Source organism: Haemaphysalis longicornis, unplaced genomic scaffold (assembly GCF_048455015.1).
Source record: "Haemaphysalis longicornis isolate Haplotype H1 unplaced genomic scaffold, Haemaphysalis longicornis Haplotype H1 scaffold_9, whole genome shotgun sequence".
NCBI lineage: Eukaryota > Metazoa > Arthropoda > Arachnida > Ixodida > Ixodidae > Haemaphysalis > Haemaphysalis longicornis.
Genome location: NW_027526460.1, coordinates 122862728 through 123006906, shown reverse-complemented (window position 1 = coordinate 123006906; position 144179 = coordinate 122862728). Strand labels below are relative to the sequence as shown.

The window sequence follows — 144179 nt, the reverse complement described above, 5'->3', positions numbered from 1 at the left end:
GGTAGCGGCTCCCGGTATGCTGCGATCAAAGCTCGAAAACCATCTAAATCGACCTCTTGCGTAGAATGCGTGAGCTTTCTGCAATTGTGTGTGTTTACCTGACGCTACATTGGGTAGTGGTTACAGCTCCTCGGGTCCATAACTCAGGATCACTCCTGTACATGATCCGGGTCTTTTCATGTTAAGCGCACCAGAGTATTCCGCTGCAGCGTCAGTGTCATACTACCGAATACTACTATCCAGATGCTTCTTGCAGCATCCCGACGAATACTGAAGAGGTCATACCGTGTCTCCTGTAACAGTGGTGCGACAGGCATGCCGACTACAGAGGAGAGCTCGTTCAGCTCTCCCGCAGACTGTCGGAGCAAGCGAGACTTTCGCTGTAGGAAATCCGCGGGCTCCAAATCTGTCGACGCATTATTGGTCAGCTGTGATAGCTGCGGCTTGTTGCTGGAATTATGCAGATTGCTGTTTAACCGGGCCATGCCGACAAAACACAACTTGGGTGCATTTGAAAGATTGCGTCGTTGGAATCATGCTGACACCACTTTCAACGTAAATTTCGGTCAAATAAGCTACATAATTACGGAAAAAGGGAATGGCCACGCGGTCCACTAGCTCATTTCCCCCAACAAAACCTATGATGTCGTACGCCCAGCTCTGCCATTGGCTGAGGCCGGCAAGAATAAACGCCAAAAAGATTAGACAGGCCTAAACTTGCTCTACCCGCTATTAGCGGTCAAATGTAGGGCCCATTCTTTGTATAGCAGTACGAATGGTGGGGTAAACAGTGGCAGTTACGAAAGTACACGTAACAAAGAAGTACACTGTAAAAAAACTAGCCAATTTTACGGAGAAAGCTGCTGGTAATATATTGCCGGACACATTTCCGTAATTTAGACAACGGAAAGAATTTTAAGAACGGACATTCCGTAGTACGGAAAGGCCGTAACAAAACAAACACTCCGTTTCAGAAAGCACGTCTTTCCGTAATTGATAGAACCTCCAGAAAAGAAAAAAAATACGTCCAGGAGGAATCGAACCCGCTACGTTGATCGAATGGGCACGACGCTCCAGACCACCGCACCACCGCGCGAACGCTGCACTTGTGCCGAACAACCTGTATACTAAATGGATACGCACCCTGCGTGTGCCATACATCGGTGTTTACTAGCTGGCTTACAGATTTACTGGCTGATAAAGTGCGATTTTTTAAATAGCGCTTGCGCAGTAAGGTTCCGCGAAGCCCCCACAATAGTTGATCGCCATCAACTCCGCTGTTTCGACAAAGCGCTTGCAAAAATGTATGTGACTGGCTGCGACTGCGATTTCGCACTGCATGAATAGTGCTTGCTGTGCTTTGGTTTTAAGCTTTAGACTAAATACTTCGTGCCGATATTGATTCCTTAAGAACTAAATTACCTCCCGCAACTCTGCTTCTGCACGCAAATGACCTTCGGTCACACACGCATGTGCAGTGTGCAGGTCCGGGGCAGCGACGTCGACGGAGCGTCGTAAAGACAAGATACAGCGCTTGTGTTGAGCGGTATGGGCCTCATGGTACTCACTAAGTTTACTACACTTTAAACACTAACGAAACAGAGCCGCATTCATTGCGCCACGAATGTTGTCGGGGCTCAGTTTTCCCTTCTCGATCGATTCCCGACGATGGACACGCCAATATATTTCTTGCAGTTATTAATAAACTGATCTGTTTCTGTTGTGCATCATACAGAGGGAACCCCCTTTTTTTGCAAATCAGAAAAGATTCCGTTTGACGTGTAACGGAGAGATCATCCGTATACTGAGGGACGGAGCGCACTTCCGTTAAATTACGGGTGTTTTCATTGTTCTGCATCAAACGGAAGAAGGCTCTGTTTTATTACGGCCATCTGGTCCGTAATTTGTCCGTAAATTTACGGATTGTTTTTAAAGTGTACCGATGCGTACTGGTGTTGGTACTGCGCGCACTATGGTTATTTTAGCTGCACAACAGTACGGCGCTTTAGGGTTGTCTCAGACAACACTGTCCGATTTGCGAAGGCGACAATGTCTTACCTTACCGTCTCTATCTAGCGGACACCATGTTTCATGAGACGATTATTTTCTACCTTAACAAAATCAAGCCAGGTGCAAATATTGTCAAAAAATGCTGTGCCCGAGGACGCGGGTTCGATTCCCGCCAGCGGTAGCCGTTTTCCTGATGGAAGAAACATCCCCCTCGCGAGTGGCACGATCAAATGCAGAGCATTTCCGGGGGCGCACGACGTTAAGTAGTTTGCGTTACGTTAATGTTGTTGCACTTGTGGCAACAGCTGACGAGAGACCGCGGCGATGAGTGCGTTCCAGCCTCGCCGACAGCCGCCTTTATCACGCCACGATCGCGCCACGCGCGCGCGATGCTGACGTCACGATCACGCCACAGATGTTGTTGATCCCGCGACGCGCGCGCCCCCACCTGTTGGGCGCGAACCGACCGCGGAGAAAGCGCGCGATGCCAGCGGAGAGTAGGCGAGGAGTAGCGGGGCTGACGAGATAGCGTGGCGATGAGCGCGTTCCAGCCTCGCCGACAACCGCCTTTATCACGCCACGATCGCGCCTACAGGGCGCACCTGCGAGCGATGCGGACAACTGCGGACGCCAAGAACGGGTGACATCGTGAGTTAAAGAATTGCTCTGCATTTAAAACAAAGCAAAGGCAAAAAGGGCCCGCTGCAGTATGGTGGCAAATATAGTGTCACTAGATGAGGGTAGAGAGTATCGGCACTCTTTCCTCGGATCCTTCGGTGCCGCTGCCGTGATCATTGGTCAGTTCGCATCACGTCACATTTCTTCACACTGCGACGGTTTATGGCCGCCGCCTTTTTGTTGTTTTTGCGTTTTAGTCGGTCAACTCTTAGTTGTAGTTCGAATGCGAATAAAGATAACGCTTGTAGCAACACTTCAGCAGCAGAAATGTGCCCGAAGACGCCGCTTTGCTGCATCTTCGGGAGTGTTGTTAACAAACGATGCTGTCAAAATCAGAGGCAAGGCTGTAAAAGCGGCAATCTCGCAACACTGATAAACAACAAAATGGCCGTCGGTGCAGGCTTGCGCGCGTCCGCGGCGGTACTTTATTACCTTTTCTAGTGACAATAGTGGCGCCATCTAGTAGAACAGGCAGTACGCGAGGCTTCACATTCAGCTGCCGAGCCAAATTGCACGCTATGTTTGCTAGAAGGGCGGTTCTTGTGACACCATTTCAGAGGTTACCAACACACGCGATTAAGCGGGAGAATCAAACATTTACTTAAGTTGATTCATTTCCCAGTAAATAAAGCATCATTTGCTTCCGGACAAGTTGTGGGTGGACTATTAAAAACGAGAACTGTCGAATAAAAGAAGCTTGTATTTCGTCAGCATGACCCCTTAAATTGTTGGCGTTGCAGCCATCATTTTTTGTGAAGCCTAAGAAGGTATAATTTGTGCCAATATCTCCAAGATATGCTAGGACAGATGGCTTATTGGGTGGACGAGTATTTGTTGCTCAGCGTGGGGGCGTTTACCCAAGTTGGAGGTTTCTGCGCTTTGCAAGTCGCTGTTGCTCCCGCTAGCTGAAAGTTGATGCTGCTTCGCTTTCACTGTAGGAATCATTTAAATCTTGATATTATTCAGCTGATTTGATACTTCCGATTGGGAGTAACGGCTTGGTGGTTTTGTTTGCTGTTTCAGTGATTGTGAATCGTCCAGTTGTTGCCGTTCCATTCGCAGTCTTATGCGCTCGATATATTCGTTATGCCAGCCATTAGCGCCAACCTCTTTTCGCTCAGCTAGCAGAAGCAGTCAAGTTTAGGTCCTTCCCATCGGCGAAATAACTGCGCAGTTTTTTCATTTAAAGTTGAAGTTGATGGAGCATTGATTCGAAGGCTGCGTGCTTCTGTTGCTACACTAGCACTGATTCATTACATTGCCGTGCTGCGTATTTGAATTCCAGCCATGGCAGGTACACACTTCCATGCTTGGTTCTGTTCCGTTGTTCTCTGTTGTACTATACTCTGAGAGCGTCCCCTGGAGCGAACCTTTCCGACATTAGTCTCACTAAATTCATGTCTGCATCGACCACATGAGCTTCGATAGCTCGTGGCGGCCTGTCGTTCTTTTCAATTGTTCCGGCAATTCGCTTTCGGCGATTGTGCGCGTCGACAGGGAGGTGACCGATCTTCTTGCAACGCACGCAGAACTTCTCCCAGAAGTGTAAGCCGTCCTCCGGTGTTCCTTAACGTTTCTTCCCGTATTTCCAGCGGAAAAGCCTTGTATTTTTTTTTGTCCGGGCTCTGTTGGCAGCAATAACTTGTTTTTCTTGTCCTTTTTTTTCATTTTTTTAAACTCTTAATGTTTGTCTTCTTCCTGCTGTAACCCTGACGTCTGATATGCACCACTCATCAACGTAGTCACCCCCCATCTAGTGTAGCAAGCCTTGTCCTAGCAGGGCTGACCTCATCATTTCACATTAAAGAGCATTCTCTCTCTCTCTCCCCTAGCGCGGCAGGCTGCTGATTTGTGTCCGAGACTATGGCAGCGGAAACAAACCAGAACAGGCTGCTCGTACGTTTGGACAGTGCAACAAAAACCCCAATTTTAAGGGTCTCCCGAGGCAGCTGCGGTGAAGCAAAGTTGATTAGAATGGTCCCAAGTCGCGCCATGAAGTCGGTGCAAGAATGCTGTCTACATCAAAGCGCTGATAGCTTCCATCAGCGTAGGAATGTTTCACCACGTCGACAGGCAGGAACAATGCAACGGGACGTATCATTCCCAGGAACCAATGCAAAGTATAAAGTATTACAAGATTGCACCCTAACTGTACATTTATCTCTTAAATATGATTTGATAATAACCAAAATAACACTACTCGCTGGAGAAGCGATCGCGAAAATTATTTAGGGATCCTTCAGCCTTCATCAACCTTTCGAAAATACCGCCCATTAAGATCGCAGATTTGCGAAACTAACCGCGCTTACCATCAACACTTTACTCACTGTGCTTGAAATAGAGGCACTAAGTTTGGCAAGAAAAGCGGATGAAACGTAAGAACAATTTTTTTTTCAAGTACATTGAAAGCAACTTAGTAAAGGTCCGCATAGATAACAAAGCAAGACACAAAGGTGACTGGTAGTGACCATGCAAAAATGCGAGCTCTTTGGTAGGAGCAGCAATGAGGGGGTGCCTCTCTCGCTTTTCAATTAAATTAGAATTCTTAGTTTGGTAAATCAGGTTTATCTAGCTCCGGTTTTCACCCACAATGTTTGCAGATTTAGGCCGTGTTCCAATCAAATGAGACCCACTTAGACAGATCAGGTTGGCACGTTTGGTGGCTGAAATATGGGCCGTGTGTCCTATTTTAAGCCGAGAAACGGTGAAACACCTCCCGCGTAACATTTCTTCGCCCTCAGTTAAAAACTAGCGCGCGTCTTGGCCGTCCATTTTCATTAACGAGGACATTGCATAGCGGTGAATACTCGAGGGCTACGTATTACATCACAGCATCTGCCTTGACGCTGAAGAACATTGATAACCAGGCAGCACGTACTTTCTGCACGGTATTTCCAACACGGAATGCTTTCTTTTTTCGAGGTTTTTGACAAATGGAATTTTATAGGTTTTAAATAAGGTTAGAAGGGCATTCTGCAGCAGTTAGAGATGTAGAGAAACCGTTAACAAATGAGACAGAGAGATGCTAGTAAGATTGAATGACTAACGCCGCGAACTCGGCGAAGCCGGCAGGATGGCTCACATCATCACACCAGCCCGAAAAATATCATACTTTGGCAGCATCAGCCACAGTGCTCAGACTCCTAATCGATGTTTTTCTGTGTTTAAGGCGCCAGATGACTGCCCAAGCACACTTTCAAAAGTGCCTCTGTAGTAGCCGGGCTTCCGCGATGAACCGGTATTCTTATTCTCGAGAAAAACAGCGTACTTGTATACGACCCAGCCAGCGCAGATGAACCTTTGCCTGCCACTCCGACTGACGTGTTTCACGTAAATTGCGGAGTGCGTCACAATACATCAGAGGAGCATTTTTTTTTTCGCCCCCATCATCAGTTTGGTGCAGCAGGTACCAAGCTCATGCGATAACCCTACGTTCCTCAGACATTTTAGGTTGGCATCATGCCTTTTCGGGCCGGCCAAAACATTTACTGTACTCGTTGTGGCTGCTGCTGCCCAATCTGTGTTTTACAGTCGCGTTTTTTCGTTCAAAGTGTGTTTGGTTGGTTTTAACAGTACGGTACGGTACACCGAGTCAAGCAAAACAAAGCTGAAAAAAGTGGACTGAGTTGGACGCTCTAAAATTGTGAGTTGCTATGGATAGGTCAACGCAAACACACTCTCATCACTACAACACTTACAACACACACATACATAACACTATGGTGAAGGAGCATTCGGACCAGCGAAAAATCTCGCAGCCACGGTCATCACTACACATCATCGAAGTTAATTTGGCAAAGTGTGCCAAAGGCAACGAGGCGTTAAGTTTCTACCATAACGAAAATCATAATCACATCTCAGCAATACAGGAACCTTATCATGTTAAAGAAAGGTTATAGGTTTTCCCATCCGACATCAAGTCATATCACACAAAAATAACCCGAAAGTCGCTCTAGTAAATCATTCTCCAGATGTAAAAATATTCCCTCTCATAATCGACCAAAAAATATTTGCGGCGAAGGTAAACTGGGAAGAAAAGGAATTCATTATAATTAATTGCTACGCCCCACCCAGAGACGATTTCGAAAACACGTTAAACCGATTAGAACTTTTCTTTCAACATTTTTCTGCAGACCATGTATTACTAATGGGTGAATTCAATGCTAAACACAGAGAATAAGGAGGAGATATAACCCATACAAGGGGTGACGATTCACTTGAACTTTCCCTTAGGCACGACCTTTCTGTTATAAATAGCCCTAACTCACCTCCGACATTCGAAAACAGTATAGGTAAGAGTTGGATCGACGTAACCATTTTCGGGCAAGCGTTATTACCAGAAGTTATTCACTGGGAAGTACTCGAAGATTACAACAGCAGCGACCACAAATTTATTAGTTTACTTTTATACGATATCTTTAACAAACCCAAGTATCGTCTCACCCTGAAAGGTGAGAAACATGTCCTAGAAGATTTAAAAAATTACACTTGGTTCGAAACCGCTAGAAACGGGATTAAAACAACAGAAGAAATCGAAAATGCTGTGAACACATTGTATGATAAAATAGAAAAAATTAGTAAGTAAACATAGCAAAAAAGTTAAACCCTTCTACACACAACCAAAACCGTGGTGGACAGTTGAACTTGAAATCGAGAGAAAGCGAGTAAGAGCACTAAGAAGGAGGTATCAAAAATCGCGAGGAGAAATCAGGGAACAATTTAAGCGCGAGTACTATAATGAACACAAAGCTTACAATGATAAATTAGCCTCAGCAAAAAGAAAAAGTTGGGAACAACTTTGTTCACAAGTTCATAAAAATTCATTCACATTACTGTATAAATTAGCCAGAGGAACAGTATACCAACCAATCATCATTTCAAGTTTAGAAAAAGAAAGTGGAGGAAAAACAAAATAAGCCGAAGAACAAGTTGAGCATATATTAAGAGTTATACGATGTCAACAAGGTTTGTGACGAAGAAGAAATTCTTCTTCTTGAAAGCGATAGCGATGAAGCTGTTATTACTGAAAATGAAATTAACGCAGTCATTTCTCAATTACGCAGAAATTTAGCTCCTGGACCAGATGGCCTACGAGCCACATTTGTACAATGTCTATATAATTACCAAAAATTATTGTTTCTTGAACTTTACAATGCATGTATCAAAACAGGATACACTCCATCACGGTGGAAGGAATCAAATGTAATCCTAATACCAAAATTAGGAGATAACCAAGGAGCCAACAAATATAGACCCATAGCGGTCAACTCTATACTAGGAAAAATACTTGAAAAAATAATTAAAGACAGAATATATTACTTCTTAACCAAGAAAAAGTCCACAGTACAAAACAGTTCGGATTTACCCATAACACGTCTGCAACCATCGCCTTAAACGAGTTAAAAAAGAAAATTGATCAAGCAAGATTAGATAAAGCGGTATGTGTTGTCATTTCTTTAGACATAAAGAACGCATTTAGCTGTATCTAATCATCTGTCATTGTAAACTCTCTAAATAAATCAGGGCGCCCGAAAAATCTGGTCATTTCGACTCATAACTTTTTTAAAACTGGAAAAATTATCTATAACATGGAGAAATCAAGAATTCAACTCTATCTTAAGTCAGGCTCTCTCCAGAGGTCACCTTTAAGTCCATTACTCTGGAACATAACAATTTTAGATCTAAACAGCAAATTTCCTAGCGATGTATATATTCAGGCTTTTGCCGACGACATTACCTTAGTAATAAGAGGCAATTCAAGAAATAATATAGAACAAAAGGCAGCCGAAGCACTTAAAATAGTAGAAAACTGGGGAATAAACAAAGAACTTACATTTAACACAACAAAATCAAAATTCACTGTAATAGGGGACAAGTACATTAAAAGACCTTCCATTATCAAACTAGGAAACAAAAATCTTAAATTCTGTAAAGAAATTAAAATATTAGGCGTCTATATAGACAACAAGCTCAGTTTTATCCCTTATATAAACTATGTAAAGGGAAAAGTAAACCAAATAATAAACAGCCTAGGAAAATTTACAGCATACAACTTGGGGCTTACCAGCAAACACCTACAACAAATTTATATGAGAGCTATACAAAAGAATCATAGTTTATGCCGCTCCAATTTGGTATAAAAAACAGGTACTAATAAGAAAAAAACTAAGAAGTATTCAAAGAACAAGCCTACTTAAAATTACCAAAGCATTTAAAACAGTATCCAGTCCGGCCTTAAACATCATAGCTAATGTCCCACCAATTCATCTGACGATCGAAAAAGAAATCGAAACATTTAACATACTTTTCGCCGGAAAAATGTTCATCTGGAAAAACCGCGCTTTTACGGTAGACCAAATAAGTAACAAAGTAGATACATGGCAGCTGCATCCAGCAGATAAGATATCTTTTACCTATCTTACTCAACCAATTTTGCAAACAGATTTTGTAGTAGTTACAGACGGCTCTCAAAATAAAACCGACATAGGAGCAGCTTTTATACTTCTAGACAAATCCGGCAAAATAGTAGAAACCAAACAATACAAACTTCCGGAGTACAGCAATAACTTTGAGGCAGAAGGAATCGCAATTTTAAAGGCACTTGAATACCTCCAAACTAGCTTCAAAGGTAACGTACAGTTGTATACTGATAGCCTATCAACCCTAAAAGCAATTAGCAATCCAAATAATCGGAGCCCAAACATATTTAGAATTAAAGAAATGCTAAGCAAAATAGCAAAACAGGTGAAAATAACGTTAACTTAGATTAAAGGTCACAATGGCAATGTCGGTAACGAAACAGCGGACGAAATGGCTAAAAAAGCCGCAAAATATGGCGAAACAATTGACTGGCCTATTTCACTACAATTTATCAAAAACAGCTCAATCTTAACCTCAGAAAACATTGGAACGTTGAGTGGCAACAAGAAGGAAATGAAAGCTACACATTGCAAAGGATAAAGAATATTTACAAAATTCCGGACCACTTTCCCACCAATTATTACACGTCACAGTTTGTCACTGGACACGGTAGATTTCCGTTTTATTTTCATAGGTTCGCCATTGCAAATAATAACATATGTAAATGTAACCTACCAGCAGACAGTTTTGATCACTATTTACCGGACTGCCCAATAACAAACAAACACAGAGAACAACTTCTTGATATTTATAGAAATTATCTCGTAAGAAGGAAACCGGAGCTAATAAAACATACAAAAACATTAAAAATTTTAGAAGAAATGACAATACTAGTTAACGCTAATATTCAACAATACTAACCCCGCAAATATATTGTCATAATGTCACTCACACGGAGAAACAAAGTCAGCGGCAAATAACGCGATAATAGCCTTTAGATCGTTTGTATTTACCATTGTTCTTCAGTAAGTCATTTTCTGTGTAATCATCTTGTTTAATTACCTTTTTACGTGTTTTTTAATTTTAAATCCATACATCCATTTTCAATTTTAATTTACCCGTTATACCTCGGTGGAACGGGAAGGGTTTCAGTTCTTGAGCCCGTTTTAATAAAGTCCGTTGGAGGCATTTTAAAATGCCCTGAAGGAATGCAGCGATCTAGCATAAAGAAGCTTGTTCAAGTTACCTTAGTCGTGCTTCCGAAACCTGGTAGGTTTGCCGAGGTCACGAACAGAATGATCGGAGAGGTGACGGATTTTTATATAAACATATGAAAACAGCTTGTCGAGGCCCGTGAACCGATGAACCTCTATATAATCGCTTTTGACGAAGTCATTAAGGGCATAGAAGGACGTACGTGGAGGGGTCTTTTGCAAAGTGGGACGTGGAGGGTCTGGCTAAGAGCTTCGAGAAGCCAAGATGGAGTTTGTGGAATTCAAGCAGTACGGTAGGACGAAGAATGTGGGATGTGAGGCCGTGCCAGTGGTTAAGAGCAAAGATCTGCAAAAGACTACCGGCACCAATGCTGCCGGCCTCAATGCCTGCGTTACAGAGTCGTTCACTGACGTAGCACACCCTGTACGTCTTAAAGGGGCGGTATAAACTTAGCGCAGTAGTTTATTTAACCACAAGAGCTGCCCTAGATGCTTGCCACACCCCCGAAATAGTTTGATTGTAAATATTTGCCTCGAATAATAAGCCCGTGTATATGACGGAACGTCTTTTATTCAAAACAACAGTGTCCCTGAGCAACGCTCATCAACTGACAACAAAAAAAATCAGAACGTTTTTTTTGTATTCACCACTAGAAAATGCTTGCGCGCAAAGCTAAATAACAGTATAACCTTATTATCACATTTTATTATAGCCTGGTAAAGAGTGCTGATTCAAAGAACTGCACATCTTTCCGTAAAAAAAACCTTGCTTTTTAAACGCACACCTCCCTTCTCTTCTCCTTGCTCTGTAAAACTGATCAGATGACACGAAACAAAAATAAAACGCTCAACGTTAACATTCAATACAACACTATTCCATACAATTGAAGCCTATGTAAGAACTGGAATACCTTCGTGGCGTATATATCTAGAGATAATTCTACCGATGATTTGACAGCAGTAAATAAAACATTCCTGAAGGATAAAGAGAGAATACTATACACTGGAATAAACTGATCTTACTCGCACATGACGTACGCACGAGAGGGTACAAGGAAAACAAAGTTTATTGTACGCAAATCCTAGGTCCACGTCCTGATTTTAGTCTTCACTTCACAGGGTGGACGTCGTGCTGGATAGCGTTCGTTGGGATGGGGAATCCACATTGGTTAGATTTTACGTCTTGGTCGGCAGCTGCCATTACTGACGATGCTGTTAGCACACTCTATCAAGCGAAAAAAGTGAATTTTAGTTCATGTAATTTGCCTTCAAAAGTTCGCCATTACGCCATTTAATTATACGTTTGCAACTCGCCTTACATTTTTACTACGGAGAGATAATGAAGGTATCTTTGTTATTTAGAGATATGGCATTATTACAAAATTAATCCGCCACGAGTACATACACTACTTCTGCAAGCCTTTCACGTACTCAACATAATATCTTACCCAACACGCAATACTTACAACACAAGTACGCTGTTTCGTGATGTGATTTGCAGCACTTCTCAAGGGGTTTTACTGGTGTACGCCATGAAACAATTGCTGAGCTCGTTCTCATATTTGTAGCCGTTTTTCTTATTTCCAACAGATAAATTATACGCAAAATTATGGCCACACGATCCGTCTTTAAAATGTTTTTCTGTGATACGAGCTGCAGTTACGTCAATTTTAAACATGCGGTCTCTTATACAAAACATAAATTTTATCTGGAATTATCGGCACGATACCGCTTATAAATATTTTTCAAACGAATGAGCTCGAGTTACGTCAGATAATCAGATTAGTTGCTTTAATTCAGCTATGTAAATATCCATGGCCGTTCTAGTGGCAGACCAACAGTAAAGATAATGCTGATATTTTCGCTGTTCTTCAATTGCAGCTTCTTAGTCACTCTATCGTATGTCCAGAAAAGCTACAAGTAGCCAGAGCGATGCCTGTTTATGGAATAAAAACGATTATTTGCGACATAAATGTGCGATACACATCTGGGTGAATACGATACACATTGTTCATTTTTTCTTCGATGCCTTAACATAATGTTTCACGGTTCTCTTCCTCTTCTTTCCACAAGGGGTTAGCTGCGAGTGAACCGTGATATCCGTTTGTGGTTACCTGCAACAACGCAGCAATATTGAAACACACTTGGCAATGCATTCACTTCAAAATTTTATTTTATTTACAAATTTTCGTATTTTATTTGTACGACTGTTACTCTGCTTGAAACTGATAGAAGTAGTGAAACAAAAAATATTTCTTTTCGGCAGTAGTTTCAGTGGTCGTTGGGAAAATATCTTGATCTGACAAACATTATTGGACAAATCATTACAGTTTTAATTTTTTTTCATGAGCCCGTACAAAGGCAACGTCGTTTCTATGCATTTTAACTACACTAGGATAAGTTCAACTGCGCTAATATTTGGATTATTGAGCGACAGAAATGTAAATAAACGCAGAACTTACCTCTACTGCGTCATAACTTTCCATTACCCCTACTTTTTGCCACAATCGTACAAACCAGCTGTTCAGGTGCTTGATATTTGCTCTGCGTAGCCTGTGTTCCCCTGTAATAAAAAGCAAGAATATACAAATCAAGAATGAGTGTCGCTCGCTTTCTCGACTAGTGGACGAGTTTCTGCACATATCCGACGCCCTGAACAAACTAACACAAATTCACTTCAATGAAGCTTCAATAACTCCAATACAGCACCGTCCTCTTATAAACGTATCGTGGGCTGCAGCGAATGAACTCATAAGCAAACACAGAGAGCCAATGAAATTTCATTTGTTGCCGTCTTCCACATTACAGGTATCAGGTATCAGGTTTCTGAAAATTTAGTGTTTTTTCCAACTAACCAACTTAGGAGGATCTATATGGGACGCCGCAGAATCAAAGACAGCACCGACCCCACCTAGAGCTTACCGGATGCGAATGATGCTCTTACTTCTGGCAACCACCTGCAAATATGTGACATGCGTCTGACAGCTGCTGTGTTAACACAGGTGCACCAAATTTATTCGAGAAGGGACGCCCAACCAGCAGAATATGCGGGTGTTCTACCTCTATATTTGTACGGACGCACTGAAGTCTGGCCACACGGCGAATGAAGTGCATAAGTCGCAAACGAAATTTCACCAAAAGTCGTCTCACTAAGAACGGATGAGTGTCGCTTGCTAAAGCTGGCGGGCTCCTGTCGCCCCAAGAAATTGGGAGTTCAACGGGCTAAAAAGAACACTGCTCCAAAAAAGCTAGAGAAAAAGCGCATGTTTTAAAGGAAACATCGATACGTTGCTGCAAAGGAAGCCGTCTGCAGAGCTGTCATAACAAAGTGCTTGGGTTTGAGCCGCGGACGCCTCATCGTAACCGGTTAGCTAAGGCCATTCCAGAGTTTTTTTTTTGGATAAAGTTCTGCCTCTGGGCAAGTAGCCTGTTGATAGCCGGACGATGTATGTTTATCTGTGAACTGGGAGGAAAAAATAAATCGTAGTTTTTTGCGCATTCGCCAAAATTATCACACAATTTGGGTTAAGTATAATTGAGTTTTTATTTCTCGCGCACGCGAATAAACACACGAACACACTTCAACGCACAACTTGAAATGTGAAAACCGAATAACGCGACGTTATTATTTTTTGAGAGAGATACCGTTTTTTTTTTTCAGGGACGGTCATGAAACTGAGATCACCGAAATAGCATGGGCCAAACAGGGCGTCAACAATCAGCGGGGAACAAATGCATACATCAATATAGTCTGAACATCGGTGGGTGAATGAGGAGACAATTACAGTCGACGACCGATTAATCGGACACCGATTAACCGTACAGTCTCGGTTATTGGGGCGGCTCCTCGGCACCACCTATGGCCCCATAGAGATCCCATAGAGATAACGTAAAAGGCGGGCCGACATTTGCGAGTTCCACCAGCTTTAAATTCGATAATCGGGACCCTGTTCCTCACAGTCGCGCACGCCGAACCGGCCGCCATTATCTCCTCTGGCACCTCGACGATACAAGGTTGAACTTCAAAAAAAAAAAGATTACTGATCTACGAGGCCTGCTTCTGTGAGGCTTCAGAGATTTCTAACTGCAAGCGCCGACCTTGGAAGCACGGCCTCAACTGCGAGGTCATGCCAACATCGTGATCATGACTTGCTGTTTAGGGCTCCCCGCGAACAGGCCACTGACGCCCTATCGTCATTCGCTGGTTTGCCATCTGTCATTCTTTACATCGTCCTGCGGTTCTGTGTTTGTTCGATCAATTCGGCGGGTAGGCAAAAGCTCGCTGTCTCCGAGAAGTCTACGTCAAATGGCGCCAACGTTGCCTTGACAGTCCACGCCGAAGATCATGTCGAAGAAACGCAGCAAATATAAAAAACTTTCAATAGCGAAGAGGGCAGCTTTTAATAAGGGTCTATTAACAAAACGCTCATCCCCGCTACGCTTCTCTTTTTCCCCGTTATGCTTCCCCGTTTCCCTTTTAGCACTATATACACCTGGTGGGTGGTGTGATATATTTAATTTGAAACAAAGACCCTTATTTTTTTAAGTGCGAATGCACTTCTTAAGCGAGCCTGAATCGTCCGCCGCCGTAGTCCGCATAGCAACAGCTGCGGGTGCGCGCGCTCCTCGTCTTCGCTAGCAACGTGGGGAGATGGGCGCGCGCTGCCTGGCCGCGTCCCCATGGCTCATTCTTGTTGTTGTTCCTGCTGACATGGCACATACCCACGTGGGGGATTGGCCAGGAATCGGGCGTGAGAAGGGCTAATGCACCCGCTTAAAGGAGTACTGACACGAAATTTCAAAGCTGCGATCCGCTCTAGCAATCAAGTACAACGACAACACAAATAGGTGTCTGTGAATAAATGCATATTTCTTTCTTTGTAGTTGTGTGTGTGTGTGTGATCTCTCTTTCGCGAACATTACCGAACCGCGCAAATTCAACTCGTGCATTCGCACTTTCACATTGTTCCCCTCGGGGAAATGCGGGGAATTTTTTTAAATGATGCTTTTACTGAAAATGATCAGTTCTCAGTTTTTAATTGTATGACCATTTTTAACGTATAAGGACATCTTGATACTTTTCGCCAGGGCCAATCACGAGATTTCGGTTTTTGAAACATTTACTTAGTAGACGAATTATGCGTCACTTGCAACGTGGCCTCAATTCTGCTTTGACACGGACAATTTATTAAAATGGCTGGGTCGGCGTCCGTAGCCTTTGGCCGCGCCAAATTGCCAATTTAACCGAACATGTTGAAAAAGCTTCTTCAATGATCTGAGTTGTAAACAAAGAACGGGCGAGAATGAATAAAGAAAGTAAATTATATGTGTGTTTATACTACACTCATTTGAAGTTAAAGTTGAAGTTACTACGCTCAGTTGAAATAATTTTGCGTGGAGCTTGCCTGTGCACGAGGATGAGTTTAGAAAGCTCTTGTTTCTCGTAAACAACTACGCACCGTATTTTTCACGAACAACGTAAAAACATGTTGTTTGAAAAAACTTTTCAAGACGATTATCTTCAACGCTAGAATTTGCGGTGTGCGGAGTATGTGCTGCCCTTTTATTTCCAGGATACTCGCCGCAGATATACAGCCCATCTGTGCCGCCCACCAAAACGGGCATGCCATGCACCACACTTCTCCTAAATGCTGAGTGGCCGTTCAGAGGTCGAAGTTGCCCGAATATTCAGTGTTTATAAACACACCTTACATGATTTCATAATAAACAAGGAAAAGATTTTAGGTGCGAGGGATAAATGTTCGGCAAGTGAACCGAAAGCGGGGCGGCAAAGCGTTTATCTGATGTTAGAGGAAGCGTTCAACGTCCAGCCCACCGCTACCGTCACTCAATGTGCTGCCGTTGCGGACACCTTTTGAAGGAAAAAGCCCATACGCTTGCACTTGGAATGGGCACCATCATCATCAGCCCTTCTACGCCCACTGCAGGGCGAAGGACTCTCCCATGGATCTCCATTTATCCCGGTCCTGCGCTAACTGCGACCAATTCATCCCCGCGAACGTCTTTATCTCGTCTGAACATCTACCTTTCTGCCGCCCCCACCACATTTGCATGGTCTAGTGATCCTATCAGTTACGCTAATTGACAACGGTTACCTTCCCTTCACGTTACATGCCCTGCCCACGCCTTTTCTTCTTCTAAAACTCTTCTCACATGCCTTGGTTCGCTGACCTACTTCTCTCTCTTTATGTCCCTTAATGTTACCCCTATCATCTTCCGCTCCATTGTTCGCTGAGTCGTTCTCAAAACCTTCTTAGTGAGCCTCCAAGTTTATGCCACGTAGGTGAGTGCCGGCAAGATGCAGCTGTCATACACTTTCTTCATCAGTGACATTGGGAGGCTGGCCTTCATTATCTGAGAATGACTGCCGAATGCACTCCACCTCATTCTTAACCTTCTAATTATCTCTGCCTCATAGGTGCGATCCGGGGTCACTACTTGGCGTACGTAGATATATTCGCGTACAATTTCAACTGCCTCGCCAGCCACTAATCTCAAACCGATGTGCTCGCCGGAGGTTATTAAGCATTACTTTAGTTTTCTGCATATTAATTTTCAGGCACACAATGAGACTATGCTTGTCCAGACCGGTAATCATGCTTTGCTATTCGTCCCACGAGAAATCTGAGGTTACTGATTTATTCTCCATTAACCCGAACACCCACGTGATCCAATCCAATGTTCTGAATACTTCTTGTAAACATGCTGTGAATAACATTGGAGAGATTGTGTCTCCTTGTCTGACATCCTTCCTTATAGGTATTTTACTGCTCTCCTTATGGAGGGGGATGGCAGCTGTGGACCCATTTTAGATATCCTCTAGTATTCTTACGTAATGCTTGTCTACACCCTGATTTCCTAATGCCGGAATGACTGCTGAGGTTTCGACCTAGTCAAATGCTTTCTCATAATCTATAAAGGCTATACAAAGGGGTTGACTATACTCCACGCTTTTCTCTATCACCTGATTGATCCTGTGAATATGGTTCATTGTTGAATTTCCTTTAGGAAACCCTCATTGTTCATCAGGTTGACTTAAATTTAAGGTGGCAGAAATCTCTTGGCGATTACCTTAGGCTGTACCTTGTAGACGGCTGACAGTAAGCTGATCGGCCGGTAATTTAACAACTCGTTCATGTCCCCTTTTTTATGGATTAGGATGATGTTCGTGTTCTTCCAAGATTGCGCTATACTTACGGTCATTAGGCACTGTGTATGCAGGTTTGCCAGTTTTTCTAGTACAATTTGGCCACCATTCTTCAAGAGGTCTGCTGTTTTCTGATACTCACCAGGTGCTTTGCGCACATGCATTTCTCTGAAAGCCTTTTTTACTTTTTCTGTCGTTCGTGTTGGCGTAGAGGTAAAGAATCCGCCTCGCGTGCAGAAGGACCGTGGTTCGAATCCCGGTGCCGCACAATTCTCATCGGATTAAAAAAATCCGCGTGTTGATTGAATTTCCGAATAAAGCTTGTGGTGCTGGCTGATCCCGGTGACCACTGCCGCTAACAAACTACCTCACCAGAGGTGACTGGCCACCCTGGTGTAGCACTGGCCTTAACCTACCATGAATACACCATTTAATCTATTTGGCATAAAAAAAATTAAGTTCACTGAAGGTTGGCTGGAGATCTTTAAAAGACGCTGCGATCTCGCCTTCAAAAAAATGTAAGGTGAAAGGGGTGCAACTGATAGCACACTTAGTGAACTACCGCAAAATAAAGCTTGTTAAGCTGCTTCGGCAGTACTCACCAGACGGCACCTTCCACCTCGACGTAACCGGGCTTTTTTATAAGCTGCTACCAGACAAGAAACCTGCCCGGTCTTGGAAGCCTTGCCACAGAGAAAGGCTCAGCAAGGAACGAGTCACCGTCGTTGTAGGCAGCAACTCTTAGAGGACAAAAAAGCTACACCTGCGGGTGATTGGAAAATCGAAAAATTCTCGATGTTTCGAGGGGAACAAATTCTTCCCGTCTTGCATGAAGCCAATAACAAGGCGTTGATCTCGCGACACCTGTTCAAAGCAGAAGGATCGACATTTGGGCGAGTTGGTACTGGTTATGTATCATCTTCACGAAACAGCGTAAAAAACGGGGACACTAGGAGAGAAAGACGACAGGACGACGCTGTACTCACAACTATTTTTTAATAAACTGCAACACGCATATATATACTATGTCCCCAAAACCCACGTGCGCTGACATGACGCATATCGAGATTATCAGTACAAAGTAACACCAAACTCTAAGTCACGGACTTATCTAGAAATAAGAATTTTTTTTCATGTAATGCTATCGACGGCTCACTTATGCAGATATCGCCTCTTTTTCTAATGTGAAATGCTTCGATAACTTCCCTAGTGATCTGATTAGTGTGAACCGAAAGGATGGTGGTGTCATGAAAAAGCGGAAAGCACCTATGCTCGGAACAGTGTCTGGTGATATGTGAATCTTTCTTGTTTTTTAGTGAGTTTTTGTGCTCTAATAATCTTATATTAATGCAACGACCGGTTTGCCCAACATATACGTGGCCACAATTAAACGGAATTTGATAGACCACCCCCGTTTTACACTCGACTAGAGGGGACCTGTGCTTAACAGAGCATTTCTTTTTAACTGCAATATCAGATTCTGCCAATTTTCTTTCTATTCGACCACAAATTTTTCCCATCTTAATGGGTGCTGAAAAAACAACATTTATACCAAATCTACCAGCTACATTTTTCAGCCCATGTGACAATTTATGTGACAATTTATGCTGTTCAAAGTGCACGTTCGAAAACAGGAGCGGACGTTTGCGTCGCACAAGAGCAAGATTCTTCTCATTGTGGGCAACTGCAGTTCTCACGAGCCGATAAGCTGTCTGCGAGCGATTGATCTAGAATTCCTCCCGCCGAACACAACAAGTACCGTTCTCGCCTGCTCCAGCGCGTGTCACGGTGCTTGGAGAGTCAAATTAACTACAACGTTGACCCGATATCCACCGTGAGCATACTTGCCGATGCCTGAAAGGCGGTGTCTGCAGTCACAATCGGTAGCTGTTTCCGACATGCCAGATTTACATTCGGAAGTCAGCCCGACTCTGCAATGAAAGAGCCTAAACTGCCACTCAGCGCAACGGACTCAAATGCGGACACCATTAATCATCTGCGACGCTTTTTTGCACTCATCCCGGAAACATTCATGTTAGCAGACTTCGCAGATGTCGACAGTGCGGTGTCGTCGTGCGCCAATTCGGACGGCGATGACATAATAAAGCAGGTTTTGCAACTACTAAGCAGCTGCTGTGACTCGGATGGCGATGCGCCGTGTGTTCCGGAGCCGTCTTATGCGGACCTAACTCGAGTCTTCGTGGTACTTTCATCAGCGTAAAGCGACCATGCCACACCGGCGGAGATCCAGGCGGACTTGGTTGCCCGTAAGCGAGAGTGTGTGAAGAAACGCATCGACAACTTCTTTCATCCCCAGGGGACCCAAGGCGTAAACAAAGTTATTTTTTCCGACCATCCGTTTTTGCGGAGAAAAAATCGTTGGGAATTATATATACATTCTCTGCGAAGTCAAAATTATCGGTTGTCGACCGTATATGGCGTTTCCCAAATCGAAGTTTTTTTGATTTTCAATGCTATAAATTTGCTACAAAAGAAGGAAAATATGACCTAACTAGCTAAATAACAAGATAGGATGCTTGCAACACAATAAAACAACATCACTGTACATTAATATATATACAAAAAAATTAACAATTTCACGTTATCTTTAGCAAAATCGGTCTGCAAACCAATTCAAGGTACAAAATACTTACTGTGATTTTATTATTCCGACGTTCTTTTGTTGTTGCTGTTTCTATTTAAAACATATTGCGGGATATACTGCCGCATACACTGTAAAATCTATGCCACGACCATTACTGAGGCGCACACACCACATGGTCACCTCTCGCGTCCCCTAAAAGCCGCAAAAATGTCAGGTTCAATTACCGTCTCAGGATCAACATCGCTGCAACTGAAGCGAAACGCTTTGACATAGGAACCTCACTATTCTCATTTCAACACAGGTTAATGACGTTGATAATGCGGATAAAGACCTGAGGAGGCCGAGGCGCTCATTTTCACCGAAGTTGATTTAATAGGCCAACATTAGCGGCGACGTTGGCAGCTTTGACAAACGTTCAATAGTAGAGATATTGTCTCAGGGCTCTTTACTCGTTACGCCCGGAGATTACGGGAACACGTCGCAATTTTGTCTGCTTAGAAGTCGCCAAAACCGATGTCATTAAACGTGATAACGACACCTCACATACCAAACGAAGGTTCTGACTCCCCGTAATATCACGTCTGTGCCAATATGGTAGTATGGGAGTTTGTTAAATCTTATTTCTCTAGCCCGTCGCCATACGCCTGACGGGTGTAGGCTAGTTAAAATAACCGCGTTGTTATGAAGGTGCCAGAACTCTTGGGGCATTCTTCTGAATTAGTTTTTAGGTCGTGCGTGGTGTCATTGTGGGGTAGTACCGCATCGTAACCGCCACTGGCACCCTGCAGAAGGTCGGAAGTATTCAGTAATTTTCTACTGCTTAGGCAGTCGAAGCAGCAGAAATTTCTTTTCAAGGTAGTTAGCCCCAGAAGCTCCATGACAAAGGAGATGGGGGTGCTCTGCCGGAGAAGACGACCTTCCTCACAGTCGCGCAACGGTTCGACGAACTTCAAGCAGGCCAACTACACCAAAACGACACCGCCAGTACCATGGATTATAGGCTCCGGACAGCGAAGTTTGCCGGGTGACCGCAGCGCCAGACGCGGCAGAGCCGCGCAACTCTGGGTGCGTCCCGCCGCGCAGACTGCTTTCAGCACCCGTGAATGGAACTTTGTAAAAACGTGTGTCGTAACGTTATTTGCATGTATATCTACTACATACTGCAACAAAATCACTCGGAAATGTATTATAGTAGGCGGGAGCCTCCAAATAAAACGGGGTGCTGATAAAGGGCTGTCGCCTTGCTGCGGAGCCGTAGGTTGACCGAACTGGGGAGCGTGTTTGAAAGCTTTGCATTCTTCCACGGATTCTTCTTCTCTCTTTTTTTCGCAGATACTAAGCGTGGTTACTGAATCTTGAAAATCCCACACTACGCGAGGGGATTACATGCTGCCGTGGTGTACGAGCAGTTTCTTAGTATATAGGGTGGCTAGCAGACCGTAAATACGCATAAAAGCGCATTATATTTGGTAACAAAGAGGGCCCCCAAACACAGGTATAGCAGCGTAGTTTATCACCCAGCCATTCTACTCTGCTTCATCTCATATTTACCGTGCTTATATCGCCGTTATAAATACATATAAACACATATGGGGCGGACACTTATACGCGTTAGCGTTCCCAAATGTTTGGCGAGCGATTAGATATCATAACATCACCGCCTCTTCTTGCAAAAGAAGCAATGAAATTGTTGTCTAAGCCACTGAAAAGAAAAGAAAAGTAGAGATAAGACGTGCCGCAATCAAAGTTCGAGATATATAAACGCAGGACGAAATTTTTGCACTCAGGGAGTTGGAGGAGGAGGACAAACTCTATTTATCCCATCCGTTGTGATTCCGGTCACTCCAAACCAGTGAGGGGTGTCCTCAGGGAATTAAATTTCTCTCCTCTGACTTTTGGTGCAAATTTGTCGACTTTAATAAAAGCGCTACTATTTCTTTCTAACAAAGGTCTCACGCCTGACCCGTTGGCGTGGAGAGAAAAAAATACCCGAATGTGAATATTCCGTAATTTCTTCCGATACGCCTACTATATGTTCTGCCTCCCGCTCTCCCCATCGACTCTCGCCCAATGAAATTTCTCGTAATAGCCTTCTCTTGAAAAGTTTCTTTTTTGGGACATGTTTTTATACAGCTGGCGTTCTGGGCTACACCTGGAAGCCCAAAAGTTTCTTGGCGGAGCGGGCACTTATTAGCGGCAGCACTTTCGCCATACACAAACAAATGTGAATTGCATACTGTTACATGCATGGATCATCAAATTCGGATCAAATATCCATATCTAACACCAATGTACGTGGTCCAGTTAGTTCTGAAGGCGCAAGTGCACTCACATGCATGGAATAACTCGCGCGGAAACATCTCGCAACGTTTGATATATTTGCAGACAAAGCCTCCTCTTTTGTGGATTAAACAATAGAAATTACGTTTTCTTTTGCAGCAAAACATGCTGATCTTGAGAAATTTTTGCCCGCAGGTAGGCTGTACAAGCATTTCTCTTCTGGGCATCACGCCTATGCGGCCAATTTATATACCTTCCCATACGCGAATTCAACAATATAAATTCTTCTTCATTCACCTGCACTATGAGGCAGGATTACTATACGATCTCTTATTTCGTTTTGAACACAAAAGGGGTGACTAATATGATTCTTCCGCGCTGCAAAAAGAGGAGGGCCCCCAGCCAGGTACGTAACGGCTTGCAGGGACCGACCCAGTGTTGCGCATATCTGCCGAAGGGGGCGCTGGGTGTCGCTGGCTCCGTGTCGCCCTCTGGGCGCTGTCCGGAACCTATAGCGCTAATCTTCGAAGAAATTATGCATTAAAAAAATGGCGCAGCATGAAATAGTGGGTCAACAACGGAAGAAACAGCAGAGCTCGGGGTTTCCGTAGTTTCAACACTGACAGCAGATCCAAGGGGAGAGAGAGCAGCCGTGCCCCAGACATGCAAAGCCGTTTTGGACGGCTCTGTAAAGCGAAGACCATTCGACTATGTACAGTGCCAATCAACGTCAACCTTTTCGTCGTCGCCTTCCGGCGGAACAGCCGCGTAGGGTAAATCATCCGGTAACTCACCCTCGCCTCGTTAGTTTTTCTCTTCGTCATCAGTGGGCCAAGTGGTCGCTCCACGTGTGGATGTTGGTTGGTTCCCTCAAACCATGACACATACCCACGCGGGGGATTGACCAAGAAGCTTTCTACCTAATGAGGATGTGACCTAATTTATTTTATATCTCAAAATTCAGAAAATGAAATGCAGAACAGATTTTTTTAATATGTGTAATATGAAAGTAGAGACAGGAAGAAAAACTAAATACATGTGAACGCTTAGCTGGCTAGCAGGAAAACCGGCCTGTCGCTGCAACATAAAAGTGAAGGGCGGACACAACATCCCTGTGGCAGACTCCTAGGGCGGAAGCGCCTAGTGACAGAACCTCGGAAGTAGATAGCGGAAGGGGGAGGCGCCTAAAGGTTGACTCCAGATGCTAGCGTCGCATTGGGGAAAAGCTGCGGCAATAAACAGGAAATGTTCTATATTTTCCAGTTCGTCCCAGAAAGGCCATTGTGGAAATGGAGCCAGATCAGTGTTATCAAGATAAAAATTTAATGGGGGAATTTCGCACCGATGTTTAGTGATTGCTACCTCGCATAGCCTTGATTAACAAAACATCGGCTTCCATGCATGACGAAAATGACTATAATCTCTAGAAGACAAGAGAGAATGGCGTCTTGACTTTAAGTCTGGAGTAGTTGTAAACGTCTAAATCTCGTCCCCAATAGAAATCTATCATTTGGAAGAACCATACTGGTCATTTGATCAGCCATTTCATTCTAAGAGATTCCTGCATGTCCTAGAACCCACACTAGCTTAACCTCACAAAGCTGATGAGGAACAAATTACCGGAATGTGCGGATAACTGAAGAATCTTTTTCGGATGTTAATGCGGAACACACGGAGAGGGAGTACAAAAAAATAACAAAAGAACACGTGAAAATCTATGCTGAAGTTTGTGGGGACCAGGGTTCTTACGGGGGCCTAGCTCGATCGTCGAGATTCGGCCGCAAGGCTAGCTCCGCTGAACACCGCCACGGACCACCAACTTGGCGTAGCGGCAGCGAACAGCAAGGAACACAGGACACAGAAATCGCCCACTCCGACGTTTATTGCACTGCAATAAGGGGACGTCGGGCCCGTCGCTCTACACCGCCAAGACAACCTTGGCCAGGACGGGAGAAACAGGCGTCAGGGCGGATAAAAGAAGGCCAAAAAGGAGCAAGTCGTACTTACGGCCGCACCCCATGATGACTGGTATCCAAAGAGGCCCTTCCTTCGTCGTCGCCCCAGGACCAGCTCACCCGGAGCATCCGGACAAACCCGTCACGTGAGGTGTTCGGCAGCGCCCCCCATCATCAGCCTCCCGCAACGGGGAAATGCGTGGCCGCAGGGAGAGAGAGGGACCTTCCCCCTCTCGCCTCCGCAGCGAGAAGAGAGAGATAGGGAAGATGGCGGACCTCCGCAATTCCCACAACCCTCCCCCCTTTGACAGAAGCCGCTCGACCTCGAGGGCCTCCGGCCAATGATGACCTCACCGTTTGTTTCGCTGCCTGGCACTCTTCTCGAGCAGGTCCAAAAGCCCAATCCAGAACATGCTCCACTGCGCCAGAGTATACGTTGCACCGCACATCCCCGCCACATAGTTCGCCACAATCACCACATAGTTGGCCACAATCCGGCGGTTGACCTGAATTCGTCGATCTGCACACAAGGCTGGCTGCATGCACTGTCGGCCGGCCCATGGTCCGCAGGCCCCACCGGTGAAGTAGGCTGGGTCGATTGAGAACAGGGCCCAGGCAGCGGGCTATTCCCAGGCGGTCACCTCCCGCAGCGCTTCGCCTCGCGCCGACGGTGCGCTTGCCTGCCGCACCGCCGGCGGCTTCCGCTGCTTACGGGTTCAGTAGTGACGACCTCTGGTGAGTGGACCCGGGCTGGAGGCCGCTTTCGTTGTGCTGCCTGCCAGGTGGCTAGTTAGCCAATCGCCAACAATGGCTTTCGCTCGGCGCACCTTGGACGAGTATCGACAATCCACTTGTTCTCGGATCGGGATTTAAGGAACGGTCCCAGAAGGTTCATTCCAATCTGTTCGAAGGGCCTCGATGGGACGGCGATCGGCTGCAGATGTCCGGTGGGTCTCGTCGGTGGCGTTTTTCGTCGCTGGCAGTCACGGCAGCTCCGGACGTAGTGAGAGACGTCGGATGTAAGGCGGGGCCAGCAGTACTTCGCCTCGATTTTTCCAATTGTGTAGGCTCTGCCGAGATGTCCTGAAGACGGGTCGTCATGGCACGCTTCCTAAATTTTCAGGCTGAATGATGGTAGGTCGCGTTTGAAGGTCCTAAGCACGGCGACGTTGCATCCTTCGAGGTAGTCGATTATGACGCGTAAGTCAGGGTCGGCATGCTGCTGGGCGGCTAGGTTGCTCTCCATCACGACTCCGAAGAACTCGCTGTCTTCATCAGAGTCTTGTGCTGGTGGGTCGACGGCAGTGCGGGACAGCCAGCCGGCGTCGGAGGGTTTCCTGCCGTATTTATAGACGACTGTAACGTTAAACTCTTGCAGGCGCAGGCTCCACCGCCCAAGACGGCCTGAGGGGTCCTTCAAATTAGCGATCCAACACAGCGCATGGTGGTCTGTCCCAACCTTGAATGGTCTATCATACACGTATGGGCGAAGTTTTGCAGTCACCCGTATAATAGCAAGGCACTCTTTTTCAGATGCTGAGTAGTTTTTCTCCTGCTTCGTCAGATTATGGCTGGCAAATGAGATTACTTTATCGCAACAAGGTCGAGAACTGGGCCAGTTGGTATACATTCATTCTGAGGGAGCAGCGCAAACTAGACAGGACAAAGGGTAGGACACAACACAAGCGCTTATCGCAACCTTTATCGCAACCGCTTTGTTCTTGGACGAGGACGACACCCAAGCCTATATCGCTGGCGTCCGTGTGCATTTCCGTCTCGGCGTCTTCGTTGAAATGAGCTAGCACGGGCTGCCTTTGCAGGCGTTTTTCCAGCTCGCAGAATGTTTTTTCTTTGTCGTTTTCCCAGCTAAAAGGGGTGCTATCATTTGTCAAGCGTGAATGGCTCTGTAATGCGTGCGAAGGTTGCGACGAAGCTCCGGTAGTAGGCGCACATTCCGAGAAATATTCGCACGCCCTTGTTGCCTTTCGGCCTTGGGAAGTTCGCAATGGCTGAAATTTTTGCCGGGTCAGGTAGAATTCCTGCAGCGTTGACCACGTGGCCCAAATACTTGTGCTCCTCTTACGCGACACGGCACATTTCAGGCTTTAGCGTTAACCCCGACGTACGAATGGCCTCGACTACAGACTTCAATCTTGCAAGGTGTTCGTCGAAAGTCCGGGCGAATACCACAACGTCGTCGCGGTGTACGAGGCAGGTGTGCCACTTCACGCCAGCTAGCACAGTGTCCATGACTCTTTGAAACGTTGCTGGCGCAGTGCACAGCCCAAACGGCATCACCTTGAAATCGTATAGGCTGTCCGGCGTTATAAATGCGGTCTTCTCTCGGTGTCTCTCGTCCACTTCAATTTGCCAGTGACCAGGCTTCAGATTTAGCGATTAGAAGTACTTCGCATGGTAGTGGTGGTCGAGGGCGTCATCGATACGTGGCAAGGGGTGTCCGTTTTGGTGATTTTGTTCAGTCGCCGGTAGTCAACAAAAAATCTTAATGTGCCGAATTTTTCTTCAACGGTACGAGCGGCGCAGCCCAAGGGCTTTTCGATGGCTGCATAATGTTGTCGACGTGTGTCCGGATGGCTTCCCGCTCGTGTGAAAACACGCGGTACGGTGGTTCGCTAGGGGTGCCTGACGTAATTTTGAGTTTAACGATAAACACTCGCTGTAGCGACGCAGAAAATCGAATAATTTGTCCCGGTTTTCTTGCGGCAACGCTGGGTTCACGTCGAAAGGATTCGACAGCTTGAAAGCGTCTGCGCGTGTGCGTTCAGTGTAGGCGACCGCGGTCATTTGACTTGTTTCTTGAGTTTCTTCGAAGAACGCAATTGCAGCGTAAAATGTTTAGATGCTGCAGTACTCCTCCGTGAAATTAGTAACCAAAACGTGGGATTTGTATTGCTTAAAGCGCCCGCGGAGACGCCACGGTGGAGAAGCAAATTTTGGTCACTATCTACGATAGCATCGATGTCAGGAGCAGCATCCTCACGGTAGACGCTGATCATCAAGCTTGCGGGGGGTGGCAGCGTCACATGATCGTTGGCGATCCTTACAGCAACACGGTTTTCGGGGTTCAGTTCCGGCGTCATGCAGTGATCGGAGGAGAATTTTATAGACTTGGCCCGCAGATCAATTATATCAGCATTCTCCGTCAAAAAGCCATTCCGAAAATTACGTCCCGGGAGCAGTTAGGCAAAATGACGAACGCCGCTGGTTGCGTTGTGCCATCTATCGTGACGCGCGACGTGCAGGTTCCACTTGGCGTCACGAGGTGGCTTTCTGCTGTGCATATGTGCGCACCGTCCCATCTGGTCATGGCGTTCTTCAGCTTACACGCAAATGGTCCGCTCATTACTGAGTAGTCGGCTCCCGTGTCTATGAGGGCGACTACATCAAAGCCGTCGATGGACAGCTGAACGTCGGAGGCCGCCTTCCTCGAGTTCCGCGTAGGTCTTGGCGTCGTATCTGTGCTTGTACGTGCTGACGGTCGGGCACTATGCGTTGTCATCTTCGTCGCATTCGCAGCGGTAAGTTCGGTCATGTCGGGTACGCGTTGCGCCCTATTGCTATCGTCGTGTTCGGAAGTCACGTCAGGGTTAGACGGGTCCTCGGGCTGAGGGCTTGTAGTGAATCATGGTCTACAGCGAGTCGCTGCGACGTTGGAGGAACTTCAATTTTCAGTGTGGGCTGGGGGACCTTCCACGTGAGAAGTCAGCAGTGCTACGGTTGAAGTGCTATGCTACGGTGCAGTGCTACGGTGCACGGTGAAGTGAAGTGCAGTGCTACAGTAGACGGTTGAAGCGGGCTGGTCCTCGGTTGGTGTTGGAGAGGTATTCTTTGATCTCAGTAGGGCGATGGCCGGGTCTGGGGCGTGGGGCGTCGACGGGGAACCGACGGAAGTTTATTGAAGCGAAGTTGTGCTGCCCTAACCACTTAAAGAATATACAGGCAGTGAAGCAGCGGTGAACAAGGTGACGTGCTCAATCGAGCGTCGGTGATTTGAATGCCGCGGCGTCTGCTCTGTAGGCTTTTAAATGCAGAGCATTTCTTTAACTCACGATGTCACCCGGCGTCGGCGTTCCTCGGCTTCCGCAACAGCCGTTCCAGGCGCGCCCTCTCCCCCACTCATCCTCTCCCGCATCACGCTACCCTCCTCGCTCTCAACAACAGGTCCGCACCCCTCCCCCTACACTATATAAAAAAATAATACTTACCGGCGCCTGGTTTTGATCCCGCGACCCTGCGGGCGGAACGCAAGGTACATGGTGCTCTACCCACTGCGCCACAAAGCCGACACAGATTGGAAGGCTACGAACGCGCCTTATATCCTTGACTCATTGAAACTACGTCAAGAAGCTGCTGATACAACGCATTCACTGCCACCAACTCCCCAAACACTAAACGTTCACGCAATACCCCCACCCCCTATGCGACGCATTTACTCGAGTCCCCCTCGCGGGGAGATGAGCCCTTTTTATCTTTAGGCGTGAGTGCTTCTGTCACTGTCGATTTACATCCAGAACATTGTAGATCAAAGATTATTATGGGCTAGTGACGTTAGGGCGAAACAGTCTGCTTATTGAAATGAGATAGCCCGTGCGGCATAGAAATAAAGAATGGAAGACGCGCTTTCCTGAGGACACAGACAACATAGCCGGGCGTGGCCGGGCAGTAAAAACAAACAATAAATAAACAAACGTATACATGGTTTGTGCCAATATTTGTGGCGCAATAATTGCACCAGCGGTACCACCAATGCCGTAACAATATTTCCTAGCGATGCCGTGACCACTCTTTTTGTCACCGACAACACACTGAGTGTGGCTAATGATAGGGCTCTGCAACACGCGTGTTAAAAATGCTACCAGCAACGTTTAAACAACAAAGCTGTCTAGAGGCTCGCAATTTCCGTTGATGCTCGTTACGCCTGGCGAATGTACCTCGCTTAACCGATAGATAGGGCCACCACATCGACGACCGTTCATTCCGCGATATCGGATCTTTGCCCGGGGAACGCGCCACTCTCGAGTACGTACAGACTGCGGCTAGTGGCGTTGTGAGCGGCCCTTCCTCTCCTGGAGGTGGCCGCCAGCGTGTTCAAACCTCAAAATAATACTGACGTAGTGAAACAAAAAATTACACCATCTTCTCGTAGGGGAACCCGGAGCAGTATGTGAAGTAGCCATTGGGTTGACTGAAGTTCCCATTGGTTTTCAGTTCGTCGTTTCCTTTGACGTTCAGCTTCGCGTGCATTCGTTTTATCAGTAGCTTCTTGACGTAGTTTGAATGAGTGAAGGACATGAGGTGCGTTCGTAGCACATGCTCCATTATCGGTTTGTAGCGGAGTGCCTCCCGTTGCGGCCAGTGAGTCGTAGGATCGAAACCGGGCGCCGCCTAACTATTTCTTTTTATAGTGGACTGCGCTGACGTTTGCCCAAACACTGACGGGGCTGAACGGACGCGCATGCGCAGTAGAGTGCGGACGGCAGACAACGACAACGAGGGAGGGAGGGACACAGCCCCAAGCATGAGATGCTTCGCATCTAAAAGAGGCCTACGAGAATCATCATGCACCGTACGCCTCCGGCTGTACCCTCCCACCGCCGGCCTTTCGCATTGAGGTTCTTACCACCGTACCAGAAGTGCTCTCGAGGTGATGCGACGGCCTTTCAGTGCGCGACCCAGCTGGTGCCACACTGTTAAAATATGGTTGAGGCCTTCCTTACCAGTGTTTGTGTCCTTTCTTTACGTCCCCGTTCATTCTTGGCTTTGTTTTTATTTCTCGCGCCGGGGCACGGGGCCCTTTATCACCACTCTGTATATGCACCCATAAACTACTAGGCCTCCGTGGGTCGGTTTCAAGTACGTACATACCACGGCGAGTGGCGTTGTGAGCGGCCCCCGCATCTACTCGAGGTAACCGCCACAATGCCGAAGTCAGCTCCGCTGTATCAGCACATTTCACAGGCGCCCTTTTATTTTTATGACAGACGATATATTTCTTAGGCTACTTAAACGCAGATATTTTGGTCCGTCTGTACGTTTGTCTCTGTCTGTCTGGGACGCAATTCAGCCACCCAGCCAAAGAGAAACGCGAGCTCCGAAATAGTCTTAAAGTCCCACAGCCAAATCCAAACGTTTAATACCAGTGTTAATGTTCATACTTGCCAACATTGTTCAACAAGAACAAAACATTACGCAAATATAAGGCAGAAAATCAATATATAATTGATTTTTGCCGTACTGCTTTGCTAGAAAGTGATGAGTGCTTGTTTTTTTGTGTAGCAAATGTGATACTGAATCAAGTGCAGAAAACCGTCGCCTGCTGTAGCCCGCGCTGCTATAGTTCCTGGCGGCATTTAAGAAATCAAAGGGCAACGGAAACGACAGGTTCCACTAGATAGGTTCCACGTTCAGCTTTGAACGTTCGTGGATTAGGGCAACGTAGTTATATAAACGTTGTAGTAGGCTGACTCGATTTCCGCACGTAACCGCGGTACCGCAGCGCTGGCATCGAGGCACCCGGCATGGAGGAGTGGAACGCGGTAAATTTAAATTGACTTGAGCAGACCTCTAGCGTGTTATATTGGGAACAACGAGACCGGAGAGAAGCAGCATGAGAGGTGAGCGGTAAAGAGGAGGGAGGCATTTACTTCGCAGGGGCGCCAGTCGGCTATCGTCTTTCGTCGACATTTGCGACGAGAGGAGCAGATACGCGGCGATTTTTTTACCTGGATTTTCTCAAGCTCCAAGGGCCCGTGGGTTTACCTGCACTTCATTCGCTGGACCACACTTCTACTACACCCATATTTTATTTTGACAATTCTTTGCGACGATTACTTTTTTGTTGATAAGCCGGAATTAAATGCTCATGAAAGAAGGTAAAGAGAACCGTCACGGCTTTAAATGCCTAACCCACAAATGCCCAAGATTACGCCTTCGGGCTTGACGTACATCAACTGGCCCTGCCAACTTAAGATGCTATTCGAGCTCTGTGTAGCAACTCAGTCCCGAACTGTATTGTTCATTTGCTCGTTTATCCAATTGCAACTTCTAGGATGTAGTGTTAAAATGCTGCCTCGAAATCGACCTTTCCATCTTCATTGGAAGCGAACACGTGTCGCCTTCTTCTTTAAACCTAGACTGCTTGCTCACTCTATACTTTCTCTACGGTCAATATGGTTCACACCTGTGGCTGGCAACCTGAAAAAATGAATCTAAACGCCTGTTTATGATATTTTCTGCAACGCTAAACCCTCCTATGAAGTGGTGACATACGCTTGCATTCTTGCACAACACATCTGCACTAACCGCTTTCGGTAATATATCTGGCTTTCGCTAACGTTTCCTACAATCCGGTGACGTCATGTTACGCGTTTTCCCGCAAAACATGTACTATTTTGTCGCGGTATTGATCCCGGCCAGTCGCACCATCTTCTGTGACCTCAGTTACCGGAAGCACTGCCCAAGTCACTTAAAAAGTGGTTGGCCAGCGCTCTATTGTCGGCTCAAGCTCATAGAACTCGTAGGTTTTTGAGCTCCTTTGTTGGTCATACTTAGAACTCGTAGATCGCCATCTCTATACTCGCACGCGGCTGCTATTGTTGACCGCCCTAGTGAAGCCTTTTTACATTTTAACTGCATGAGGTGCTCCTATCTTCTTTTTTACAGTGCGTTCAAAGTGTAGTCATATTGGCTCGCACAATAACTTGTACAAGAGTTCTCCAGCCCTTCTTATGTACCATTGAATAAACCCTTGTTGCAGTGTTTGAGCAAAGTCTTGGTGTGAATTATACCGGGGCATCGTCAGGCTAAATTCATCTAAAGTACAATAAGTTGCCTCCGAGGGCGCTCAATTGCGGATTTTGTGACGTGCTCGGATATTGGTAGCACGCTCCACGTAAGAAAATTCAAGGCCGGCTCACAAAAATTTCCGACTTTGCCTTTGCAATTGGCTTTCTCAACTTTCAAAAATTATGAAAATGTATGCTTCACGTTATTTCTTCTTCATCTGCGGCGTTGCGTGTCGGAACGCGGGGATTATTTTTATATATATTCAGGGATATGCCAAACCGTTCCATCTTCTCAAAGTCAGCCTACGCACCACAAATCCTCATTGACTGTTTATGGAGTTTGTTTATGCCGTAGTGGTTGTCTCCGGATTAATTTTGACAACCTGGGGATCTTAAACGTGCACCAAAATATCCAAAACACAGGGGTTTCCGCGTTTACCCTCCACAACAAATCTTGACCTATACGAAATTAAGATAGGAGGGAATCAGACTTAAGGAGAAGGCCAATTGCACCTGTTCTGTGACATTGGAAAAAGGGTAGGGGAAGATGGTCCATATGAGTCTTTTCACCGCACTGCGAAACCTGAAAAAGAAAATTTCATACGGAAAACTGCAAACCTGTTAGGTATAATCAAAGGTGATTCCAATGACGCAATTTGGCCTCTCCAGCTAGGCTGCGAAGTTCATAAATTACAGCGGCAGGACATTTGACGGATGACTGACGCCGCTTGACGTGTACTGCCGAATTTAATGATGAAGGTGAGAAGAAACTTTATTACTCAAAGCAGCAATATCTTTGTAACTTCTCAATATTTTTAAGGAACGTGCCGATTGTGTCAGCACCCCTTCACTAGTTCTGTCGGCTAAAAACACGTGAAACTGAACAGGAATATGGCACCCTAAAGTGATGTTTGGAGAAGCGTGCTATTTTAAACTCTGCAAAACAGCTCCCTATATGTTGCCTAGGGCTTCTTATTTTTGTTACTTTCTACGTTGGTATTTCGATTTTCACCGGTAAAAAATTATTTTCCAGCTCTCCGTACTTTTCGCGGTATGTAAGCACTGTGCAGTGAGAATATTCCGAATATCTTATATTGCTGAGTTGCGCTCCCGTAGGGCACAAATGACGCAAAAAAAGAGCTTTTGTCAAAATGAAGCCTTTAATACATCGTAATAAACCATAAAGAACGAACATTTCTAGCCCAGATGCTTGAAACGTGCTATGCCGCTCCAGAAATGTTTAGTAGCTGAATACCGTGGCTTACCAGTACAAAAAATGTATACTTGTGCTGTAGGTTGTGAGCCCCAAGTATATTCCTCTGCGCGTTGGTTCAATAACCCCTTGAAATTTGATTCAGCAGGGTAGCCATGAGCAGATACTGCAATCGCGCAGTGATTGGAATACACAATATTTATTTGTATGCAGTCTTGTTGCGTTTCTTAAACAACGGTTTCACGATTCTCTCCTTCTTGCCACAAAGGCGATGTTGTCAGAGCTAGCTTATCTACATCGGCTGTCACCTGCAACAGAAGAGTCATCATTCAAACAGTTAGAGGCGTACGTGGGTGCGTGTTGGTTGCATGTAATAATTGAATATATTCACAATACGCGGGTAAGGCGCTGGCACGTTTTAAAAATATATGAACAGCAGAATAGGCAAGGCAGCTCCCGTAGTAAATTTTTGTTTCTCGAAGCGCGTGTCATGTCTTCCGATTGCGAGCTCAGGGGCAGAAAGGTAGGTAGGTCTGTTTCGCAAGAGTTGCTGGCACAAGCACCCCAGATACAGTGCATCGCAAAACAGTTATTATAAGGTTTGAAGGCCGCTCTCCTTTTGAGCATTTTGTTTTCGCGCCAAAGAGTGTGACATGCCCCATCTATCTTAAGTAAACTGCAATCGTCTGTTCTGTGCCGTTCGTAATTCGGCCCCCTGGCCATTGTACCGCGGCATAATAAGTACTGCTTTTCTGTGCCGTGCTTTGCATATTCTTGCTTTGTGTTTGTCTGATACTTTGCACTCCTTCAGGAAAGGCGTTTGGCCTTGGCATTAGACTTTTCTATATTAATTTGCCACACCAAAAGGCTGCGGTTATAAGCGGTTTCAGGTGATATACGTTTCCCCCCCAGCAGGGATGCGATATGGGGTACGGATGGCCTGGCACGGTCGATTGTAAGCTAAGAAAATACTACCTAAAGCATTAGAACACTGTCAACTAAACATATCGAATTTGCCCTGAGGTACTATGAATTCAGTGACGGTATCATCATACGGAGTCTTCCTTTTTCAGACGTGGAAACGAAGTACTGTTTTGCGACTACTAAATCAAGGGGGACGCTTGAGCAGACATGGAATGCCCCTGCATTGAACGATTCCAGGGCAAAATCGCTATGAGCCATGAAGTCACCCTATTGTTCCTGAGTTGCTGCACTGTGGTGGTCGTACGTATATCAGAAGGCGAACAGTACATTCGGATTCTGATCAATAAGCTGGAACCTACCACAGTTCAGAGCAAATGCTAGGGCTAGTCGAATAAGCTATTTGTCCGCTCTGCTCTTTTTTTTTCAGTTGATCCGCCAGAGTGGGATGGCTTCGTGAAACACATAACACCCGCGGGTCAAAGGCCACCCGTCAAAGGATCCGCCATCACGGGCAAACTCATTCGAAACTAAAGGCCTGGTAGGGCCGAAGGGCGGAGTTTGCAGAGCCTTTCCCAAGCGTTCCACCCCTGGAAAAGCCCGGGCACCGATTGCCGTGGGGAGGCTTGTACCCCATTAACAGTGGGAGTCCGGCGGTGGGTTTCGAGCCTTGGCCACCTCCCGAAGCCGAGGCGGGTGCCCCATACCACTAGGTCACAGCTACGGTACAGTGGGATGGCTCGCTTTCGTGCGCGGCACGGCATGCCCCTCTTGGCTGGACAACAACAAAATAGCTCGGTTCCATTTTCTGAAACGACATAGCAGGCAGTCCTTGCCTGTACTTAATAAAGGCAAGTGGAGTATTTTTGTTGCGGGAAACGCAAGACGGCAAACTGACACTGATGCCGCAAATGGGCGACAGCCTGTCTGAGGCTTGTGGCTTTACCGCCATTTTGCGTTCAACCTGGTCACTACAAATTCAAATAGCGCAAACATAGGAAAAGGGCAAAAAATTGAAAAGCGCCGCTAAATTTTCTGGATGCCGAAGAAACAGCGGGAGCTGAGATGAAATAAATATTTGGGTGTAGATAAGCAGACGTAGACGTTAAAAGCTCCATAATTACCATCGTGTTTTTTGCCACTCCCTCGAGTGTATTTTGGAGGAAATGACACCGCATAGGGCCATTGGCCTTACGTGTGCGCGAAAGGTAGAGAAGGCGGAATTAAATGACACACAAAAGGCAAATCGTAACCTTTACAAGCACTTTGCTTCGGGGTTGTTGCGCTGGGAATACACAGGGTAAAGGTACATGCTTCTATAGTTGAAGGCTTTGAAAACCTGAAGATCACTACAACAGAAATCGCTGCAAAGCAGGAAACAACCGTAGAGTGATATGTAAGATAATCGCACCAGATAAAGATAAATAAGTTTGGCCCAAATGACAAAGCTGAGCCTTCTATAGAAGGTGCACGCGTAAGGAGGTGGGCGCCACTACACCGAAGTGCCAACGAAGGCAAACATCAACACTGCATAAAGACAACTGTGAGGAAGGCGGATCTTTTGATAGATAACGTTACGTTGCGTGGGAGTGAAACGTGGCCAGGTAATGAAATAGAACGGAGATTGTGTAAGAGAAAAGGTGGCTATTTGTCCACCTGAGACAACTAAATTTGTTGTGGCCAACGGGAGATCGCAAATTTCTACGGGGAACCAACCCTGATGCCTTGCAGAAATTTTGGATAGTACTAACAAAGTTGTTCAGGAAAAGGACGAAGGTTTTGTGTACGAGTTCATTAAAGGTTGAAGATCTGAAGCCCATCACACCATTCTTCTCAGATTTTTTATCCGCTATGACGAACGGGATTAAGCTACATGAGCACAACAGTAAGGCAGTCGTCAGCGGTCGATTGAGCAAGGGCGCTGCTCATCGAGAGTTTGAGGAACACTACTTTCAATCTCACAGAGAGCACATAACGTATTATCTTTTTAAAACAAAAAAATAATGCTAAATATAAATACAAGATAGGGTAGCATTTACACCCCAAAAATGCGTATACGTATGAAGCCAAGAACTAAATCGTTACTGTGTGAAGGAAAGCAATGCACTTCATAGAAACAGTCCTGTTTATACACTTACTAATCCCAAAAAGTACACATCAAAAACACTCTACTGGTTCATTACACAGTAAACTTTTTTTTTTGGTTTGATGTCATGCAAATGATAAACAAGTGACTAGCGCAAAAGATCTTAGTGACTTTACACAGTGCATGAATTGTTCGGCCAAGCTATTTTACAAATACCCGAAACGCTAGTGATGGCGAACGTAGAGCAACTGGTAGGGAATATTTAATTTGTGCGGGTTAAAATCACCGAAAATATTTCGTCACTTTGTTAACTTCGTTTTATTACAACGTTTCGCCATTATTCTGCAAATATTGTGCTGTTGCGTGCCTCAAGCCGTACAACGGGCCGCCCCTATCTTCAGCAGAACAAACACCGGGATGGCGCTTTCCGCCGTGAGGGGGCTATGTTACAGTGTCTTTACAAATCTGAAAAGCAGACGCTTGCGCACTGCCCTTGTTAAAGGAGCCATGAAGAGAAAACACAACTTCGTTTAATTTGAAAGAACGAGGATTCAGTACCCCACCAAGCTCCATTACAGCCACAAAAGATGTTTTTTTAACGACAAAAAGGAAGAAGTATTTAAAAACTTACAAATTTTGCGCCACAGTGACATGTGATGAGCAAGAATGACGTCATACGGGCCAACAATAAAACATAATTTTCAGTGCGCTAACTGCACGCTAGCATTCAAGTGATCCGGTCAAATGGAACTATAGGCCCCATTACAGAGGTCCAGTCATGTGTCGTCGCGACAGGTCAGTTAGGCGGCCGCCAATCGCACAAACAAGGTTCCGTGACGTCGTAGAAAAGTTGCGGGAAATTGGCGAGGGGGTCGCGACTGCCTCACACGTATTCTTTTTTATCTCCGTTATCTTTCGAAAATTGCGACGATATTGGTCTCATTGTTATCCGGACTAAGCAGTCTTTCTAATAAACCCTACTTGTATTTTGTTTTCATGGCTCCTTTCGGTGCACAGCCCTTGTGCACTGCCTCACTTAAATATTACTTCCTGGCAACTAGGTATCACTCGGTGGGTATAGCGTATGTTACTGTATTCTGTTTGTTTTGCCATCGGGCTAGCTGAATTGGGCGCGAGGGGCATGGGGAGAAGCCGCGGAAGCTCCCTTTTTGTTTGCCGCGCTATTGCGTTTCACCGACGAGCGGGCCAGTACAGGACCTATACTAATGCGTCCGTCACCCCAAAATAGTTGAAAACGATGTTTGCTTTCGGAGGAGGATTTCCTTTCGTTCGTTTGGGAAACCGGAGGAGGGAGACTTGACATTTTAACGACCGCGGTTACCACCATGAGAATGCTCGAACCGGACGGGCGATGGAAGTCAGTCAAGGTGTCAAACATAGGAAAAGGGCACCGGACGTTCTGTCTTTAGGCAGTTGCACTTCTCAAAGCTACTGGCCGAAGTTTTCGTTCATCACACCTCTGGCCTTGGGTACTCGGAGGCTGGGATGCGTCAATAGGCAGGTTACTAGGCTTTGTTAGTTGCTGCACGTGTTGGCAAAGGAAAGGAAGGGAAAGGAAAGGAATTTCGGCGGCATGGGGCCTAATTATAGGCGCGCATGGTATGGTCAATACTTTAAGACCAACCGCCAGACAACCGACGGCCGGCGCTAGGTTTGCTTCTAGTTGGGTGATTTTATTGTGTGTCATATTTGTGTTTAGCGGAACATCTCCTGGTTTTCTGTGAGAGGTGGGAAAAGGGGGGTCACGTGACTATTTCGAACACACCTAGTTTGTTTGTCACGGGGGCCAGTCAGTGGCCCCCGTGACTTATCGTAAAAATATCCCATGACTTATCGTAACATTCACTTATCGTAACAATAAAACCCTTTCCCCGGGAGCGATCTTCCAAGTGTGAACCATAGGAAAAGAAAAGTATGCAGACGCGTTGTTTAGGGATTCGTGAACAGAAAATAGAAACGTCTCAAGGGGTTTCTCCTCAGAAAGCACTAGTTTAAAAACATGCATAAAGAAATATTCATCTCCGAATAAATTATCATGTAATTGAAAAAAAAAAATGTTTATACCTTTAAGAAGCACTTTCAAATCCAACCCCGTTTACATTCGTTTTAAGTGCCGTAAAAATACGTCGGGATATATAATCTTCGCGTAAGAAAATTTCAAAAGAGAATCACGTAAACACTTACCTCGACTGCGTTGGAACTTTCCAGTATTCCTAGCTTTCCCCATATTCGCACAAACCAGCTGTTCAGATGCTTTACAGGTGCTTTCCGTAGTTTATGTTCACCTGCACTTGACAAAACAGTACCAGTAAGGGCAATTAATATTCTGCCTACCGAATACCCTCCCCTATAATATGTTATCATTCTTTCACAATATAGAGACAGTTGTATACACCGAACTTTGGCGAAAGTTTATGAGAAACTTCTTGCGAAATCTCAGTCTGGGAACATTGTTTCAATAATAGAATATCTCATTTCAACAAATTTTATGATATAACAATTTTCAAGAAAAAGCACTGCATTGATGTTTTCTCAGCCAGTGAAGAATTTCATTTGAAAAAGAAATGTTTCGGCTCAAACAGAATAGGCAACTCTGCGTGCCTACCTCAGTGCGAATGGCTTTTCCTTTTGGCTGCCTCTCCTCCCTACTCTTCATTTTCCCCCTCGACCCCTCTTCGCACCAAACTTTCCACAATTCCGACCTCGATTTCCTGTTGCCACAATTCCCTTGATCTTCCTCTCTATGCCCCTCTCCGCAATCCCCGTCCTTGAAACGAGCCAGGCCCATATTTTATGATGGCACGTGCCCCTTGCTCTATCCACATGTCCCCCTTGAAGAGAACCGGGCGGCAGTTCTCTGATGAAACCCAAGGTTGCTCTTTTCACCTAGCCCATTTTTACCAGATTTGGAAAGAACCAGGCCGAATACTCGCATGACCCGCGCTCCTTGCTTTTCCCACCAATATACTCCCCTTAATCTGCACTCCCGTTAAAATGGAGCAGGCGTACATTTTCTGATAGCACGCGGCCCTTGCTTTTCCCACCGATACCCCTCTAGGCAGTCCCCTTAAAATGAAGCAGGCGCACGTTTTCTGATGAAACGCGCCCTCGCCTTTCCCGCTATTCCCCTCTCTTCGCCTTTCAAACGAGCCAGGCGCAAATTCTCTAATGGCGCACGCCGTGCGTATTCCCCTTATTACCCACTTCTCTTTGAGGTGGACCAGGCGCAGATTTTCTGATGACACGCGCCCGCACTTTCCCCCCTCTCCCTTGCCCTCCTTTAAACCAAACCAGGAGCAATGGTTTTGACAACACGCACCCTTGCTTTTTTCTCTTCTCTTCCCTACCCCTTTGAAAACAAACTAGGCGGACATTCTCTAATAGCATGCGCCTTTGCCTTTTCCTCTGTCCCCTTCTCTTCCCCTTTGAAGCAAACCAGGCGCTAATTCTCTGATGTCAAGCGACCGTGCTTTCCCCGTCTCTTTTGCCACCCTTTAAAACGAAAGTGACGCAAATGTTCTGATGGCACGCGCCGTTTGTATTTTGGTTGTGTTGCTCTTTCAAACAACCGAGAAAACACGTTTGTTTATAATTTTCCATTCAGCATAATGCCTGCAAATTAGCTCAATGAGTATTGGAATGAATCGAGTTTAATAATGGCGAACAAACATGGGACCGTCCGTGGCCCTCCTGCCTCGCGGCTCTCTCACTACTTGTGAAGCACTACCACCCAATCCGCTTGACTACGGAGGAGTGAAGCCATGTTGTATCGGCTGTGAGGCGTCCACCTATAAGCCTCTCCACCGCCACAAAGGAAACGTCGTCGGTGAGGGCTTTCGGCCACTCGCTGCGAGTTTGAGTTCCAGTACACTGGTAAAGGCGTAAAGAAGTGAAATGAAACCCGACGCCTTTCTTTCAAAACTGCAAGAAAATTTTCCGCCGTGATAGACAAAGCTCTCGGCCCCTTCTTTGAAATAAGGACAACGCATCCTACTGACGTCTTATTTCCGCGTTTTGAGAAAGCTTTAATGACTTCATCAAAGCATGCAGTCAACAAACCGCGGAAGAAGAAATGTCACAACATAGATTTAGGACTAATTTTTATACGGTAGACCACAAGGCTTTCTTTCGGAGCCACTAGAAACACTCCGCATAAGCTCATTCACAGCAAATCCGAAAACCGGACCTAATGATTCGGCAGAGAAATGGAAAGCACAGACCCTAAATGACCTTGTAACCTAGAGGTAACTATTCATTCGGCATCCGCCCTATTCTCAAAACATTCCGCACAGAGCTAGAACGCGGTACAGGCAACAGCTTCAGGGCATCAATTTAACAGAAACCGAAGGTCTGCTGCAGATCAAAGTGCATACAGTCATCCCAAAGTAACCTACCATACCGCAAATAAACCTTTACAGTAAAACTACGCTAAGCGCGTACGAATTCCTTAAATCCGAGCAGAGAGGTGGAGACAGAATAAACTTATCAAAAAAATGCGGCGTGGTGTTCGGATTTGAATGCCTAGCACATGGCCTGCGGACACAAGAACAGCAAAATAAGACGCCAAACTGCTGTCTGCCCTTAAGGAACAGAATGTACCATTCTCATTGTCGCCCAGAAATTCCCTACACGAGGAAACTCTAAAAAACGAAGGGGTCAACCTATTTTACAATAGCCACAAAAAGAACTCGCATTAGCTGTATCGATACGGTGGAATTCACAGTAAGCGAAGTGGCGAACGTATTTATCTCAATTTTCACAAAACCAAGAAGGTTGAGATAGAGAAAAATGAAACACTGGAATGATAAAAGTGTGAAAAAATAAGGCAAAGTCGTTTTTCACTCTACACTTGCATGCAAGATGTTATCAAGACACTACTGAATCAGGCAAGACCGTGCCAAACAAAGAAAAAAGAAGGATTTCATGAACCAACACCTTGGGCATTGGTGGGAAGAGAGTAAGAAAATGCTTTTATAAAAGTAGCGTGTTCAACATGGCCATGTCAAACAGCTTCGTGGAACTAGGTAACCTTATCGGTGCCAAGAGTGATGTGATTATATTCACGTACACGAGGACTTGTTGCTCTTTCATTGCTTCTGGATGAACAGCCACTGTAGCGTGCAGTGTTGTTGAAGTTGCGTGTAACGTGGCATTCTGCACGATGTGTTGTTATTTGCGAAAGTTTGAACTTGCAGGGGCAGCTTGTTAGAGGGATACTGTTTGTTTCATCAGCAGGAATGTTGCTAGTTCATATGTGTAGCGCATCATTTCACACTTGTTTGAGTGTAGCATGCTTGTTTATTCCAGCCATTAATACTCCACCCATTTCTACTCAATATATATCAATGCTGTTCAAAGTTCTCAAAACTGGAACTAAGAACGTTTTTTTGTTTGTAAACAATCAATATTTGTTGGTATTGTATTTTTCTTTAAGTGGCTGTATTTTGTATTCTCCCCCTATCTGATTTTGTATTTCATTGTATTTGTGGATGGTGATCTTAAAAATTGTGACATGACCTATCATATTGTTTTTTTTTCAATGTACCACTGTAAAACTTATCTTTTGGTGCTCTTTTTAAAATTATATGGTTGTAATATATTTGTATAACGCTTTTGTTACACTTCCGATGTGTTGTGACCATGTTTTTTTTTAATGTGGAATCGTGATGCCTTGGTTAAGGTTGTCGGGCCCAGTCAAGCTGTTCATACTCAGCTTTTCGCCCTTGAACCCTTCCGGAATGTATTTTTCTGGAAAAATAAAAATTGAATTGAATTTCCCACCAGCATTAAATGCGGCGGCGGCATATCCTGCCTCGCTTTTCTGAAGACTCGTAAGTGAAGCTTTTGTGGGGCTGGTTCGGTTCGTGTTGGCACTTTGCCTGACGTTGCTGACACCACCTTAGTATGCTTGTCAGGAAATACGTTATTGGTTTAGCTCCCTAAAACGCCTGGGTGACCTGGAATTTGACATAGAGGGTCGGTACCCTTGAGTTGTCGAAACAGATCTACCGTGACTTGGGTGTGTATCTTGACATAATTTTCTGCTATACGTTTACATATATAGGCGGCCTGCTGGCTGCCTAACAGAGAATATTTGTTGTTGTGTTGTGTAGGCTTCTTCTTCTTCTGCCTTGCCGACATGCAAGTTGCTCGAAGAGACGATAGGTTGAATGTCTTCCAGTTTGCAACCGGTTGCGTGCTCGTCGCTCTTGTCGCATCAGTTCAGCGGAGCTTTTGGTCTGGCTCGTTCCGCTTGTTGTTTGTTAGATTAACTGGCTAGAAACGTACGTATAATACTCCATGTATAATACTCCAAAAAGACATCTAATTAACTAAAATTGCGACAAAACGAAAGCTGTATAAAATTAAATATCCAGCTCTTCTCAGACAGGATGGCTAACTGGAGGAATGGGTGTGCTGGCAGGATTTGAACGCTTGGCGACCAGAAAATAAATGTGTACCTAAAAAAAGCGTGTATTGAAGAAACGAATAATTGTAAAGTCAATGGTTGTTTCGTTTTTTATCCGCCTTGTCTTGTCGGGGCTATTGGGCTCACCTCCCCAGCCATGCATCTATTGGTACAGTATCACAAGGGGATGTTAGAAGACACCGCACAAGAAATTTTTGGAAACCCAATTTTCGGAAGACATCGCACATCATAACAGTCCTCACCGATGCAAACGCTAAGAATACCATAACCACAAATAAATTTGCAACTCTGCTCAAGTTACACAAAAAACGTGAACATGCTGAAATGAAAAAAACCTTCTCATACTCTCCTCAACCCTATTGTACAAGAGAAACTATAACATTGCGATCTGTCAAGCTTTGGAAGGGCGACTTTAGGGTGGCAGGACGTAAAAAAGGCAAGCACGAAATGTACAAGAAGACGCGCCAGGTACCTACCAGACATCCGTAGCCGATCTGGGAAGCCCAGAATGTGCTACTATGTAAAAAAGTTTTTTGATTGCAACAAATTCAGAAATGAAATTTCAGAAATTCATACCATGATAACACTCCTTCTCCCCCCAAACATACCAACCAGCATACACGCCAAAGAGCAATAATTTTGCCAACGCCATATACCTTGCAATGGTCATGGTCGTCTGAAAATTAGGTCTAATTTCATAACTCAATGTTTTCCACCACGCCGAAGTTATACCTGTTTTTATCGATGGAAAATCTTGCCACATCCAGCACACTTTTCCACTACCGCAGAATGCAGTAGAACGTCACGCAACATAAGGCTGCAATGATCCACAGTAAACGCAACGTGGTTACAGGGAACAATTTCGAAAGGAAACGCCACACCACACACCTACCCTGTGGACACAACGACATGCATCTTAAGTACACAATAATAACTTTGAACTCGGCATATAGAGCAACGGCAGAGCACAGATAGCTTTAAATCAAATTATCTGCAAGTGTGAGCCACTCTCACGCATGATCATCAGGTGGAAATAGAAGAAAATGGTTCAAGGAGTCCGATTTACACATCTCATAGGCCTCGTCGTCACGACGCGCACCAGATACCACGTTCCTTAAAAAAACCACAACAAAACTGCGGAAAACGGGCGGACTACCTTATCTCTAAAGCCACGACGCTTGCCTTGCAACTCCCAGTCAGCCCTAGCCTGACGAAGCCACACTATATAGGAAGCCGTTGTAGTACCAAAGAAATCAAAATCCCGCACTGACACAACTAACTACTCTAGCTAAAGAGCACTCAGTCCGGCAAGCCATAGGCGCGGCACTCCCCTAAAGTTGAAGCCAAAACACCACTAGTACAAAATTATGAAGCAATATATCCTCAAGTTGTCCTGTCCTCTCTACACCAATTAACATAAAGCAATCCAGAGAAAGAAGAACTCGTTCTTACCCCGAAAGTGTATTAAAACTTCTACGTTTCGGCTCCAACACAAGAGCTTTATTAAGGTATTTCACAATTAAACCAATTTGTGCGTCGTAATTACCCCACAGCCTTCCTTGAACTGTTGATTTCAAAAGACAGGAATGCCTGTCCGCGACAAATTGCAGCGGAATGTTATTCCAAGTGAGCAGTAAGTGATATCGACCAGATAAACAGTCGCTGGTGCCGCAAACCAAGGACCAGTTTGTGCAGAAACAAACATCCGTCGGAGTAACGGTGATAAGAAATCATGAAGCTTACCACAACAAAAAAAAGCTAGGGTATCATCCTTAGCACATGCAATACACCGAGAAACGCCGGCAAAACTTTTACTAACATGTACATTGACTCGGGAAGACCGGTCATTCACTTGCAGGCACAGGCCGACGCGCGACGCCGCATGCATTACTAGTCACAATAAATAAAAGAGATTTTACGGGGTAACTTCGAACATTGGCTTGGTGAGGATCAAACTAATGCTGTTTCCATCCGTTCAAAACCGTCACTGCATCTAAGCGACAGGACACAGTGCGCAACACCACAACCTTTGCTAGACAAAACGAAACACTACAACGGCAAGCGGAAACCAACACACGACCAACACCGTAGTGGCTACCCTTGTAGCCCGTAGTTCCAAGGGGAAACATTAAAATGCCGCGCTTAACCAAGCACATATACTACATGAAGCATACACAAATCATTCTGAGTGGCTGGCTTCCACATAATACCAAATGTGCCGGGTGACCTTTAAATGCCGTGCCACAAGCGCAGGTCCTATAGGAGGCGGCCAACAATGGTATTCACCCGGGTCACAAGAATAACTAAAATCAAAAAGAAGTAAATTTATTTGTGTGCTGTGAGCACACCTTAACTTTGGAGCCCTCATCTTTTTTTTTTTCTGGTTCCTTATATTCAGTTCCAAGAATCACCCATGTTCTTTCGTCTAAGTTACATCGCAAGAACTTATTAATCCCCTTCGCACCACGATTTACAAAAAGCTGAAAACGAAAAATGCACATAATGAGGCTGTTGTAAGCATGTTCTCGAACAGCAGTGTACATACCTGATGCTAGGCTAATGAGGATTCCAAGAAAAACAGTGGAAAAAGTACTGAAGAAGGAGCTCCAAAACGGTGATATCCCCAACAAAGGGGCACCAATGTGCGACCTGCAATACATACAAACGATTCTCTTGAAGTTTAAGTAGTAATTAAACGTGGTTTGCATGCAAAACGTCGTAACTTTTTGATGCTTTACGTGTCATTACAAGTTTTAAAGAACGTAGTCAGGATCAATAAAGCAGCACGGTAACGCAGCTATCAACAAATCTTTCTTGGTCCATGTACTGCAGCCTCGAACCGGACGGCCGCCGTTCGCGCGGGGCGAAGTGAGGAACATGAGGGAAGCTACTGAGGCAGCATACCGCAGTGGGCCCAGCCTGCGACGAAGCAGAAGCTGGCTGGCGCCGACGATGGCATGGGTTCTCTCACGACCAACCCTTTTTAAGTACATCACATTACCTTCAACCATGGCTTGAATTGAATTGCATTGCTTATTAATTTCAGAAGCACAAAATATTGCCGTTGTGTTATGTCAAAAGGCGACATTTAAATTCGTCTGACTAGACCTTTGGCCACAGGCAGCACAAACACGGCAACAGCCGTTTGTTGCATGAAAGAAACTAGATTGATTGATTGATTGTGGGGGTTTAACGCGCCGACGCAACGCAGGCGACGAGGCGCGCCGTAGTAGAGGGCTCCGGATTAATTCAGACCACCTGGGGATCTTTATCGTGCGCCGAAATCTCGCACACACGGGCGTTTTTGCTTTTCGCCTCCATCAGAAAAGCGGCCGCCGCGGCCGGGAATCGAACCCGCGACTTCGTGCTCAGCTGCGCAACGCCTTAGCCACTGAGCCACCGCGGCGGGTGCATGAAAGAAACTAAATTGGCACACAGCTCATATTAACTCCTTATGCAATTCTGCGCGTAACTACAGAATAGCATGACACTCACTATGCCCACTTTGTATCAATTCTTGTAGTCTACCCAGTGCTCACAATCGAAATATTGCAATTATATAAGTGGGAAATAAATTACTCCTCTGGTTACATGCCCAGAAATGCCGTTCTTTAGAGTGATTGCAGTACACAAAACACGTGACCATATCCTATATAATTCCTTTTTATATCTGAATACTGCCTACATACGGTTTACAATATTTCGCCTTATATTTTGTCGCAACTAGCAGGTTCTGACTAGCTTTCGCAGTGAACTGCCACAGCGGCTGGGTATTCACATCAGTATTTTAGTAAATACCTTTTAGGCGAAACATCTCCTGAATAGTTGGTGCTTTGTTGGATGTAGGTGGTGTTTTCCGGACAGTAGTCAATCGTTGCCGCCATGCGTGGTGCCCTTGCTCCATAGTGAATATCTTGCCACATGACAAACATTTGAAAGGCGAGCATCAAGAGTGTGGAAATTCCAGCTCCCTAGGAGAAGGATGCAACGAACATAGGATAATGTGGTATGCCCTCCAGACTAAGGTTTAGGTGTTTACGCACGTGAAAGAAATGTTCATCGCTTTCTGAAATATCGCTACAGATAACAATTATTGCGTTTAATGGGGCTCTTCATCATAAACAGCTGTCAATATTCCTATCAGGGAATGGATCAAATGACGTGCACAACTTCGTACTCTTTTTTTGCTTTTTAGGGCACAGCACTTTGGCGGCCGCTAATGTGGTTTGGCTGTGGTGAGTGTCATGGCGATGGCGTTGTAACCGAGCGAGCGAAGACAAAAAGAAAAGGGCTGGAGGAAACTGTGGCTAAAGTGTGAGTGGGAGGGCGGCACGTTCAGGAATGGCATCAACTTCGTTATGCATCGCCACCGACCGGTAGCTTCCACCCTTACACTTAAACTGGACGCCCCCTCTTGAGCTGGTGGCTCATCTGAATCACGTGACATTTGCGAGGCAGGTTTAAGCACGATATGTAACGTCATGCTCGGCGGCGTCTAAGCGCGGCGGGAAACGGCATAGTAGCGCACGCGGGGTGCGTTCGCTGATCGCGCAGTCACCTCCTCAGACGCAGCACATATGCGTCGTGGCCGAAGAGGCTGCAGTTGGCCATGCGCGCAAATTTCGCTTCAGGGAGTGTAGTAATCCTCAGTGATTTTTATATACCTATCCAACTGCTATTCTGGGAAGAAGGCGTTCTTATTGCGGAAATTTATATTACTACTAGAGCACTGCACGAGACCAGGCTGGTATGAAATCGCTGTCCCGGTTCGGCGCGTGGCCCGGGCCGTTCAGCCCGAAGCGTTTACCATTGAGACCACGCCTGGCCCTTGCTCAATGCCATGGGCCCGGGCTGAGTGGGGTATCCAACCCTTGTGGCTGGGCGGGGAGCGGGCTTAAGGCCATGGGACTGTACCGTTAATTGAACAGAATGTTCAATTGAACAGAACAGAATGATCTGTTGATCATTGAATGATCATTGAACAGAATGTTCTAAGTTTACTTTGGCGCGTTTGTTTATGTTAGTTTTACGCATCCTGTTCAAGGCGTGTTTTGCTGGGTATAACAGTCAAAGTACTACTATTTTAATCGAATCGTATGCACTTTATCAAGAATTTATATTTTCTGGTTAAACATACCTAAGATACAAGTGCAATGAATCCGTAGCGGGGTACGGATTAATTCAGCCAACCTGGAACTCTACACCTATGTCTGTGCGCTCATGGGTGCTGTATGCCGCAACAATCTGAATGCGGCTGGCTGGTCATTGGGTTAGAGGACGAAATACTTTTATTGAGAATTTTAAAGGGAGCTCGGCTGCTCTGGCTACCAGATGCAGCTGGGCAGTCAGAAGGGGGGTGAACAGCAAGATCCGCCTTTCCCTTGTTGGCTTAGGTGACGGGATGAGAGGAAGGTTCTCAGAGTTAAATTCGCACTATAGTCTATGATAGCTTGCTTCTGGGCTAGTTGGTGCATTATTTCTTGTAAAAACACTGCGCTAAATTGAAAGTACGAAGACGAAGGACGGGGGGACACACGATGCAGACTTACGATGCAGACTTACGTCTTCGTACTTTCAATTTAGCGCAGTGTTTTTACAAGAAATAAATTCGTACACCCCGATTATGTGGTGAAATGTACCTACTCTCGACCAACACTTGCATCCAGCGTTGTAGCGATTCGAAATAAGTAAGCGAAGATGCGTCGGGTGTGAATGCATAAGCCGTAAATTGTTTTCGCTCCCTGGATAGGTCCGTGCGGTTCTGCCTCTGAAGGCGATAATGTTGGGTTATGTCCCTGAATGTGAAAATCGGGTGACTGGCCTCATGAAGCTCCATAGCCTGGGTGGCAAAAGCGCAGGCTTGTTTGGGCGCGTATAGAACCACTGAACAACCACCCCAAATATAACCTTAAAAAGAACGTAATATGGGTACTTATACATGGCATCAAACATTTTCACCTTCCAACTTGTCCTCAGAAAACTCGCGTGAGTTCGCCTACAATGTTGTGAGCAAACGTCATCGTCGCATTTATGTAAGAATACCATCTAATTTTATGGTGACGTGAAGTGAACTGAAGAGCGTGGAAGGTAAACTACGCGCACTAATTAACCCTGAATCTTGGCATTTCAAACCCTGAATGTTGTGAACATCATATGCTCCGTCTTATTCTCCGCTACAAAGGGAGCGGTACGTTCCTGATCCGGTTAATTACGTGACAGCATTAACCATGCTGTGAGGAAAACCTTGGGAATAATGTTTTACCCTTCGGAGGCCTTCCTTTCCTGGAAATTCCTAAACTCCGCTCTTAGCACCTTAAGTCAACTCAACAGGTTTCATCGTCACCACTGGTATGAAATCGGCATACCATGATGGTCAACTATACCCTTTATTTATCATTTAGTAAATTTGTGCCTAAAGTATTTGTGACAATGATAGACTAGAATTTTTCTTCAAATAACTCGTTAGCCCACTTGAGAAACAGAAGTTTAACACCTCATCCTACCACTCTGCATAAAAACAGGGCTCATTCAAATTCCGAGATAGATTTTGTGGCCTCAAACATATCCTCGTTACCATTAGCTTCCCGGTTTGAATACAGGATTTCAAAAAGAAAATTGTGATCACATCAAGAAAATAATTACTTTGTTCACGCAACCTTAGAATTCTTTTTTTAAAGAATATTCGCCACGCTCACACTGTAGAGGTAAGCTGGCTACTTTATAACAATTCATATATTTTACCCATTGATTATTACTTAAGTTCAGCTATTACCATTGGGTATTTAAAGGCTAGCCAACGGTTTATAAGCGCCTTTTTAAGGACAAGAATAGCAAACGAACCATTATAAATAATCGCCAAAAATAAGCCTTGCACGTCATTACAGGCTTTAGTAATGAGTCCACAACTGAGTAAAGTAGGACGATAAAAGTATTAGACGCTTGATTCTTCTTCCATGGTACACAGAACTCACAAATACTTTAGGCACAAATTTACTAAATGATAAATAAAAGGTATAGTTGACCATCATGGTATGCCGATTTCATACCAGTGGTGACGATACGCACTGTAGGCGTTTCTTCTTCAACGGTACACAAGGAAGACAAATGCGGCGTGTGTGTTGTCACTGATATTGGTTGCGATATCATAAATCAAGTACCCATTGTGGTCAGATACATTTCATTGGCCAATTAATGAACATATCTGATTATTGCAGCATGCATACCACTGGTACCATGAGTATTAGGAAATAATATCTAAATATTTTTTTGCCTATAATTAAAACATTATTTTACTCCTTGAGACAATTGCAATTTTCATCAACTTCGTACCGGAAGATTAAAATGCCGCAACGTTAATTCGCGTGATTAAGTTTGCAAATGAAAATTCTCTTAACTGCTCCGTCATTGTTTTACCTTCCAGTTGGCACAAGTTGCCAGAAAATATCTTTGCGTGGCCCACTTCGCGAAGCCTTGAGTAGAATAAATTTCTTCACAATGTTGAACAAGGTTTAAGAAACCTCTTTTGGTACAGAGTTACCTGAATAACGTAGTTATTCAAAGTTTAGCTTGAACGATCACAAACAAAGTCACTAGACATTTTTCGGGCGGTTTCAGGAATTAATAGTGGGAGCCATTGTATCTTGACTTAGAAAATACTTATTTGTCCTGTATACTCATTAAATTTGTAATTTCTGAGCAACCTCTATCATCAACAGTTCACCTTGATAAGTAGTTTTTTTATCCGCAACGCACGTCACCTCCAGATTGTTTCAGGGATGCATGCTTCTCTCAATATTTCGAAACGATATTTAGGCCTTCACAATGACTTATTGGGCAAGACTTGGCTCTTAAAAAGCACTGAATCAATTATTGCGCCCTTAGAACGCCCGAGAGGGCATGAAGTTCCAAGGCCATCATCTCAATATTTTCGCAAACCATGCATTCGGTTTGTTTATTTGTGTTTTGCTTTTGCCTCCCGGCTGCGCCGGCCTGTGTTATCGCTGTTGTCTCTGTGCCAAGGGAGGCGCGTGTTCCGGTTTTTTCTTTCTGTGCCGCATGTGTTATCTCTTCTGATAGGAAGAGGGTTCCGAACGAATGTGAACAGCCTAGAATAATCTTCGTTGATCGAGAGTGTCCTGGATACAATTCAACTATTCTAGAAACCCTCGCGCCAAGTGATCAATTCCCGCTGAGCAGATGCCGCGGCATTCTATTCGCCGACACTAGTCTACACACGTCACTTTGTTGGCTGCTTTTTCGCCACCTGTGTATTCTTTGAGTTGTTAAGGCAGTACAAGTTCGCTCCAATAAACTTGTGTTTTTCTTCGAGACAGCTGCGTTGTCTCTGGGTACGTGACAATGTTCAGTAGGACGTACATGGCATATCTCTTCAGGCACAACAAATCGCAAAACTTTCTCGTTATTTCAGAAACGCCATAACTCTCATTTCCCTTCGCAATTACAACAGCTATACAACAGCTATTCTTGCATATAATATGACATTTATTTCGCACTCATCTTTGTTTGTCGAAAAAATCGCTTCAATCTCTACAAGGCTGTATACAACGTAAAACCTCCGCGGCCGCCATAATGAGCCTACGGCGTCAACTACAAAACGCAATTTACCCTAATAAACCCTCGTTTTTTTCTCCGCTTCAGTTCGTGTGATCAACAAGGTCTCTTCGTCAAAGTTACTAGGTTATTTTCTCGACTCTGCTTGAATCTGATCTGACCTCTTCATGCCTCGCTACTATAACCGGTATTCTACTAGCAGAACCATATTAAATATTTGTATTAAAATGCAGCCATTAGAAACCCCGCGGTTGGTCACTGTTTTTTTGTTATATCATAGACGGATTAATACTTATTATCGCTTCTTCCAAATGCTCCCACCTGAAAATTCCCAGGGTGCCATATAACAACTCAGCTTCAAGCGGATCTAAAAAAACTTGCGTCATTCGCACTTTTCGGTTCTGTACCATAGTACATTGGTATAGCGTTCATGACATCATCGTTCATATCAAACTGTGATAACATATATTCCATAAGTAACAAGTGCAATATACCTAACAGTTTTTTACATTTCGCATCCAACACATTTGAAAATCATGCATTTGCACATAAATTTCTTTTTTTCATAAATTTATATCTGGTTTCACTTGCCACTGATTGTATAAATATCTTTCTTTTACTACGTATCACAGTTTTCCAACACTTTTAGAATACTGTGATATATGCCCTTCATATCTTTTTGTTATATGCTATCCGGATTCGTTTCTGTGCACTCTGAATACATATTGCTCCGCATGAAGGCTCTAGAGCGGTCATAAATCTTTCAACGGATATCACATACCCGTGTTGAAAATCTGCGACAAACTTTAAACTGATCATGCGTGGGCGATTCCTTTAATGCGTTCTATTTGTAAGATGACACAATACATAATCGACAGAAAACTCTAAAAACCTTTCTTCACGTGAAATTGAATTCCTTAAGCATTTGACTTGCGTGAATCAGTGCATTAGGGCCACCATAAGAGTGTGCCTCTACATGTTACCAACAACAGGCTAATGAAATCATCAATGTTGATGAATGCAGCGACGAGTTGCAGATTTCGTGATGTGAGGTGCACAACAAACAACCAAGTCAGCCGTTTTGAGGTAAGCACTTTAAAGGGGTAGCTCACCTCTCCTGTAGAGAGTGAGTTTACAAATGAGACTTAATTAAAGCGTCATGACACTGGTTCTACCGTCTTTCATGTGTTAAGTTATCTTGTATTTATTATGGTATAGTAGTTCAAGACAACAATATTTTAGTTTTGGATGGCAGAATGCATGGTGCGTTTTTAGCTTCGAGCGATGCCAGCCCGATTTATGGTAATGGTGCACATTAAAATTTCTGTTTTTATTACTGCAACACCAAGGAAAGCTTCGCTCGGACTACAACTTCGTTCGCAGACCTTTAAAATTCAACCATTTGTGATCAGCTAGCAGTGTCTGCTACTTAAAAGTTTGTATTCGCGGTTCATTGTTCATCGGTGCAGAGGCAAACTTACGTAATTTCTAACGCGGGAAGGGCTTCTGTAAATTAGGGGGTTATGTCTTTTGTTCTCACTGGCCCGTTCCAAAGTGTCCTGGAAGAATTTCTGTGCCAGAAGCTTGGCACTTAAGACAAATAACATAAGACGGCATTTCAAGTCTAAGCATGAGCAATGTAGGGTGATGGTCTTGCCACTTAGAAAAATACAGCACAATTAAATTCTCCAATACGGATTGTTGTTCATAAAGCAATTGGCACACACCTTTGAGTGTACAAAAGGGAAGCCTACGGCAAGTAACAAGAGACCGGTGAAGGGACCCGTAGCTGCAGACTTCACCATCATTATTACCTGTAACAGAAAAACAGCCTTTTCAGAACGCCTGCGCTTCTTGTTTTACATTCGGATGTAGGTTTGAAAAGTTGAGGGCTGGAGAGAAAGACGTTTGTTTAGATTAACACAGCCTAGTGTCACCTATTTGCATACTTTCCTTCATGTATAGCATATATTTTTAACGGTCTATAACACCGTAAACTCGCACTTCACGTAAAAGATTGAGTGGGGGATAAAAGTGAAATACGCAACTCGGGATAAACTTTGTACTGGAAGTGCCAATTTACGAATGTTTCGTAGTCGGTGTCTACCTCTAAGGCATCTCAGCATCGTCATCATGAACAGCGTTTTTACGTTCACTCCAGAAAAAAAAATCCCACCCATTGACCTTCGTAGGCTCCTGTCTTGCGCTGTCCCAGTCAATTCTTTGCTTCCAAATTTTATTATTCTGCCCCTTCATCGCGTTGAATGCCTTCCCTTCTTCTAGACTAGAAACGGATATCAGGTGTCTTTTATTTGTTCCTATTTATTTCCTTTTCAGTGACAGTAAACTCAGTTTGTCAGCGCCGTGTCTGCGTGCCCTTCCTGTAATCTCGTTTCCCGCTCTGTTTTGTTCGTAACTCAATTATTTACCAACTGGCCCACCTTAAATCCGTGTGGAATACGCTTTTCCGATTCGGAACCCCGGCTGTGTACTTTTGATGAACTCTCTTGAACGAGTTCAAAATAATGCCACCCGTTTGGTTTACCGTAATTGTAGTCGTACATCGAGTGTCACTTCTATCAAAAACTCACTGTTTTTACCAGGATGAGCGACTCACCGCCCGTACTTCCGTCTTTGTTTCGTCCACAAGATGTTTTGCCATACTCCGGTTCTTCGTCGCTTTTTCATTCATTTACCATCCTACGTCTCCGCATGCAATGAACATCACTACAAAGCCGGAATAACGCATTACCACTAAGAGATGTCCGCAGTCGTTCATACCCAAGAAACCGTCGGACTGGAACCACCTTCCCGGGCCAACAGCTGCCATCGCAGAAACCTCAAATTTCCGAAGAAATGTAGTTGACACGGTTTTTCCCGACAGCATCTAGCCGTGTATAGCAGCGACCATGCTGCTTTAGTTGTATCCTTTGTATAACTTTACCCCAATCCCATTTTTAAAGCCTCTGGCCTTGAGCGTAATATACGCGAAAAGAAATTAATAAAAATCTGCTTTTATTTTGATATTCGTTTAGGAAAAGCACGACTTTGGGCAAGAAATTTTTCGAAAACACATTGTTAATCAGACCAAAATGTATATTCAGAAATTGAGCTGCGTGTAATTTAAAACATTTTCAGCGAAGTAAAATTACCCCAACTTATCAGCGCAACCTTATTATCTCTAAGCGGACCAAAAGATGTGCATATATCATAAGCAAGTTGATTTTGGCCTCCGCTACATAAAGAGCAAAAAACTGCCACCAAATGCGTTTTTGGCCGCGCATGATCAAATGGGTTTCACAGTAAGGATGCTTGCCCCCAAAGGACGTTGCTTTAAATCCTCGTCCAGGGACAACAAAACCCGGGGCTTGCTCCCCGCACGCACGCGAGGATACTGATTTTGCGCAACTACAATTTTTGTGCACGATATAGGTGAAAAAGGTTTAGCGGCTAATAATAGAAGGGTCAAGATGGCTAATGTATACTTTAATTTTCATACCAGGAGCAAACATATTGCAACATACCAGAAATAAAAGTTTTCCCTTTTTAACATTTTAAACACAAAAGTGTTTTATTCCGGGGTACACAAACCTCACCGACGTCATATGCATCACAGCAATGACATCACCAGAAAACGTTACATTGGCGCGGCAGCACTAGGTTTCGAGCCCACGATCAGTCTAGCCGCAACGGGAGGTGTGTAACCCTCTCCCGACTGAGCCACGAAGTCATACTCGGATAGCTGTAGGAACGCGCCTTATGTCCTTCCCTCTAAATTTTCCATCCAGATGGTGCTGCCGTCTAGGAGAGGTGCAGCGAAGTATCGCGTCATGACGCTAATGAGCGCCGATAGCTGGCGCCTTGATAGGGCAGTGATAGCAGCGGAAACTGGGGCGGTATTCTCGTAACTGTCTCTTTTGAAAACGTCCGTTTTGCGTCCCTTTCATTGTGACGTACTTCCGGTTAGGCAGTGAACATTGCAAGTAGGTTTGCCGCGCTTGCGTTACGTCACTTCCGGTTGTTTGCTTTTAGCCAATCAGGGCTCGCCAAAAGGGACACTTCTGAAAGGGACGCAAAAGAGACAAAACTCAGGAATAGAACCCCTGGGGCGGTATTCTCGTAACTGTCCCTTTCGAAAACGTCCGTTTTGCGTCCCTTTCATCGTGACGTACTTCCGGCTAAGCAATGGGCGTTGGCAGTAGATTTACCGCGCTTGCGTTACGTCACTTCCGGTTGTTTGCTTTCAGCCAATCAGGGCTCGCCAAAAGGGACACTTTTGAAAGGGACGCAAAAGGGACAAAACTCGAGAATACCGCCCCTGATGTGTGTGTCCGTCCGCCGCCTATGTGGAACGCCGCTCAGCTTATGGAACGCCGCCGCCACGTTCCACAAGCTGAGCTCATCACCACACAAGCGTCTGGCATACACGCCACGGAGCGGGACCAATGTGGTCGCAACTTTGCCGAAACGACCAGAATGGAGGACGTCGCTCGCCAAGCACACCCACAAGACTGCTGAGGACGCGCAAATTATGCTCTTTTAGCTGCAGCGGACCGCGACTTCACCAAACGATTCGCTGACGAACCGTTCGTTTTCGTTCGCATGGTTTGCGAGCGCTTGGGGTTTCAATCATATTCACGCAATGCTCCGGCGCGTGTAATCCAGTGCCTAATGTTGTTGTTTCTAACGTGCCGTGCTGACGAAATTATTCACTTTCGTGTTTTACTTATTCGTATGAAAGAAGAATCAACCATGTCTTTGTTTGAAATCACACCACTGTGCCACAAAACTGCGAAGCCGCGAAACCAAGCACCACTGACATGAAAGAATAGATCACATCGGAAGGAGGGGAAACGTGGAGCCACGTGATCTTACCCTTGTGATGGATCCCAGGTAGATGCACACGCAGCTGTACAGCGTCATCACGGAACCGAGAAAGAAGGCTTCAAGGGAGTGGAATTATTTTCTCCCCAAGTACTACACGTTCACACAAACAAACTAAATTCCCCTAGGTTATGTTTCCCCAATTTAGTAGTCATTTATTACAGTGCCGTTCCATTTTAAGCCTGCTTCCATTAGCAACGAAAGAAGCCAACCCCCAGTCCTTTTTCTGGGGAATTTAAAGGGGACTCAAAATAGGCGGTCAAAGTTTCATTGCTCGCCCCTTTCCATGTGTGTCTTCTAGTTTTAATACATTATCCTACATTAAATTTAAATCGACCAATTGTATTTGCAAGTACAGTTGGAATAAACACCATGAGCATACCGCCCTTACTTTAACAACATGCGTTGCCACTTTACACTGCTCAAAACTTGATTACAATCTCGCTCCGTAAAGCTTTTAGTGCACCAATATAAATCTCTATATTACCGTGGAAGGGTAAAATTATAAACACATTTGGGAACTATCGGTACTTCAGGCAGTGCGCCTCGCACTGTTGGATGTCAGCAATCTGGTGACGCAGGCAGTGCAAAGAAATGAGAAATACTTTTTAAAAAAATTCTGCAAAGTGATTAGAAACACCGAAAAACAAACAACAGCCAACTACATTTCAACTCTTCTTAAAACTGCTTATCCTGATTGGAGATCAGGCCTTTTAAATGGAGTTTCAATGAACTAAGGAAATGTAATATACTCACCAAGGGTGCGTGTAACCGATTGCAAGTGAGAATCGATGTTCTTGAAGTGCCGGGACAACACGTCCACGTAGATTACGGCCGCTTGGGAGTTGATTATTGATGATGTTGTGCTGAGAACGCACGGAAAACAATTTTTTTCAGATAAAATATATCAGTACCAATGTACCTAACAAAAAGTGGCAATATTTCATGAAAGATAGAAGACAATTTTAATTTAAGCGAAAGCTCAACACCCCGTCTCTCGGAACAGAAACTTGGTAATTAGTATTGTACTTCTTACGCATGCACTGCTGACTAATGAAGATCGCGGCTTCTAAACACGCGTCTTAACGGCTTCTTATTAAGCAGCCACAATATCAGCGGCCGATTTGATAGATTTTCAGTAATTATTGATTTGATTTGATCGTAGGGTTTAACGCGAAGACGCAACGCAGGCGATGAGGCGTGCCGTAGTGGAGGGCTGCGGAATAATTATTACCACCTGGGTATCTTTAACGGGCGCCGAAATCTCGTACACACGGTCGTTTTTGCTTCTCGCCTCCATCAGAAAAGCGGCCGCCGCGACCGGGAATCGAACCCGCTACCTTGTGCTCAGCAGCGAAACGCCTCAGCCACTGATCCACCGCGGCGGGTTTTCAGTAATTATGGCGTGTATGAAATATTACCTTTCAGTTTGCTCTGAACCTACCTGGTTGCAGCACAAACAAGCGCTGCCAAGAAAATTCCGCTCAATCCCTTGAACTGCACAAGATAGTGTTTCACGTAGAATGGCAGTATCTGTAAAAAAGGAAATCTAATAATTTTAGATTTGACTGCATCTCATTCACTCGCCTTGTCCCTCCATATGGCGTTGTTGTTGTCCGTCCACACCCCTCCCCCATTCTCCTCGCCGCGCGAGCTGCGCTCTCCGCCGCTCACCCCCTCTCCTCTCCGATAGCGAACACTCTCTCGCGAGGGTCATTGGACTGGATTCGATTGGCTTGGCTTGGCTTGGATTGGATTGGATTGGATTAGGATTAGGATTGGATTGGATTAAATTGGATTGTGTTGCGTCATAGCCACGCCACGTTGCGTCATAGCCGCGGCAGGGGGTTCACGGCACGTTTCACGCGATGGGAGAATCAACCTAACGGAAACGACAACGGAACCCCCTATGCGTCGCATCTACATAGGGGTTCCCGCGAGGGGAGGTGAGAGTAATTTTTAACTTCCCGCCACCAAGCTTGCTTCGGATTAATTCCGCACTCTGTTGGATTGAGAACGGTTATCGAAAAATACCGCTGCAGATGCAGTTAGCACAACCTTAGAGCTTTAGTTGTAATTTGCTTTTTGTCAGCTCGAATACACCACTGGAATTTACCCTCTTTTCAATGCCTGATAGTGATAACCGAAGAAAAAGGTGCATCCTGCATTGACCTTAAAATGACATTTGTGTCGAACGTGCTGTTTTGCAGCCTTTTGTTGTGTACAGCAGCCTGGTATGCCATACTTGTTTTTTCTTCATGCATGTTCTTCACACATTTGGTCTGCCATAGATTGGTTTTTCCTGTCATATACGTTTGATATGCAAATTATATAACATTACTAGCACATGTCCTACCATAATTTACGAGAACACGGTGGTGGGGTGAGTTGCACCTGGAGGCTGGCCGTGACGCTAAGGGAACTACTCAATATCCGGTTAGTTCAGAAGCACATCCCTATTAAAAAATGCCAGCGTCGTCTGTCTGCGCACGAAATAGCTTTCCGCCGGCTTCAGCTGGGTTTCAGCTAGTTTCAAGCGTTAGCGACCCTCTTCACTGCCCTTACTTCTCGTTGCTGCATGAAGCAAGCTTTAGAGTACGAAAACAGACATTTTCTGTGTCCTTTTCCGAAAAGTGTGTACACACCTTAAACCGAGCTTTTATTTAAAGTCAACTTTGAAATCTTATAAAATACCGCAGTTCCGTAACCTGTCATTTACCAGGGAAGTGCTGCTCAACGTGATTAAATGTGTCGAAATATTTTCCCGAACTTGCTCATCCATAGATTCGCAAAACAGGCCTACCAGAAAATACTCGTCCCGTGCTATATTAAAATATTCTCAGCGGCTTTTCCCAAGAGCACTCGCTGCGATACCGCTTACTTTTCTGGTGCAGTTACTAACAAAATCTTTAGATACTCGCCTGATCGTATCTTCTGATTGCACCAGATAGCTGGGGATCACATCTTTTGAACCACACTATGAGAGCCAAGGTCATGGCCACGCTGAATATATAAATGATGAGAAGCATAAATGCTCCTATAAATAAGGTTCTGCAGGCAAGGCAAAAAGACAAAAAAAAAATTACTGTAGACTGCAACAGCATAATCAGCTTACGTTCTCTATAAATGATGGCCACGTGTAAAAAGGCAGCAGTTTTCCGCGACATTTTGGGGCCCTAATCAAATCATCAAATATGAATGCAGAAGGCAGGACTCCACAATAAAAATTTATTCGTGTGTGTTTGTGTGCAATCATAGCATATTACGTACAATCGAAAAACGCATATAGAGTATCCCGTAAAAGGGTGGCAAGACGCTTTTCTCGCAACGAGCTCTCTGTTGGAGGTTTTATGGTAACTTTTGGTTAAATGGACTGAATAAAAAGTTTGCTTGCACATGTGGCAGCAAAATGCGAATGCTCTTTGTTGTTTGGGAAGACAGCTATGATTTAAGCGACACCTGCTGCTATGGTAATGTAGAAACGCAAGTTTTACGCCAAGTGAGCTAGGTAACGCTTGAATAATAGTCACGCATTATGAACGTAACACTAGCCGCGTGTTGCCTTTATCATACATGCCGCACATGTGTACGTCATGGCGGCACTGCTGCCATCGGTTGAAATCTGTTTTGCACTCATTCCGAAAATATTCTGTACGTTTTCAAATAAAGCAAAGGTAGTTCTTCTACAATCAATAAAAATTTGATGTTGTACCTCTTCGCGCTGGATAGCGTTCTACAAGCCATGTACCTCTGGACCACGACCTGGTCTAGGCACAACCGGTACAGACATTGCGCTGAGGTGGCAACCAGAGGGCCCCAGATGTTTTCGTCATGAGTGATATCAAATGCAGTGCTGCAAACAAAAAACGTTAGCGGCAAATTATTGTGCAATTGTGCAAAAAACGCAATTGAAGTTCTTCCTCTTCAATATTCTGTCTTGTGCAAACGAAGCATGACAAGTAAAACACAAAATAAGCATTAATTACCCCATCGTCACAGTATAAAAATGCGTTGTTTCTTTTCTTCCAAATTGGCCCCAAGCCTGTGAATTTGATCCAAAATACCTGGTCACTTCACTGTGTGGGTAAACTGACCGGTTCATAGTTACTTTAGTACGCAGTGTATTACCATGACTGGGTGGCTGGTAAACGGTTTTTTTCAAGCCTTTTTTTAGGCGGGAATAGCTACTTACGCACCTAGCAAAAATTAACGTTTAGCTGCTCTGCCGTTCAAAAAACAATGCTGCCGTTTAGAAATTGTTGCGGCCGTCGCAACTGTTTATTTAATTCTTGCTGATTCATAGATTCGCAAACCAGTCCTACCCGAAAATACTCGAAAATTAGTTATTTATTCTTCTCCTTCCCCAGCGGATAAAACGCGAGGAGCAGGCCGCTAGGCATAAAAATTAAAAACACAGTACAGAGAATAGAGCTGGCATTGGGGTCGTAGTTCATATGGTCAATATCGGCAATATAAACAGCATCTGGAGAATAAAACAATCAGCCACTTAACACGTTATCAAAACGCAAAGCGCATCAATGAAAGAACAATTTTTTAAAAGAAAGTATATATACATCGCCAGAAATAGCCGCCTTGAAATTTTATCAATAAATCAGGGAAACGATGCACGTGGGTGCCACATTAAAATATTGATTTCAATGTACATTTGAATCCTAAAATATAGGGTTTGCTGGGATGTTTTTTTCAAAATTGTTCTTTTATGCTGTCCTAAAAGGTTGTACGACGCAGAGTTGTCAGTCAGCCACCGGCTTCTTTTGATTGGCCCAAGCAGTATTGAAGGAAGCACATTTTGGTACAAACAGGTCGATTTGCACCACAAAATGATTTGTCAGAAACAAAAGATTTAATTTTAAGCTAACACCCGGAGAGGCAGCCGTTCAGGCAGCGCTAATTCCCATGAAACCAGTTAAAGACTGTAATATGTTCCAGCCTAGTAGGTGACAGTTTGCGCGCTGCTCTTCTGACGTTGTTTAGTTGTTTTGTAGTGCAGGGTGCACACAGCGAGATGCTCCTCTTGATAAAATCCAAACGTCGCCCTTTTGGTTGCGCAGTCTTTTTAGATAGCGCAGACAGAAAACCATGGTTTTCGAAGTTGAGAATTCCTGCCGCTGGTCAGTTAAATACGTCCACTTCCACATCAACGACTGAATGCGCGATCTGCCATTTTTTTTCTCTGCTGAAGTCCAGTTTTTCTGCTGAAGCAGGTTTCGGCTTCAGACACAGCCTTTCTGAGCTATACCGTCCGTGTAGGCAAGCACATACTGACTGATGTACCATTTGTTGGAGGGCGCCCATGATTCAAAGAATCACGATCTTACAAGATCTGACATGTGCCTTTAGCTGCGCGAAATTGGATCACGTGATTCACGCCGTTTGTGAGGAGGCAGCGGCCAGGCCCGTGTGCTAATTTGTTAGCTACAGTGGCTGCATATTTGTGTTCACATCGAGCACATGGGGAGTGAAGTACAGCGCTCTTGTTATTCGGAAGGCAGTAACTGCGGCGTACAAAAGATATCTAGCCGGATTCTGAAGACTCGGGAGCCCTCCAGTTGTTTGCTCTACTGGCCTCATCTGACGGCACTTTCTGGCTTAGCGAGATTTCAAGCTCAAGAAGTAGGTGGCCAATGTGTAGACCAGATATAGCAGATTCTGCAAAATCGCCACGTAGTTTCTTCTGGAAGGCTTTTGCAGGTATGTCGTCTCGCAGGGATATTATTCCCGAACCATGTAACTCGAGGGAACTACGTATTAGGAAACCACGTTGCTCCACCCGTGACGAACAAACTTCTCTCGGCATGACTTAACGTGGTAGATGTTGAGGTATTATAGAGGCGGCGGAAGGGCTCCAGAGGGATAATGACGGCCCGGCAAAAATTCATAGCTATCCACGAGGCTTCCTGTTTGGTTTCGCTATTTGGGGATCGTGGGGTTTCTGTACTGGCTAAAAAAATTTGTGGAGCTCGTCGGTTCATTTCTGCGGTAAAAAGAGTATTGCGCCCAACCGACGGCGGTACACGTAGACACAAGCAACCTATAAAGAACTGTATATGTCGTTTGTGTGCGCCTTTCTCTTTGTTTGTTTATCAGCGTGCTTTTTCTACTTCTTTACTGGTTATCGCGTGCAGGCTTTTCGCGGACAAAGTTAATGTGCGACAGAACCACGTACGCTTTGTCGTCGCTATGATACGAGTGAGCGCGCTCACCCACCATGCCGTAGTCGCCAAGAAGGGCCTCTATGCAAGACGGATCATGTTGCACATGTATTCGTGGTTCGCAATGATCTACCTCTTGCCTGTTGCTCGGTGAGTGCTTGCTTGCATGGGCGGAGACACTTCGCCGGCAGCTCTGCTAACAGGAATGTTGGTCTACATCACAGATGGTAGGAAAATGATAGCACCATTTTTCTCGACGATGTAGGCTTCACACAGTTCTCGACCGTTTCGGTTTGAGCCTTTTGGCCAGTGGCAACGAGGGCGCCTAGCGGAGCTACCCAAAATCATTGCGCTGTTGCTTTATATTCACCCAGTTGGCATGAACGGTGGCCGCGAACATCAAATGCGTGATACCTTCGCCTACTTGGACGTTATGCGCAAGTTCCTCAGTTGAACGTTTCGCAATGTAGAATCTGCGTGACCGTTATATTTTTATTAGTCAAGGCATAATCTGCTTGTTCAGGACAAGGTCGACCCAAGCGCAAAAACTGGGCTCGGGTAGAGTTCAGTCCTGACGAGAGGAGTTGATTGGCGCAATGATCCTAGTGGTTTTTTCTGTGAGAAAGCGGTGACGGCCATATAGCTGCTGACAGGTTAATAGCGGCTTGTGCCTATGAACATTCCAGCTTGAGCAAGGTAGCTGGGTTGGTTGGAACGAGTCACTCCGTGGAGTACCAGAGACAGGCAAACGGAATAGGATTAAGCCAAGGGATACCAGGCCAGGCAGGCCTCCAAAAATATACTTGCAAAAGCTGCTTCGCCTCTGGCCTAACCGTTAATTTCCCGGCACAAGCGTGTGGCGGAACTAAAGTATGGTAAGGCCCAGAAACCTTATCGATGCGGTAGTCTCAGCTACAATTCAGGTAGGCAGTGGGCTCAGCTTGGGCTTTTATTCTACTTAATCCGCTAGTGCCTTTTAAGTGCGAATGCACTTTATAAGCGACCCCAAACCATCCACCGCCGGCGGCGGCGGCGGCGTCCGCAGTGCTCCTCTATATTTAGAAAAGAAACAGCATCTGGCGCCAGGTTTCGATCCGAGGACTTTGCGGCCGCAGCGCGACGCTCTACCGACCAAGCCACGGACGCGACGCTGATATCAGTGTTAGTGACGCGCCTTATATCTTTTACGCATTCAAACTACGTCGTCAGCGGCGTGCGTTGGCGACTCAGCGGCGTTATAGCGGCTTGATAACTGCGTGGTGTACACGTGATACTACAAACCCGATGGAAGAGATGGAAGAGAAGGCGGCGAGGCGGTGGGCTGCGGGGACGAGCGCAAGCGCCGCAAGCGGGCCGACAACCGTGCATTCGCACTTTCACATTCTCCCCCTCGGGGAAATGCGGGGGAATTTTTGTTAGTGCCGGGAGTTATGTATAATATCAGCGATTAAATCTTTTCTTTGCATGATCGCGATGCCATAGTTGATTGGGAATGTGTGTTTCTGCATATCAACGTTATCTAACCTAAATAATGGTCAGTTACTGTCAATTATTTCCGACTGGTAGCTCTGATAGCCACCTTTTCCTATGAACTAAGTTGGCCGTGCATAAAGTTTCTAATCAGCATTCCAGGTCAGAATCCGGTGACAGGTGTTCTTGAGGCTGTGTTTTTGCTTCACTTGATTAACCAAAATACTTATGGCAGACAAGTTGTATCGTTCACAAGATGCCAAAGTGGACTCTGCGCATGCTTCGCTCCACACACACATTGTTCCTGCTCGTAAACGTGGTTTACAGGGAACATCAGGGCCAGGGGAATTTTCGCCACCTCCCGTGACAATATTTTATTAATATAATAGAGGCTCCCAACACATACTTACTTGAAAAAGTATTTCCGGCCATCGAGGCTGTAGAAATTCTGGGAAGTCCTACTGGAACTCCTCAAATCAATGACGATCTTCGTAATCACAGCTCCCGGTCCGAGCAAAATCATGAGCAGCTGCAGGCAGTCTGTCCAAACGACGCCCCTAAGTCCTCCCTTGTCGCAGCCAAACAAATCCAGGCAAGAACTATTAGACTATAAACAATGCGGCCACTTTAATGTAATTCTCTAACACACTGCTCAGACTTCTAGCTGCTGTTTCCTACAGATGCTTCACGATTAAAATAATGCGCTGCAACAATGTTAATGGGAGAGATAGTGCAACTTTTCAAAGGTTTCGTTTCATTTGCCTTTGCACTATAATTCCCGTCAATTGTTCAAATACGCCTAGTGGTGTTGCCATTGGATCCCTCGGCGTGGTATTAAAACGTTGTGGGAACACAACATGTCCGTTTATACGCCATGAAGGCGAACACCTCGTGACACTTAAAAAAGGCTTCTTTCGTACATTGTATTTGGTCTTGTTCTTCACTCTCCCTCAGTTTTTTTAAACTCATTACTTGTTTACTCCTTCGCTGTGTTTGCGCGTCTGTTTTACCGCAGTAATGTGTGGGCCAACACAAACCCGTCCAGAAGAGGCAGACATCGCAGAGCGCAGGTCAGCCGGTGCCTCGTGGAATCCAATCGGCATAGTGAAGGTACTTATTTATTTATTTTATATATACACTACTGCAGTGCTTGGGTGATCCAACCTTGCTCGTGGGATTACGCTACAGAAGTTGCTCCCATCTTTGTTGTACTCGTCGTCGACCAGCGCGCCACGGGTTGACCAAGATTACAATTGAATGAAACACTGTACATTCTTTGTTGGTATTTGCTTTACAGTGCCGTCCAAAACGGCTTTGCACTGCCGGGGTCCGACCGCTCTCTCTCTCCTAGGAACGTTTGTCATAGTGGGGAGCAGCTGCCTGTACTCCCAGTTCTGCTGTTTATCCAGCCTTGCGCCGCTAGGGCAAGATGCGCGTTTGTTTTGTGTGTCGTTTGTCCCTCTTCAGCCATGAAACGCTTTAATAAGTACAATAATAACGTTTTGCACAGCTTTCTAAGAAGCAGTTATATGGGCGGATAAGGTTCACGTGTTTTATTTACGTGCGGTCAGCTACACAAGACACGCGGCACGCACTATCCCAAATTTCCTTGCACCGCAGCCAACGCATGTTGCCCGAGCGGCGCTAAAGAACTGGGCTCCTGTTGTGGAGACCCGATCCAAATCTCGCGAATTCACGAGTCTTTGTATTTACTTTACAGAGGAGGCCATTTTCTTTATCAGAAATCATCTGCAACTACGTTGATCTTTCGCTGAATGGGGCACCTAAGTATTTTGCTGTATAGCCGAGGATTGTTTGAAAGTCAGTCACCACCTATTTTCGATTCTTACACCAGAAGACATTCGTACAATTTTCCTGCGAATAATTAGCGCACAGTTAGAGGCGCTAGAGGTTGAGGAGAACGTCTTGCTGGGCTAGTTAGCGAATAGCTGCCATGATCTGAAGCGCAACGAAAAAAAATTGTCTCGTCTGTTTTGTCTCGTCTACTTTGTTTTCACCGTCCGGGTTTTTTTGTTGCGCTGCAAATCATAGTATGTCTGTGGTCTGACGGTGTGTTCTGTTAAGGATGGGCTTTCAGTACGTGAGTCCGTGCGTGCATGTGTGTGTATAAGTGCGGCCCGCGTGCGTGTGTGTGCGCCCGTGCGTGCGCGTATACGGGCAAACGTCTGTGCCTGTGTGCGCGTGTTCGTGTGTATGTGCTTGCGTATATGTGTGTGTGCGTTCCTGCTGGCTCGATGAGAAGAATCTCCCCTTCTGCTCTCGTCCTACTAATCCTTTCGAAGGTAAATAATTCATAGACGTTTTCAGACGGTTTTTGCCAGCTAACGTGCATTTTCTTAGGGAACCGCTACGATCACACTGCGCTCTTCTTTCTTCATCAAGAGTACTTACAAACGCCGTATAGACGGTGCCACCCAGTCCAATGAAGACGTTGCACCAAAGAAGGGGAACTTCGAAGACTGAAACAAAGACATATTTATTAAACTTGTTCTCGCAGGATTGTCAGAACAATTACAACGCGTTTTCTATGAACATGGGGACGGTAGATATTCTCCACATACCACTGCATCATCGCGACCACTTAAGAAAAAAACGGGTAAAAGGATATACAGTGAAAACCAGTTCCTACGTATTTCATAGTACCCGGAAAACAAAATATAACAACCAGGTAAATGCAGCAGCTAAGAAACATTCTAAAATGAACGAAAACAGCGTAGCTTTGACTTTCCACCATGTATTTTACAACTTTGGCTTTCGAACCTTAGGACACTCGATAATGTACGATTGGCACTTTGTGTCATCGCTGGAAAATACCACGCGTGGCAATGCAGGGTACTTAGCGATGTCGACTCTCTTTTGCGCCGCCTGCTTGCCTCCAGCGTTTAGTACATCAAGCTTTTCCTCGAGGGAAAGCGCCTCCTCTTTTCCCGACGTCATCAAGGCACGACAAAGTTCGCTGTTGCAAGTTCAACGGTGTTCTCAAAGCTTGAAGGGCACGATAATGACAAGAGCACACACTATTCTTCCTGTGGTGCCTTATGGATGCGGTGGTGCTGGTGACGTCACATTTATTCAAGTAAAAGAGGTTGCGTTTGAAAGCGGGAAAAAGTCCAGGGCTCCTGCGGCGGCTGCAGTCCTGCCTCTCCCGGTCTACCAACACCCGGTCGTTCTCAGGGTCCGAACTGCACATCGCGGCTGTCACTGCTCGAGAGGTGGGGGTTGTAAATAATGGGGGCTGCTGGTGTGTTTTGGAAAGCCCAAGTGGTGTGGTACAGTGTTGGATGTTTGCTGCAAGTGTGGACATGTTGGTGGACATATTGTGGCCTGTATGATGTGCAGCAAGCTGAGGGGGGTGGGGTATGTATTTGTAGTTGCCGCCAGACTACAACCTCCTCTGGGGTGAGCGTCTGGTGCGGTGGTGGCAGGCACATTTGGCAAGCCGGTGGTGGCGCAGTAGTGCTCGGTACTGCTGCTGGATCACGGAGCGACTGGCTCTGGGTCACGGCCTGGGTCACGGAGCGACTGGTGCGGTTCCCGGAGGGTGCGTGCTCAGAATTTAGGGTATGCTCGATCGTTTCCGTCGAGCCCTGCGTGATCCGGCGTCCATATTAGTACATTTGGCTTAAGTCTGTCCTTGTGCTTTTTTAGTAATTGGAGGGCGCATATTGACATGCGACGGTTGCCGTAGTTTCTGCAAGCATGTTTTAAGTCTGTAATCATGTGAAGGGGTATATTCGAAGTTGGAGACCTCATTGCCAGTGCGACAGCCATTTCTTCGGCTTCAACAATGTTTTAACAACAACGGCGCAGTGCGAACGAAATCGCCTGAGACGTCGATGACGCTTACTGCTGTGGCTGGACGGGATGCGCAGTGGGCCGCGTCCTTGAATCGCACGTGGGTGTGGTGAGAATATTTCCCTCGTAGGAATTGTACCCTTGCTTGTCTGCGCTGTGCCTGATGCTCAGGGTGCATGTTTTGCGGGAGCAAAGAAACCATGATGAGTGTGCGGATGTCCTGGTGCACAGTTCCTAAACGAGAATGGCTGGCGTCCGCTATCCGGTAACCTAGCTGCCTAAGCACCGTGCGACAGGTCGAAGTTTGCCTGAGCCGCTCGAGCTGGCTGACAAGGTTGGCATCAATGATCTCACGCACCTTGTTGTGCACCCCGAGCGCTTCCAGCTTGCTAGTGGCGGTGTGAGGAAGGAGGCCTAGCGTTCGCTTGTTCGCCTTACTCAGGAGTGTGTCAAGATGGTCCACTTTCCTCGGTTTCTGCGGTAGGTGAGGTGTAGAGCACACCACGCGGGTGACAGCGAGTGCTTGCACCAACTTGATTACATCATCCTGTTTTATACCCTGGTGCCAGTTTGTGACTCGACTTACCATACGCTCGATTTGCAAGGTAGTGTGGTTGAGGCACTGGGTGGTTAGCGTTCCACCTCCGTCCTGTTGGATGCAGAGTCCCAGTATGCGGATAGTTGGCACTACGGGGATGTCGCTACTCTGGAGCATTATTTGTATTCTGGTGGGCTCCATGGGCTTGCCACGTAGCTTGCGCCTCAAAATGATAAGCTCAGACTTTTCTGGGGAGCATTGAGGACCGCGCATACTGGCATACTGTTGGACTGCGTCAGCGGCTTGCTGGAGCACATCCTGTATGTCGCCTTCTTACCCAGCAGAAGTTCAATTCGTGATATCGTCTGCGCAGACCGCATGTTTAATCCCCGGGATGGTATTAAGTTGTTCGGGGAAGGGTGGGGGTGGGCTTCATCATAGCTATATTAATTAATATTGGAGAAAGCACCACTCCTTGTGGCGTTCTTTTGTTCGGCATATTTTGAAGGGTCGTTCGTAGTGGTCCATTGCCCATAGTGGCTATGCGATCCACCAGGAATGCCTAGATATACTGGAACATTCGTTTTCCACAGTTAGTGTTACTTAGGGTTTCGAGGATAGCGTTGTGGCTCACATTATTAAACGCTCCTTTCAAATCGAGAGCGAGGACAGCCCTGCTGGAGTGACGAGAAATGGGAGTCAAGACATCTTCCTTTAGTTAAAGGAGGATGTCATGACTTGACAGGTTGACTTCAATCTTCGTCGGAGGCATTTGCGTGCTTCCCAGAGATGGAGGAGGTGGGAGTCCACTGCAGGCGCTTCAGTGGTGAGGACGATCTCTGTCGAGTACTTGTTTAGATCGTGGTGCAGGTCCACGAACAATTTGTGAAGTGAGTTTATGATGGTTGTGTCGATATAGGCTCTGTGCTCGCGAAAGGTGGTGCAGTCAGCCATTTTCTTGGAATTCAGTGTTCGACGTGAAAGAGCGGTGGGGATGATTGTCTGGGCTATAAAGTAATCACTGCCCAGCGACTCTTCCCGATTTTGCCACTCTGCTTGTGGAACATATTTTATCAGTGTTAGTTCAGGACTGGTATCCCTTGTGATGCTGTTCCCGATACAAGTTCGATTTGTTGGGTCAGTGAGGACTGTTAGACGGTGTTGCTGAATGGTAGTGTGGAGCTTGTTGCCTTTTCGCTTGCTACCCCACACCGGTTGCGACGTGTTGAAGTCTCCTACTATTACCAGGCCGTTTATGGTGGCCATGCTCTCTCTTTCATTATTGAGTATTCCAAGGTATTGTGGCGGTGGTTTGGCGGGCTGTAGATGTTTAATACAAATTCACTCTGATGGGCCCTGGTACGAAGTACGCCTTCTATGAGGGCATGCTCAATGGTGCAGCCATGAGTTTGATGTTGTACGACAGTGATGGTTCGTGACGTGAGGGTGCTAACCCTAGGCGGAAGGGTCCCGGAAAGGTGCGTGGCGTAGCCTGCCTGGTGTGGTGTACATCCTGTCTCCTTTAGTGCTATCATATCGGGTTCTGTGGTGGCAGTCCTTATGTACTGCATCAACGCGCCTTGTTTCTTCGAGTAGCTCCGGCAACTACACTGCCAAAGCGTGAGAGGTTTCGTCTGTCGGTTTGGGGACCTAGTCATCTTGCTGAGAAGCAGATGTGGCGGGGTTTAAGATGGGTCGTGCGTATGGCTTTCACGCTTCTCATTGCGCCCTGTGGTAGAGGTCGGGTTCGTAATATGCATGTTCTACATCCGTTACACACTCGTGCGTAACTTAGTGAGGCTTTCTTGTATTGCCAACATGGTGTGCTGTATTAGGGTTTTATTTTGGCGTAGTAAATGTATCTGCACTTGCGTAGCGATACTGGATGACGGGGTTTTGATTGACTGCTTAGGTATGAGCCTGATGTTTTGTTCTTTAGCATGGAGCGCTTTTCACAGTTCCTGGTTGGTTTGAATTTCTGAGTTCCGAGTTTTCAGCTCAAAGGCAAACACGCACTTAAGGCATTCCGAAGTGAACCACCCGTAGTAAGTGCAGTGATGATGGTGATAGAAAAGAGTAACATAGGACCATGTAGCGGTGACGAATCGCAAACGCGCGCGTCATCATGCAGTCAGTTCCGTAGCCAAGCACAGCCAAGGCTCGTCAAACGTCAAAATGGCGGTATGCGCATGTTGCCCGGGCGGCTTTCGGAGGGTCAGATTGCGAGCATGATCCGTCAACGTACTCTGAGCCACGACGTAACGGTGAGGATTTTAAAACTTGGGACTCAATGTGAGCAGCGCTGGGGTTAGACAAAAGCAACGTAGAAGCCAAGAAAACGCAGCACTGGGGAATGGAAAAGCGGAGTTCTACTGCAGAGTTAGCTTTAAACGAACGCTGTATAGTGTACACGACATTTAATAAAACAACATGTAAAAGTGAGCACCACAACTGTGTTTAATATTTTACAAAATGCCAAGTTTTAATACAGCGCTATAAGGGGACAGAAATGCTGAAATAACAAAAAAGGCGTGAAACGGTAAGTCATCAGCGGCGATAATAAATGAAACGAAGAGCTGTTCTGAAAAAATCGTAAAGTGATAAATGACGTCCGACTTTCTCCGTTAACAAGTCTTGAGGAGCTTGTTATTATCATTCCAATGAGATTGTTCCTCATCAAAAAAGGAGGCAGTCAGTTGGTACACCAGTATCTTCTGCTTATGCATACCTTGCAAGAGGAGGCTTCAACAAACTTTTACGCTATAGAAATGTTTCAGCGATGCGAGGAACACCACTGCAAATTGCTGTTACTACAACGCGTTCTTGTTTTGTAAGGAAGAACTTCCAGTGCTCAGGGAAAGTGCAGTAGCAGTTCATCCTCCGGGCCCTGTTCACTGTGAGAGCAACGAGGAACCTAATTACAATGGTCCGACTACGATGAGTAAGGCTGTTATCTGGGAGAACCGTTTTGGCCGCTACTTTGAGGAAAAGTGGTATTGTATTTAGGTCATTCTGTTGGCGCGATGCGTCATAAGCAGTTAAAACTCAATAATCATGCCAGGCGCACCACACAACTCTGAGATGCAGTGCAGTGCCCTGCCGACGGGGCACCCAACGCTTCCGAGGGGATGCTCAAATGCAGGATCGCTTGTAATTACTTTTGTAACGATCATGCTTTTTCAGGAATTGTAAAGTCGTCATCACAGATTTTGTGATACAGAATTTCTGGCCAGGCGACAGTTTTAAAGGAGTGTGAGATGAGTCATACTAATCTGCAGAAACGTGCCTATATCCTTTAAACGTTCGTTGTTTAGATTAACTGCAAAAAAAGGGTTGCAGAAACTGCCAGAAAACAAGTTTTGTCTTCTAAAACATATACTTACCCGTGACGATCGCTAAACTTGCAGCAAGGATGGACAGGGCGCCTATGCTTTGCTGAAATGGGAAAGCAGAAACGTACGCCACAAATTGTTTGTTTCTTGCCGCATCAGTTATCAGCCGCAAATCCTCGCTAACAAAGCGCATATTGTAAACCAATGTAGATTGCCATTGAACAGGCAATCAGCAGTCAACTAAAAAAAGTTTGTTTTATTTTCATAATTTTTTAAACAAGTACTGTGAAGTCGAAGCCGCTCATGATTCAGTCGGGTATGATGTACCAAAGCTATTATTACTAACCCAATTTGTAAAATGTTGGTGTAGTAACGTTTCCAACTTGTATTTTTTGCGAAAAATCGGGTATAACAGGTTCTAAATGACCGTTTATTCGTTATTACCACATAAGCAGTACAATAAGGCAAAAATGTTGAACAAGGTTGTTTCATCTGAACCTCAGTAATGAAACGTACAACATAAGGTTTTATAGTGAAACTTTAAGCGCAACAAATTTAGACAAAAGACGAATGACACAAGGACAAGCGCTACTTTCAACTGGCAATCTTATTTACGAAACAACATATGTGTACGAAAAGGTGAATTTTTTTTTCTCACCTTGTCGTATATATATGTTGTTTCGTAAATAAAATTGCCAGTTGGAAGTAGCGCTTGTCCTTGTGTCATTCGTCTTTTGTCTAAATTTGTTGCGCTTAAAGTTTCACTGTGGAGTATCAACTAGCTCGAACCCTCACGTTGTTAAGTTATAAGGTTTTGATTCATTTACATTCGTAAATGAAATGCATGACGCTGTAATTATAGTTATTAGTCGATTTTCATCGTACTCATTCTTCCTTCTTGGTGTTTTCAACTTCCCTAACATCAAGTGGCAGTTAGTTACCAAACCCACCAAAGTGTCATCTAACACTTCAAACACACTTGATCTCATTTTAACTACAGAAAAGCAAACTTTGATGCGATCAATAGTGAACTGTCCGATTTCTTGACGTCTTTCTGACCGACTTTAACGACCGTTCTGTTCAGTTTACTGGGACATGTTCGCTGACGAAGTTAGTCGCCTCACAATAAAGCACATCCCAACCTACACCGTTGCTAGTAACGCACAATCACCATGGTATAACATCGCTATAAAGCTCATGTATAACGAAAAAAACGCCGTGATCATTCAGCCAAGTTTTCACCATCAAACGCACAATGAGTCGCTTATAAAACCGCATCTAGTGATTCCGTGAGAGCACTCAAACACGCCAAAAATACCTTCATTTCTAGCGTACTGCCTTCCATGTTAAAAACAAATGTAAAAAAGATTTGGCGCGTTATTAATCCCTGGAAAGAAGATTCCATCTTATTGGAAGACTCCTTCGGTAACGCAGTTCCCGTAAATCAATGTGCAACCGTCCTTAACCACACATTTGCCACCAATTTTTCTAAAACATCAGACATTCCGCTACCTACTACCATTTCCTACAATTACCACCCTATGCCTCCAATAGTAGTTGACGTCCCTGGTATCGCTTCTCTTATTAATAAATTAAGCAGTCATTCCTTATCTGGTTATCATCAACACCATTTTTTAGGAAATACCGCAGAAATGGGTTCCATCATATTACCAAAGTTTTTCCAACAACCACTTCAACTCTCCCAACTGAGTACAACATCGGGAAGGTAGTCCGAAATCATAAATCTGGTAGTAAGTCTTCCCTCGCTAACTATCGCCCCATCTCCCTAACCAGTACGTGCTGCAAACTACTAGAAAACGTAATATTCACACACCTTGTAAATTTCCTTCAAAGCAACTCATTCTTCACCACGGCTTTCGCAGGACATACCCTTGTGAAACCCAACTTTATTTGTTTTACTGGTAAATTACACCGCAGTTTCGACAACTCATCAGAAACCGGTTGCATTTTCTTAGATTTCTCTAAAGCACTTGATAAGGGCCGTCATAAAGTATTACTTCATAAATTAGGCCGAATTATTCTTGATCCTAACGTGCCCAAATGAATTAAATGATTTCTCACAAATTGCTCAAAATTTGTTTAATCTAACGGGTTTAATTCGAATTTTACCGATGTACACTCTGGCGTTCTTCAGGGATCAGTAATTGGGCCTCAATTATTTTTAATTGATATAATGACCTTCCTTGTCACATAAATTCTAGTATTCAGCTATTTACTGATGATTGCGGTATTTTGTCTGGAGGTAAACAATATAAATAATTACTGTATTCTTCAGTCAGACCTTAAAAAGTTGGTAACTGGTGCCGTCTACAGTTAATGGAACCTAACATTAATAAGTGTAAATTTATGCGTGTGTCCCGAAGTGCTTGCACTCAATTTACTTACAATTTAAATGACACACCTCTTGCATCTTCTACCTCGTACAAATAATTATGCGTCAACATAACATCAAATCTCATTTGGGCACTGCACATCGAGTAGATGATCAGCGACGCTAACCGCACGCTTGGGTACCTACGCCGTAACTTTTCTAGAGCTCCATCTTCATTAAAATGAGCCCTCTACTAAACATTATTTCGGCCTAAATTAGAGTATGCTTCTTTGGTGTGGGATCGCTGTTACCAAAACGTGATTACAGCGATTGACCTAGTTCAGAATATTTCTACGCGTTTCATATTCTCAAATTACAATCGCACTGCAAGCATATCTGGAATGAAAACTAATCTATCATTGCCTAATTTGTCGCCTCGAAGGAACGCGTCCCGCCTATCAACCTTTCATAAATTGTACCATCATTCTATCGTGCAGAAAGAATTTATTCAACAGCCCCAGTATTTTTCCCATCTCCTCGATCATCGTCACAAAGTTGGCATTATCACCTATCATACTGATGCAGCTGCACAGTCGTTCTTGCCTCGTTCTTCCCTTGAATGGAATCACCTTGCTCCTGAAATTGTGTCTAATATTGATAACCATCATTATCGTGAAACACTAACTAGAACTGTATACTCAGGATCCGCTTAATGTATCTTTGACCTTAGCACGCTGACATTTTGATTGTAATCGTGCTTACACTGTAGTCTGTTTCTTTCTGTTCAACATGTAACATCTCTTCCAATGTAAACCCCTCCCCTCTGTAATGCCATTTCGCCCTAACAGTGGGTATAATAAATAAATAAATAAATAAATAAATAAATAAATAAATAAATAAATAAATAAATAAATAAATAAATAAATAAATAAATAAATAAATAAATAAATAAATAAATAAATAAATAAATAAATAAATAAATAAATAAATAAATAAATAAATAAACAAATAAATAAATAAATAAATGAGTAAATAAATAAAAAATAAATAAATACGTTTCTGATTGTTTTCACAATTTTGGCGCTGGCACTGTGGGCAAGCTATTTTCTTTCTTGCCTCATTTGCACACGGCGTTTTGCGTACCCCGGTTCGTATAGAAGGCGGTACTTTTAAACAGTGAGGTAATGTGCGTCACTTTTTTCTTGGGGTACGAAAAGTTTTCCCTATCTCCCGCTGTTTCATTTGACCAGAAAAAAGGACGCTGGAGGGTGGCCTTTAATGGTCTCCCACCCCTACCCCTCCCACTAAGAAATGGCTTCTGCACCAAAGTGCGTAATGGCGCGAAGATAGCGCGGACCCTTTTGCAGTAGAAACGGCCAGCCCTTTTAGCAAGGACAACAAGGTTGCCATAGCCAAAATGTTGTGACCAACTAGTTGAAGCACCCGCCGCGGTGGCTCAGTGGATAAGGCGTTGCGCTGCTGAGCACGAGGTCGCGGGTTCGATTCCCGGCCGCGGCGGCCGCTTTTCTGATGGAGGCCAAAAGCAAAAACGCCCGTGTGTACGACATTTCGGCGCACGATAAAGATCCCCAGGTGGTCAAAATTAATCCGGAGCCCTCCACTACGGCGCGCCTCATCGCCTGCGTTGCGTCGGCGCGTTACACCCCACAATCAATCAATCAACTAGTTGGAGTCCCCTTGTAATTTTTGCTATCTACTAAGTCCGCAGTGAACGACACTGTTATGCTGCAATTACAAGCGCCTCTTGGACAATAAAGACCCCATCTATGGCGGAACCAATGGAGTATCTCTATACCTGTGAGTACCCGAGCGCACAAGTGTGTCTTGGACGGGAGACACTGCTTTGTGGTCTGTTGTGCTCAATCCTGCTATATCATGCCGTATTATTCAAACTAATTGCGGAGGTCTTAGGCGTCGAAAGTACTCTTAGGCTATGGATGCATGCCGTGGCTAAGGACAACCGGATAACTCGTATGTAAATCAACATTTTTACTCCAGTTTTGATCAAGGGTGCAGCTTAAAAACACAAAGAGTGTTTGGAGGCTACTACAACCATTTTTTGGATCTTAACACCCTTATTCGTAGCTCTACGCCCCTTCTGTGTGAAAAAAAGGTGTTCAGCAACTTCAACACCCTTGGTTTTTGGTGGGGTGCTGAAAGGGTGAAAAAAGGTTTTAAGCTGCTGATTCATTAGGGCCACGCATACATTTATAGTTTCCCTAAGGAATTCAAGCCATCTCCTCATACCCTCCTCTCACGTCGTAACATGTGTTCAAAAGCAAAAAAAATTGTTCATCTGCAATGAGCGCTCGTTTTCATATACGATGCGCCTCATGAGTCTAGTTCAACTTTGGCGCGTGAAACGTAATTTTGAACTTTTAAGTTTAAAAAAAAGTATACATACACATCAACGCTTTATGCCCTTAGGGCCTAAAAAAGCTGTAATATAAATGAAATGAGAGAAAAGTCAGTGCGCCCTTTTTCTTAGGTTTCAATAACCAAATTTGTAGCGTCACACCCTTTTTGTGTTGCGAAAAGGGCGTTGACCAACTGCAAACTCTTGGTTTTTGTACGGTGTTGAAAGGGCGTGAAATAGGTGTTCAGTTGCAGTTCTGAGGCGGTGGGTGTGGACCTAGATTCTTAAGGTGTTGCTAAGTTTTGCTAGGTTATTCTCGGCTTCGCCAAGTTTTGCTAGGTTTCGCGATGTTCTTGCTGGGCTAGACTGAGTGCTGAGGGGAGACGCCAAGATGAGCCGGACTTTACAAGGAAGTTCCAGCGTTTCCCCCGCACTGACAGTGAATCCAAGGTGGAAACAAGCTCGGTAGAGCACCAGCTTCGCTGTTTCTACAGCGTTGCACCACAACTGCAAGCCGGGACAATTTTGGTTTGCTTTTTTGTATCCCCAAAAGAAAAGTAGTGTGGTATAGTAGCAGGTGCGCATGCGGATGTGCTCAGTGTGCTCACACTCGAACAAGCTCGAAAGCCGTCGTCGCTGTTATCATGCGCCATCTGTGTTGATGCACCCTTTACAGGCGGTGAAGTTTTTTTTTTGTATTTCCTTGCTTACACCACGCAATCCAGCTCAAGCTGAAGCTGCTCCTCTGCTAAACGTTATGGCAATATATAGTGGTTTAAAAATCATGAGGTACAGAACATTCCTCCGCTTGTAGAAAATGTAAACAGGTATAAATTACCTCTGGAGTTGGAGGTCTTTACGCCCTTTTTTTTTAGTTGGCGATCTTTCACACCCTTTTTCTTAGTTTCTTACACCCTACTTTGCAGCCATACACCCATGTGGGAAAAAAAGGTGTTGAAATATTGAACACCCTTCTTGGTCGGTGTATAAATGTAGTGGAATAAGTGTTTAATATTTATTACAATTCTATGCCTGAACATAATAGCTACCGCATGATAAAATCTTTTAGCAAATCCGCATGCTGACTTGCATACGCCCACATTAAAACGCATAATTCTAAAATTACCGTTAAACTATCTGATTTTTGCGGGAAGCCCACCTACCGAGGAATTACCCCTGCTGGCTATAAAAGCAGGAAGAGCAAATCTATTTCTCACTAAGCATGCACTAAGCATGTGTACAAGCGTTTTACACCTTTGCCGGCCATAAAGGTGCAATAAAGTCTAGTGAGCAGCCTACACCCGGGCATCGGCGGCGACCTGTCTTATCCGAATATACTGCCTAAATACCGTGTCCCTTATATTTCGACCGATGTTCACTCGTATCGAAATGTACTGGATGGGAGACCTAACACTACTTTAGGATGAACACCCTTCCTTTTTCTCAAGAGTACAGTCCGGTAAGTGTGGAAAGCTTTGACGAGAGGGAAGGACAGTGGTCAGCGGGGGCAGTGGAGTAACAGCCTCAATTTCTGAACCACCCTAAAGTGAGAAAAAGCGACAGTGACAACAGTTATGGTCAAATTTTGAATAGCATTTTTTCAAATGTAATGAGTCAGGCGGTAGTTTCTTGCCGCATACTCTGCGATCTTTCATTGTGGGCACGTCAATACCAGTGGGCTGATATTCCCTGGCTGCTGTCGGCTTTCTTTCTCACGTAGGACAAAGGTATTCTTTTATACAGATTTCAGCGTATTGGTCTCGCGTGTTTTCGCAGTAGAGTGGAGCCTCTGGAGAATGGTACAAATACTGCTTTTTTGGCTAAAACTGGTTTACAGCGTAGGCAGGGTCATTTTATTGAATTCGCTGAGACCCGTTTCTACCGCTGCCGCGGGGACCTGCTTTCGCGCAGTCTGCTGTATTAACATAATATTTTCACGTCCGTGTAGAAGGCTTCGTCGGCGTTCGTGTTTTCTTTTGTCAGAAACGATAAATGTTGGCAAAGGAAGTTTTTCTAAGCAGTTACCGGTGTTGGTTATTCTCGAAATAAATCTCCCGAAAAGATGTATAATGTGGGTATTCTTATGGGGAATTTCCTCGCACTCGATCAAGCGGAGGCATGTGTGTGACGTCTTCCATGTATCTTTTGCTTTTTTTGTGCGTCACACAACTTTGCTTACTTCTTGGCACCGCTGGGTTCAAGTCATACTCGCTGATGATCTCGAACACGAATCGAGGTGTCATGTTTGGCGACAGTGGCCTCTGGGCCACATTCTTGGGCTTCCCTTTCAGTATTCTTTATCTGATAGATGAGGAAAGCGAACTATTCACGCCCATTCGGTGGGGGTCCCAGGGTACGCGGCCGAGTTCTGCATAGATGGTGCTATAGTCTCTCCTCAAAATGCCCGGTGCCGCACTTTGAACGTTTCCGAAAACAGGGTGGGCCACATCAGGTGCTTGTTGCTGACGGCAGATGTCAGGTGTAATCCCCTTATAGTGGTCGTTTTGACATTATACGATGGTGTACAATTTCCAACTGGCTCTTTTCCTAGCACTCAACTGACTTCCCTCATTCACCAAAATTGGCAATAAGGTCACCGACGAGGACATTTTTTTCTGACAAGTACCAATTTCTTCATAATCAGCAGCATGTTTATGTCCACAGGTGGACGAATGCTTCTCCCATAGACATCTAATCTCGCGCTGACCGAAAGCTCGTTACGCCACGGTAATGTCCTCCGTCATCTTCGCATAAAGCACATTCTCTTCCCTGCTTCAGCATCTGTCTCCACATAGCCTCCATGTTCACTCTATGAGTAACCTGTTGTACTTTCTCCGCATTAGATAACCTGTCAAATTCCTATTTTAAATGTGGCCTGGGGTGTCATGCACGTGACATTGTTGGGTTGTTAAAACACGTTTTTTAGTTCTACTAAGTGTTACAACCACAATACATTTTTGGAAAGATGGATAGCATATCCTGTTTATTAAATCTGCACAGTGCATCCTTATGTACAACACAAAAAAAAAAGACTAGGTGGTAGTAGAAAATTCTTAAAAAAACGTAATAAAACGTAGTAAAATCTGCTAAAGTTACCGTGACGAAGAGGTAGCAGACGCAGGCTGTTAATGAGATGGCCCAGTTGAACCGCACTCGAACATACTAGAGAAAAGAAAGCAGTAAAACGGTTGGGTGGCTACAGTGGCAGACGCCAAAATGAAACGCGTTTTCTACCGTAGTTTGACCCTGTGCATTGATAAAAAAGGAGGCGCCTGTAATGCACTCCCCTCTGGCCAATGGTATCCGCACCCTAACGAGCATGCAAACTTGACGTAATAATAAGACAATGTAGGTACCCCAGTTTTTTCTAGGTTAATGTGTTTCACTCACCAGAAGCATGAATAGGCATACTAATCTTTTTTTCCAGACGCGCAAGTACAGGTTACTATGTTGTTCAAGAAATTCCAAACAAGAGCCAGACTTACATATTATAGCACGCTTATCAAAGTACAGGGGCAATACATAGAGGTGTTGTTCTTGTTACTACACCTATGTGCGCAATATTAAATATGCAATATTTTATTTATTTGACGCGCCGCATAAGTTTGATGGAGTGTAACCAAGCTAGAAGGATGCGCTTAACAGGATCACGCTGTGCGACTGTGAATTATACATTGAAGCGAGAACATCTGCAGCCTATTATTCGTGAAATCTTTTATTCACATCACCTTCTTTTAGATGCGACGCATCTCTTGCTCTGAGACATGTCCTTCGTGCGTCGGCGTTGTCCGGCGTCCGCACGCCAGCTGCGCATGTGCGACTGTCCTCCCGTCTTCTCTCCGACAGCTGTGCGCGCAACGCTCTCTCTCCGCCTCATTATCATAAACAACACCTGTGTGCGCGAGCTTCGCTCTCTTCGGTCTGCTCTCGTCGCGCAAGCGTGCGCATGCGCGACTCTTCTCTGTTGTCTCCTCTCCTTGAGGCACTGTGAATATAAAGCGGGTATCGCGCTGCGGCGATTCAGTCAGCGCTGCTCTCGTTCAAATTCGCGTCCCTTTTCTTGACGACTACGTGCTTGACTTGATTCTTCCGATGAAGACGTGATGGAAGCGACGGTCCCTTCATAAAAAGTAAAAGTACGCCCAACTTCCCGCGTATGGGAACCCCCGCATGTGATGGAATGCATCGTACGCGTTCACAACACGTTTCACCCGATTTAGAGAATCAACCCAATAGAAACGCCAATTGAACCCCCCGATGCGTCGCATCACCCCAGGGTTCCCTCGCGAGAAGGTGGGCGTAATTTGTAAACTGTTCTGCAATCTCCTTTCACCGTATAGCCTCTAAAGTAAGCCGCCCTCACAAGTCTGTCCGGCCCAACTCAAATATCTCCTGAAGTATGCCCTGAATTCGGCTAAAATAAAATCACCCGGTGTAAAGGTTTCCAGCCACGTCCACCGTATTCAGCAGCACCAGCAAAAAAGTGTTTTCTCCTCCGTACGGGAGACCTTCAGTCATCTTAAGGATGGTAGTGGTGACACCACGGACACCGCGGACACCTAGCCCCCAAATATAGGTTGTTAGCTACCACGACGATGTGTTTAGAGGTGGAGCGTTAAAAACCACGAACGGTGGCCATCAGAGCCAAGGTCAAGCTCCAGCGGATGGGCTCCCTGTCTGTTTACCAGGCAGGGAGCTCCGGGACGTCTTCGGCTATAAGGGTACGGCTGACAAAGTCCGTACCCCCATCCCCTGCTTCTTTGACGTGCCATGTGGCAAATCACAACACCCCCATGAACACACGCACTCATCATTCTTAAATGTAAATAATGGGAACAAAACAACATTATTCAATGGAATTGCCGAGGACTCCTTAGAATATTGTTGATGTGATTGAGATGCTGCACGGTAATAATCCAAGTGTCGTGTGTCTCGACGAAACACAACTCAATTCCAAGCACATTTCTTAAATAGGTACAAGGCATTCAGAAAGGACACGGTTTGCTGGACACACTCGTCGGGTGGTGTGGCCATTGTCGCGCGGAAAGTATTAGCATGCAACCCTCTATCTTCAAACACTGCCCTTGAGGCTGTAGCTGACCGTACGACAATATTGAATAGGTTGAGAACGGTAAGCACCTATACATGTCCCCTGACTACCAGCTCTTGAGCTCTGATCTCGGAGGTATTGCAGATCAGCTATACCCGAGCCCTCCCTTTTTATAGGCGACCTGAATGTTAATAACTCTTTGGGGCTCCTCCTGCATAGATGCCTCAGGTCGCCTTATCGAAAAATTCCTAAAATCCTCAGGAGCGTGCGCATTCAACACAAAGAAGCCTGCATACCATATTCTAGGACACAACACTTACTCACACCTTGACTTGCCTATTGGCTCTACAGTAGTGTTTCCATCTTTTTAGTGGGGTGTTGGCACTAACCCATATGGCAGTGACCACTTCCCTACCGCACTGACATATTTAGGTAAAGGCCCAAGCCGTCCATCTTCCAATAACAGCTCTAATTAATCAAAGACAAATTGGAGTACATTTACAGATGCATCTAGACTGGAGCACACAGCCATATCACATTTACACGTAGACGACGCCGCCCAACTCTTCATGGCGCACATCCTCGATCCTGCCAGAACGTCCATTCCCCAGGCATCCGGTGCCCCCCCCCCGCTACCCAAGGAGGCCCTGGTGGAACGAGGACTGTAGGTGAGCACGAGAGGCCCAGAACCAGGCGTGGGGCGTCCTTCGCTGGTACCTCAATTCTAACAGCCTTGTATCTTTCAAATAGACAAAAGCGCTTGGGAAAGGCGTGTGCTGTGAGGCAAAAAGGGACAATTGGCACAGCCTCTTCATATCCATTAACTCATACGCCGACACTCACAAAGTCAGGAGCCATATAGAAAATCTCAAACAAAAACAAACACACAGCCTGCCCCTGGTTACTGCAACAGGAAACACACCGGAAGACCAGGCTAATGCCCTCGCACAACACTTCCAACACGTTTCCAGTTCAGCACACTACACACACTTTCATGCTACACAAAACATCTGCAGAAAAAAGCCCTTACAAAAAAGAGACAAATCAAAAACTGCTTATAACTCTGAATTCACACTCTATGAGCTGAGGGATGCCTGGAGCACATCTAAACCTTCAGGTCCACGCACAGATAAAATTACGTACACAAGGATACAACACATACACCCAGACGCTCATGCTGGGTGTAGGTGTGCTGAACATGCTGAACACTCTTTCCAGTTTCCTGCCTGAACGAACACTTCGCGTCAGAGCTGGTTCAGCACTTTCAAACGTGCATGTGCCAGAGAATGGCATGCCTCAAGGGGGCATTTTGAGTGGCACTTGTTTACAGTTAAGTAGAACTATCTCCGAAAGTCATTGCCACCAACCATCTCCTTCCTGATGTGTGTATATCACATTGAAATATCGTTCAAATCATGTAACATGTCTATATATGAACATCAGGTCTAGCTTGGGGTTAACAAGCTTGCTCGATGTGCAGACGAAAACGGGTGTAAATTTAATCCTGCTAAAAGTAGGTGCGTTTTATTTTCAAAGAGGTGCGTAATGCAAGCGGACCCTCACACCATGGGGACTCAATTCCCGCAAAAATTGAACAAACGTTTTTAGGTATAGTCTTAGCTGAAAAAACTCACATTCATTCCACACATTTAACAACTCAAGCATAAATGCCTCAAAACGATGAACATTTCAAAGGTGCTCTCAAACCAATCCTATGGGGTGGATAAGCAACTCCTGCATGTTTTTACCAGCTTAGTGGGATCTTCTTTCGACTATGGGGGTGGTGTAGTGGATGAGTCAGCTACAAAACGAGCACTCAAAATGCTCGACCCAGTGCTGCACTTTGGGAATTCGCCTTTCTTGAGGCGCATTCTGTAGTAAACCTGTCCAGAGACTTTCCTCAGAGTGTGACAAATGGTGCTTGTCGCACCAGCGAACCTGTGTTGACTTGTTAAACGCCTTTCAAATTTCATTCATCAATAACCATTCCTTTAAACCTGTTTTAATTGATACACCTACATTCGAGATCTTTTTAAATCGACCAAACATTTCTTCACCTTTCTCACTCAGAGTCAAAGAGCACGTGTCTGCACTGGCTGTCCCTTTTTTAGAACCCTATGAAACATCTTGTGGACCGTTTTACCTCTATGCAAGTTGACCCTGTGCTATGCGACTTGTCATTATTAAAAATTAAAAAATCGAGTGCCAAGTAGTGCAAGTCTGTAGCACCTCTTGTTTTTACAGGATAAGTGTGACTGTGCAGAATTTCACAGCAATGTGTCCAAACATCCTTCACTGTGTCTTGTGCTAGGCACGGTCCAGATTTTACAGCAAGTTGAACTATCAACATAAACGCCAGTATCATTACGGGGGAAGCATACACCGTTTTTATTGTTGCTATTCATATAAAGGAACATATTATCCCTAAGTCTCTAATTTATACCGACTCATTGACTGTGCTACAAGCATTACCATCCAGAATCCACAAAGTCATCGAAAAACCACGTAATCAATCTCGTCCTACAAACCATCATTTCTGCATATGCCTCAAATCTTGAATTGACTGTTTGTTGGGTCCCTGGCCACTATGGGATAGCCGATAGTGAGACCGCGGTTCAGATGGCCGCTGCTGCTGTATTTGAGAATGCACTGCACATGCCAACAGTACCCTACATTAGCCTCAAGCCAAACATCAGAAAATACGTCCTCAATACAAAGAAAACCGTCTGGAATATAGTGTTAGACAACAAGTTACGCGTTAAAACCACACTCTGGACGATACAGTAGGGACACACGCAAAAGACACATGGAATTCGACTTGGCCAAGTTACAGATAGGCCACACGTATGCGAGGCACTCGTACCTCTTCACTGGGTCGCCAGGACGCGCGTGTAGCAGGTGCGGGGAGAGCCTATCTGTAGTCCACATATGAACCTCGCGCAAGGGACCTGACACAACATAACACATGCCTTTCATAGAACTGTACCGACAACACATTCCACTACACCCATCGCTGTTTTTGAGTGACGATGCCATGGGTTCTGTGAAACGTGTTTTCAAGTATTTGTCATATGTTAAGTCTAAACCTCATTTCCTAACATGCATTATCAAAACTGCCTCTATACCCACGTCGTCAACATCGCCTTTCATGTATTTCACTAGTTATTAACTTACATGTTCTTATACCTTTCATTTTGTCGTAATCACTTTTGTTTGGAGCTCTTTGCCCTACCCGGCCATGCGCCAAAAAACTCCAACAATCATTATCATCAAACGAGCCTTTTCTGTCGTAGTGCGAAGAACTCATCTGCAGAATTCCAAGCACTTGTGTTCTTGATGTTTGATGTTTGATCTGCTGTCCGTCCTCCGCGTCACATGGTAGCAACAAATATTCGTTTACTTTAAATTTCCGCAAAGACGCTTGTTTACATTGTTCATTGACTGCCTAGTGGTAGTTTCAATACTGTTATCCACAATACTCAGAGGTACCGACGAATAGGCTATACCTGAATGCCTTAAGGTTTGTGAATTTCCCATCTGCATAAATTTTGATACCTTGATACACATTTGGGTAATTCAATGTAAAGCCCCACTGTGCTGTTTGATTTATCTGGGAAGGACCACGAGCCGCCGTGTGTAATTTGGGGAGCGATTGAAAGCTTCCTTATTGCTTTTTTTTACTTGCACAAATACATCTTTGTGGTCTGCTGTTCCTGGCTAACCTTTTTTAGTTCCATACACTAACCAATTCACAAATACGGGTTCTGCTGTTCCTGACTAACCTTTTTTAGTTCCATACACTAACCAATGCTTCAACATCCATGCTTGCGGTGCATGCATATCACATTTGTATTAGCGTTTCAAAAGTTATGCCTGTCATGTCGCTTCGTCACGCTGCCGCCTTGCACAGTAAGGGTCGAAGACCTGTCAAGTTTGGTGGGAAGCTCTTCTTTCTATCACCTACCCATTCAAACTGGGCAAAACAAAACCCTGAATTTTGAATCACTGTGTTGAGTCACTCCATTAGGAACGCACACAGAAGGCTGTCATAACGATCCTTGTAATTCTTTGTTTCTCGCTAAAAGTACACGCAGAGAAATAGTACACTTTTAGACAAGCTGGGGGTAAAGAGTCATTCATATTTTGTAATAAATTACTAGAAAATGAGGGGTGTTTTAACTGCTTTTTGAAGTTGCGAGCAGGGATGAAAGAGATAAAATATACTTAGAATTATTATCCTTAATTGGGCTGCATATGATGAGCATTCGGAAACGCGGATGTGTGTACTGCTTTGGTCACAAAAGAGACTGGTATGTTGCCTGGCTTGCACAGGAATACTAATTAAAAATAACAACCAAGGGGAGAGATTACTGAAGCCCCTAAAGAGAGCAAGAATAAAAATATCTTTGCTATCAACCAAAGAAATCCCATATACGGACGATGTGTGAGCGGTGGTGGCAAAGCCGCAATTAGAGTTTTATAGACTTGTTTTAGAGCACTACGTTTCATTCTACTTGCTGCGTTGCTCTTACATGTGCCGTATTTTAACAGCGAAGCGGTTCCGCAAGTCATATTTTTTCGTGTCCCCAGTTCAAAATATCAAGAAATTGCCCAGCACCCGCACGTGAATGCGGGTCTGGCGATGACTGTCCGGCAGTTAACAAAACCAAAATAATGACTAGCGCTTGTGTATGCGTGCCTTATGCCGATCGCGCCGTGTCCTCGGCGCACGATTGTCAAGCCAAGCATAGTCACATAGGTAGATTGGTCAAGGTTAGCCTAAAAACGGCTGCCTTCGCCGTAATCGCGGCAACACTTGGTCGGAAAGAGAAAGACTCAAGCGTTTGCTGCAATTGCGGCCAGCCTTGCTCGGAACGAGAAAGGCTTCTCATGGCGCACGACCCTCCAAGGTGATGTCCAATGATTACCAATTCGAACAAAATAAAGGAAGTTTACATTTATAGTGACAATGGTGGAGCAAAGGTCGTTGCGGCCGCTATAAAGAAGCAAATCGGCTGCGGTCGCGAACTTAACCCTTCCTGATAATCGTGAACGTTCCGTATAGCTTCGCTAGCTTCAAGTGGGAAGCGTTAGGTTGAGATTCCTTCATTTTTTATGCAAAACGTCACAGCAATAAACCAAGCTGAGGATCACTTGTATTTCTCGTCCTGCCATCGTTCCTCTTTGTTGGGCTCTAAATCCAACGACATGAAAGCAAACTCCCTAAAAATCAAAGTTGACATGCTACGATTCATGTGTTACTGTGTAGATGCATTATTAATTAGAAAAGTTTAGAAAAAATTACTCCCTTTTTTTGGATTTACAAATATTTTACTTTCGTCGAATGGTAGTCTTCAGTCGCACTGCCCTAAGAGAATGGTGAAGAAATCTGAAGTGGACGGAGCCTGCCTTTTCCCTCTCGCAATCGAAACGTCTGTAATTTCTCGTTTTTTGCGCAGTTGTGCAGAGTGCAGAAAACGAACATCCAGGGGACAGTTGTTATTTTTCCACAGATTCTCCAAAAAAACACTCCCACCTCCCATCGCGGGAACCCCTGTGTAGATGCGATGCATAGGGGGTGCACGTTGCAGCGTTGGACAGCGGAGGAACGGCGCTGGAACGATGTAGCGGAGCGGCGCAGGCACCCCGTTTTATAGCGCGCATAACGGTGAGGGGACACGCCGGCGCCAGTGCGTCTGCCGCGGCTATGAAGCAACACAATCGAACACATTCCACTTTAATCCAATCCAATCCAAATCCAATCCAATCCAAGCCAACCCATTCGAATCCAATCCAATGCCCCTCGCGAGACATGGCCATCGGAGAGGAGAGGGGGTGAGCGGCGGATAGCGCAGCACGCGCGGCGAGGAGAATGGGGGTGGGTGGACGACAACAACGCCGACGACGCTGCATGGACAGGCCAGTGAATGAGATGCAGTCACGTCTAAAAGAAACCCACTCCTTAATAATATGATCCTCGTTCCTCGCGCTGCTGTAATATTAGGCGTCAACTCAAACAGACCTCTCGCAAGAGTCTTTCTCTGTGAGATATTAGCTGGGTATACAGGCGCCTCGAATGTCCTTTTTGATGCTGGAGACGCTTACGGACACGCGTGGCAAGCGCGAGGTGAAGCAACCGGGATTCGTCATTCATCATCTCACGCGTCAGCGCCTCGGGTTGCTTTCGTCATCGCGCTCAGACAAACGTAGCCCTTCGGCAATGACAAACGAGCTGATGAGCAGTTCTCCCGCACCAGATGCCACGGGTTCCGCCCCTAAGGTGTAGAGAGCCTTTTTTTGTACCAACGATGAACAATACACGTCGGATAAGGTATATCGCTCCCAAATATATCTTGAATCTACCTTCCAGGACCGACTTTTTTGTGGAGGAAGCAAGCTTCGCCAGGGAACTCCCACAATCGGCGACAATCCTACTCGGAGATCGATGGCCGGAATCCTGTGCTTTATAGCCAGTACCGCCCTAGTCACCCTCTGTACACTCGAGGAATCGGCAGCGTCGAAGGTGACTCCCCAAGTACTGGCCGCTGAACAGACTGTATAATCATTCTGTTGACCAATAAACACAGTACAATTGTACGATTGGACAAATATTCTGAGCAGTCCAGGCAGTGAGGGGCGGGGCCCAGTTGCTAGATTAGCCGCCACCCAAAACGAAATCAAGTACGCTCTTTGCTCCTTCGGAAACTGTCTCCAACGTCGTCATCCTGGAGCAACGCCGGCTGGGTGCCGATGTTAGGCTACTGGCGCACCAAAGCAGACTTGGTAGATGCGCTAGAGTTTTCGCGGCGGGACCACGTCGAGGTCGAGACACCCGCCCATTGACAATCTTGCCTCGCAGCAGCTCGATTACAGGGAGTCACCAGGTTCCCCAGCTGAAATGCGGCCCTGAGCAATCATGAGACCTGCAATGACGACCCTCAAGAGTGTGATTTCTCACATAATTGACACCACGGCATGCCCCCACGCTGGATTACAAAGCTTGGTTACAAGCGCCGACCTTTGGATCTTCCGTTACAAATACCCGGCTTCCCTTCTCGCTAGATGACCGGGGTGCGCCACCTACCCCCAGGCATAAGGAAATTCTATTGTAAACTCGGAGATTGTAAGAAGACTCGCATCAATGCCACCTCTCACGCTGGATCAAAGGGGCGTGTAATTTTGATGAGATTCGGCAAAAGAGAGTCATAGGCACTGCCGCCGCTGGGTATGACCCCTTTCACTGCGCTATCTCCCGCCGAAGTAAGGAAACTTCCCACGTTTCCCCTGTACTCGAAGTTTCTGTACCGATTTCACCAGTCATTGCCCAGTACTACCAAAGTACCTGCCACATTTTTCCCCATGGTAGAAATAGACAGGGGGAAACTGTTTCCCGTTCACTCTATCCTCCAGAAAGGGTAGCTGTACCATTTTTATTCAGGGGGATAATCAGCGGCACACGAAACCTCCCCGAAAGGATCGAGGAACCTTCCATGTCTGCCGAAGTGGTGGGGCATTTCCAAGCTCGCCATCCCTCTCCAGGAGAGGGAGCACTTCAGCACTATAGACTGGTTGATCCACAGTGGTGCCAGACCCACCAGAAATGGTTCCAAGGACCACCCACATGGCCACCCACGGCTGCTTGTGATGGAGCCCGAAGCCCAGATTCCTACATCCTAGTCCAGTTGAGGTTGCCACACTATTGATCTTTTTTAAACCAATGGGTATCCTGCAGTTCATAATTCGAACCTGGTACCTCCCGCTCACGAGACGGGAGTTTTAGCCCTCGACCAGAGATGTCAGCCGAGTCCACGTGTCGGTCTACGTGATGTAAGACTTTCCACGTCTTGAACACAACATAGCCCGCTATTTCGCTCCCTGTTACTTACTGAAAATAAGATTCACGACCGATTGGCGATTTAAAAGGGCTTCACACTGTGCTGTTTATGGGGAAGAATTTAGACAGCCATAGTCAGTGTAGATTGACTTAATACAATTTTTTGCCATCGATCAAGGTCGGTAACCTTTGAAGCAACGATATCACTCTCCATAAAAATATTCCTCCCCTTATTTACCCTTCTTCCTCATTCCCAGTTGGCTAACTAGAGGCCCTTCTCTCTCAGTGGAGGTGTTTCTGTAACTACTACAATGAATATTAAAAGTTGCATCGCGGGCAGAAGTGAATATAGGAATTTCCGAATTGGCGCAAAGATCACAGAAAAACCGTCGATATTTCAAACAACAATGAGCCTCCACATAACCCAAACAATACTAAAAATATGTCAATACAAAGGGGCAAAGATTAAGCCTGCTCAAACGGTACTGCATATGCGGTTATCGTTTTTAAGATGGTGGATATTATGAAAATAAAATTGGCGCGGCCACTTTTGTGCTTTCCCACCGCAACGATTGGTTAATCACAACACGCGTAACGCAAGTCTCTGCGACTATAGAAATATACGGCTCCTCACTTTTTTGCATTCAGCAGTCCGAGCGATAACTAGCGCAAGAAAGACAAAAAGAAATCTCACCATTATATCCGACCAACAACCACCCACGTGTTCGCCAGTCGTACCCTCGTTATCAGACTGACCTAGAATGCCCTCCTCGAATGTGGTGTTGTAACGACTGTATGAAGAAGCCGGGGATATTTTGCTTTCTATACGATAAGCTTGCCCTGCCTTTGCTACAATGGTCCATTTTTAATTATTATTCTTCCAGAGGCCCTATTTGTCCATACAACCAGCCAATAAATCCGGCCACGGTCATTTAGAACACTAAAAGCAAAAGAAATCCAAGGTTTATTAGTCTGGCAATGCGTGCATGCCAAACTCGATGAGGGCATTTTGTGGCGCGAGTGATTTATGTAGAATTGACGTTTAAAAATTCGCTCCATTTTAGTTTCTTCATACATAGCACAGCAGGGACAAAGAGGTTAATGTTTATTAAAGCTAAAGTTTACTGTTCTCACTGATGGCGTGTAAAATATGAAAACACCGAAGTAAAAGAAAAACCGCTTCCGGTGGCCGGAAACGCTTCCGGTGGCCCGTGGCCTCGCGTTAGCTCCCTTTTGACGTAGTCGCAGCTGTTTGGAAAACTTTTACAACCAAATAAACCATCACGAGGAAGCCTCGCCTTTAACTGTCGTCGTCATTTGACGGAGGGTTGCATAATTTTCTAAGGGGACCTAAAATTTTTACGATGCTTCGGCATTCAGCTTCGCAGCTTCGGAATAGCTAGCACGTCCTCCGAAGTGTACTGCCTACGCATTTAAACATGCCGCATTTCCCGCTACTTTAGAGAAATTGTTTTTATTTGTTGTTAAGTGAGTTTCACAGGTTTATATACCCTGCTAATCAAACAATTCTTAGTAACGTACGTCCTGCACGCAAGCTGAATTTATAATAGGTGAAAAAATTCATTTTATGTCTATGCGCTTAAGCAGTGTACATTCTGTTGCACCCACCCAAAAAATGACATTGTTAAGACAGGGACAGATTTCGAACGAACGCTTCGGGGAGACAAAAAATGCGTAATAGTTTTACCATGACGGGGAGGGTTTGCAAACCATCTGGACATAACAGAACCAATTTGGAGGCGTTTGCTTGATGAGAAATTCAGCACATACCCTAAATTTACCATGACGTTTTGGTTACAGTACCATTATTTTCAATAACTATTTTAATTTAATTCTTTCAGGGAACGTATATGCTTTCTTACCTCAAACACTGACGTGATGCGTAAGGAATAAAACACCGGAAGAAACAGGTGAGCCGCAATAGGAGCCATGAACAGCGTGGTGAGACCATTCCACATGAGATGGAAGCCGAATGCATAGGAGTGGCCCGCCAAACCCACCATGCCCATCGAAGAGAACAGGCTTGCCACAACAGATGCGGAAAGCGGGATCACACGCAGGGCTCTGTTCCCCAGAAACACATCAGCCGTGGTGTGTGCCGAACGGGCCTTGCGTCGGAGAGAGAAGTAGAGCCCGAGTGTAAGGTTGAGGGCGACCAAAGTTCCAAACACTGCATATTCTGTTTGCAGCGTCATTCCAGGTCTCGATGTTCGCCGCCCTTTCGGGTTTTCTGCAACAGGAAAACTGGGGTTGTAAGATAGCCTGTTTTTTCTTTTTATTGAGTGACTCCGGGACTCTACTACCTTCCTTATTTTTACAGCTCAAGTCCACACCCACTGTTTTCTAGCATTCGGCTGATAACCAACTGGTGGGCAGATAACCCTCTGCAATCTGCGTGTACTTCAAATAAAATCAAATCAAATCATTTTATTTTTCGGAACAACATTTAGATGGAGGCCAACACAAAAAGTCGAAGCTAGTCCAATTGACGGGGTTGACAAATAAAGAGACTACCAACGCTATCAAGTATACAGAGCGAGATAGTCATTTCCCAATAACACGGACATACAAATAAGAAAAAAAAACATGAGAAAAAAAAACTTGAGAGGACAAAGTAAGTTTCTTTTAAACTATATTGTTTGGTATGTACAGAAAATTGCGTACTATTGGCCTGCCAGTGTTTTTGTAAGTAATGTCCATTTGTAAAGTCAGTTTAGGACCACTGTGGAGGAACAGGAGTACATTTGTTCCCGAATGTTGCCATCGAGAATGTGTTTGCCAAAATTCACTGTTACGAGATTGAAATGTCTGCATTCAACTGGACAGCGAGGAACGCCAGCAAACACTGGGCAGTGTTAAGGCTTTTTAATATCTTATCGCCAAAAATAGGAGTAAAGGTTGTAAATGTAAACTAAATTAAAACGACAGATAAGTGGCTTATCGTGAGCGTGGAAATCTGCATTCTGTCGTTACAGAACATTTAGCGTATTATGCCACCAACAACAGTGCAGGTGCTTGATGCTGCGTCATTAAATGTATCGTATGATAAGCCACCATGCCAAAAGGCCCTCAAGGAGAGAAAGAGACCGTTCTACACTGTATTAAGGTAGAAGAGACTGTATTTTACCTTAATACAGTGTAGAACGTTTTTGGTCCTTCCAGCTGCTGCGCACGTGCTTGACCGTCTTTGTGGTTTTTTGTGGAAGGTTTGTCACTGAGGTCGTATGAAAAACAAGCCGTTATAAACTGATTTTTGGAAAAAAAGTGGATGTGCCGGAGTATGTTGAGCGCTTCTGGCCTCATTGTTTGACAACAGCTGGTACAGGAACTTTTGTACAGACTCCCAAATGTATTTAAGCAAAAAGAAAGCTATTGAAAACCTGTTTTGACGGGTATAAAAAACGTTAACCCCAAAACGTTTTCCCTTTTATTCAGTTTCCTGGTTCTGTTTAACCGCCTAAAAGGCAGTACTTTTGCTTTTGTTTTTCTAATAGTTTTCTCTTTTACGAATGGCGGGTGGGTCTCCAGCGACAAGCAAAACAATCACTGCCGCTGCGTGTGGCGATAACTATAGCTTTCACAATGCTTCCAGTCGCGAAGGAAAGAATAAAACCGTTTATCATAAGTGTCCCAGAGTCCCTTTAACACACATCGGTATGCTGTCCCCAGCCAGGCACGATTTAACATCATTGTAAGCCGCAAAAGACTGAAAATAAACCTGCTACCTTTAAAGTACGCGACTTCTTCGTCAGACTTGGGTAATTCTAAGAGAATTTTACTTGACTCAGTCTCAGAGAGATGCGGCCAGGTAGTCGTAATTACAGCAGTGGTTTAATATTGGCCTAATAACATAATAATGTAACCTAATAGGGCAATTACAATGAAAGCCTTGAATGCAGGCTGCTCAAAAGGAGAAAATTTCAATTCAGGCATGCGCTTTTTTGTTTAGAAACAAATTTTTGTTTTAGAAACATTTGAACATTAGGCCATACACTGTAATTATGCCTTGTACGGCCTCACAGCAGCGTGCGCGTATATGGCCATTTTAAATTCTCGGTTTTCGGGTTCTCCTTACCTTGTTCCATCCACACAGCACGAGTGTCGACCGCAGACTATACACATGCACTTTAGGCTACCACCGACCTCTCTTGGCGTAAGCTGGCCCCACAAGCATAACGCGCAGAAACGTCCTATGAATCTTTTGGAGATATTAAATAAAGACGAAATTTCTGATCAGCTGTTCATAATGCTTTGCTGCTTCTCAATGCAGTCACTTTGAATTGAGACACAGAGGCTTGATGCGATTAGACATTTAGTTTGCATCATATATCCAAAAGCTTTTGCTCATGTGTAAGGTCAGCTAGTGTTTTTGCAATTTCGACGTTTAACAAACCACACACTAGAACCGCCACCAAAAGGAAACACGTACCTGACGTTACCTCTTGCTCGCCGCAGAGAACAGAGAATGCTGCGCTGAGTGGTGCAAGCTGCCTGAAAGAATTGGGAACCGTTTGTGTGCCCTCAGCTGCTGCTTATGCACCGCGTGTGCGGATTAAAATTGAAAAAGAAAGGCATAAAAACCACGACATACGTGGCTTCTATCTCAACACACCTGCTTTTTTGTTAAAGGCCGCTGCACCCCGGATTCGAGCATTTAGTCACGTCATGCTGATGTCTGCTGACGGAGCAGCAGCGCTGTTTGACTCGCAATTTTTTATCATGGGCAGAGAGAGAGAAAAAAAATCATTTATTTGTCCAACATAGTTTTTAGGCGAAGGAAGCGAAGCCTCTTCACGCCCCTCCGCCGGCGGCGAGATGTCATCAGGCTCCGACGGCGTTGACAAATAATATGGCGTAGGTCAGCTTACCATCGCAGGAGTAGACACCGCGGTAACAGTGACTGTACATGACGGTAGCCGGGAATGCAATTGCCTGTAAGTGGCTTCATCCAACAGACTGCCGTTTGTTGACAGCAGGGTGAGCGTGGTATACCTGAGCCGTTCAAATCTACAATGGCTAATTATGTTCCTGTACCAGACAATGCGGTCAATCTCTATCCCACCACACTGGAAGCGCTTAGTTGTATCCTCGACGTGGTTGGCTCGGTTAGCCAAACCTCAATCCGCGTCATGGGCGCTTTAGTTACCGGGAAGAGAAGAGTGTTCAGGCATCCGAATAATTTGAACCTTTAGCCTGTCTTGGAAGCCGACCAGACTTTTCAGTGCTTCGGACGAGATAGGTCCCTTTGCAAAAGTCCGACTTGCAGGTTTTGAGTCACTGATAATAAATTAGCTTTCCTGGAAAACATAGCAATTGCAATGGCGGCCTCTCCTGCTTCCGGAGGCGAGGTGAGGATCGTGCCGCTAGTTATGAAACTGCTGTTGGGGTCCCTGGCTACCCCGATCATGGTATGGTGGGCCGCGTATTTCGCAGCGTCAACATAGACCACGTTCAATGAGATATGAATCGCTCTTCTAAGGCATTCCGTATATCTAGTCCTCTTTCTTTGGTGTTTGCGGAATACTTATTACTCGGTATATGCGGGATGTGTATGCATTTACAAACTTCAGGCAAATTTCGGGTTTGGAACGGAATTTATATTCCTACCGGATGCCTGGAGTCAAAAAATTTGACGGGCAGTGGGGCTCTTTGTGGGCGCCTCTGGCTGGACACCTCTTTGCACCTCTATCAGTTCATCGAAGGAATATCAATTCCTAAGGCCTCGAAAAGGTCTTTGGGTGTGGTAATCGGTGTGGTGAGGCGAAGGGAAAGCGTCTGTGGTCAACCCCTAGGCTGGTCAGACGGCTGCATCAGGCTGTCGGAAGACGAGCAAGAGCAGGGCGAAGACGGGACGATTTTAACGAAGCTGCTCGATCAGTGGTTCTCGCTTGGTTTTTGGACCTCCAGGCTGGCGAGCGGGTCTTGCGTACCTCTCATTCCCGCTCCTACAGCCATGGTGCCCGCCTGCCTCGCGGCGTCGGCCCGAGGAGCACCACCTCATCAGCAGTCCCAGCCAGTCACTTACACCAGAGACGTCCGTGCTGGACTGGGGTGTGGTGAGTCTTCTGCGGAGACTTGTGTTTTACATTACTGTCCGCGTGTGTCTGTGAGGTCCCGGGAACTATCCGCAAGTCTTTCGTTTTGCGGTGTTGTTTTCGTGCTGGAAATACAAGTGATGGCAGCGTACGGCGGAACGAGTCGTTAGATCTAGAGCGAGGTGGTAGTTGGACCTCTTATCTTTACAACCGGTATCCCGAGAGCTTGTTCATGCGCTTTCGTGATCACGGTAATAATTCTGGTCTTTTCGTCTGCCATTACGCCATTCGTATCGCAAAAGGTGTTATGTGCACTATGTGACTCAGGACAAACACTTTTACTAGACTGATCAAATTGACCACCTTCATTCGGTAATGTCTGTTTGCTATCATATACACCAATCTGGCGCTTTGATGAACTCTTTTATCTAAAGTTTTATGGTTTCAACACTTTCCGTTGGCCTCAATTCTCTAGCCGAGGATTCTGATACTCGTCAATACTGGTATGAGATCACCATCAGCGAAAAGCTAGATTTTAGGGGCCGCTACGGTTCCATTTTGCCATTGTGGGTTGGTAAAATAAGAACTCTGATTTCTGTGGACAGCTCGCAAGACCTCTCGCCTTCACATATTTTTTTTGCCTTGCCCGCTGTCTGGAGAATGTACTAAATTCGACGATCGCTACCTCCGGTGACCAAGAAGATGATGTCATCAGCGTGCAGACTGATTCAGGGCTGTTATCCGATTTAGTATTCCAGGAAGCCCAAGCATAGTGAAAGTAAAAATCAAGCGCGACAGGACAAATCCTTGCGGTGTTTTCCGGCTACTCAGTTCTATGTGCTCTGATCTTACGGCTCAGGTAAGTTACTTGAGCTTTCCAGTCATACAGAAAGCTTTTTAGGGATTCGTAATCTTCCAGTTTTTGTAAGTTTTCTAGCATAGCCTCGTGAACGACGTTGTCGAAGGCGTTTGTTTACGTGGAATCTCGAAATTGCTTTGGAGTCTAGGGACAACGGTGCCTTTTGAGAACTCTGTGCTGAAGCAAACTGTCTCGACCATTTATTTGGCCATTAATGGCTGGTAATTGAGACCTAAAAACAAGTGTTTAGTTTTCCTCACAAATGTGGCTAAGGGCCGTGTACTGTTTTTTTTATACGAAATCATCATTATCAGTTTGTGTCAACTGCAGGACAAAGGCTTCTCCCAAAGACCTCCAGCCACACCTGTTGAGTGCACAGCTGAGTCTGCCACGGAATGTTCGTAGTTCATTCCTCGATCGAGTATTTGGTTGTCCCGTATTGCATTTACGTTACGCTGATAGTCCACCCGTTGTCCTCGATGTGAATTTCATGTCCAGGTCGTGATCATTTGCTTCGTCTAATTTGAGATAGAATATTTTGCCCACGAGCTTGCTTCCCAATCGATGTACCTGTTACCACGCGAAATTCCCTTCTTCAATAACGTACGCGGCTGTGTGCCACAAATTCACATCGGCTTGGTCACTTTTTAGTTTCTCGTTTGCAGTCCTGGCCAGTTCTCACCAGTCGTTAGTACGCATAGACCTCAGTGGCAAGAAATAGCCAATAGGAAAGAAACACGAGACTGATGTGCAGCAGTTCTCGGAAGTCGCAGTCGACGAATTGAAGTGGCCTTCAATTTTCTTGCCCCTGCTCGCGCACCAGATGCCTTAAGAAGCAGCCTGTATTTCGGAACTCGGTTTTCAGACTACTCTGCTGCATTGAGTTGAGCCATCTGGATTTTGAAGCAGCAAACAAAAGTTATCCATAGTCCCCCGCAGATCGTTCAAATGTCACTAACATCGGCCACTCAAAGGCGCATTCATGGCGTACTCTAACTCCACTCCTTTTGCATTCCCTCTGCACTATTTCACTGCCTAAAATCCAGTTTTGATAGCTCCAGCATTTCTTTGGTGCACTCTCTGCCAAGAAAGTATTCATTTATGCTTTAAGTCTCGGCCTAGGACGGCGAAATGCACTTGTCCTTACGGCACAGCTGCGCCATTGTGGTCGTCAGAGGGTGAGAATAAGAATGGTAAAGTCTGTACTTGCTGTACTACCTGACATCAACCACAGTTTAGAAGAAATCTCATGGTTGCTCTGTCCTCCTCTTCTTCGAGGCAGCTATTTTTGTGCATTGATCCGCGCCAATGTATTCGGTCTTTTGCCACGTGACGTGCCTGGCTCCTCTTCAACTCCAATGTAGGAGAACCATATGTTACCGTTACATACGGCATTTGGTGCGCGTGCAAGCATGGAGGGCTTAAGAGTGGGGAACTAGGATACTTTCTAAGCGGTGAAACGGCCGACAGTAAGTGGAGGTGAAAAACTGCAACTCTGCAAGGAGAGTCGCTCTTGAACGCTCCTCGTGGCTTGACTCTGTGGGTCGGCGAAAGGGTGGCCGGCATTTATGAGCTTCCCCTGTCCACTACGAAGCCAGGGAAAAGGTGACGAAACGGTGAAGTTGAGAAACCCTGTGAAAAATCGCGGAGGGAGTTACTGACGGGCGAAAGGTGCCCAAACCGAAGAGAATGTGGCTATGCAAAAGACCTGTGGGGGAGCGTCCAGCCTGATCCTTTAACCGCAGGTTTCGCATATGTGGATAAAGATTATTTGGCCCGAGATGACAAAACAGAAGCCCATTAATCAATCAGTCATACTTTATTACAGTTTTCTGCTAAAGGTATAACAAAACAAATGAGGGCAGCAAGCCAAAAGCAGCCTTAAAGACCAGTGTCGCTAAGTAAAGGCTTATTCAGGGACGCTAACCGCCTGACGAGCTTCGCCCCCCCTGGAACCCACGTCAGTGGCCCTGTACAACGAGTCGTAACAGAAACTAACAACACCAATTTGTGCACATAAAAGAAACGTCACCCTTCTACATACAACTGAATATGATGTGGCACAATAGAAAACTTATACAGGAACTCATGTAGAAAAGTTCATGTAAAAAACATACACATACAAAATGTATACAAAGGTATATATATGCATACATACATAAGCCTAAATAGTACTTAAAATTTTTTTTCGGAGCGCAGCAAACGACACACCAGGAAGTTTTTCGTATAATGAACTACTAAGGAGTTTCGACAAATTGTATTTCAACATAGCAAAACTGTCGTTCGTTCTGCATTGCGGAGGTTAAATGTAGAGGTTGTTCTGGTCGCATACAGTCTTTTTAAGGGAACAAGCGTAGTAATTTTATTTAGAAAATGATCGTTCCTTTGTATTGTTTTCTTTAAAAATTCGCAAATTTGTAGTCAAACATTTTGTTTACGGGGATACTTTTATGTTGCGTGTATAAAGTAGCAGTCGGAGAATTGTATTGAGCGTTAGAAATAGACCGGATAGTTTTTTTCTGAAAAATTTCAGGCTTTTGAATATTTGTTACAGTGGTGTTTCCGCAAAAAAGAAAACAATAGCGTAGTTAGGAATAAAAGAATGCGTAGTAAAGGGTGAGTTTTGTTTTAACTGGAAGAGTATGCCTGTTACGCCAGAGAATACCGACAAATCTAGAAAGCGTGATGCACGTTTTACTAATTTGGGCATCCCAGGACACCGTTGGCGTAGACTATACCTAGTGATGTAAATGACTCTACAAACTGAGTAACTGCGCCAGGTAACATGGGTGGGTCCAGATATTGTATTGACGTGCCTTTCGTGTGAAATATCATAGCCTTAGTTTTCTCTTTGTTTATGCACAATGAATTTACTCGGGACCACTGATCTAATAGGTCTAAGACTTTCTTTGCGGTGGCAGTTAAGTGTGTGATATCGTAAGAGGAGAAGAATAGGCTGGTATCGTCCGCATAAATAACGTATTTTGCTAGGTTGCTTACTTTACATACGTCATTTATACAGACATTGAAAAATAAATGCCCAATTGACTGTCCTGGGGTACACCATATTTGATTTGAACAGGATCAGAAGAGCAGTAGTTAATCGTCACATATTGAAATCGAGAGCCCAGATATGATTCAATAAGGTTAAGCGCATGTCCGCGAACGCCATAATGCTTGAATTTAGCAAAAAGACGTCGTGATTCAGCGTATCAAAAGCTTTGCTAAAATCGATAAATACACCCAGAGTTAGTAGACGCAGTTCAAAATAATTTAGTATATATTCTTTCTGGTGTAATAAGGCCTGTTCGGTTGATCTATATTTAGTAAACCCATACTGACAGTCTTTTATAACCGAATGTTTTTGAAAAAGTTTTGGCGACGGCGATGAATTATTCGTCCAAGCCATTGGAAAAAAATGGGAGGATAGGTATTGCCCTGTAGTTTTCTAGGTTATTCTTGTCGCCTGTTTTGTAGATTACCGCTAGTCGCGCTACCTGCATATCGACAGGAAACTCTGCTGTAGTGAGCGCGGTATTATATATGTACGTTAGGCAGGGCGTTATTATGGGTAGAAGATACATAACCTGTCTACTCTGGATGTTGTACAAATCAAGCGATGTGGTATTCTTCATTGTTTGACGAACGGCGAAGACATTCCTCGCACCGGTTGGCTGGAGGAACATTGAATCTCTTAACCTGGTTCCCAAGAACTGAAACATTGCCTCATTATAATCACTAAAACAAAACTCAGAAAACAACTTGTTAAATGTTGTGGGCAGGATTGACCCCGTGAGCTCGTTGCCATCAATGCTTGTTAAGTTTTTATGTTGGGCAGTCCTATTCAGAAGATTATTCAAACGCCTCCATTTTTTTAGGAGTGCCTAACAATGCTTGATGAAACAAATGATTGTAATATGCTACCCTGGCTGAAATAATTTCTGTATTCAAGCGATTTTGCAGAGAATTATAGCGTATGAATAACTCTTGCTGCTTAGTTTTAATGAAGCCTGCGGAGAGCTTGTGCTGTTTTTTAACCAGCCTAATGAGCCGAGGCGTCATCCACGGCTTGCGCGCTTTCTTGGATGACCTTATATCAATAAAAAGAAAACTATCAGTGTATATTGGCAAAAACCGCCAAGGAAACACAGCATACGCCCGATCAGCAGTAGCTTCGTATAGAACAGGAAAAGTACACGCAGGTGAATTTTTTGGAAGGCACAAAAAAAGCGGTATTTTATAGCAAAAGCTCTACTATGCTACATGTTTCATGGCCATTCATGATGTCGCAAGTTACTTTCAGTCGCAGCCGCGCAAGCTGAGCCTTTATTATCTCTCCGTTAAGCACCAGATGCGCCATCTATGCGCGCGCGTTAGCGCAGCGAACCGCGTCACCTGGCGAACGTTTAACGGCTGCTGCAACTGCGCTGTGCTTCTCGGTACCGCCATTGGTGGCGCACCAACTGGTCTGTCTGTGTCTGTCGTAAGGCGCACGGGCAAATGCTGAATGCAATCACCTGGTATATATCTCTAAAGGGCTTGTCGCTAAATCTCAGGCAACGCCAAGTTTCCAGGAAACACTATAAGCTTAGTCTTGCTTTCTATCATGATACTAGCTGTGGAAACGTTGCCACTTAGCCATTTGAACAGGCGCGTGGAAGATATGAAGGGCGAAACTTACCTTGGCTGTGTTGTAGCTCTCAAGCATCCCTAGCTTCCGCCATATTTGTACAAACCAGCCGTTTAGGTGCTTAATATGCGCTTTTGGTAGCCGATGTTTACCCTGCGTTGAAAAGCCGAAATTTTAAACACAAAGAACACTCTTCCGATAGATCGGTCACTGACACAAAGATTTGGAATCTGTGTTGTATACGCAAAATGCCCTTTGTGAACGCAACGTTACAATAGTTTCGAAGTAACTTTTGCAATCCCGCACAAGTGGCATATGTGGGAATAAAAATGCCTGAGCAGCACTACGTTCAGAGTATATTAATGAAAGTAACCACCGTCAATGATATTTTCCCGGCTGAGGTATAGCTTCTTATGCTCAGATGAAAAATACCTGTTTAACCCAATGTTCATAACACACGTTTGTTTTAAAAAAAACCACCACTGTTGACATTTTTGTTGCGAGGGTAGATTTCTATACGTTTCAGTAAAAAGGGACATGGAATCAAGAACGTATTCATAATGAATGAAGCGTTGATTTAACAAACGTACGTCAAAGCATGCTCATGTGGTCCTTGGAAGTTTCTTGGGGTATGGGACGCGTGGTCGATCCCATACCCCAAGTCCCATACCCCGCTCCCATACAGTGGCTGCTTCTCAAATAGAGGCGAAAAGCGAAAATAAACGTGCGTTCACACTTCAACGCACGTGAGTGATCCCCAAGTGATCAACATCGTTCCCGAGGCCTCTACTACAGCCCGGCTCATAGCCGAGGTGTATCGTGGGGGCGTTAAACTCCATAATTTTGATTTATTTTAATAAGGCCAAGGACGTTGATATGCGTCCATTACTAAGCCGCGCCCATGCATCGACATGTCAGCATTCGAGATAAAATTGAAGAGGCGCCACGTTCTGAAAATCTCTTTTTGTGAATTTTTTCATTTTTTCTGCCTTTCCTTTAACCTTCAAAACGGTAAAGTTTTCGATCAAAATATTTTTGTGGACACTTGCAGATTGGCTGCGTCGAAATCCCAAGAGCACTTCCACTCAAATTTGCATCATTTTTACCGTTCACGCAAAATAAATGTCGTTCCAGTTCTAGTTCCCCTTTGCTTTCCGAGGTTTTCTTGACTGCCAACTCTTATTTTCTGTCTTGTTTCACCGAGCCCCCCATTTCCCATTTGTGATTCGCTACATGCTAAGTGAGGGCCTCTGTTCTGGCAGTCTTGGTGCCAAAGGTAGCTTAAGAGGATTCAACCCTTGTCATTCACTCTCGACATGTCGTAGACGCTCAACTCACTGCCCGGGGGCTAAAAAGAAGCTCCCCTTCACCCCGAGTAGTCCGAGTGGCGCTGGCTACCGCCCCCAAGTGCAGGAAACAAAAAATACCTTAACCTAAATACCCGAGAAAGTGGTGGGGGAACAGCCCCGCAGGTAGCGTAGTGGTCATCGCACCAGACCGCTATTCTGGAGGTCGTGGGTTCGGATCGCACCCGGCCGGCATTTTTTCACCACTTCCTTTCTGACTCAAAAAATTCTTTCTCTGTTTATATGACCTACCGCATTCCCCCCTTTGCTTTCCGAGGTTTTCTTGACTGCACACCCTTCTTCTGTCTTAATTCACCGGCCCCTCATATCCCATTTCTGATTCGCTACATGCGACGCGAGGGCCTCTGTTCTGGCCGACTTGGTGCCAAAGGTAGCTTAAGAGGGTTCAATGCTGGTCGACCACTTTCGACATGTCGTAGACGCTCGAGTCACGGCCCGGGGGTTAATAAGAAGGTCCCCTTCAACCCGAGTAGTCCGAGTGGCGCTGGCTACCACCCCCAAGTTGAGGAAACAAAAAATACCTTAACATAAATACCCGAGAAAGTGGTGGGGAAACAGCCCCGCCGGTAGCGTAGTGGTCATCGCACAAGACCGGTATTCTGCAGGTCATGGGTTCGAATCCCACCCGGCGGGCATTTTTCACCACTTTTTTGGAATAAAAAATTCTTCATCTGTTTATATGACGTACCGCATTCCCCCGTTTGCTTTCCGAGGTTTTCTTGACTGCACACCCTTATTCTGTCTCATTCACCGAGCCCCTGATTTTTCATTTCTGATTCTTTCTCTCTCTCTCTCTCTCTCTCTCTCTCTCTCTCTATATATATATATATATATATATATATATATATATATATATAGTCTGGAATCAAAAACTCACACAGAGCGCGAAAAAATAAGGTTACTAGAGACAGAGACACACGAGAAGGACATTAATAAAAATAAAAGTTTACTGACGTTTCAGAGTCTGAAGAAAGGGAGTCCTATCCCTGAAACGTCAGTTAACTTTTATTTTTATTTTTAATGTCCTTCTCGTGTGTCTCTGTCTCTACTAACCTTATATATATATATATATATATATATATATATATATATATATATATATATATATATATATAGACAGAAATAAGGGTTGGCAGTCAAGAAAACTTCGGAAAGCAAAGGGGATTATATAGTAGGTCATAGAAAGTGGCGAAAAAATGCCCGCCAGGTGTGATCCGAACCCACGACCTCCAGAATACCACCTGGCGGGCATTTTTGCTCTCCTTTCTCTCTTTCCAAATTTTTTATCCGTTTCTATGACCTACTATATCGTCCCCTTTGCTTTCCGAGGTTTTCTCAACGAGCCCCTCATTTCCTATATATATATATATATATATATATATATATATATATATATATATATATATATATATATATATATATATATATACAGTAAAAGAGAGGACTAAAGGGTAACAAACGAACATCATGTATTAACGTTTCGGCTTGGGGAAGCCTTCGTCAGAATAAAATACAGATGGCAAGTAGACTCCCTTATAAAGCAGACTGCCTTATAAGGCAGTCTACTTCACATCTGTAGTTTATTCTGACGAAGGCTTGCCCCAAGCCGAAACGTTAATACATGTTTGTTCCTTACCCTTTAGTCTTCTCTTTTACTGTACATTTTTACCGGCATCATTGTACTTTATTCATACGCTATATATATATATATATATATATATATATATATATTGATTGATTGTGGGGTTTAAGGCGCCGACGCAACGCAACGCAGGCGATGAGGCGCGCCGTAGTGGAGGGCTCCGGATTAATTTTGACCACCTGAGGATCTTTATCGTGCGCCAAAATCTCGTACACACGGGCGTTTTTGCTTTTCGCCTCCATCCATATATATATATATATATATATATATATATATATATATATATATATATATATATATATATATATATATATATATATATATATATATATATACAAGACACAAATAAGAGTTGGCAGTCAAGAAAACATCCGAAAGCAAAGAGAAGGATGTGGGATGTGGTAGATCATTGAAACAGGTAAAGAATTTGGAAAGAAAGAAAGTGGAGAAAAATGCCCGCCAGGTGGGATCCGAACCCACGACCTCCAGAATACCAGTCTGGTGCGATAACCACTACGCTACCGGCGGGGTGACTTTCCCCTCCACTTTCTGGGCTATTTATTTTTGTTTCCTGTGCTTGGGGGTGGTAGGCAGCGCCACTCGGTCTACACGGGGTGAAGGGGACCTTCGTTTTAACCCCCGGGCCGTGACTCGAGTGTCTACGACTTGTCAAGAGTGGTCGACCAGCGTTGAACCCTCTTAAGCTTCCTATGGCACCAAGACTGCCAGAACAGAGGCCCTCGCATATATATATATATATATATATATATAGAAATAAGGGTTGGCAGTCGAGAAAACCTCGGAAAGCAAAGGGGAGGATGTGGTAGATCATTGAAACAGATTAAGAATTTGGAAAGAAAGAAAGAAAGTGAAGAAAAAATGCCCGCCAGGTGGGATCCGAACCCACGACCTCCAGAATACCGGTCTGGTGCGATAACCACTACGCTACCCGCGGGGCGATTTTCCCATTCACTTTCTGGGGTATTTATGTTAGGTATGTTTGTTTCCTGTGCTTGGGGGTGGTAGCCAGCGCCATTCGGACTAATCGGGGTGAAGGGGACCTTCTTTTTAACCCCCGGGTCGTGACTCGAGTGTCTACGACATGTCCAGAGTGGTCGACCAGCTTTGAACCCTCTTAAGCTCCCTTTGGCAACAAGACTGCCAGAACAGAGGCCCTCGCTATGCATGTAGCGAATCAGAATAGGAAATGAGGGGCTCGTTGAAAATAACACAGAAATAAGGGTTGGCAGTCGAGAAAACCTCGGAAAGCAAAGGGGAGGATGTGGTAGATCATTGAAACAGATTAAGAATTTGGAAAGAAAGAAAGAAAGTGAAGAAAAAATGCCCGCCAGGTGGGATCCGAACCCACGACCTCCAGAATACCGGTCTGGTGCGATAACCACTACGCTACCCGCGGGGCGATTTTCCCATTCACTTTCTGGGGTATTTATGTTAGGTATGTTTGTTTCCTGTGCTTGGGGGTGGTAGCCAGCGCCATTCGGACTAATCGGGGTGAAGGGGACCTTCTTTTTAACCCCCGGGTCGTGACTCGAGTGTCTACGACATGTCCAGAGTGGTCGACCAGCTTTGAACCCTCTTAAGCTCCCTTTGGCAACAAGACTGCCAGAACAGAGGCCCTCGCTATGCATGTAGCGAATCAGAATAGGAAATGAGGGGCTCGTTGAAAATAACACAGAAATAAGGGTTGGCAGTCGAGAAAACCTCGGAAAGCAAAGGGGAGGATGTGGTAGATCATTGAAACAGATTAAGAATTTGGAAAGAAAGAAAGAAAGTGAAGAAAAAATGCCCGCCAGGTGGGATCCGAACCCACGACCTCCAGAATACCGGTCTGGTGCGATAACCACTACGCTACCCGCGGGGCGATTTTCCCATTCACTTTCTGGGGTATTTATGTTAGGTATGTTTGTTTCCTGTGCTTGGGGGTGGTAGCCAGCGCCATTCGGACTAATCGGGGTGAAGGGGACCTTCTTTTTAACCCCCGGGTCGTGACTCGAGTGTCTACGACATGTCCAGAGTGGTCGACCAGCTTTGAACCCTCTTAAGCTCCCTTTGGCAACAAGACTGCCAGAACAGAGGCCCTCGCTATGCATGTAGCGAATCAGAATAGGAAATGAGGGGCTCGTTGAAAATAACACAGAAATAAGGGTTGGCAGTCGAGAAAACCTCGGAAAGCAAAGGGGAGGATGTGGTAGATCATTGAAACAGATTAAGAATTTGGAAAGAAAGAAAGAAAGTGAAGAAAAAATGCCCGCCAGGTGGGATCCGAACCCACGACCTCCAGAATACCGGTCTGGTGCGATAACCACTACGCTACCCGCGGGGCGATTTTCCCATTCACTTTCTGGGGTATTTATGTTAGGTATGTTTGTTTCCTGTGCTTGGGGGTGGTAGCCAGCGCCATTCGGACTAATCGGGGTGAAGGGGACCTTCTTTTTAACCCCCGGGTCGTGACTCGAGTGTCTACGACATGTCCAGAGTGGTCGACCAGCTTTGAACCCTCTTAAGCTCCCTTTGGCAACAAGACTGCCAGAACAGAGGCCCTCGCTATGCATGTAGCGAATCAGAATAGGAAATGAGGGGCTCGTTGAAAATAACACAGAAATAAGGGTTGGCAGTCGAGAAAACCTCGGAAAGCAAAGGGGAGGATGTGGTAGATCATTGAAACAGATTAAGAATTTGGAAAGAAAGAAAGAAAGTGAAGAAAAAATGCCCGCCAGGTGGGATCCGAACCCACGACCTCCAGAATACCGGTCTGGTGCGATAACCACTACGCTACCCGCGGGGCGATTTTCCCATTCACTTTCTGGGGTATTTATGTTAGGTATGTTTGTTTCCTGTGCTTGGGGGTGGTAGCCAGCGCCATTCGGACTAATCGGGGTGAAGGGGACCTTCTTTTTAACCCCCGGGTCGTGACTCGAGTGTCTACGACATGTCCAGAGTGGTCGACCAGCTTTGAACCCTCTTAAGCTCCCTTTGGCAACAAGACTGCCAGAACAGAGGCCCTCGCTATGCATGTAGCGAATCAGAATAGGAAATGAGGGGCTCGTTGAAAATAACACAGAAATAAGGGTTGGCAGTCGAGAAAACCTCGGAAAGCAAAGGGGAGGATGTGGTAGATCATTGAAACAGATTAAGAATTTGGAAAGAAAGAAAGAAAGTGAAGAAAAAATGCCCGCCAGGTGGGATCCGAACCCACGACCTCCAGAATACCGGTCTGGTGCGATAACCACTACGCTACCCGCGGGGCGATTTTCCCATTCACTTTCTGGGGTATTTATGTTAGGTATGTTTGTTTCCTGTGCTTGGGGGTGGTAGCCAGCGCCATTCGGACTAATCGGGGTGAAGGGGACCTTCTTTTTAACCCCCGGGTCGTGACTCGAGTGTCTACGACATGTCCAGAGTGGTCGACCAGCTTTGAACCCTCTTAAGCTCCCTTTGGCAACAAGACTGCCAGAACAGAGGCCCTCGCTATGCATGTAGCGAATCAGAATAGGAAATGAGGGGCTCGTTGAAAATAACACAGAAATAAGGGTTGGCAGTCGAGAAAACCTCGGAAAGCAAAGGGGAGGATGTGGTAGATCATTGAAACAGATTAAGAATTTGGAAAGAAAGAAAGAAAGTGAAGAAAAAATGCCCGCCAGGTGGGATCCGAACCCACGACCTCCAGAATACCGGTCTGGTGCGATAACCACTACGCTACCCGCGGGGCGATTTTCCCATTCACTTTCTGGGGTATTTATGTTAGGTATGTTTGTTTCCTGTGCTTGGGGGTGGTAGCCAGCGCCATTCGGACTAATCGGGGTGAAGGGGACCTTCTTTTTAACCCCCGGGTCGTGACTCGAGTGTCTACGACATGTCCAGAGTGGTCGACCAGCTTTGAACCCTCTTAAGCTCCCTTTGGCAACAAGACTGCCAGAACAGAGGCCCTCGCTATGCATGTAGCGAATCAGAATAGGAAATGAGGGGCTCGTTGAAAACAACACAGAAATAAGGGTTGGCAGTCGAGAAAACCTCGGAAAGCAAAGGGGAGGATGTGGTAGATCATTGAAACAGATTAAGAATTTGGAAAGAAAGAAAGAAAGTGAAGAAAAAATGCCCGCCAGGTGGGATCCGAACCCACGACCTCCAGAATACCGGTCTGGTGCGATAACCACTACGCTACCCGCGGGGCGATTTTCCCATTCACTTTCTGGGGTATTTATGTTAGGTATGTTTGTTTCCTGTGCTTGGGGGTGGTAGCCAGCGCCATTCGGACTAATCGGGGTGAAGGGGACCTTCTTTTTAACCCCCGGGTCGTGACTCGAGTGTCTACGACATGTCCAGAGTGGTCGACCAGCTTTGAACCCTCTTAAGCTCCCTTTGGCAACAAGACTGCCAGAACAGAGGCCCTCGCTATGCATGTAGCGAATCAGAATAGGAAATGAGGGGCTCGTTGAAAATAACACAGAAATAAGGGTTGGCAGTCGAGAAAACCTGGGAAAGCAAAGGGGAGGATGTGGTAGATCATTGAAACAGATTAAGAATTTGGAAAGAAAGAAAGAAAGTGAAGAAAAAATGCCCGCCAGGTGGGATCCGAACCCACGACCTCCAGAATACCGGTCTGGTGCGATAACCACTACGCTACCCGCGGGGCGATTTTCCCATTCACTTTCTGGGGTATTTATGTTAGGTATGTTTGTTTCCTGTGCTTGGGGGTGGTAGCCAGCGCCATTCGGACTAATCGGGGTGAAGGGGACCTTCTTTGTAACCCCCGGGTCGTGACTCGAGTGTCTACGACATGTCCAGAGTGGTCGACCAGCTTTGAACCCTCTTAAGCTCCCTTTGGCAACAAGACTGCCAGAACAGAGGCCCTCGCTATGCATGTAGCGAATCAGAATAGGAAATGAGGGGCTCGTTGAAAATAACACAGAAATAAGGGTTGGCAGTCGAGAAAACCTCGGAAAGCAAAGGGGAGGATGTGGTAGATCATTGAAACAGATTAAGAATTTGGAAAGAAAGAAAGAAAGTGAAGAAAAAATGCCCGCCAGGTGGGATCCGAACCCACGACCTCCAGAATACCGGTCTGGTGCGATAACCACTACGCTACCCGCGGGGCGATTTTCCCATTCACTTTCTGGGGTATTTATGTTAGGTATGTTTGTTTCCTGTGCTTGGGGGTGGTAGCCAGCGCCATTCGGACTAATCGGGGTGAAGGGGACCTTCTTTTTAACCCCCGGGTCGTGACTCGAGTGTCTACGACATGTCCAGAGTGGTCGACCAGCTTTGAACCCTCTTAAGCTCCCTTTGGCAACAAGACTGCCAGAACAGAGGCCCTCGCTATGCATGTAGCGAATCAGAATAGGAAATGAGGGGCTCGTTGAAAATAACACAGAAATAAGGGTTGGCAGTCGAGAAAACCTCGGAAAGCAAAGGGGAGGATGTGGTAGATCATTGAAACAGATTAAGAATTTGGAAAGAAAGAAAGAAAGTGAAGAAAAAATGCCCGCCAGGTGGGATCCGAACCCACGACCTCCAGAATACCGGTCTGGTGCGATAACCACTACGCTACCCGCGGGGCGATTTTCCCATTCACTTTCTGGGGTATTTATGTTAGGTATGTTTGTTTCCTGTGCTTGGGGGTGGTAGCCAGCGCCATTCGGACTAATCGGGGTGAAGGGGACCTTCTTTTTAACCCCCGGGTCGTGACTCGAGTGTCTACGACATGTCCAGAGTGGTCGACCAGCTTTGAACCCTCTTAAGCTCCCTTTGGCAACAAGACTGCCAGAACAGAGGCCCTCGCTATGCATGTAGCGAATCAGAATAGGAAATGAGGGGCTCGTTGAAAATAACACAGAAATAAGGGTTGGCAGTCGAGAAAACCTCGGAAAGCAAAGGGGAGGATGTGGTAGATCATTGAAACAGATTAAGAATTTGGAGAGAAAGAAAGAAAGTGAAGAAAAAATGCCCGCCAGGTGGGATCCGAACCCACGACCTCCAGAATACCGGTCTGGTGCGATAACCACTACGCTACCCGCGGGGCGATTTTCCCATTCACTTTCTGGGGTATTTATGTTAGGTATGTTTGTTTCCTGTGCTTGGGGGTGGTAGCCAGCGCCATTCGGACTAATCGGGGTGAAGGGGACCTTCTTTTTAACCCCCGGGTCGTGACTCGAGTGTCTACGACATGTCCAGAGTGGTCGACCAGCTTTGAACCCTCTTAAGCTCCCTTTGGCAAAAAGACTGCCAGAACAGAGGCCCTCGCTATGCATGTAGCGAATCAGAATAGGAAATGAGGGGCTCGTTGAAAATAACACAGAAATAAGGGTTGGCAGTCGAGAAAACCTGGGAAAGCAAAGGGGAGGATGTGGTAGATCATTGAAACAGATTAAGAATTTGGAAAGAAAGAAAGAAAGTGAAGAAAAAATGCCCGCCAGGTGGGATCCGAACCCACGACCTCCAGAATACCGGTCTGGTGCGATAACCACTACGCTACCCGCGGGGCGATTTTCCCATTCACTTTCTGGGGTATTTATGTTAGGTATGTTTGTTTCCTGTGCTTGGGGGTGGTAGCCAGCGCCATTCGGACTAATCGGGGTGAAGGGGACCTTCTTTGTAACCCCCGGGTCGTGACTCGAGTGTCTACGACATGTCCAGAGTGGTCGACCAGCTTTGAACCCTCTTAAGCTCCCTTTGGCAACAAGACTGCCAGAACAGAGGCCCTCGCTATGCATGTAGCGAATCAGAATAGGAAATGAGGGGCTCGTTGAAAATAACACAGAAATAAGGGTTGGCAGTCGAGAAAACCTCGGAAAGCAAAGGGGAGGATGTGGTAGATCATTGAAACAGATTAAGAATTTGGAAAGAAAGAAAGAAAGTGAAGAAAAAATGCCCGCCAGGTGGGATCCGAACCCACGACCTCCAGAATACCGGTCTGGTGCGATAACCACTACGCTACCCGCGGGGCGATTTTCCCATTCACTTTCTGGGGTATTTATGTTAGGTATGTTTGTTTCCTGTGCTTGGGGGTGGTAGCCAGCGCCATTCGGACTAATCGGGGTGAAGGGGACCTTCTTTTTAACCCCCGGGTCGTGACTCGAGTGTCTACGACATGTCCAGAGTGGTCGACCAGCTTTGAACCCTCTTAAGCTCCCTTTGGCAACAAGACTGCCAGAACAGAGGCCCTCGCTATGCATGTAGCGAATCAGAATAGGAAATGAGGGGCTCGTTGAAAATAACACAGAAATAAGGGTTGGCAGTCGAGAAAACCTCGGAAAGCAAAGGGGAGGATGTGGTAGATCATTGAAACAGATTAAGAATTTGGAAAGAAAGAAAGAAAGTGAAGAAAAAATGCCCGCCAGGTGGGATCCGAACCCACGACCTCCAGAATACCGGTCTGGTGCGATAACCACTACGCTACCCGCGGGGCGATTTTCCCATTCACTTTCTGGGGTATTTATGTTAGGTATGTTTGTTTCCTGTGCTTGGGGGTGGTAGCCAGCGCCATTCGGACTAATCGGGGTGAAGGGGACCTTCTTTTTAACCCCCGGGTCGTGACTCGAGTGTCTACGACATGTCCAGAGTGGTCGACCAGCTTTGAACCCTCTTAAGCTCCCTTTGGCAACAAGACTGCCAGAACAGAGGCCCTCGCTATGAATGTAGCGAATCAGAATAGGAAATGAGGGGCTCGTTGAAAATAACACAGAAATAAGGGTTGGCAGTCGAGAAAACCTCGGAAAGCAAAGGGGAGGATGTGGTAGATCATTGAAACAGATTAAGAATTTGGAGAGAAAGAAAGAAAGTGAAGAAAAAATGCCCGCCAGGTGGGATCCGAACCCACGACCTCCAGAATACCGGTCTGGTGCGATAACCACTACGCTACCCGCGGGGCGATTTTCCCATTCACTTTCTGGGGTATTTATGTTAGGTATGTTTGTTTCCTGTGCTTGGGGGTGGTAGCCAGCGCCATTCGGACTAATCGGGGTGAAGGGGACCTTCTTTTTAACCCCGGGTCGTGACTCGAGTGTCTACGACATGTCCAGAGTGGTCGACCAGCTTTGAACCCTCTTAAGCTCCCTTTGGCAACAAGACTGCCAGAACAGAGGCCCTCGCTATGCATGTAGCGAATCAGAATAGGAAATGAGGGGCTCGTTGAAAATAACACAGAAATAAGGGTTGGCAGTCGAGAAAACCTCGGAAAGCAAAGGGGAGGATGTGGTAGATCATTGAAACAGATTAAGAATTTGGAAAGAAAGAAAGAAAGTGAAGAAAAAATGCCCGCCAGGTGGGATCCGAACCCACGACCTCCAGAATACCGGTCTGGTGCGATAACCACTACGCTACCCGCGGGGCGATTTTCCCATTCACTTTCTGGGGTATTTATGTTAGGTATGTTTGTTTCCTGTGCTTGGGGGTGGTAGCCAGCGCCATTCGGACTAATCGGGGTGAAGGGGACTGGAGTGAAGGGGAATGGGAAAATCGCCCGCGGGTAGCGTAGTGGTTATCGCACCAGACCGGTATTCTGGAGGTCGTGGGTTCGGATCCCACCTGGCGGCATTTTTTCTTCACTTTCTTTCTTTCTTTCCAATTCTTAATCTGTTTCAATGATCTACCACATCCTCCCCTTTGCTTTCCGAGGTTTTCTCGACTGCCAACCCTTATTTCTGTGTTATTTTCAACGAGCCCCTCATTTCCTATTCTGATTCGCTACATGCATAGCGAGGGCCTCTGTTCTGCAGTCTTGTTGCCAAAGGGAGCTTAAGAGGGTTCAAAGCTGGTCGACCACTCTGGACATGTCGTAGACACTCGAGTCACGACCCGGGGTTAAAAGAAGGTCCCCTTCACCCCGATTAGTCCGAATGGCGCTGGCTACCACCCCAAGCACAGGAAACAAACATACCTAACATAAATACCCCAGAAAGTGAATGGGAAATCGCCCCGCGGGTAGCGTAGTGGTTATCGCACCAGACCGGTATTCTGGAGGTCGTGGGTTCGGATCCCACCTGGCGGGCATTTTTTCTTCACTTCTTTCTTTCTTTCCAAATTCTTAATCTGTTTCAATGATCTACCACATCCTCCCCTTTGCTTTCCGAGGTTTTCTCGACTGCCAACCCTTATTTCTGTGTTATTTTCAACGAGCCCCTCATTTCCTATTCTGATTCGCTACATGCATAGCGAGGGCCTCTGTTCTGGCAGTCTTGTTGCCAAAGGGAGCTTAAGAGGGTTCAAAGCTGGTCGACCACTCTGGACATGTCGTAGACACTCGAGTCACGACCCGGGGGTTAAAAAGAAGGTCCCCTTCACCCCGATTAGTCCGAATGGCGCTGGCTACCACCCCCAAGCACAGGAAACAAACATACCTAACATAAATACCCAGAAAGTGAATGGGAAAATCGCCCCGCGGGTAGCGTAGTGGTTATCGCACCAGACCGGTATTCTGGAGGTCGTGGGTTCGGATCCCACCTGGCGGGCATTTTTTCTTCACTTTCTTTCTTCTTTCCAAATTCTTAATCTGTTTCAATGATCTACCACATCCTCCCCTTTGCTTTCCGAGGTTTTCTCGACTGCCAACCCTTATTTCTGTGTTATTTTCAACGAGCCCCTCATTTCCTATTCTGATTCGCTACATGCATAGCGAGGGCCTCTGTTCTGGCAGTCTTGTTGCCAAAGGGAGCTTAAGAGGGTTCAAAGCTGGTCGACCACTCTGGACATGTCGTAGACACTCGAGTCACGACCCGGGGGTTAAAAAGAAGGTCCCCTTCACCCCGATTAGTCCGAATGGCGCTGGCTACCACCCCCAAGCACAGGAAACAAACATACCTAACATAAATACCCCAGAAAGTGAATGGGAAAATCGCCCCGCGGGTAGCGTAGTGGTTATCGCACCAGACCGGTATTCTGGAGGTCGTGGGTTCGGATCCCACCTGGCGGGCATTTTTTCTTCACTTTCTTTCTTTCTTTCCAAATTCTTAATCTGTTTCAATGATCTACCACATCCTCCCCTTTGCTTTCCGAGGTTTTCTCGACTGCCAACCCTTATTTCTGTGTTATTTTCAACGAGCCCCTCATTTCCTATTCTGATTCGCTACATGCATAGCGAGGGCCTCTGTTCTGGCAGTCTTGTTGCCAAAGGGAGCTTAAGAGGGTTCAAAGCTGGTCGACCACTCTGGACATGTCGTAGACACTCGAGTCACGACCCGGGGGTTAAAAGAAGGTCCCCTTCACCCCGATTAGTCCGAATGGCGCTGGCTACCACCCCCAAGCACAGGAAACAAACATACCTAACATAAATACCCCAGAAAGTGAATGGGAAAATCGCCCCGCGGGTAGCGTAGTGGTTATCGCACCAGACCGGTATTCTGGAGGTCGTGGGTTCGGATCCCACCTGGCGGGCATTTTTTCTTCACTTTCTTTCTTTCTTTCAAATTCTTAATCTGTTTCAATGATCTACCACATCCTCCCTTTGCTTTCCGAGGTTTTCTCGACTGCCAACCCTTATTTCTGTGTTATTTTCAACGAGCCCCTCATTTCCTATTCTGATTCGCTACATGCATAGCGAGGGCCTCTGTTCTGGCAGTCTTGTTGCCAAAGGGAGCTTAAGAGGGTTCAAAGCTGGTCGACCACTCTGGACATGTCGTAGACACTCGAGTCACGACCCGGGGTTAAAAAGAAGGTCCCCTTCACCCCGATTAGTCCGAATGGCGCTGGCTACCACCCCAAGCACAGGAAACAAACATACCTAACATAAATACCCCAGAAAGTGAATGGGAAAATCGCCCCGCGGGTAGCGTAGTGGTTATCGCACCAGACCGGTATTCTGGAGGTCGTGGGTTCGGATCCCACCTGGCGGGCATTTTTTCTTCACTTTCTTTCTTTCTTTCCAAATTCTTAATCTGTTTCAATGATCTACCACATCCTCCCCTTTGCTTTCCGAGGTTTTCTCGACTGCCAACCCTTATTTCTGTGTTATTTTCAACGAGCCCCTCATTTCCTATTCTGATTCGCTACATGCATAGCGAGGGCCTCTGTTCTGGCAGTCTTGTTGCCAAAGGGAGCTTAAGAGGGTTCAAAGCTGGTCGACCACTCTGGACATGTCGTAGACACTCGAGTCACGACCCGGGGGTTAAAAAGAAGGTCCCCTTCACCCCGATTAGTCCGAATGGCGCTGGCTACCACCCCCAAGCACAGGAAACAAACATACCTAACATAAATACCCCAGAAAGTGAATGGGAAAATCGCCCCGCGGGTAGCGTAGTGGTTATCGCACCAGACCGGTATTCTGGAGGTCGTGGGTTCGGATCCCACCTGGCGGGCATTTTTTCTTCACTTTCTTTCTTTCTTTCAAATTCTTAATCTGTTTCAATGATCTACCACATCCTCCCCTTTGCTTTCCGAGGTTTTCTCGACTGCAACCCTTATTTCTGTGTTATTTTCAACGAGCCCCTCATTTCCTATTCTGATTCGCTACATGCATAGCGAGGGCCTCTGTTCTGGCAGTCTTGTTGCCAAAGGAGCTTAAGAGGGTTCAAAGCTGGTCGACCACTCTGGACATGTCGTAGACACTCGAGTCACGACCCGGGGGTTAAAAAGAAGGTCCCCTTCACCCCGATTAGTCCGAATGGCGCTGGCTACCACCCCCAAGCACAGGAAACAAACATACCTAACATAAATACCCCAGAAAGTGAATGGGAAAATCGCCCCGCGGGTAGCGTAGTGGTTATCGCACCAGACCGGTATTCTGGAGGTCGTGGGTTCGGATCCCACCTGGCGGGCATTTTTTCTTCACTTTCTTTCTTTCTTTCCAAATTCTTAATCTGTTTCAATGATCTACCACATCCTCCCCTTTGCTTTCCGAGGTTTTCTCGACTGCCAACCCTTATTTCTGTGTTATTTCAACGAGCCCCTCATTTCCTATTCTGATTCGCTACATGCATAGCGAGGGCCTCTGTTCTGGCAGTCTTGTTGCCAAAGGGAGCTTAAGAGGGTTCAAAGCTGGTCGACCACTCTGGACATGTCGTAGACACTCGAGTCACGACCCGGGGTTAAAAAGAAGGTCCCCTTCACCCCGATTAGTCCGAATGGCGCTGGCTACCACCCCCAAGCACAGGAAACAAACATACCTAACATAAATACCCCAGAAAGTGAATGGGAAAATCGCCCCGCGGGTAGCGTAGTGGTTATCGCACCAGACCGGTATTCTGGAGGTCGTGGGTTCGGATCCCACCTGGCGGGCATTTTTTCTTCACTTTCTTTCTTTCTTTCCAAATTCTTAATCTGTTTCAATGATCTACCACATCCTCCCCTTTGCTTTCCGAGGTTTTCTCGACTGCCAACCCTTATTTCTGTGTTATTTTCAACGAGCCCCTCATTTCCTATTCTGATTCGCTACATGCATAGCGAGGGCCTCTGTTCTGGCAGTCTTGTTGCCAAAGGGAGCTTAAGAGGGTTCAAAGCTGGTCGACCACTCTGGACATGTCGTAGACACTCGAGCCACGACCCGGGGGTTAAAAAGAAGGTCCCCTTCACCCCGATTAGTCCGAATGGCGCTGGCTACCACCCCCAAGCACAGGAAACAAACATACCTAACATAAATACCCCAGAAAGTGAATGGGAAAATCGCCCCGCGGGTAGCGTAGTGGTTATCGCACCAGACCGGTATTCTGGAGGTCGTGGGTTCGGATCCCACCTGGCGGGCATTTTTTCTTCACTTTCTTTCTTTCTTTCCAAATTCTTAATCTGTTTCAATGATCTACCACATCCTCCCCTTTGCTTTCCGAGGTTTTCTCGACTGCCAACCCTTATTTCTGTGTTATTTTCAACGAGCCCCTCATTTCCTATTCTGATTCGCTACATGCATAGCGAGGGCCTCTGTTCTGGCAGTCTTGTTGCCAAAGGGAGCTTAAGAGGGTTCAAAGCTGGTCGACCACTCTGGACATGTCGTAGACACTCGAGTCACGACCCGGGGGTTAAAAAGAAGGTCCCCTTCACCCCGATTAGTCCGAATGGCGCTGGCTACCACCCCCAAGCACAGGAAACAAACATACCTAACATAAATACCCCAGAAAGTGAATGGGAAAATCGCCCCGCGGGTAGCGTAGTGGTTATCGCACCAGACCGGTATTCTGGAGGTCGTGGGTTCGGATCCCACCTGGCGGGCATTTTTTCTTCACTTTCTTTCTTTCTTTCCAAATTCTTAATCTGTTTCAATGATCTACCACATCCTCCCCTTTGCTTTCCGAGGTTTTCTCGACTGCCAACCCTTATTTCTGTGTTATTTTCAACGAGCCCCTCATTTCCTATTCTGATTCGCTACATGCATAGCGAGGGCCTCTGTTCTGGCAGTCTTGTTGCCAAAGGGAGCTTAAGAGGGTTCAAAGCTGGTCGACCACTCTGGACATGTCGTAGACACTCGAGTCACGACCCGGGGGTTAAAAAGAAGGTCCCCTTCACCCCGATTAGTCCGAATGGCGCTGGCTACCACCCCCAAGCACAGGAAACAAACATACCTAACATAAATACCCCAGAAAGTGAATGGGAAAATCGCCCCGCGGGTAGCGTAGTGGTTATCGCACCAGACCGGTATTCTGGAGGTCGTGGGTTCGGATCCCACCTGGCGGGCATTTTTTCTTCACTTTCTTTCTTTCTTTCCAAATTCTTAATCTGTTTCAATGATCTACCACATCCTCCCCTTTGCTTTCCGAGGTTTTCTCGACTGCCAACCCTTATTTCTGTGTTATTTTCAACGAGCCCCTCATTTCCTATTCTGATTCGCTACATGCATAGCGAGGGCCTCTGTTCTGGCAGTCTTGTTGCCAAAGGGAGCTTAAGAGGGTTCAAAGCTGGTCGACCACTCTGGACATGTCGTAGACACTCGAGTCACGACCCGGGGGTTAAAAAGAAGGTCCCCTTCACCCCGATTAGTCCGAATGGCGCTGGCTACCACCCCCAAGCACAGGAAACAAACATACCTAACATAAATACCCCAGAAAGTGAATGGGAAAATCGCCCCGCGGGTAGCGTAGTGGTTATCGCACCAGACCGGTATTCTGGAGGTCGTGGGTTCGGATCCCACCTGGCGGGCATTTTTTCTTCACTTTCTTTCTTTCTTTCCAAATTCTTAATCTGTTTCAATGATCTACCACATCCTCCCCTTTGCTTTCCGAGGTTTTCTCGACTGCCAACCCTTATTTCTGTGTTATTTTCAACGAGCCCCTCATTTCCTATTCTGATTCGCTACATGCATAGCGAGGGCCTCTGTTCTGGCAGTCTTGTTGCCAAAGGGAGCTTAAGAGGGTTCAAAGCTGGTCGACCACTCTGGACATGTCGTAGACACTCGAGTCACGACCCGGGGGTTAAAAAGAAGGTCCCCTTCACCCCGATTAGTCCGAATGGCGCTGGCTACCACCCCCAAGCACAGGAAACAAACATACCTAACATAAATACCCCAGAAAGTGAATGGGAAAATCGCCCCGCGGGTAGCGTAGTGGTTATCGCACCAGACCGGTATTCTGGAGGTCGTGGGTTCGGATCCCACCTGGCGGGCATTTTTTCTTCACTTTCTTTCTTTCTTTCCAAATTCTTAATCTGTTTCAATGATCTACCACATCCTCCCCTTTGCTTTCCGAGGTTTTCTCGACTGCCAACCCTTATTTCTGTGTTATTTTCAACGAGCCCCTCATTTCCTATTCTGATTCGCTACATGCATAGCGAGGGCCTCTGTTCTGGCAGTCTTGTTGCCAAAGGGAGCTTAAGAGGGTTCAAAGCTGGTCGACCACTCTGGACATGTCGTAGACACTCGAGTCACGACCCGGGGGTTAAAAAGAAGGTCCCCTTCACCCCGATTAGTCCGAATGGCGCTGGCTACCACCCCCAAGCACAGGAAACAAACATACCTAACATAAATACCCCAGAAAGTGAATGGGAAAATCGCCCCGCGGGTAGCGTAGTGGTTATCGCACCAGACCGGTATTCTGGAGGTCGTGGGTTCGGATCCCACCTGGCGGGCATTTTTTCTTCACTTTCTTTCTTTCTTTCCAAATTCTTAATCTGTTTCAATGATCTACCACATCCTCCCCTTTGCTTTCCGAGGTTTTCTCGACTGCCAACCCTTATTTCTGTGTTATTTTCAACGAGCCCCTCATTTCCTATTCTGATTCGCTACATGCATAGCGAGGGCCTCTGTTCTGGCAGTCTTGTTGCCAAAGGGAGCTTAAGAGGGTTCAAAGCTGGTCGACCACTCTGGACATGTCGTAGACACTCGAGTCACGACCCGGGGGTTAAAAAGAAGGTCCCCTTCACCCCGATTAGTCCGAATGGCGCTGGCTACCACCCCCAAGCACAGGAAACAAACATACCTAACATAAATACCCCAGAAAGTGAATGGGAAAATCGCCCCGCGGGTAGCGTAGTGGTTATCGCACCAGACCGGTATTCTGGAGGTCGTGGGTTCGGATCCCACCTGGCGGGCATTTTTTCTTCACTTTCTTTCTTTCTTTCCAAATTCTTAATCTGTTTCAATGATCTACCACATCCTCCCCTTTGCTTTCCGAGGTTTTCTCGACTGCCAACCCTTATTTCTGTGTTATTTTCAACGAGCCCCTCATTTCCTATTCTGATTCGCTACATGCATAGCGAGGGCCTCTGTTCTGGCAGTCTTGTTGCCAAAGGGAGCTTAAGAGGGTTCAAAGCTGGTCGACCACTCTGGACATGTCGTAGACACTCGAGTCACGACCCGGGGGTTAAAAAGAAGGTCCCCTTCACCCCGATTAGTCCGAATGGCGCTGGCTACCACCCCCAAGCACAGGAAACAAACATACCTAACATAAATACCCCAGAAAGTGAATGGGAAAATCGCCCCGCGGGTAGCGTAGTGGTTATCGCACCAGACCGGTATTCTGGAGGTCGTGGGTTCGGATCCCACCTGGCGGGCATTTTTTCTTCACTTTCTTTCTTTCTTTCCAAATTCTTAATCTGTTTCAATGATCTACCACATCCTCCCCTTTGCTTTCCGAGGTTTTCTCGACTGCCAACCCTTATTTCTGTGTTATTTTCAACGAGCCCCTCATTTCCTATTCTGATTCGCTACATGCATAGCGAGGGCCTCTGTTCTGGCAGTCTTGTTGCCAAAGGGAGCTTAAGAGGGTTCAAAGCTGGTCGACCACTCTGGACATGTCGTAGACACTCGAGTCACGACCCGGGGGTTAAAAAGAAGGTCCCCTTCACCCCGATTAGTCCGAATGGCGCTGGCTACCACCCCCAAGCACAGGAAACAAACATACCTAACATAAATACCCCAGAAAGTGAATGGGAAAATCGCCCCGCGGGTAGCGTAGTGGTTATCGCACCAGACCGGTATTCTGGAGGTCGTGGGTTCGGATCCCACCTGGCGGGCATTTTTTCTTCACTTTCTTTCTTTCTTTCCAAATTCTTAATCTGTTTCAATGATCTACCACATCCTCCCCTTTGCTTTCCGAGGTTTTCTCGACTGCCAACCCTTATTTCTGTGTTATTTTCAACGAGCCCCTCATTTCCTATTCTGATTCGCTACATGCATAGCGAGGGCCTCTGTTCTGGCAGTCTTGTTGCCAAAGGGAGCTTAAGAGGGTTCAAAGCTGGTCGACCACTCTGGACATGTCGTAGACACTCGAGTCACGACCCGGGGGTTAAAAAGAAGGTCCCCTTCACCCCGATTAGTCCGAATGGCGCTGGCTACCACCCCCAAGCACAGGAAACAAACATACCTAACATAAATACCCCAGAAAGTGAATGGGAAAATCGCCCCGCGGGTAGCGTAGTGGTTATCGCACCAGACCGGTATTCTGGAGGTCGTGGGTTCGGATCCCACCTGGCGGGCATTTTTTCTTCACTTTCTTTCTTTCTTTCCAAATTCTTAATCTGTTTCAATGATCTACCACATCCTCCCCTTTGCTTTCCGAGGTTTTCTCGACTGCCAACCCTTATTTCTGTGTTATTTTCAACGAGCCCCTCATTTCCTATTCTGATTCGTTACATGCATAGCGAGGGCCTCTGTTCTGGCAGTCTTGTTGCCAAAGGGAGCTTAAGAGGGTTCAAAGCTGGTCGACCACTCTGGACATGTCGTAGACACTCGAGTCACGACCCGGGGGTTAAAAAGAAGGTCCCCTTCACCCCGATTAGTCCGAATGGCGCTGGCTACCACCCCCAAGCACAGGAAACAAACATACCTAACATAAATACCCCAGAAAGTGAATGGGAAAATCGCCCCGCGGGTAGCGTAGTGGTTATCGCACCAGACCGGTATTCTGGAGGTCGTGGGTTCGGATCCCACCTGGCGGGCATTTTTTCTTCACTTTCTTTCTTTCTTTCCAAATTCTTAATCTGTTTCAATGATCTACCACATCCTCCCCTTTGCTTTCCGAGGTTTTCTCGACTGCCAACCCTTATTTCTGTGTTATTTTCAACGAGCCCCTCATTTCCTATTCTGATTCGCTATATATATATATATATATTGTAACGTAGCGGCAGGACAGACGACATGAACAATGAGACAGTCGAATGATCTATTTACAGATTATTTACATGGCGGCCAAGCCAGAGCCCGCACACGCAGAGCGCACAGACAGATCTTCTTCGTCGTGGTAGGCTGGGATGACCGAGCCGCGTTGCGTTGCCCTCTTCATCGTCTTCTCGGGACATGGCCCCCCGGTTAAAAGCGACCGTCCCGGTCGACGCCGCCGTATTGCGCGATGTGGTGAGGGCGAAAGATGAGATGACACTGTACAATGACGCCCTTGCCGCCACGTAGGATGAGGATGCTGTAGGCGATGCCTGGTCCCGCGACACGACCTCGTCAAGGCACCGACGAAACGTCGAAGGTATCCGGAACCACGTCGGACTACTGGGCTGGGGACACGTCATCGTCGTCTGGTCACGTCATCGGGTCTTTGCGGTTCTGAATTGGCTGGTCACGGGCTGGGGACACGGGGCGGGGGGAACGTCGTCGAGTGCTGGTAGCGGCGGGGCTGGGGCTGCCGACGTGGGTCACGGCCCCTCGAAGAATGACACGATGCCGATGAGGTGTGCAGCTGCGGCCAGCACGGGGAGGGACCCGCACACTCCAACAAAATGTAACGTGGCGGCAGGACAGACGACATGAACGATGAGACAGTCGAACGATCTATTTACAGATCATTTTCATGGCGGCCAAGCCAGAGCCCGCGCAGGCAGAGCGGACAGACAGATCTTCTTCGTCATCGTAGGCTGGGATGACCGAGCCGCGTTGCGTTGCCCTCTTCATCGTCTTCTCGGGACATGACCGAGAGCACCTGTTACGTGCAACCGAGTCTCTTTGACACTTAAAAGTCAGCACGATGGCCAGAACATCACAGTCGAGGCCCTGGAAGTTCCCAGCATCTGCACCATCACAAGCCCGCCCGTCAGCAAAGAAATCGTTCGTGCGATGGCCGATCAGGGTCAAGTTGCTGCGGATGCCCCACTTGCACCCACGTTTCGAGAGAACCAGGTCAGCGTGTTGATCGGTTCAGACGCGTATTGGAAGGTGGCAACAGTAAACGTTTCGAGAATTTCTCCCACTCTGATGGCCGGGGAGACGGTTATGGGCTGGACCGTTCAAGGTACTCAACTCGACAGCTCCAGCCTTTCGACCGCTCACTCGAGTGCACTCTTTCTTTCCCTTGGAGAATCGTCCACGGAAGACGCCGCCGTAGACAATGATCGATCGTCCATGTGCCGCCTGGAAGTCAGCGAAACTCGGGGCAGTACGGAAAACTCCACGTTCAACGACCCCGCCGTCCAACCGTTCAAACTTCAGGATCGCAAAGAAAACCACCGGGATCAGGTGTTGCTCCGCAACGAAGAGCCAAGAAGCGACGTCGCCAACCATCCGTCCTTCCAAAAGGTGAAACTTGATTTTAATACGAAGAGAGGTGACCCCTGCATCATGAAAGTGCTCGGCACGCAGTGGAAGGGCTCAGACAGCCTAGTTCTGAGGGAGGACAATATCACAACGTTTGTGTCGGAAAAGCCTGTGGCAAAGAGCGAAGCCATGGCCGCTGTTCCAAGCGCACTCCTGGCTGAGCAAAGGAACACGTGCCTCCAGCAAAAACTCTGCCTTCTAGAACTCTTGTTGAGTGGCAGCGAGCTGCGCATACTGTGACAGCACCGTCAAGCGCCAAGGGGTATCGTCTGTGGCACCATCCGATATGGGAATACCGTAAAAACCCGCGTATAATACGGACCCGCGTATAATACGAGGTGTAATTCGGGGACAGCGAAATCAGAAAAACAGTTTTCATCCGCATATAATACGAGGTAAAGAGCACAGAAAATATTTATTTGCACTGCAGTTACCGTTCAGTCATTGTCAGTTTTCGCTGGCACTGTCTCCCGACGTCCGTTGAGTCATCGTCAGGTTCGCTGCCGCTGTCTCCTGAAGTCGTCTTATTGGAAATGTCTTCCCACAGAAAGTGGTCCTCAGTACCATCAAGGGCGTTCGAGATGCCGCATTTCTTAAAAGAGCGACTGACGAGCTCCTCTGGGATGCTGGCCCACGCATCCGCGATCCAGCCACAAAGCACCGTTGGAGAAGCCCGCGTCAGCCATTCGGTAGCTGTCACTTACGGGTCTCCTTACCTCATCCCCTCTTGGTAGCACGACCTGATGCAGTTTTTGAAAGGCTTGTTGATGCAAACGTCTAGCTGTTGCAGCTGGGATGTCATTCCTCCTGGAATGACAATGACTTCAATGCGGGGTTCGCGCAACAACTTGTTCACGGAATCGGCCAGGTGGCAGCGAAAGGCGTCCAACACGAGCACTGACGGGAACCCCCAAAAGTGCTCCAGGCCGCCGACACCACACAGACTTTATCCAGTCAAGCACCAGTTTCTTTCTCCACCCGCGAATGCTGCCTTTGGTGACGCCGAACTGCCGTCCTGCGGTGCAATTCCTGATGGTCTCGGCACATAAAATAACTTTTCTTTTAATTGCCGCTGAATACTGCCTTCGTGCACCCGACATCGCGATAGACTTGCGGTGAACGTGCCGATCCTTCGCGTGGTCAAAACAATCAAAATGGCGCCGGCTGAGAGAAGCAGCAGCCAGCTAACGCCACAGCAAGATGGCCAACCCTCCGCTGAAACCGAAACCGAAAGTGCAAATTTTCGGCTAAAAACATTGGGATCCATATATAATACGAGGCACAAATTTTACATAGTAAAATTTGGAAAAAAACCTCGTATTATACGCGGGTTTTTACGGTACCTCCTGCTGCTTCGATTCACCCACGAGGTGACAGAACAGCCGCCAGCCAAGCTCGAAGTAGAGGACGTCGTGTTTCTAGAAGACAAGCCGATGCCTGCCGTCCAACAACTCGACCACCATCGTCACCGCTTTTTCGGTCGCGACGGAGTTGCGCGACCATGCTCCTTCCGCCAATGGATTTCTGTCCGCCTGTCATCGGGACTTAATATACGGCGACAGGGTCCGCAGATGTTGTGGTGCAACAAGTTCCTGCTCAACTTGGGGGCCGCGGCAGTGTGTTAAATAAAGAGAACGAAGTGCGCCACGAGCGCAGCCAGCGGGAGCTCGCTCCACGAGCGCGGCTCTCGCGGCAGTCGGTCATAGCCATCTTGGATAGCCGGAGGTCTGGTCTCCTCATTCCCTCATGTGATGGAACGGGACGCAGACGCGAGGCCATGGCTGGGCCGGACCGAGCTTTATTCGCTTCTTTCTCCTCTCTCCGATAGTAATGATAGTTGGCGGTTAGCCGCCTTTGTCCTCTTCCTCTTCCTTACTAAATCTGCAACATACTCCCACCCCCGACGGTGACACTAGTGGGAAAGTGCAGAACACGTCAGTCTAGTTTTCCTAGATGGGTAGTCCGATGTGAATTCCTTTGTAGACAAGAGGTAGAAGATACATGCTTCTTTATCCTCCATCTATGCTTCGCGGCACGATCCCTTCTTCTTGCTACCTTCTTGGCTACGACGAGGCACGCTGTTTTGCTCGAACCGAAGTGCATGACGCAGGAGGCAAAATTAATCCTCGAGTGAGCATGGGAAAATCGTATTCTGGATGCAGCCTCAATCGTCTGGTCAGCGGTCCCTTTCCCCCTTTCTGTTCGCTTTCGATGTTCCGTTCTGAGTCCTGGCTCAGTTTTTCGCACTTGTGTCCGTATCGTCGTCATTGCCCTGGATTTCCTTGCTTGTGGTCGTCGAACAAACGCTTCCCTTTCACATGCCTGAATCTGCGTGTTCCGAGACTTGCTGCCGAGCCACCTGTTTGGTACCTGCGGTGCACGAGTGAATGCCTTGCTGTAGGTGCACCCGGTACCACTGCTAGGCCGTTCATCGATTGTCGTGATCCGACCATTTCCCATGCGCGATGGCTTCTTGGTCTTGACCTCGAACACGTCCGAGTCTGGCATGGTATTGTCCTGGCTTCGGCGGGATGCCACGGAGCCAGCTGCTTGGCCGAACTCGGTCGTGCTGGTATATCCGGCGGCCTCGTTTACCGACGACGTTGGAAATGCAGGGTCGCTGTGCTGGTCTATCCTATCGTGTCAACTTTGCAACGCTTAGGACCGCGTCCTCGCCAACTGCACATCGGCGGTATCACCCGAGGAGAAGCGAAAGCGACTGCAGGCAAACAGGTGCTGTTTCAGGTGCGGAAAGCACAACCATTTCGCCAGACACTGCAGAACAGCCAACAGTTTTGTCTGCAGCCACTGTTCCTTTCGCCACCTCACGTCGCTGTGCGACATCCAGCTCCCTGCCGACGGGTTTGGGCCCACCAGTCCAGAGTCGGAGCAAAGTCGCAGCAAAGGGGCAGCAATCAATGCCTGCGTGGTGACATCCGCGTCAACCAGCGGTGCAGGACCCATGTCGTTGCTTCTCCAGACAGGCCGTGCATGGGCCCTCGGCAAGAGTCACCAGCTGCTCGTTCGCTTTTTGTTGGACACCGGGAGCCAGCGAACGTTCATTCGACGCGACGTGTCCCGAGCACTTTGTTGTCCGGTCAACGGTGTCGAACGTCTAACGCTTTCTACGTTCGAAGACACTCACCCGAGAGCACCTGTTACGTGCAACAGAGTCTCTTTGACACTTAAAAGTCAGCACGATGGCCAGAACATCACAGTCGAGGCCGCGAAAGTTCCCAGCATCTGCACCATCACAAGCCCGCCCGTCAGCAAAGAAATCGTTCGTGCGATGGCCGATCAGGGTCAAGTTGCTGCGGATGCCCGACTTGCGCCCACGTTTCGAGAGAACCAGGTCAGCATTTTGATCGGTTAAGACGCGTATTGGAAGGTGGCAACAGTAAACGTTTCGAGAATTTCCCCAATCTGATGGCCGGGGAGACGGTTATGGGCTGGACCGTTCAAGGTACTCAACTCGGCAGCTCAAGCCTTTCGACCGCTCACTCGAGCGCACTCTTTCTTTCCCTTGGAGAATCGTCCACGAAAGACGCCGCCGTAGACAATGATCGATCGTCCATGTGCCGCCTGGAAGTCAACCAAACTCGGGGCACTACGGAAAACTCCACGTTCAACGACCCCGCCGTCCAACCGTTCAAACTTCAGGATCGCAAAGAAAACCACCGGGATCAGGTGTTGCTCCACAACGAAGAGCCAAGAAGCGACGTCGCCAACCATCCATCCTTCCAAAAGGTGAAACTTGATTTTAAAACGAAGAGAGGGGACCCCTGCATCATGAAAGTGCTCGGCACGCAGTGGAAGGGCTCAGACAGCCTAGTTCTGAGGGAGGACAATATCACCACGTTTGTGTCGGAAAAGCCTGTGGCAAAGAGCGAAGCCATGCCCGCTGTTCCAAGCGCACTCCTGGCTAAGCAAAGGGAACACGCGCCTCCAGCAGAAACTCTGCCTTCTAGAATTCTTGTTGACTGGCAGCGAGCTGCGCATACTGTGACAGCACCGTCAAGCCGACAAGGGGTATCGTCTGTGGCACCGTCTGATATGGGAATACCTCCTGCTGCTTCGATTCACCCACGAGGTGACAGAACAGCCGCCAGCCAAGCTCGAAGTAGAGGACGTCGTGCTTCTAGAAGACAAGCCGATGCCTGCCGTCTAACAACTCGACCACCATCGTCACCGGTTTTTCGGTCGCGACGGAGTTGTGCGACCTTGCTCCTTCCGCCAGTGGATTTCCGTCCGCCTGTCATCGGGACTTAATATACGGCGACAGGGTCCGCAGATGTTATGGTGCAACAAGTTCCTGCTCAACTTGGGGGCCGCGGGAGTGTATTAAATAAAGAGAAAGAAGCGCGCCACGAGGCAGGCAGCGGGGGCTCGCTCCACGAGCGCGGGTCTCGCGGCAGTCGTTCGTAGGCATCGCTGATAGTCGGACGTCTGGTTTACTGGTTCCCTTTCGCTACACAATTCTCTGGTGATGTCACGACCGGCGGGGTGATGTCTCGGGAAGTGGCGGACAATCCCCGTGGCGCCATGGCGCACCACCAAGGATGGTGATGACAAAGAAGAGCTGTGTGCACTGCGCTGCCAGGCCGGGCTCCGTTTTGGCATTATGTAAATAGTTCTTTAACCATTATGTAAATACATAGCTTCATCGCTACATGGTCCGTGTCATCTGCCGCCACGTAACATTTGGTGAAGGGGCTGGGTACGTCATCCCCATCCTGGTCCCAGCATCGCATCGCATCGGTAAGGACGTTGCCGCCAGGTATATCAAAGCCGCGCCGGGCAGCCCCAGCCCAGCAGAGACCACCACACGACGATGTCCCCCGCCTCGTGTCCCCAGCCCGAAAGACCCAAGTGACGACAAGCCGAGATGAGCCGTGCCCATACAAGCCGAAGATGGATTCCCCCGCCCTTCCATCCGACGTGGCCTTAGGACCTTTGGCGCTTCGTCGCGGCTGAAGCCATTGCTGTTCCTGGGCCAGGCGTCAATCAACACCATCATCGTCATTCGTTGCGGCAAGCGATAAGTCTGCATTTCTCATCGCACACTCATCCGAATTCATTCGCCAACTGGCGTCGGCGTCGACCGGGACGGTCGTCTTCGACCGGCGGGGTGATGTCACGGGACGTGGCGGAAAATCCCCGTGGCGCCATGGCGCACCACCAAGGATGGTGACGACGAAGAAGAGCTGTGTGCACCGCGCTGCCAGGCCGGGCTCTGTTTTGGCATTATGTACATAGTTCTTTAACCATTATGTAAATACATCGCTTCATCGCTACATGGTCCGTGTCATCTGCCGCCACGTAACAATATATATATATATATATATATATATATATATATATATATATATATATATATATATATATATATATATATATATATATATATATATATATATATATATATATCTAACCACTCCCCTATGCCTTCTTTGGCGTTGTAGACTGCCGGCATTTCTTTCTATATATATATATATATATATATATATATATATTGTTACAATGGAAATGGAAGAAACGCAACTTGGAGAGAAGACAACGAAAACGTACTGACCGGCCGCGAATGGTAAAGAGGACGAAGACGTTGGTGCTGCGCGCTACTCGCTCTGTGCTCACCGGTCCCCACCTACGAATTTCCTGCGCACCAGCCGCCTCATCTTTAATAAAGCCCATCTCATCCCCTACGACCATGTCAATTGGTGGAGCCGGATATCGACACTCCCTGGAAACAACCGACGACTTCTGACGGAGCAGGCGGATTGCTGGGCTACCCCCCAGACAGACCGGCATGCCGAACACCCGAGCTACTGACGCCGCTGCACAAGGAAGGGTGAGCATCTGGCCCCACCCGAGGGAACCACGCATGTTTTTTGGGGGCGCCGGACGAGGACGTATAAGATTGGCTGAAACATTATGAAAGGGTCAGCAAGTACAACCTTTGGGACCTGGCGTCACAGCTCGCCAACGTGTCCTTCTCTCTCGACAAAACCGCCCTTGTGTGGTTCGAAAACAACGAGGAAAAGTTGACTACGTGGGATACCTTTGTTACCGAGATTAAGAAGTCTTTCGGGGATTCAGGCGCCAACAAGAAAAAGGCTGAGCAAAGTCTCACGCAACGAGCCCAGGTTCCTGGAGAAACCTGAACAACGTACATCGAGGAAGTGCTCAAGCTGTGCCGCTTGGTTAACCGTAGCATGTGCGATGAGGACCAGGTGGGTCACCTGCTTAAAGGAATTAGGACGCGTACAACTTTTTAATAACGAAGAAATACCTTGCGTCTGCACAGGACGTGGTTCGACACTGCAGGGCGTTTGAGGCACTGAAAATGCGGCGAATTGCTCCAAAGTTCGGTCGTCTAGCAAACGTCACCACCGTAGCGAGTGTGGATTTCAATTCGAATCCTTCCGAATATATCGCGTCAATGGTTCGCAGAATTATCAGAGAAGAGCTTGGCCAGCAAAGCGTCTGCCGCGACCCGCCCTGCCATCATTGTCCCGCTCCAGTCCGCCCCGTCTACCATCAGTGTGCATTGCAAGAGTTACCAGAAGAGCCTCCGATGCCCTGGTGTGAAGACAGTTCGAGGTGTCGGCCAACCAGTTTTCGGTATGAACGCTCTGGAGCCCGGGCTAATCGGTTCTCGTTTCGGAGGTTTGCATCGACCAATAGTGACCCTCCGCGCCGACCACCCAATGAACACAGACGACCCCTCCAATGATATGTTGCGTCCCGACCGCCTCTTGTTCGTTATAACTGCGACCTCCCCGGTCACATATCCCGATTTTGTCCCTGTCGCCTACGGCAGCCTCAAGGACACTTCGCGAGACTACCTACGGCAATGCGCAACAACCCTCCTTACGAAACCACTATACCGACTTCCACTTTCTACCGGTCTACCCAGTCGAGCAACATGCGCCACGACTCGCCCGCGTCCAACCGCAGCTTCTCTCCTCCACGTACGCAGCAAGCTAGATAACCCTCGCCGCGGGGAAGGCGAAGATCGGCGACGCTGGGACCCCCGGGGTCCCAGCGGGGTCTCAGATGGGGTCCCAGCTGGGACCCACGGGGTTCTGCGACCCACGGAGGTCAGGTCGCGAGACGGTTGGTTTCACCAATTCCCCCACCTGTGATAATGTCAAAAAACAAAGTGACCGTTAGAGTGAATGGTGTAGGAACGTTAGCTTTAGTGGACACTGGTTCCGCTGTTTCGGTTATGAGTCTTTCTTTCAAGAATCGTCTTGGACACAACGTTATGTTTGCGTGTGATCGCAACGTTCATTTCCGCGGTGTCGGGGGTGAGCATCTGCGCGCTGTCGGCCTTTGTTCCGCGACAGTTACGCTTGGTGAAGAGGCATTTCGGAAGGAGTTTATTGTGCTGGCGCAAGCTACCCATGATGTTATTTTGGGTATAGATTTTCTACGCGACAGCGGAGCTACGCTCGACTGTGGTACTGGTGAAATTTCTTTCCGGGGTGAAATTCTGCCCATACCAATTGACGATCCGAGCGAGACCAGCGCAGGTGTGCTTTCAGTTATTGAAAATACCCTTTTACCAGCTATGGCAGCTTCGTTTATTCCGGTGAACTCTGCACGTCTTCGTTCGAAAAGCTGCACTATTTTTATTGAAGGCGATGCGAACAACATGGTCAAGAAAAATATTTTGGTACCCCGAGCTCTGGTCGAGGCCACAGACGGACGTAGTCATGTGTCGACGGTAAATGCATCCAGTGAGCCAGTAGTCCTTCCCTGTGGATTCAAGATTGCCTGCTTCGGTGAACAAGTCAACGTTGCCATTCAAGCGGTGGATCACCACCCCGACCATACCACGACAGAAAAACCTGACTATACCGCCGCCTTTAAGCGCATGATCAACAACTCCCTTTCGTCCGTCGTACAGTGCGAACTACTGAAAACGCTCGCTCCTTATGCCTCGACTTTCGACTTTGCCCAGGGTGATCATTCCTTTTCCGTTCCTGCCTCCCGGCTACATCATCGAATCAACACCGGCGATGCGACCCCTATACGCCAAAAGCCATAACGAGTGTCGCCTTCCGAACGGAAAATAATTAATGACCAGGCGCAAGAGATGCTAAGCAAAGGGGTGATCCGCGAGTACACAAGCCCCTGGGCCGCACCCGTGATCTTGGTCAAGAAAAAAGATAACTCATGGCGATTTTGTGTGGATTATCGTCGTCTCAATGCTGTCATCAAAAAGGACGTATATCCCCTACCGCGCATCGAAGACGCTATCGACTGCCTTCATTCCGCTTCATATTTCTCCTCTCTCGATCTCAGGTCAGGATATTGGCAAATTCCGGTACACCCATCCGACAAGGAAAAAACAGCCTTCGTGACACCAGACGGCCTATTCGAATTCAACGTCATGCCTTTTGGACTATGCAATGCGCTTGCGACGTTTGAAAGGTTTATGTACACACTTTTTCGCGGCCTTAAATGGGAGATATGTATGTGCTATTTGGACGACATCATAATCTATGGCACCACCTTTAGCGAGCATAACCAACGCCTTGGAAGTGTTCTCGACAGGATTCAAAAAGCAGGGCTGGTTCTGAATTCAAAGAATTGTCATTTGGCAGAACGTAAAGCAATCGTGCTGGGTTTTCTCGTCGACAAGGACGGTATTCGGCCCGACCCGCAAAAGATCTTAGCAGTTCGAGGCTTCGTCACACCACGTTCGTCAAAAGACCTCAGAAGTTTTTTGGGCCTTTGTTCCTATTTTCGACGCTTTATTAAGGATTTCGCCCAACTTTCTCACCCCCTGAATTGCCTGCTACAGAAAGACGCCCCTTTTGTGTGGACGCCAGAATGTGAAGCCGCCTTTCAGCAACTAAAGTTTTTACTTACTTCAAGCCCAGTTCTTCGCCACTTCAACCCAGCTGACCCTACCGAACTTCACACCGACGCCAGTGGGTTCGGCGTTGGTGCTGTACTCGTCCAGCTCAATAGCAGCGCGCAGCACGTCATCGCTTATGCCAGCCGAACGTTAACGAAAGCCGCACGTAACCACACCGTTACTGAACATGAGTGTTTAGCTGTGATCTTCGCCGTTCAAAAGTTTCGTCCATACCTCTATGGGCGTCACTTCTCCATCATCACGGACCACCACTCACTATGCTGGTTTGTTGGTCTGCGGGACCAATCGGGTCCGCTCGCTCGCTCGGCATTGCGCTTACAATAGTATGATTTTTCTGTGTCGTACAAGAGCGGACGCCGACACACTGACGCGGACTGCTTGTCACGCCTTCCTGTCCCGGTGCCTCCTTGTGACGACGATCACTTTGATGACTGTCTGGCATCTCTGTCGACTGCATTTCCCACCACCTCCAACTTGAAGGAACAACAACTGAAGGATAGTTCTTTAAAAACCATGTTTGATGCAGCGCAGCGAGCGCAGCCATCGTGCCCGTTTGTCGTGCGCGACGGCTTGTTGTTCAAGAGGAACTATTCGGTGGATGGCGCCCGCTTCCTTTTGGTTATTGCAGCTAGCCTTCGCGCCGCCATTTTGCATGCTACGCACGACGACCCCACAGCGGGTCACCTTGGCTTTGCGCGCACGCTACATCGGCTCAAACAGAATTTTTACTGGCCAGGACTGCGGCGACTTACGAAACAATACGTTGCCAGCTGTCCGCAATGCCAGCGTCATAAACGCCCTGGGAGCCCTTCGCCGGGGCCTCTGCATCCCTTGATTCCACCTACGTCACCATTTGAAAAAGTGGGAATAGATCTTCTGGGACCTCTACCGAAGTCTTCGACAGGTCACCGGTGGATTATCATGTGCGTCGATTACTTGACACGGTACGTCGAGATGGCCTCTCTCGTTGCAGCTACAGCTGAGGACGTCTCAGCCTTCCTCCAGCATTCTGTTATCCTTCGTCATGGCGCTCCGCGCGTCATCATCAGTGACCGCGGCCGACAGTTTACGGCAGACGTTGTAGAAGAACTATTGAGACTTTGTGGCTCTGTCTCTCGCCTCAGCACCGCATACCATCCGCAAACTAATGGCCTGACTGAGCGCACAAACGGCACGCTCACCAATATGCTATCAGTGTATGTTACGTCCGACCAGAAGAATTGGGATACTCTGCTACCATTCGTTACGTACGCCTACAATACCGCGAAGCACGAAATTACTGGCTATGCTCCATTTTTCCTACTGTATGTCCGCGCTCCACGTACATTTCTGGACAGCACCTTGCCCTTCTCACCACATCACCACCTTTCACTCACCCAAACTTTGTGCCGTACTGAAGAAGCGCGCCGGCTCTCCCGTATTCGTACTCTGAGCTTGCGAGCTCGTACCAAGGCTCGCTACGATGACCGACACCCTCCCGTCGCTTTCACTCCGGACGAACACGTTTGGTCATGGACTCCGGTGCGCAAGAAAGGACTACACCAAAAATTCATTTCCAGTTATTCCGGACCGTTCGTGGTGCTCTCCCGCTTCAACGATGTCAACTATGTCGTCGCCAAAGTCACGTCCATTCTATTAGTCAGGATTTTTCTGTTGCAACCCGCGAAGCCCGGAAAAAGTTGATCGAGTTTGCGAAACCAAGCAAGCAGGCATTTAAACTGCGAGTAGACAGGTTAGAAATGTATGGCAAGACATACGTTTATGACCGTTCTACAAAATCGGTTGTTCGTTCTCAGAAGTAGCTAAATAAGAAAGAGGCAGGCAAAAATAAACTTCCTAAGCAACAATGGCCACGTTCCTAGCCCTTGGTACGACCACTAACAGTGACGTTGACTAACATCCGTAGCCTGCTGCCGAAACGTGAAAATATCTCTTCGATCTTGGACGATAGCAATACGGACATTGCTGTCTTAACTGAGACGTGGCTTCACCCGAATATTCGCGATGCAGAACTCTTTTCGGGTGTGAATAGTCTCAGTATTTATCGGTGTGACCGTTCTGAACAAAAGGGGGGCGGTGTTTTGATCGCGATAAAGAATACATTGTCATCGTTTTTGATTGATACTCACTCACCACTCGAAATAGTTTGGGCTGCATGCTTTTCCGCTTCCTCAAAAATACTGATAGGCGCTTGCTACCGGCCACCCGATGCAGGTCCTTCCTTTAGCGTGGGAACTAGAAAGAGTATAGCGGCCGCTGTGCAAAGCTATCAGTGTGAAAACGTTTACCTCCTCGGCGAGTTTAACTTTCCCGATGTTGATTGGCCGTCTCTTTCTTCACCTAGTCGCGCTTCTGTAGAATTTATAAACTTAACTCTGGATTTTAACCTCTTCCAAACTGTTGACGCACCAATACGTGGATCTAATTTATTAGATCTAATTTTAAGTAATGCACCTGAAACTATCGGGCCAATCACTTATCGGGACGGTCTAAGTGACCACAAGTTACTCCATTTTCCTATACAAGTGCCATTTAGCCACACAGGTAAAGATAGAAAAATTATACGAGATTATAACAAGGCCGACTACGCAGCAATTAACTCAGACCTTGGAGTATTCCTTGTTGAAGGGATGATGCCTTTGTTCGATACTCGCACCGTCAACGAAAACTGGTGTCTCTTCCGGGACAGGGTTTGCGGGCTAGTCGATAAGTTTCAAAGTTTATTTCAAAAAATGCAATAATGTGTGATTACATAATGTAAGTATACAAGAGAAGGTCCCAAGGTAAGAAACCGTGGGCGGGACCTCCTATGCTTCTACACCATAAAGGGCGAGCATATAAAAAGACGTAGTCGGAATTCAGCAATCCATTAGCACGTAACGGTAAAAAAAAACAGTGGGCGATACAGAAACACCTCAAAAGCACACAATTGCAAAGTATACCTAGAATATGGGTCAACTGTGTATACTGCACTGACCAAATGAGAGCAAACAATTCAAGAAAAAGAAAAAAAATTGAAAAAATAAAGTACAATACATTTTTGTTCGAAATAATTTATACATGGTTACATGCAAACAACAACAACAAAAAAAACAAGATGCCAGAAGTGTTCTCCACAACCAAAACCGGTAGTAGTGGCATAGCCCAATTCCTTTTATTCCATTAAATGCATGCGTAAATGCTTTTTAAAGAAGAACAAGGATTTAGAGTTTTTAAGGTCAATGCTTAAAGTGTTCCAAAAGCTTATTGCGGAAATGCGATAGTTTTTTTCCATAATTTATTCGTACTTTGGGTAATAACATATTATTTTGAGAGGCAAAACGTGTATGCAAAGTTTGTTCCCATAGTTACAATACCGAATGACAGGTCAAACCCGTGGTTCACTAAGTCCCTCCGTCGGCTCAGAAACAAAAAAAAGCGGTTGTACAAAAGCGCCAAAAATGGGCAAACTGAAACTGCATGTAAAAAGTACGACGAGTGCGCGGCGAGCTACTGCTGTGCAATTAAGGATGCGAAAGACAAATATTTTTCCCATGATCTCCTTTCTCTTTTGAAATCTAACCCTCGGACGTTTTGGCAGTCGTTAACACCAGGAACCGACCGCCAGCATATCTCGCTACATGGTGATGACGACAAACCCCTCTCAGATAGTGACTGTCCATTCGCCTTTAACAGGTTCTTTTCTTCAGTATACACAAGAGAAGACCATTCCAACATACCAATCATCGCAGATTACGACTGGGCATTTATGGAACCAATAGCTCTTACACTCGAAGGTATTGCTTCCCTCATTGACCAACTTAAACTATCTACTTCATCGGGGACCGACAACATTAACACAAAAATACTAAAGAACACAAAAAACATATCGAGCAAGTTCTTACTTCATATCTTTCAACAGTCCTTGATGTCTGGTAAACTTCCAGATGATTGGCACGTGGGTAAAGTGGTTCCCGTTTACAAAAGTGGAGGTAAACACTCACCTGATAATTATAGACCCATCTCGCTCACGTCAATCTGCTGCAAATTGCTGGAGCATATTATCGCTTCCCATGTTCACCGTCACCTCGAGTCAAATAATTTCTTTTTTCCTCACCAGCATGGTTTTCGGAAGGGCTTCTCGTGTGACACCCAATTGTTTGAATTAACAACCGATCTCCATTTCAATATGAATGAAAATAAACAAAGTGATTGCGTATTCATCGATTTTTCAAAGGCCTTTGACCGCGTTGCCCATTGCCGCTTAATATCCAAATTATCTGCAATTAGACTCGATTTCTTAACCCTTTCGTGGATCCGCAATTTTCTTTCCTTTCGAAAACAATTCACTACGGTTAATAACTACGCCTCTACTCCCTTTGATGTGATCTCGGGTGTTACACAGGGTAGCGTTCTCGGACCTCTATTATTTGTCATCTACATAAATGATTTGCCAAATAATATATCTTCCAATATAAGACTATTCGCTGACGATTGCATAATATATCGAGCTATTAACAATGATGGCGACCACCTTACCCTTCAAACAGACCTTAACCTAATTAGCGACTGGTGTGACGTGTGGCAGATGTCTTTTAACTTTTCCAAGTGCCGTGCTATGACCTTCAGTCGTAAACACAATAACTCCAATTATTCCTACTCTATTAAAAATGATGCAATAGTGCAATGCTCTTCTTACAAATACTTAGGCGTCAATCTAACACCCAATCTTTCATGGTCGGCACACATTAGTGTTATTTGCGCGAAAGCATCAAAAACATTAGGTTATCTCCATCGTAATCTGCGAAACTCTCCAACAAGCATCCGTAAACTGGCCTATTTCACTTATGTATGCCCCCAGCTGGAATTTGCATCTTCAGTCTGGTCCCCTTTCCAGGATTACCTAACCACAATGATAGAGTCTATACAAAACAGAGCAGCCCGGTTTATATCTCGCAATTATAGCACTCATTGCAGCGTAACAACATTGAAACAAGAACATTCTATTTCGCCATTGCACGTTCGTCGCTCTGTTGCACTGTTATGTTTGCTACATAAATATATTCTTAGCACAAGACGTTCTACGCTACCCCTAACAGCACCATTGCGCATGTCCAGACGCCTGCACAATCACTTTAGCTTCACTCGCATCTACGGCAATACGAAGGCATTCAACTTATCAGCGCTCCCTAAGGCCATATCATTGTGGAACGATCTTCCCGACTGCATCGCCTCTATCACCGATCCAGATTCATTTCGCGAACATGTTGGTAACCGTTTTTCATCGCTCTAATATTGCTTAAACTTCACTGATGTTTGCAGCTGCAGCTGTGCCACTTGCCTAGTTTCACACTTCTCTTTGGTTATCTTTAGTCTTTGCTGTACTCACCGTTGTCTTGCGATTTATGTTGGTAAAGGCCTTCGTACGGCTGGCAGTATGCGTGTTTGGAAAATGCGTGTGTATGTTGTACATCTGGGCCTTATGATTTTTTTTCTTTTTTTTTTTACTGTGCTTACCTCTGATGTATCTAAGTTATTGTTCTCCCAGTTTTTGTCGCTCAGTCGCACTGCCGTTGCTGCTTACTTGAATTCTATACCTTGGCCTTCCGAATGTTTTTACTGTTTCTTTCTTGTACCCTGAATTTCTTGTTATCCAAGCTTACTGCATATCGGCAAACCTTCGCGTTATTACATTTGTTTGAGTGTCAGTGACTAGACATGCATTGTACGAAGTTGTGTTACTTTCTGTGTATTCCATGTTATTGATGACCGCCCTATTACTCTTTGAAGTTTGTACCCCCCTTACTCAATGCTCTCATTGAGCTTGTAAGGTATCATAAATAAATAAATAAATAAATAATGGTCGCCGCTCGAGCCGGACGCAGGTCGTGCATGTAGCTCGCCTAAAACGCTGTCACTCTCGCACCCCTTAACTCGCTCGGCGAGCTTCGTCTGCCCCGGGGGAAATATTACGATGGAAATGGAAGAAACGCAACTTGGAGAGAAAACAACGAAAACGTACTGACCGGCCACGAGTGGTAAAGAGGAGGAAGACGTTGGTGCTGCGCGTTACTCGCTCTGTGCTCACCGCTCCCCGCCTACGAATTTCCTGCGCACCGGCCGCCTCATCTTTAATAAAGCCCATCTCCTCCCCTACGACCGTGTCAATGTATATATTAATATATATATATATATATATATATATATATATATATATTTATATATATATATATATTTATATGTATATATATATAGATATATATATATATATATATTTGTGAAGCAGAGAAAGGTGACCAAGCGATGAATTTGAAATAGGTGACCTGAAATGTCAATTTTAACTGTGTTATGCTTGAATGTTGCACGTTATTTTGCGGAATATTATTTGTGTTAGGCTGAATGTGCGATATGAACGACTGAGATAATTTTTGGGAATATAAGTGTGCATTAGAGTTGTACTCAATTTGAAAATATTTGTTTTTTTATTGTTGTCAGAAATCATGGGACAATGGTGGTTTCCTGCTCCACGGCGTGAAATAAATTACGTGCAGCACCCCTACTCTTCTTTGAACCGACTTCTCCTTTTTTATCTCCTTATTTTCCACCTCACGTTCCAAATGTGTTCTCTACCCCGATTTCGCCCCTTGGGTTCTCATCGTATTTCCCGATAGAGAGTTTTAGTTGCCCAGGCCATAATCCGTCGCATGTCACCCCTATCTTGCCATCTAAGTAGAAATGCAGTATCAAGCTTTCTACCCATTTTGTGAGTTGGTTTTTATGTGCGTCTGTCACGGAGTGCTCTTCCAGCTCTTTAAAGTGTTATGTCATGATCTCTTTGAAAGAAATCATCAACATTTGAGGTAGCTGACAAACTTGTTGAGCCCATCATCTTGAGTGCCAGGGACCGAAACCAAAATCATGTTTAGATACTTTCTTCCCACAAAAATATCCCTACAAAAGCATAAATAGCAAAACGTCAGTATTCAACCTCCCAGTGGACTTCCGATTTGCAGTGTATCAAAATAGCTATAAGAAGAACAAAACGGAGGAAGAGAAAACAAATGTTATGATGGCACGCGGCGATGGGCACAAGCGAGCGTGTGTGATTCTCTCTCATGTAAAATCATGAAAGAGTAGAAGCCGGCAGATCATGTTATCTATTGCAAATTGATGCTGAAATTAGGTACGGACGAACTGTTTGTGGGTGGTATTCGTAATACAACGTTTCTTAAGGGGATTGCGCTGGAACCTGTTGCAGGGACCGACAAGACGAAGAGACGTACACTGTTACGCGACATATTCACTTAAAAGATGGTGTGTCTCTCGCTCTCTCTTGTGCACCCCAGTAACAAGCTGCCGCGAAATATACCTACACAGCTTTACTGCAGTTCATAATACAAAGTTTCCCTGCAGACCCTCAAGTACAAGGTCTGGCGGCTTTAATCATGAAAGTTACGCCTGGGTTATAACGCGGGGCGTTGCGTAGGGCTCTAGATAAATACAAAACATAAGGGGCTTTTGAGCGTGCAAGGAACAACCGACCGCCGGCCGTTGTTCCTTTTCTTTTTCGAAATAACAGCAATGCCCGCTTAAATTAAGCGTGCATCGTTAATCCTTCCAGAAGCCTGTAGTGCAGAACTAAAACAGAAACGCATGTTCAGGTGCGTTGCAGCTACGCATTTTCTTTAATTTTAGTTTCAGGCCACGCCGGATGTGTTCACACTCATAGAAAGACACTCGTGCGTTCCGTATTCTTATGCTCTGAAACATTAAATTGAATCTCATTTTATCCTGCTACCTGTAAAATCGAATACTTCATATTCTCACGTTCATACAAAAAAAAGATTCAATCAATATACCGGCTAAGCTCCTGAAGAATGCAGAAGTATCAGGAAAGTTTCATTGCTTCGACGTGCGGATAATATAGTGCCCATGCACGTTCATACGGTCAATAAACTTAAAATAAAAAACAGAAAACATTATTCGCAGCTGGTGAAATAGTGGCGCGCTTGTTATATTTACAAAGTTTTGTTACCGCCGTGTAATGAGCATCTCGTTTCGTGACGACTTTTTCCCACGGACTAAATGTCCGGACATGGTGGTTGGTGTTTCATATTATGGCGACCGAGTTTCTTCTGTACAATACCGAAGATGAGTTTTTGCACATTTTAAAAAGTGTGCGGTGCACGTGTTTCCCGTTATAGTAGAGCTCAGGAGTCGTCTTCCCCTTCCTCACAGAAAAGTGGTCAGGCTTGCAGTTTGCGCAACATGCATGAGAAATAAAAGACGGTGCTGCCCGGTTAGGAATGCCCTCTGTAAAGTTGCTTTACAAACTCCTTTATGCCCACTTAATAAAGTAGTATCACACTCGGAGTCCCCTAGGTGCCTTACACGATGAAACTGAAACTAGAAGCAGAATAACCAATGTGTTTTAGGTAGATATCACGGACCTTTGAGTGCACGAAAGGGAAGCCAATGCCGTGTAAAAGCAGACCGCTGAAAGGACCCGTGGCTGCCGATTTCACAATTAGCAGAACCTGCAAAAGGATGCATCCTTCTCAGGGGACTGTGCCCTCCGTGCTACACAAGGCACGTTACCCAAGCCTGAATAAGCACAACATAAACATGAGATTTCACGTAATCACGTTTCAATCACCACTTTTCGAGCACTTTTAGAGCAATCACGCAATCACTTTAAGTGCGAACCACTTTAGTGGCACGACGTGTCGTCGTAGCTCGTCCGCGGTCACGGCGTTACACGGCGTCACGTACCCACACAGAGTCACGCGGCGTTACACATTCAAGCATAAGCTTCAAAAGAGACGCGCTTACATTTCGATCTAGCCTTCCGGACGAACGTAAAGGGGATACCGGAAGTAGAGGTTTATATAAGCACAACCGTTCTGTGGTCGTGAAACCGCTGGCCTTGGAAAACATGTCCCAATTATTTAGCGCAAGGGAAACTGCAGGTGCATTTGAGGCAAAATATCTGCACCTAACCATCAGTCAAAGCATTCATTTAGTTAGGAATGTTCTTTGGGTTGTTTGTTACTATAGTAAGCAAGAAAAAGAGACTGAAGAAAAAAACAACTACGCGTTCAAAATGGCGCAGAAAGGCGCGATCACGCGCGAGATGAAATCAGGCACATGAGAAGCCCAACCCCTGCTCGTACTGTTCCAGGCAGAAGAAAAAAACAAAATAAAAGACAAAAAACGCTAGCTCTGCCAGGAGAAGGCGCACGAGCACGGGAGAATAAAATTGCATTGAGCTATGCTCTGTTCATTTCATCAAGAGAGCACTGGCTCAGGCAGAAGAGCGTTAGGCGTGGTAGAAAAGAGCGGAAAATGGCCCCGCAGCGCTTATGGTGAATCACTGCTCCACACTTGAAAAATTTTACGCTCAGTGGAACTGCTTCGACTTTTTTCTCACAATTGTAAAAACATCGAGCCCTACTAGGTAGGTTCGATCACATCACATATCACATATTAGGTGCAACAGCAATTTTTTAACGTTTGAACCGTCACAGGTAATCGCTTCCACGGCTACTAATACCACGACCACTTACTTTTATGCTGACCACTTCCGCCGAACGCCAAAGGTTAGAAAAATACCTGATAGCTGCCCTTTACCGACGGGAGAGTAGCGGCCGTTTTTCTGTAGTTTCTTACGAGTCAAATGACATGCCCGAGTATTCTTCCCAAGGGCAGGGGCTTGAGAGAAAGACATTTTTTTTACATAAAAGAGCACATCGCTACCAATCACCACATTGCCTTACTTCCTGTTCCGAAATTTCTCTGGGGTGATCAAATATTATATTTTCACTTGCCTTACTTCCTGTTCCGAAATTTCTCTGGGGTGATCAAATATTATATTTTCACTTGTTTAGAACAAATTAAAGGGTTTTTTTTTTCAGAAAATGAAGCCAGGACTTTCTAGAAACCTTCCTTCTGGCAGAGCAACCCTATAAAGAAATTTCGCATGCATGAATGTATTTCTAAGAGCAATTTATTTTATCTAAAATATGTTGCAATTTATACCATATGCTGTTTTATTCTATATTCTTCATCATTAGCCTATCTGCGCCTACTGACGGGCAAATGCCCATCTCATGTATCTCCAATTATCCCCGTCATGTGCTAGCAGCGACTTATTCTGCCCAAAAATAAACATTGAAATCCCCATTCAGACTCACAACAAAGGAATGTGTTTCTGAGAAAAACTGCTCCAATAGTAATCTCGAATTCACAGCGCAAACAAATGCTCTCCCTATCGTCCTCGTTTCTTGTTTGCGCTGTGAATTGAGGATTATGGAACACCAACTCGCCCAAGCATCAACTTTATCCAATAGTGAAATGCCGAAAACATAGAAAAGCTAGCGAGTTATTCCAAACGAAATCCACAAATGTCGCCCATAATGTTAGGGCAATCCAAAATATGTATTCCGCAACCATAGAAATTTAAAAGTACTAAAATTGCCCTTTGTACGCGCATGTTAGACGCTTCTGGCGACTGGACAAATACACACCCTAAAAGAACATGAAAAACCCATTCAGGGCGACCGAAAATGCCCGATTTCGTTTATAACCAATTACAAGCAAGCGCATCATTACATGTCATGACGAGATACAAACCGTAGCTAGTCATTCAAACGCACCCAGGGAAGGCGTTCTTGCGACTTCACCCTTATTCTTATAAAATACCATTTAAAAAGCTTTTTACGCCTAAAGTAATATTACTATCTTCCAGCAATTTCTACTTAATTAAAAAAACACAGTAATACCCACCGCGGTGGCGCAGTGGCAATGGTGTTCTACAGCTGAGCACATGTACGTGGGTGCGGATCGCACCCACGGCGGCCACTTTTCTTATTGAGGCGAAAAGCAAAACCGCCCGTGTGTTCGCGATTTCGGCGCACGTTAGATATCCCCAGGTGGCCAAAATTAAACAGGTCCCCTTTACTGCGGCGCGCTTCATCGCCTTTGTAGCCTCGCCGCGTTAAACCCTATAATACAAAATTAAAATAACACGGTAATCTTTAGACGCAATTTAATAACCGAGTTTCTTACAGTTGAAAAGCTTTTCGAAATGCTGCATAATTTGGCAAAACCTATAACCAAGGAAAAGCCCGTATACATGAGCATAACAATCTAATTAGGTTTATTTGTCTAAGTAAAAATATACATGTGCAAGAAAAACCTACCATAATGCCGTACAGGCCAGACGTGGTTATACAAACAACCGAATATAAGAACACTATACGACTAATATATCCCACGCCTTCAAAATATTACCATTCAAAAGAAAGAACGAGCGTATTTTTAGAGAACACAAACAGAAAACAGGGTAACACCTGCCTCCTCTTTTACAGCTGAGGACAAATAAAAAAGTAATGAAAGGAAAACCCGTTATAACCCCGAATACGCAGACCTTGTTTTGTCAGCGTAGCTACCGATGTCTTAATGGGTTTGTTTATGCCGCTATTGATGTGATGCGACTAAATATTTGAGTCTTATTGAGATAAAATGAATAGAAAAATCACAATCTGGTTTGCCGTTCTTTGGTGTATATTTGAAACTATAAATTTGTCAATGTGTCCAACAAGGCGTATTTTATTATTTTGTGTTTCAAACTTAGAGAGAACCACTTATTAATCAGTTCATGAAATCAAATTTGACCCAGGATCTGAAGGAAAGGGAAAGCTAAAAGTGGTTACATTATATTCTGAATGTGGAGGCGTTTGGTATGTAATACTTGAAGTAATTTCATAAATGATAAATATTTGTGTTGAGTTCGCACAAACACTCTTGCAGGTAAGTAGTTTCCCCGAATCTTAATATGTAACCTCCTAAACATTTGTAAACCATCCTTCCAACACACATGTCAGAGAGTGACGTCGAGGTAGACAGGTAAACACAAACGCGCCTGAAAAACACTCTGCAGCAGTTACCGCTGTCTACTCTTGTATTTTTGGGCAAAGTCTATTGCCCCAGCAATCTCTTCTATCAAGAATTGTAAAACTCCGTTTAATATCACCGAAGCTACGCAAGATGAAAAAAAGAAATGGCTGCGGCTTAGTGCAGCCAGCGCTCCATTTGGAAAGGAAAGCTTGGCTTAGGCTACTTTAGTCTTGATTTCACTTGATGAACCTTTGATTTAGCTGTGCTTAAGAAACTACTCTTCCAAATACTGTCATGTCTACGGTTGTGGGCCCGCTTCCAGAATTTTCCGAAAGTAACGGCAAGCTCTTCCTCTAGATTCGCTACATATAGTCGTGCGCTTCACATTTCTCTAATGAAGCAGCTCGCGGTGCCATACTCGAGGGGTAGTCAGGCGGTGCTGGCCCACGTCGGCTGAAATTATGACCTAAATCACCCAGCTATTGCGCGTATATGAAGGAAGAAACATTTTAGGAGTGTGCACAACGTCAGGCGGCCGAGCTCTGGGAAGCGAACCTCCTCTGATGCTGCATTTTCCTTTCCTCGGGATCCTACCTCGCAATGCATCCAGGGATTTCTAACTTTTTGGGGCCCGTGGTTGCATTTTGTGGCTCCGGTTTGCTGCCAGTGGAGGCGAACCGCGCGGCACAACCGATGGCGCCGTACGCGACTTTTCGCCATCGTTGCAACACCAGACGTGTATCGTGGAAGTGCTGCCGCTGACGCGGTTCAAAGCAAGGCGAGAAGTAGATTGCATGCTCAGGAAGCACCCTCACAAGTTGCTGT

At 46.0% G+C, this 144179-nt stretch overlaps 1 protein-coding gene, 1 long non-coding RNA gene and 1 other non-coding gene across 3 annotated transcripts; all 3 read right to left on the bottom strand.

Annotated features, from left to right (window-relative positions):
• Nucleotides 1-12201: 12201 nt before the first annotated feature.
• LOC144152303 (uncharacterized) lies at nt 12202-13185 on the bottom strand. The gene is made up of 3 exons (XR_013319139.1): nt 13118-13185; nt 12725-12825; nt 12202-12376 (listed from the first exon to the last, which is right to left on the bottom strand). It is a non-coding gene; the product is annotated as an uncharacterized LOC144152303 (long non-coding RNA).
• Nucleotides 13186-33283: 20098 nt separating this feature from the next.
• LOC144151482 (sodium-coupled monocarboxylate transporter 1-like) lies at nt 33284-91371 on the bottom strand. The gene is made up of 15 exons (XM_077682542.1): nt 91007-91371; nt 79336-79401; nt 71582-71633; nt 66257-66324; nt 64255-64412; nt 59914-60054; nt 59123-59252; nt 57646-57734; nt 56958-57067; nt 56193-56260; nt 53045-53131; nt 46545-46717; nt 45292-45395; nt 38501-38601; nt 33284-33596 (listed from the first exon to the last, which is right to left on the bottom strand). The coding sequence occupies exons 1-15, from the start codon at nt 91337-91339 to the stop codon at nt 33516-33518; spliced, it is 1761 nt and encodes a 586-aa protein (XP_077538668.1). The 5' UTR covers nt 91340-91371; the 3' UTR covers nt 33284-33515.
• Nucleotides 91372-104132: 12761 nt separating this feature from the next.
• Trnat-ggu (transfer RNA threonine (anticodon GGU)) lies at nt 104133-104205 on the bottom strand. The gene has a single exon. It is a non-coding gene; the product is annotated as a tRNA-Thr (tRNA).
• Nucleotides 104206-144179: the final 39974 nt, after the last annotated feature.

Bases quoted from the DNA above. Each gene is read 5' to 3' on its own strand.
- LOC144151482 (XM_077682542.1), bottom strand. From the start codon at position 91,339: ATGACGCTGCAAACAGAATATGCAGTGTTTGGAACTTTGGTCGCCCTC. The intron at 60,055-64,254 runs GTAAGTATGTGT...TTTTGTTTGCAG, and splicing joins GGCCGGAAATACTTTTTCAA to CACTGCATTTGATATCACTC. The intron at 59,253-59,913 runs GTACAACATCAA...CCTTGCCTGCAG, and splicing joins ACGCTATCCAGCGCGAAGAG to AACCTTATTTATAGGAGCAT.